We start from the raw sequence: 121,896 nt of genomic DNA, 5'->3' as shown, positions 1-121,896 counted from the left end.
TGGAATAATTGGACAACTAGACCTGTGTCTGGTCTAGATATAGATCTTATGCCCTTCCCAATAATTAAATCAAAATGGATCACAGACCTAAATGTAAAATATGAAACTATAAAACTCTCAGGAGATAACATAAGAGAAAATCTAATGACTTTGGGTGTAGCGATGCCTTTTTAGAAACAACACCAAAGATATGATCTATGAAAGAAATAATTGATTAAACTGGATTTCATTAAGATCAAAACCAAACAAAACAAGACAACTGCTTCTGGGAAAGACAATGTCAAGAGAATGAGAAGATAAGCCATAGACTGGGAGAAAACATTTGCAAAGAATATATCTGATAAAGGACTGGTGTCCAATATTTGCAAAGAACTATTAAAACTCAACAATAAGAAAACAACCCAATTAAAAAATAGGCCAAAGACCTTAACGGACACCTCACCAAAGAAGATATGTAGAAGGAAATAAACAAATGAAAAGATGTTCCTCATCATTTGTTATCAGGGAGATGCAAATTAATACCACTACATACCTATTAGAATGATGAAAATCTAGAACATTAACACCACCAAATGCTGGTGAGGATGTGCAGCAACAGGAATTCTCATTCATTATTAGTAGAAATTCAAATGATACAGACACTTTGGAATACAGTTTGGTAGTTTCTTAAAAACTAAATATACCTTTATAAGATCCAGTGATTGTACTTCTTGGTGTTTAAGTAGTTGAAAATTTATGTTCACACAAAAAATTGCACATGGATGTTCATAACAGGTTTATTCATAATTGTCAAAAGTTGGAAGCAACCAAGATGTCCTTCAGTAGGTAAAAGGATAAGTAAACTGTGGCTCATCCAGACAACAGATTATTATTCAATGCTAAAAAGAAACAATTTATCAAGCCATAGAAAGATGTGGAGGAACCTTAGATGTGTATTTCTCTCTTTTTTTTTAAATGTGTATTTCTAAGTGAAGGAAACCACTCTGAAAAGGCTATATACTGTATGTTTCTAACTCTATGACACTCTGGAAAAGGCAAGCCTATAGAGACAGTGAAAAGATCTGTGGTTATGGGCGAGGGGTTGTGATTGAATAAGCAGAGCACAGAGGATTTTTAAAACAATGAAAATATTCTGTATGATATTATAATGATGGCTCTATGTCATTACACATTGTCCAAAGCCATAACATATCCAATGACAAGAATGAATCCTAAAACTATAGACTTAAGAGTGATTATGCTGTGTCAATGTGGGTTCATCCTTGGTGAATTATGTACCATTCTGGTGAGTCATATTAATGGAGGAGGCTGTGCATATGGGAGTGGGTAGTGGGTATGTAGGAAATCTCTGTATCATCTTCTCAATTTTGCTGTAAACCTAAAACTATTTGAAAAAAAGTTTTAAAAAATCAACAGAGCCTCAGAGAGATGGAAGACCATATCAAAAAGTCTAACATTAAAGACTCCCCACATAATTGGACTCCTCCAATAAGAGGGGAGATAGAATGGGGCAGACATCTTCTCAGAGGTATAAATTCAAGAAGCTCCATAAGATACATGAGAAGAAAACTATACCTAGTCACATCATAGTGAAAGTGTTGAAAACCAAAGGTAAAGAGAAAATATTGAAAGAACTAGGGGAAAAGATACATGACATACAGTAGAATATGACACTCTCTACTTTGACCAGACTTGAATCAAGTTCCTCTGAGTCTTCTTTCTGACTAGGTTCCAACCTTAGGCTCTGTCCTTGGTCCACCTAATGGGTTATGGAGAATCCTGCTGAGTCAATTTAGCAAAAATTCCATACTGAGTATCTCATCACCCTTGATGTCTGATCAAATTCCTCATCTACCCTCAATATCTTATCATTCTGGCTTGCCTTCAGTAAGAATTCTGTTAAGCAAGCCTAACGAGAATCCTCCTATCCCTGATGCTTTGTCTTAGTAATTTTCCATTTACCTGCCCTACTATTTGGGTATAAATTTTCACTTTCTTTGTTGTATTTGGAGTTGGGCCTGATCTCTCCCCTACTGCAAAACCCTATTGTAATAGTCCCTGCTTGAATAGACTCTTTCTTATCAGCTTTAACTAGTGTCCCCAATACTTTTTCTTTATAAAATATCAATTCCAAAGAGATCTGATTTCTCATCACATACCATGGGGGCCAGAATATTGTAAAACAACACTCTATGATTAATAGGGAGTGATTGTTATAACTGACTAAAAAAAGGTAAGACCTAATGAATGCTATTCATGAGATAATACACTTTAAACATAAAGATAGATTAAAAGCAAATGGATTGGAAAAGATACCATGTTAACTGTAAACACAAGAAGGCTGGAGTGACTGTTGTATATGAAAAGATATACAATTATTCCTGTATGGGCTCAATAATAGGTCCTTCAAGTATACAAAGAAGCAACTGAAAGAATTAAAGGGAGAAATAGAAATTGGACAGTCACAGTTGGGGGTTTTAGACCCTCAGTAATTAAAAGAACAACAAAAAAAGCGCACACAATTGAAAGAACACAAAAAGTCAGTAAAAGCAAAGATCATCTGAAAAAAACAACCATCTTGATATAATCAATATTTAGAGAACACTATATCCTATCACCATAGAATAGTTTTTTTCATGTACATGGTTCATTTACTGAGACAGACCAAATTTCTGGAAGAATATGACCCATGCTTAAACTCATACTTCATCTACATATGGTCTAGACACCACGACCAAATACATCTTTGTAAGGACATTAATTTTGGCTATGACATTTACTTGTTTATAAATCTTCCATCACTCACCACTGCCTACAAGGTTAATTTAAATCTCTTCAGGCTGACATACAAAATGCAGCACAATCTGCCTGCCATGTTCCACCCTCTATCATCATGACTCATAATGCTCCATTCCACATAATTTTTTTTTTGGCCATAGTTTATATGGACTCTGTATTATCTGCCAAACATACATTGCACATTTGACTGCCAAGTCTTCATCCATTTCTTTCCCACTACTTTTTATACCCTCCCTCACAATTTTGCCTAGAATCATCTATATCCTTTAAGGTCCAAACTGCCTGGAAGGTATTTGGGGGCCATGTGAGGACATCCTGTGCTTCCATCAGTTCACCAGCTGCATGACTTAGGATATGTTAATTTCTCTTCCTATGCCTCAATCTTCTCATCTGTTAAATGTGTATAATATTAGTAGTTGCCTAATAAGATTGTCATGAATTTATTTTATTTTTTTAAAGATTTTTATTTATTTATTCGAGAGAGAGAAAGAGAGAGAGAGAGACAGAGAGACAGAGAGGCAGAGACACAGGCAGAGGGAGAAGCAGGCTCCTTGCGAGGAGCCCAATGCAGGACTCAATCCCTGTGATACTCAATCCCCAGACCCAGGATCATACCCTGAGCCAAAGACAGACATTCAACCCCTGAGCCACCGAAGTGTCCCAAGATTGTCATGAATCTAAATGAGCTAATGCAGATAAGGCACTTAGGAGGATGCCTGACACATTGTGTGTATGATCAGTATGTGCTAGCTCTTATTTTGTGGCTATTACTGGTGGTGAGTTTTGAGAGACCATTTTAACTGGATGGTGGGACAGGTGTCAGATTTTATAATTTTCTTATGGGCTTCTGCATCTCAGCCAGCATATCCTTAGCATAATCTCCAAGTTGGCTGTTGCTAGAGAGTATAGAAACATGCCCACAGCTCTGTTTGCAGAAATGAGGTGGATCTAACCAAGTCTAATTTCATCAGGGCCTTTTTTGTGATGAAATGGATTATCTTCAGTAGCACTCCAATATCTTATATCTCCTCCCTGAATGTCAATAAATCAGTACCACTATATTAATTTGTCACATTTTGGATGGCTTAGTTGTAGGGGACACATTGGTAGCATGAGAACTTCTCTTTATTTCCACAGTGTCTTCTGTTGGCCTCTCCACCTGGTCACCTGTGGGACCCCATCACCAGAGACTGCACATTGGGTAGAGAAGGGGAAAGTGAGCCAGGAGAGAGGGAGAGGTGGAAGAAAGAAAGGAGAGGGGAACTGACTCATCGCACCTTCCCCCAAAGCATGCTCTAGATCACAGACCTCCCCAAAACACAGCAATGAGAGAAAAACCCCACAAACAGCCTGGCTACAATCAGCAGCCAGAGAGAGGGTGGAGGTCCTGGTAATCATCCTGTGCGCTATGCAGGTGGTCTGGCCACTGGGTGTCACTCTTAGTCTGTGTTCCTTTGATTTGGTGTCAGGTTTCTGGCTTTTGCTGGTCTTCCTCTTCCCACAGGCTCCCTCCCTGTGCTGATCTATCTACCTTGGAAGGCTTTGCTGACTGCATAGACAGTACACGGAGAGTGAAATCACCCCAGATGCAGATTTTTGATCTGCACATGGGAAAGTAACGTGTTTGTCACAATAGCAAGCAGTAACTAGTTCTACAGCAACAGCATCTAGAAAATTAGCTTTGTTGTTGTTGTTGTTAAAGATTATATTTATTTATTCATGAGAGACAGAGAGAGAGGGAGAGAGAGAGGCAGAGACACAGGCGGAGGTTCCACGCAGGGATCCCAATGCGAGACTTGATCCCGGGACTCCAGGACCACACCCTGAGCCGAAGGCAGCCGCTCAACCACTGAGCCACCTAGGCATCCCAAAAATGGGCTTTTAAAACAGAATATTTCTGTTTATTCATTTATTACTATTATTTCCCCCTTTATATATTATTTGCTTTTTATTTTATTAATCTCTCTATATATTTTAAAGATTTTATTTATTTATTCATAAGAGACACAGAGAGAGAGGCAGAGACACAGGCAGAGGAAGAAGCAGGCTCCCTGCAGGGACCCTGATGCAAGACTCCATCCCAGCACCCCAGGATCATGCCCTGAGCCAAAGGCAGACTCTCAACCACTGAGTCACCCAGGTGTCCCAATATATTCTTATATTTTTATTTACTGTTTTCATTCTATAAAATTTAACAGTTAGATAAAGTGGAAATTAATCCAGAAAGAAGGATTGGGAAGAAAGACCTGAACATATAAAACCTTTAAAAAAATAGAAGTCATATTTAACAAATCTATTATTTTTACTTACCCTCTTTAGAACTTGGTGTGCATTTTCAATCTGAAGATTCATGTCTTCAATTCTGGAATATTCTCCATCATTTTCCTTGTGAATACTGACTCTGCGAGTCTCTCCAGTCTCTCCTGTGGAAGTTCTATTAGATTATCCTGGTCATCTCATCCTATCTTCCATCTTGTTTGGTTAATTCTTCTGTTTCCTTATTTCTCCATGCTGCATTCTGAGTGATTTCTGCAGATCTGTGCTCGGGTTCATTAATTTTTTCCTCTGCTGTGCTAAATCTTTCGTTTAACTTATCCAGTGAGTCCTTAATTGCAGTGTCTTTGTTTTTTTTTGTTTCCAGGAGTTGAATTTTTTTATCAGAACTGTCTGTTCCTTTTCCCATAATACTCTGTTCTTTCATTATGGTTCCTAAGTTTGAAAATCTCTCTCCCTCCCTCCCTCTCTCTCTCTCTCTTTTTTTTCTCTCTCTCTCTTTTTAAGTAGGCTCCATACCCAGCATGGGCTTGAACTCACAACCCCGCATTTGAGAGCTGAGCTAAGATCGAGTCAGATGTTTAACTGACTGAGCCACCCAGGGACTCCAGTTTAAAACTCTTTTAAATTACTTTGTCTGCTTATTCTTTCATTTCCAGCTCTATTATTTCCCATTCTTTCAATGCTGATTTTTGGGCTGAATGCATCTGATGGTTTTCTCTCTCAGTAGTTAATTTCCTTGTGTGATTTGTAATCTCTTTATGATCTATGGTTGATCCTTGAACAATGTAGGGATTAGGAATGCTAAAACCCTTCGCAGTTGAAAATCTGTGTGTAACTTTTGACTTCCCCCAAACTTAACTATTGATGCCTACTGTTAACAGAACCCTTACTGATAACATAAACAGTCGATTAACACATATTTTGTATGTTTTATATACTGTATTCTTATAATAAAGTAAGCTAGATAAATTAAAATGTAATTAAGAAAATCATCAGGAGGGAGAAATGGTGATTTCAGGAAAGAGTGGTGCTCTGTCTGGCCGAGGGAGCGTGAAGGAAGCATGTATGACCTTCTACAATGAGGTGAAACAAATAGAGAAGAAAGATTCAGTTCCTTTTTTTTTTTTGAAAGATTCAGTTCTAACATCCAAAAATCAGATCAAAAGGCTGACCTGTCTTGGCTCCTCCTACTTCACTTTGAACCCATTTGAGGATCTTCAGATAGATCCTGAAGCGACAGGTGAAGGAATAAAAAAGAAGTTTTGATAGTTACCCATATTGGTGTATTCTGACAAAAATCAAGATGATGCTGACAACACAAAAGGCTTTGGAGGCTGTGAACAAAGCTTACAAGTTGCTACTGGATCAGGAACAAAAGAGAGGGCAGGATATCATTCACGCAGGAAAATATTACACAGGACACACTGTGAGAGTGTGAGAAAAGCAATTAAGGGGGAAGGAAAATCCTACAAATGTGGGGGAGGATGATCCTAAGCTGTTTAAACAAGCAGTATATAAAAACAGACCACAAAACTCTTTGCTGATCTGGAAATTAAAAGGAAAGAGAGAGAAGCCAAAGAGATGCATGAAAGGAAACAACAAAGGCAAGAAGAGATAGAAGCTGGAAAAAAAGACAAATGAGAAAGAGAGTGGTGAAAAAACTTTGAGGAAAGTTGATATGGTCATGTGGACAGCTGGTGCACCTTCTAGGCATATCCAAAGGGTGCAGATAGAGGAGAATAACTGGACATTCCTGAGAGCATCAAAAGTAAAAATGGAGTAGCGTGAACCACAGAGCCTTCCCACAACTCTCTCCCCTCCTCAGCTTTGAAGGATTCATTCTTTCCTCTCATTTCCACCCCAACATAGAGTAATATTTGCTTTTTAGTCCACTTTATTTTCAATATAATTTTTAACAGCAACCAGAGTAATTCCTTTGCACATTGAAATGAGAGGTTTGCTTTAAAAAGAAACCTTCTCCCCACTCCTACCCCTGGACCAACCAGGATTGGAAGGTGCCACCACTAGTCCTGCCTTCTCTTCCCACTGCCTGTAAAGGAACATTTTGCACTTCTCTGGCTTGTGAAGGTTAAAAACTTAGTGAATAGTTTGTGGAAATCAACCAGTTAAATGTATTGAGTTAAAAAAAAAAAGAGAAAATCATAAGGAAAATACAATGACAACACTGTATTGTATTTATCAAAAAATATCTGCACGCAAGTGGACCTGTGCAGTTCAAACCGTATTGTTCAAGGATCAACCATAATCTGAGCTACTCTTTAGCATTAAAAAAAATTAGGTTTCTCATGAATCCTACACTGTGGAAGAGTAGTTTTTGTGATAATTTCTGTTGTCTCCCTAGAGAATGAACATTCAGGGCTAGTTTTTGTCCCTTGACTGGGATACCTACAGACTTTAGGGTAAATTCAGATCCTATCCCTTCTCAAGGAGCACAACTGGGTGTTTGATTTTTCCACACAAGTCCTCAGACAGACACATAGCTTCTCCAGGTGTCCTTGGAAGATGGAAAGGAGTTTTCTAATTCCTTTTTGATGGAATAGCGACACTTCCAGACTTCAAACTTTATGCAGGGAGCAACCTTTTACCTTCCCTGCTTGATGTAGGCCCAAAGTTATCTCTAGTAAGGAGGAGGGGGTATTAGAGGCCAACCCAGCTGCTCGGACTCATGTCCTGGCTAAGATCCTCCAGGGTCCTCATGGCATCTGTTCCCATTTATTCACAGGGCTTTGATTTCTGTGTTTGTTTCTGGATCCTAAGGATTTCCCTTTCTTTCCTTAAAAGTTAGTATGTATTAAAATATTTATCTTTGGGATGCCTGGGTGGCTTGGTGGTTGAGGATCTGCCTTAGGCTCAGGGTGTGATCCTGGGGTCCTGGGATTGAGTCCCACATCGGACTCTCTGTGGGGAGCCTGCTTCTCCCTCTGCCTATGTCTCTGCCTCTCTCCCTGTGTCTCTCATGAATAAATAAAATCTTTAAAAAAAATATTTATCTTTGTCACATCTTTATCCTACTTTGACCTTTAGTGATTCAGTTTATCTTCTGATTTTCTTTCCTGCTTTTTTTCCCCCAGTGGAACAATCTAGGTTACTTACTTAAGCCATCTCCTGCCATAGCAAAGGAATGGAAGGTCAGTGTACTAGTTATCATTTGATACAAGTAAGGAAGGTAAGCATAAGGTCCCCTATACTTTTCTGATCCGTGTGCGCACTGATGGTCCAAACGAGTGCTGTGGTCCCCACTGGGTAGTGGTCTGGGTTCTCTTTATTTATCTCCTCATAGCTGGTCAGAAGTAGATTGACGTAAGAGTTAAGGAATGGAGTGTGATTACCATCTCCCCAGGGAAAGGGCTTGGTCTCAATGTGGAGATGGGGTAGGTGACACACAGGGGTTTCTCCTGCTCTCTGTGATGCGACTTTAGGAAGACATTCAGCATGCTTATTCCCATGCTGGGGAGTGCTGCAGAGTAGGTGAGGGCCTTCTATCTGTGAGCTGATCTCTCCTGTCATGGGTGCCATGCAACACAGGTGGCCCCAGCTGTGCCCTGGACCCAGCTGCCACTGCCATTTTTTACCTCCATCTCCTGGTTTTATTATCAAAGGTCTTCAAACAAGGTCATGTGAGCTGTGGGGGGAGGAGGAGAAGTTGCAGGGACCAACACCTTTCCCATTCTGAACCCTGTCCTTTACCCTGCTTTAAACAGGAAGCGGGATGCCTGGGTGGCTCAGTGGTTGAGCGTCTGCCTCTGGCTCAGGGCGTGATCCTGGAGTCCTGGGATTGAGTACCACATTGGGCTTCCTGCATGGAGCCTGCTTCTCCCTCTGTCTGTGTCTCTGCCTCTCTCTCTCTCTCTCTCTCTCTCTCTCTCTGTGTCTCTCGTGAATAAATAAATAAAATCTTCAAAAAATAAAAAAATAAACAGGGAAGCTCCTCTTGTGTCTTTCTCTACAGCAGCCTAGCTGGCAAGTACTTCATCCTTGTGTACCTCAGTTTCTTCATTTGTAAAAAGAGAACAATAATAGTGCTGCCTCACTGGACTATTGTGAGGACAAATGACATATACAAATGACAAATGACAAAGCACTCAGGCAGTGCCTGGTTCAAAATAAGCATGATCTTTGTTGTTATTTACTGTTGTTAATTATTGTCATTATATTTCTTCTAAAAAATGATTCTGAACTAAAAAAAAGTCTTTTCAGATGTAGAAAAGGTCCTAAAAGATACGTAAGATACAATCTAAACTGGGTCTTTTCTTAAAGATCTTTTAGTTTGAAAATTCTTTACTTCTATGCTAATTCTACCAGCAAGAAAGTTAATTTGAGCCAAGCTTGGCTAGCAAGGTTAGTTTTAGCCAAGTTTGGCTTGTGCCTAGCAGAACAGGCATAAAGATCTCTATTGTTTATGATAATTTTCTTCCAGCCCCCTGACATTCCTTCAACCCCACTTCCCATTCCATAGCAATTCTTTTCTTTTCATAATGATTCACAATGAACTTGTTGTAACTGTTGTATAAGCTGCCTTCTGACTTGAGTCAGCCTTGCTTCATGGTTTGTCAACGTTGTGTCACCTGTCCCTAGACTTTTTGCTGAAATTGCCTAACTTTAAAGAAATTTTATCTAATGGATCTTCTCTAACCTTTACATTTATGGTAACCTCTTCTACATTTCCTATGATAGTGGGGACCATGTAGTCTCAAAAAGGGTAGGGTTAAGAAAGGGCTTTGCTGTCTTCTAAGAGAAAGTGCTATTGGAAGGGGCATTTTCATTCTTACTTCAGCCTGCTTGGCACTGTTCAGTCCAGGTCCACAGTGATGAGCTGGTGACAGCACTACTTACTTACGAGCGTGATTATATTAAGAATCAATGAGATGATGGGTCAGGATTCAGCCATGAAGAATGAGTATTGATGGTCTTCTTTCACTTCTCAGTGTGAAGTGGGAAAAATCATAGGTCTGAGGCCTTGTCCCGACTCCCCTCTTCTCGTTATCCTCCTCGGACCTTAATTCAGGTGCAGGAATATTACCTACCATCTTCAGTGATGAGGTGAGATGTTCTTTTTAGGCTTAGGAAAGTGACAGGAGATTGGAGTGGGCCTGCTTGCCTATAGGTTGTTCATATTGATATAACATCTGCCACCAGTTGATTGTATGTTCTAGTATCTTCTGAAGGCCCAAGCTCATCCAGAGCAATAGAATCTTTTTAACTGTTAAAGGAGTTGTTCCAATCCTATCCATGAAGTTGTAGCTATAGTCATAATTGAGTTGATGATGTGGATAATAGTTGATTGGTATAATTGGTATAAAAAATCCAGGGTTACATAGACCAGGTTGTCTTATATTTAGTGGAAGCAGCATTCAGAATAGTAAGCCAGGCTTCCCCAACCTTTTACCTCTACTGACGTTTGTGGATACCATGTGGTTGAGGAGTCCCTCAGTAAAAGAAGGCTGAGATTACTTTGGCTCAGCCAGGCAGGTTAGTGACCACCTTAGGTTACCCTGGAGCTCACAGCACAGTCTCAGTAGCAAGGTTGACATTCTAATACTTGAGAGGGGGTGGTCAGAGCCAGTTGTGGGATGTTATATATATCATGCATAAGATGGGGTAGCAGGGAAAGTGTGGGCTTTTTTCCCAGTCCTTTTGAGGGCCAAAATTTGACACTCTCTTCTGAAGACCAACAGCTGCCTCATTATCAAAATGAATCAGTCTCATTAGTTAAAGGTATGTTAGTTAAAGGTAGTTAAAGGTATGTGCGAGGGAAGGCTCCAGCTTCATTCTTTTGCATGTGGCCATGCAATTCTCCTAGCACCATTGGTTGAAAGACTATTTTTCCCTCCATTGATTCAGTAGCTTTGTGGAAAATTAATTGACATGGGATTATTTCTGGACTCTCGATTCTATTACAATGATCTATCCTTATATCAGTACCAACTGTCTTGATTACCATTGTTTTACAGTAACTTTTGAAATCAAGAAGTGTAAAATTGAGAACTTTATCCTTTGTTTTCAAGACTGTTCTGGCTATTCTGGGTTTCTAAGTCTTCGTATGAATTTTAGTGTCTGCTTGTCAATTTCTAGAAAAGAAACTGCTAGGATTTGTAGAGATTACTTTGAATATGTAGATTAATTTGGGCAGTCTCACCACCTTAACAATATTAAGTCTTCCAAATTCATGAACATGAGATGTTTTTCCTTCATCGAGATCTTTAATTTCTTTCAATGATGTTTGTAGCTCCCAGAGTATGTTTTGACTTCTTTTGTTAAATATATTTCTAAATACTTTATTATTTTTGATACTATTGTAAATGGAATTGTTTTCTTTTTCTTTCTTTTTTTTAAAAGATTTTGTTTTTATTTATTAATGAGACACACACACACACACACACACACACACAGAGAGAGAGGGGCAGAGACACAAGCAGAGGGAGAAGCAGGCTCCATGCGGGGAGCCTGACGTGGGACTCGATCCGGGGACCCCAGGATCATGCCCTGGGCTGAAGGCAGCACTAAACCGCTGAGCCACCCGGGCTGCCCTGGAATTGTTTTCTTAAATTAATTTTTGGATTGTTCATTGCTAATGCAGAGAAAAAAATTGATTTTTTTAAAAGTAGGCTCCCTGCCCAACGAGGGCTCACACTCATGACTATACTTACCAGACTGCTCACAGCTGTGAGATAAAGACCTGAGCTAAGTTGAAGAGTCAGACACATAGTTGACTGAGCCACCTAGGCACCCTTCCAAAAATTGATTTTTGTATACTGTTCTTCTATCTTGCAACCTTGCTATAATATTAGTCCTAATGGTTTTTAAAAATTGGATTCCTTATGATTTTCTACATATAAGATCATATCACCTGAGAGTAGAGATAGTTTTAATTCTTCCTTTCCAACTTGAATGCTTTTCTTTTCACTTTTGTTGTTGTTGTTGCCCCAACTGCCTTTAAATCTTCAGATCTTCCAACCTCACTCATCACCTGGGCAGTGAGAAAGCAGTCCCTGCCAGTTCTGTATCCTCAGGTGCTCTCTGTGCCTCTGCTGTCCCCTTTCAGTCTGGGCTGTGAACACTGACCTTAAAGGTGAGTGGACTAACAGGCACAGTGAGAGCAGGGAGGAGAAAGAGGTAATGGGGAGGAGGATGGGACAAGGACATCCCAAATGCAGGGTAGAAGCAGGGCTTGTAGGGCCTGCTTGTGTGTGCACCTCTGACTATGTCCATGGCTCAGCTCGGGAGCCTGAAGATGGTGTGGACCGCAGAGAGGTGGGGCACTGGTCTCCACAGGGCTGTCTGTCCAGGCCAGACCAGGCCAGGCCAAGCTCAGGGAGCAGTGATATACCCCAGGATTCACCTTGTGGCCAGAATTAGGAGCCAGAAGCCCCTGCCTGGGCTCCTGCGACTGGTTCATGTATCCTCGTCTTCGTCTACAGTCTTGAATTCCAAGAGGAGCAAAATGAAATATGAGAGATTGACATCCATGATATGGGCTCACGGGGTGGTTAGGAGAGGTGAGTGGGGGGCTCTGGGGGCCTGGCAGCCTACTGCTGCCATCTGCTGGACACATACTGACTCCTCTCTGCCTGGGCTTGTTCCTGAGTCTTGGGATTTGATACAGGGATGGAAGGGTCCGTCCTTTGTGTCTTGGAGCCAACAGGGGATGCTTGAGTGCTGGTTTACCTTCCCTGAGTGCTGAGGTCTATGGGCTAGACAATGATAAGAAAATAAACCCAACATTGCTTCCAGTGATGGGTTTATTGGTCTTGATGTGGTCTAGTCTTGAGCAGTGTATCTGTCTTCTTCAGTGTAAAAGGTGGTGGCTGGACAAGTTGATGGAGATATTAGGGATTTCTCCAGTCTATTATCTTATGTCTTGGCATTTTCTGTCTCTTTATCTATCCCCCTTCCACTTCCATTGCTAATTAATTTGTTGCTTATTTGTTATCTTTCTCCTCCAATGGAATGTTAGCTCCATGAAAGAATATCCCTAACTATTGACCTTACCACTGTGTCACTCTCCCCATCCCAACCTAAATTAGAGCACATAGTTGGTGCTTAATCAATATCTTTTGAATGAAATCCTCTGGTCATTTTCAGGATTTCTTCCACTCCGCATACTCTGGTGTTCTATAAATGTTGATTGCATTATTCTTTACCAAATGCAAAAATTAGGGAGATTCAGTGGTGCTCCAGTCAAAAAGCCCAGCTCAGGATTCAGTCCACTGGGTTCTGAATCCTGATACTACCACTTGCCAGCTGTGTGACCTATGGAAATTTACTCAGCTTCCCAGCCCCTCAAATCCTTCACCTTTATTTTTTATTTTAAAGGTTTTATTTATTTATTCATAAGAGACACAGAGGGAGAGCCAGAGACATAGGCAGAAGGAGAAGCAGGCCCCATGCAGGGAGCCCATTATGGGACTTGATCCCGGGGCTCCAGGATCACGTGCTGAGCCGAAGGCAGATGCTTAAATGCGGAGCCACCCAGGTGTCCCTCCTTCACCTTTAGATAGAGATAATGACAGGACCTGCTCCTGTGGGTGGTTATGTGCATCAAGTGAGAAAATCCGCAAAAATACTAGTGTAACGCATCCATATGAAGCTGTCCGTGTGTGTTAACAAGTATTATCATTATTCACTTACGCCTACCCATGTGATAAGCCCCTCATCTCTCTTTCTTCTCATGCAGGCTTGCTGGACCTTTCCACTATTTGTTCTTGTCAGCATTTCCCTGCCTGGGAATGTGCCGGGGAACTCTGTTGCCATGGGGATTGCGGGGCATGGTCCTTCCTCTGGGCCAATTGCATTGATGCTAAATGAGGCTGGCCTGCATCCAGGTTTCCATCTCCTTGCAGAGAAGTACTCAGGTAGGGCCCTGGTGAGAGAGAGCAGGCTTCTAGTACTTCTTTTCTCTATCTCCATCCCTTCTCTTGCAAATGCAATAAGAATTTCACCCTGCCTCTTCATTTTACAGGCTTGTAAATGAATCTGAATGAAAGGGCTTTCAAAGCAGCATAACTTCATACATGAAGGTGACATGGTCTTGAATTCTTTCTCTTTATCCCAGGCTGAAATTAATTTCCCTCTCTTTGACCGAATATTTCCCCCAGTTGTGTGGACTCAGTTTATTTTTTTTTAATAAATTTTATTTATTTTTTTATTTATTTTATTTTTATTTTTTTATTTATTTATGATAGTCACAGAGAGAGAGAGAGAGGCAGAGACATAGGCAGAGGGAGAAGCATGCTCCATGCACCAGGAGCCCGATGTGGGATTCGATCCCAGGTTTCCAGGATTGCGCCCTGGGCCAAAGGCAGGCGCCAAACTGCTGTGCCACCCAGGGATCCCGTGGACTCAGTTTAAAGACACACACAGTACTTCTCTGTGTTTCCCAATTAATAAAAATGCTTTCAGGGATCTTTCTAATTTTCTCTTCACAGCTGCTTTGTAAAGCCCTTAAGTCATTTGGTAGCTGAGGAACCCCACCCTTGAACCAGCTGCTCAGCCTCTTGGCCTCATGCTGAGGCCAACACAGCATCAGGCTTGAATGTGGAGCCCCTTCATCTCCACCTAGAATCTTTTTCACCTTGCTCAGCAGGATGCTGATGGATTAGGCTTTTAGGAGAGATCATTGAACCTTGGACCATCTAAAAGCCCCAAATAATTTCCATTGGAAAAACAATCTACTCCCTACATAATTATAAGGGTGTGAAGAAAGGGGTTAACAGAAATAAAAATCTACACCCACGAGGATGTTCACAACAATTGGTGGCCACCAGGAAGGAGGAAGCCATGGGGCTCTGCTGGGAAAGTCATCAGAGGAGTAGTATCTTGGCTCATTCCTCTCGGGGAGTGGAATTGAGATCTGGGGAAGCAGAGGATCCCTTTGTTTATAAGTTTGTTTTGAACTTTGTTTAGATTTCAGGAAGTGAGACTAACAACTCTCATCTAGAAACAGGAAAATGTTAGCAATCCACATGGCTAAACCATTGGGACTCATTTGTTTGTTTTGATTTTGTCAAGGAGAAAGAGGAACCCTTTCTGGGTCAGCTTTACCCATGGCTCTTGCCTGGGCTGCCCTCATGAAGCTTCTCTTTTCTACAAGAGTTCCCATCTTTTTAACTTGAAGCTCCAGCCACAAGTCAAGTGAAACAGGCCAAATCAGCACTGTCATTCTCACACTGCAGGCTGAGTCCCGGGCCGAGAGTGAAGCAGTGGGCCAATTAAGATATATGATAATTTACATAATATGATCCTATATGGAAATATATATATAATGTATATATAATTTTCCATACAGAAATGGGATCACAATACATGTGTCTAGGATGCAGAGCCAGAGTTCAGAAAGATACTACAAATTGCTTGTGGTTGCCTTTAGGGAGGGGACTGGGCTTTGGTTAGGAGCGAAGTGTTTTGAAAGTGGCCTCACATTTTTATTCAATCCTCAGTCTGAACTTTTCCACACATATATGACTGTAGCTGTGTTGACACCATTTCAAACAGAATACCTGACCTTCCGACAGGACAGTACTTTCCTCACCATGCTCTACAGGTGCTCTCCTTTACTCTCCACTATAAACATGATCTCTGAAATTCCCCTCTGCAGCCTCCCTCTGTCTTTTGGCTCTCCCACTCCTTGAAATCTCCAGAAGTTGCTGGACAGTCTCCTTATGACCTTGTGACATGGTCTCTGATCTCATATCTCTGTCCCCGGTCTCCTCATCTAGCTTGACTCTGAGGTGGCCCATTTCAGTAACTGTCTCACCAGCCCCCTGGATTCTCATGCCCTAGTGCCCCTTGACCCTCCTGCCTTGTCAGCTCTGGATTGTTGTGTGCTGTCCCTGCTCCCTTTTGAGGCTCCTGGAAGAAAGACATAACCCCCATGACTGGACCCCTGCAAACTTTTAACAGCCAGTCCTGTCTGTCCCTCACTGGGACCAGCAACCCTCCAATTTCTTTCTAATCAGCTTCTTATTATGCTACCCCCATGGACTCCTTTTGTCTCCTCCTCCTTGGTTATATTGTGGCCTTCACCCATGAGCTACTCCAAATGCACACCTTCTGTACTCTCGATGCCTTCATATATCCCACCTCAGAGGAGCTCTGTCTCCAAGACAGGCTCTGTTTATACAGTTCTCCTCCTTCTGGACTCTTCTACGTCAGTGTTCTTCTCTCTGCATCTGTCTATTCCTCTCTAGTTCATATAGGTGTGACACAGAGCTCTATTCTGAGCTTAGTTTGATTTAATAGTTTCTTTTCCCCCAGTGCCTGAGGAAACAGAAGGGATATGTTGTAGATGTTGTGGAGTCTGCCTGGATCCCCACCTATCATGACTGGCCCACTCCTTCCTCCAGTTGCTGGAAGCTTTCAAGCTCGACGCTTTCAGCTGAGTCCCTCCCTGGGGCTTGCCTAGAACAGAAGAGTGCCACGTCCAGTTTGTGTCCCCTTCTGGGGCACCCTGCCCTCAATGACTGGCCCTTATGAGGATGTAGCCAGTCCAGTGGCTGGTTGTTATCAGATGCTGTTGGCCCAGGATGACTCTGCATGGCCCACCTACCCCTGAGCTCCCTGTGGGAACCAGCTGAGGACTCTCTTAAGAGTGATTTGCAGGCCATTCTGTCCTCTGTCTGGTTCTGTTCCTCCCCCCCTACCCCCCCGCCCCCATAGGGATCCTGTGAACACAACCCCATAAACTTGCTGCCTACAAGTCTTCCTCTCAGGGTCTGCTTTTTGGGAACTGACCTGCTGCAGCAGGCTTTTCAGATTTGGGGAGAAATCTTGAACAGGGATTGATTTCATCTGCTTAGAACATAGAGACAGTCTGAGAAAACTTAGATCAGTGGAAACTTTTGGATTAGGTAGCTTAAAACAAAATCAGTTGTACAAATATAAGTTGTGAGAGATTTGGTCAGGTATCTATTTAAACAAGAACTAAGAGCTTCCTTAAATTTTTAGTTCCTTCCTTCCTTCCTTCCTTCCTTCCTTCCTTCCTTCCTTCCTTCCTTCCTTCCTTCCTTCCTTCATGTAAGAGTGCCTGTTTCAGGCACCGTGTTTCATGGTGGGAACAGGACAGCAGAAATGTGAGGGGGAGATGGTAAATAAACACAGACTTAGGACTATAATCACTAAAGTGAATAAGCGGGGGCAGAAATAGGAATAAAAGGAGGTACGTCTCAGAGTAGGTGATACTGAATATAAGACTGACTACAGGTCAGTGCAGTGGCACAGACACTGGGGCAGTCAGAGTGAGGAACTGAGGGTTCTGTGGGATCATGCTCCCATCCCCTACTAACTGAAGGCTCCAGACACTGAAAGAACAGCTGCAGGGGAGTTCTGATGGCCTCGATTCTCAAAGCGTGGTCCAACAGCCAGCATATGGGCACCACCTGCAAGCTCCCACTAGAGCGTCTCACCCCCTCAGAGACCGGGGATTAGGATCTGATTTTCCCCATTCCCAGGTCTATTGGTTTCCTATGGCTGCTGTAACAAATGACAAACTTAGTGACTTCAAACAACACAACTTTATTATCTTGTAGTTCTGGATGTCAGATTTCCAAAGTGGATCTCACTGGGCTAAAATCAAGGTGTTGGTAGGGCTGTGTTCCTCTTGGAAGTTCTAGAGAATTCTTTCTGTGCCTTGGCCAGCTTTTAGAGCCTTCCTACATTTCTTGCCTATGGTCCCATCTTCCATCTAAAACCAGCACTGTAGCAGCATTTTCAAATCACTTTCTCTGATTCTGACCTCTGGCTTCTAGTTTGCTTGTCATATCTTCTGACTCTGACCTTCCCACCTCCCTAGCGGTTATATCTGGACCATCCTATGTCCCTTTCTCAAATTCCTTCACTTAATCCTATCAAGAAAGTCCTTTTAGTCAGGTAAGAAAACATAAACATATTCACAGGCTCTGGAGATGTGGATATCTTTGGGGGGGCATTATTCTTCGTATCATGCCAGATAATTAATATCCATATTAAAGTTTGAGAAGGACTGGTCTATTGTCCTTCTTTCCTACTTTCCCTGGATGTTCATGTTTGTTGAAACCTTTTTTTTTTTGAAACCTTTTAAATTAGTGCATGTATGATAAACTGTTTTACTCATTTGCTTGACCTCTATACATACATGGTTCTATGGAGGTTAAGATAATCTGATCTTTATTAGTAGGTAGATGTTGCTTGAGGGAGGGGTTGGGGGTTGGGATGCTGTATATGTGTGTCTGTTTATATTCTCCTGGCTGTCTTAAGTGGTGAAGCTTACTGTATATGCAGGTGCTGGCTGGAATGTTTGGGAAAAGCTATTGCTGCCATTTACTAGCAGTAAGACCCTGGAGAAGTCACCTGACTTCTCTCACACAGCCCTTTCATCGCTTACAAAATGGTGGGTCCAGCTCCTACGTTATGGATATAGGTGTGAGGATATAGTAAGATAGAGGATTTCATCAATATGGAAGTCTTGAATAATTATAAATCATTTTTTTTTGTTATTTGTGGATGCTGAAACTTGAGGATGAGAGGGGCCCTCTCCTTTCTTTCTTTTTTTCTTTCTTTCTTTCTTTCTTTTTTCTTTCTTTCTTTCTTTCTTTCTTTCTTTCTTTCTTTCTTTCTTTCTTTCTTCTTTTCTTTCTTTCCTTCTTCTTCTTCTTCTTCTTCTTCTTCTTCTTCTTCTTCTTCTTCTTCTTCAAGATCTACTTATTCATGAGAAAGAGAGAGAGAGAGAGAGAGAGAACACAGAAAGGAGGGTCAAAGGGAGAGGGAGGGAGATAATGTCACGCAGACTCCATGCTGAGCATGGAGCCCAATTGGGGGCTCGATCCTATGACATTGAGATCACAACCTGAGCTGAAACCAAGAGTCTGTGGCCCAAACAACTGTGCCACCCAGGTGTCCCCTCACATTCTTTTCATTGAGAGAGCCAGATTCCCTGCATGTGGTCTCCCCTTGTGGTTAAGGCTTTTAATTAACTTTAGTATAGATCAGAAGATTAAGAAAAGGAGAGCTCTATGGACATTTAGACCCCTGAAATGTACACCTGGCCCTGTCCCTCATCTCTGTAAAAGAAATCCCTGGGGCATTATTTGCTGAAATCTGGAGGCACATTGGAATCGCTAGGAGTGGGTCTAATCAGAGATTCTGTTTCATTGGAGCTGGGTAAGATCTAGGCATCTGAATTTTTTTTTTTTTTTAGGCATCTGAATTTTGATAAATCTCTCCAAGTAGGTAGAATGTGAACTATCTTCTGACTCCTGTAGGCTGATGTAAACTTGGAATCCATTAGCAAAAGTACAATACATAAAACAAAGGAGGGGACAGTGCCTCCGTGCTGTGTACAGAATACACAGCTCTGCTGGATAGTTGAATGGAGATCTGGGGATCCCACTTTCAGAGTAACTTGAACAAAGTCATCATGGGAACAAGACTTGAATGGGTGAGGACACAGAGTGACTACATAAGGAAAGTACCTAAGGGGAAATGGTTGACTTTCCCAAGGTCACCCAATGAAATTTATCAGTGAAAACACCCAGAATACCCCTTTCTTTTTGCTTGAAACCAATTTACTAGATCACAAAAGCCAAATAGTGATGAAAATAGTTGAGCATGAGTATTTATTTTTCTTTCTTAAGTAAACTGCTTGCAAAACGTGTGTCTGTTGAAAACGTTGGCCAGTCAAGAAGTAAAGAGAGAAATGCAGCTAGGGGCTGGGTGGCTAGGCTGGATGCCTTTGCCTGAAGTAATGAAAGGAATCTTCTTGATTATCTGAGGACAGGCAGTCCTAGTTTTACTTAGATGTATTTCCTCCTAAGCTTTCTGATTGGAACTGAGATTTTTGTCTCTGTCATGGCTGATAGGTACATTCTTCTCAACAAGGATGTCCCTTCTTCCTCAGAGTCTGGACTCATGGACAATATGCCAAAGACTGGTATAACAGTGATCTCTCTCTCTCACACACACACATGCAAGATTTGCACAAGTAAAAAATCAACACCTGGAAACACTTTTTAAATCCTCACAATCATTTTATGAGATAGAGATTTTTTGTGATCTCTATGTGACTATTATTATCATTGTTACTTGCAAAGGACAGACTATGCCAAACAGCATACAACTTGGAAATGGCAGAGCCAGGATTTGAACTTCGGTCTTCTGACCACAAATCTAATGCCCAAACTGACCTTTGAGAGGTAAAAACATATCCAGATGGAGTTTCCTGGGGTTATCCTAATGAACTGCCCAAACTGGGTTACTTAAAATAATAGAAATATATTGTCTCATAGCTTTGGTGACCAGATGTCCCAAATCAAGGTGTCTGCATGGCTAAGCTCCCTTGGAAACCTTCAGGGAGGATCATCCCTTGACTCTTCCTGACTTCTGGTGGTTTGCTGGCAATCCCCTTCATTCCTTGGCTTGTGGATGTGTAACTCAACGCCCTCATTGTTGCCGGAGCTTCTGCTTGTGGGTCTGTGTCTTCACAGGGTGTTTGTTTTATAAGAACATTAGTCATATTGGATTAGGGACCCTCTGTATTCCAGTATGAACCCAAACTAAATAATTATATCTACAACAATCCTATTTTCAAATAAAATCACAGTCTGAGGTACTGGGGGTTCAGTGTTCCATATATTATATTTGAAGGGGAGAGAATTCCACCCATGACATAGTCTTACAGTTTTCCCCTTGAATTATAGTTCCTCAGTGCATATATTATCCCAACTAGACTGTGAATTTCCCAAGAAAACAATTTTCAATTTTACATCAGAAGGGTCCAACCGGCTGCTTGTGGGCTGGATTTGGCCTGAATTGAAATACAAGTAAATTGTATTTCTATTTTTTCTCTATTAGAATGTATTAGTTTTCTTAAGATGCTTTTTATAAACAGCTAATGTACAAAAAAATTCAAGTTTCCTCATCAGAAATAAAAATCTGGACACTGTATTTTTAATACATACTTTTATAGCATTTCAAAAGCAAATCTTAATTCAAACCAATACCTCTAAAAGGAAGTTTAAAAATTTAGTTTAGTTTCAAGAGTTTGCATGTGGCAGAGAAGGCAGGTCACATTTTATATTTTAACGACACAACCTATTGTATAATAAATATAAAATGAAAAAAGGTAAGTTTGTCTGGTCTGAAGTATTGGCCTACACAGTGCTTTAAAAGATTTTCTGGGGATCCCTGGGTGGCGCAGTGGTTTGGCGCCTGCCTTTGGCCCAGGGCGCGATCCTGGAGACCCTGGATCGAATCCCACATCGGGCTCCCGGTGCATGGAGCCTGCTTCTCCCTCTGCCTGTGTCTCTGCCTCTCTCTCTCTCTCTGTGACTATCATAAATAAATAAAAAGAGAAAAAAATATTAAAAAAAAGATTTTCTGAATTAGTCTTTGAGCATTAATTTTTTAATTCTTATTTTTCTTATCAAAGTATAAGTAACACACAGCATTATATTAGTTTCCAGTGAACAACATAAGATTCAACAATTCTTTTGTTGTTGTTGTTAAAGATAGATTTATTTATTTATTTATTTATTTATTTATTTATTTATGCGGGGGGGGAGAGAGAGAGAGAGAAAGAGAGAGAGCACCCCCATGGGAGGGGGAGAGGGAGAGGAAATTTTAAGCAGATTCTCTGATAGTGCAGAGCCTGAGTCGGGCTCAGTCTCATCACACCCTGACATCATGACCTGGGCTGAAAGAGTTGGATTTGGATTCTTAACTGACTGTACCACCCAGATGCCCCATGATTCAGCAGTTCTATACAATACTCAAAACCATGGGATACTTCATGAATCTGCATGTTTCCCTTGCACAGGGGCTGTGTTAATCTCTGTGTCATTCCAATTTTAGTGTATGTGCTACTGGAGTGAGCCTAGTTTGTGGCCATTAAAAAATTTGGGAACTTCATGTGAAAATCTTGATGTCTGGTTCCTATGACAAATCAGGACGTCTGGCTACTTCCCAGAAGAACATGGCATCATACTTCTCATTTCCTGAAGCCTAGTGGGAGCTTCTTAGGTGGGGCAGTGCCCACCTTGTATCACAGATATATTTGTATCCTACTGATTCTTCTTCTTTGCAGAGCCTTGATTAATATACTCTTCATTCAGAAATATATCTAATACCTAAACCCCTTTTATTACCTCTATTGCTGTCACTCTGGTACAGACCATCATTATCTTTCTCCTGGATGTTACATTTGCTGCATACATGGAATCCCAGCTATAGTCTATTTCCTTTTCCTTTTTTTTTTTTTTAAGATTTATTTATTTTAGAGAGAGAGCACACATGAGCTGGTGGAGGGACAGAGGGAGAATCCTCAAACAGAGTCCCTGCTGAGAGTGGAGCCCGACAGGGGGCTCAATCCCAGGACCCCAAGATCATCGCCTGAGCTGAAATTAAGAGTTGGATGCTTAACCAACTGAGCCACCTAGGTGCCTCCAGCCTATTTTTCAAGGAGCAGTTAGGGTGACCCTTTAAAACTATAAGTCTATCATGAGACTCCTCTATTTGGCATCCTATATGTCTCCCATCTCACTCATAGTAGAAGCTGAAATCCTTAGATGGCCTTCAATGTCCTCTGCAATCTAGCCTCTAGCTGCTTTCTCTCACCTCATCTTTATACCCTGCTCTGCCTCATGGACTTCAACCACACATGCTTTTCTTTCCACTTGCCAGCCATGGTCCAGCCTCAGGGCCTTTGCACCTGCTGCTCTCTCTGTCTGGAAAGCCTTTGTTCAGGCTAATTCATCTAAGGCATATTCATACGCCTTAGCCCATATGCAGAATAGCACTAGTTTCTTGCATCTCAAGAAAACAATGACTTTATCCAGAGTGGACTTGCCAAAATGTGTCTGAGCCAACTGCCTCAGAGTGTCACCTGGGACAGACGGACTTCCTTTGGTTGGTTCTGGTCACTTACAATTTCTGATCTCTATTGCTGTACCTGCGTAAGAATGGTGGACAGGTTAGTCAAGGAGAAATGATAAGTCTGAGCATTTGTCATCATGTGCAAGTTAAACTATGGCTTCTTTCTTTCTTTCTTTCTTTCTTTCTTTCTTTCTTTCTTTCTTTCTTTCTTTCTTTCTTTCTTTCTTTCTTTCTTTTTCTTTCTTTCTTAAAGATTTTATTTATTTATTCATGAGAGACACTTAGAGAGGCAGAGACATAGGCAGAGGAAGAGGGAGAAGCAGGCTCCATGCAGGAAGCCCGATGTGGGACTCGATCCCAGGTCTCAGGATCATGCTCTGGGCTGAAGGCTAATGTTTAGCCGCTGAGCCACCCAGGCGTCCCAAAACCATGGTTTCTTTTCACCATCTGATTCTTATGTCCTCCCAAAGTTTTGAGTGACTATCTTCTAAAGAAACTCTTGCTCTTTTATCTTAAGTCCAAGAAAACATTCTAAAACACTGCTTCGGTGAAGGAAAAGGCATGGGACATTATGAGAGTGAATATTTTAGACAGAAGTGCACAGAGAAAACATCCTGCATGTAATCCCCCATGTGACTGGAGAGACCCTGTCCACCCCCACCCCCCCCGCCCCACCGCTGCCCTCCCTGCCCCACCCTAGCCCTCCTCTCCTGGGCCTTCCATAGTGGTCAGCAAGCTCTGAGGGTTCACTATCAGATCATCTAATTGTTTTTTCACTGTAGTCATGGAAAGAGCTTGTATATCAGAAAAATGAAGCTCCCCAACTGTGGAATCAATTAGACCTGACTCCAGTCCTGAATCTGACATTCATACATAGTGGGGCTTCGGATGTGTTATATGCCCCTCTTCGTGAGTTTCCTCACTTAGAGAATAGAGCTGAAAGGACCTATGTTATGGGGCTGTTACGGGATTGAAATGAAGTAACGTATAGTGAGTGCCTGGCCCATGGCAAACGTTTAAGTGACTGGGAGTCAAAATGAGTCAGCATTGAAACTGAAGCCAGACTCTGTCACCTGAGTCTGAACTGGTGTGTGCAGTGGACACTCGTGACAGCCCCCATGGGACTGGCCCCTGGGCTATCCTTTATATTGTCACCCCGGTGCTCCTCCCAGAATATAAACACGGCCAACTCACCTCCCTCCTTAAAATGCTGTGCGAGTGACCTCCAGTCCAGCCTGCACGTAGCCTGCAGAGTAGTGGATAGGACTCCTGTGTCCTTTCGGTTGTGCCTCCTCCCTCCTTGGCTCACTCCCCACTGAACTTTGCTCTAGGCACTAACAAAATAATAAGTAATTAGTGATCCTTGAACTTGGCTGTTAGATCAGTCAGGCCTCCATCCAGTCTTGTGGACATTCAACCATATTTTCCCTGCCTCCTTTGGAAGATGTTGCAGGAGGTTTTCTGTACTGCGTCCACTGCATTCTCTGGCTCTGCAACTTGTCCAAAGTGAAAAAGAGGCTGGTCTGGTGTCACCAGGTTTTTGGGCAAATTTGTAACCTTACCGGACTTGGTCCTGCATCCTCTCATCAGTAAGGTGCTGGGCTCCAGCAGGTGATTGCCTGGATTCCTTCTGACCAAGGCTTTAGGAGCAGGGGCTGGGGCTGTGCCCTTTCACCAGTGAGGAGCTGGCTCACCAATGCTGCTGGCGCCCCGGTGAGCTGCTGCGCCCAGGGGAGGTGTTCACAGACAGAGAGGCTGGGTGGGGATGGCTCTCTCATGGGCAGGCAAGTCAGTGCGGGCCAAGTCAGCCAGGGGGAAACAAGAACAGCGGCCTTGATTCCTGGGATGCTCTCTGCCCTTCTCCTCCACCCTGGCCTCCCCCACAGGAACCCAACTGTGTATCTCAGTCCTAGAATGTGAGGAATGTGCCACAGCCTGATAGGCCTGAAGCAATCTGCAGAGAGGCAGGGAGGAGTGCTGCTCCCCAGTCAGAGGCCTGACAGTGTAGGGACTATGGGTCCTGAGGGCTGGGCTGCCCCTCCCCTCCTGCCTGGACCTCCTGCTGCAGCCTGATGTCAAAGGCTGCATTGTGCATTGAGCCTGGTTTTGGTCCCTAGTGTGCCAGGGAGGAGGCGGGAGGAGGGACACCGTTGGGAGGCTGTCCCTCCCAGTGCTCTTCTGGCTGCTGTTCCCAGGGGCCTTGGCCTGGGGAGAATGATGCACACATGGGTGGCTGCTTCTGCATTCCCGTGGAGCCGAGTCTATCCTGGGGCCCAGGTGAGTTTCCTGACGTGGGGGAGGGGGTTGGCCTGTGGCTTCCCTGAGGTGATTGGTCCAGTGAAGACTCAGGGATCTGTTGGGTTGGGGGAGCTGCTTTTCCAAAGATTGCAGCGGCCGAGATGACTTTGCTTTCTGGCCCCCTCTCCTTCCCTAGTCCAGTGCTTGTCATTCCGGCTTTGTGAAAAGGGAGTGGACCCTGGGAAACTTCTACTTTTCTTGACGGAGAGACTTTGAGCTCTGTAAGGAGCCAGTGCTGCTTTTGGCTGCCACTGGCAGGGTGTGACTAACCCCTTCCGTCTTTTCTTCCCAGGATTCCCTAGGTCAGGAAAGAACCTCAGGCAGTGAGTGCCTCTGGGGCCCATGAGTGGCCATAAATTTGGCCTCAGTCACTCAACCCTATTTTCATCAGGGTTGCTGTCACTAGACAAAAACAGGCAATTTCCTGCCTCCTACCTATTACAGAGTAATTTTCTTTCTTTTCTTTTTTTCTTTTTGGTACGTAAACTTGAAGCCATGGAGAGTCGTTGCCCTGAGAAATTGTCAAGTCATCTGAGACTTGATATCAGGTGACCCAACATCCTAGTTTTGCCTGGGCCCGAGGGCTTTCTCAGGATGCAATCGGTGCTAAAACCAGAAGAGTCCCAGGCAACTAGGGTGGTTAGACACCCTAGTGCAGACTCCTCACTTTTTTTCAGAGCAGGACCAAGGTGGGGTCCTGCCATCTCAAGTATGGCAATTATCAGGATATGTGGCAGCCTTGGGGGAAAGTGGCAGAGTCGGGGAGAACTTGGGAGATAGGAGAGCACCATGCCGAGGAATCATTCCTAACCCTTGTCAGGATTCCATGTCTTCCTGGAGCACCATGTGGTTCCTTGGAAAGGGAGCCCAGAAGAACTGCTAGGCAAGACAGATCTGCAGATGGCACAAAAGGCACAACCATTAGCTATGAAAACATGTTGCATCTCCAGATTTCTAAGATTTATAAGCTTGTCAGACCCTTTCCTTAAATCCTGTTGCCATTGTACCCTGCAGGAGCAAACATTAAATGGAGTGTGGGGGAACATGAAGGATCACTGGTCTGCAAACCAGGGTCCTGGGTTCTAGGTCTACCATCACTTGGGCAGTTAACCATCACCATGGTTAATAACCTGGTCTTGGAGGCCAAAATGTCTGGTTTGATCGTGGTTCTTTGACTTGACCTTGAGCAATTTACTTAACCTCTCTGTTTAAGTCCCCTTGTCTATAGATTTATTGATATATTTATACATTCTTCATAGAGTTGTGTGTGTGGAGGGATTAAGTCTACATGTGAAACACTCAAAACAACCTGGCAAACAGTGATTTAAGCACAGGAAATGTCAGCCATATTAATTACATTTCTGTGACTCTAGCCTATCAAGCTCTCCCTCTAGGCCTTTGCTCATCTATAAGATGAGAGAATGTAGGCTTGGCCTGCAGAGGTGCCTTAGGGAGCTCTGCTCCTGCTCTCTGACCCCCAGCTTCAGCTGGAGCAGCTCTGCTTCTGTGTGACATCCAGTCCTCAGCCCAAGATTTCATGAACAAGAGTTCTGTGGCTCAAAACCAACCAGCCAACCAATCAACACTGAAGAAAGCAACCTCAGAGTTCTTATGATATTACTGTCCAATGATTTTATTGTTTCACCTGATTGGGGGCATCTCTAAGTGGCTGGGATCCCGAATCCACTATTTCTCTGAGTCAACTTGCCATTTCCTTTATCAAGGCTTTTCATACCATTTCCCTAAAATTTTTTCTGTGCTTATCGGGCTTTTCCCTAGAGAGGGTGATATGGGTGTTGTAGGTATGAGGACCATTGATATAAAATCCCTTTTTAGGCTCCCCTGTTTTTCCTAGGGAAATAGAACAAAGTATGAGACATATTCTGGAGTGACTCCATAGTTCTGTTACTTAGGGAAAAACTCTTATATTCTTCAAACCTTAGTTTTCCTGTCTGTAACTTGGATCCAATGGTACTATTGGTCACACACAGAGTTTTGGGTAAGGATTATATCAGATAATTCATCTCATGGATTTAGCACAGGGTCTGGCTTCTGATAACCCCTCAGTAATTGTGGACTGTTTTACTGTTCACTAGTAAAGACTATTCCTACAACCCTTCTCCCTAATTCCTGGCTCCACTGTGCTCCTGTTTCTAGCTGCTTCTGCCATTACATCTGTTTAAAGTGGAGTAAACAATGAAGACCAGCAGTCCTCAGGGGTAAGGGAAGCAGGAAAGGAGAAGGCTCTTGGTAGCACCGAGCTCTGGACAGATGCCTGGCTGGTTTGCCACCATGTCACACAATGATGAATGTTGGCTCTGGCCACTCAAGTGACCTGCATTCTCACACATGGGCTCTGCCTGCAGCATCTGTTCCCTGTAATGTTTTTCATTTGCTCACATAAATCTCCCCATTGCACATGGTGAGAGGTGCTGGTTTTGGTCAACTGCTGTCATGTCTGACTTCCTGGACCCTTGGAGATTCTTGTCGCTGTTTAATAAATTATAGTTCCTCACTGAGGATCACAGAGTAAGTCATGTCAAAGTTTATTGACGTAAAAGCTTCTAGTACTGTCCCCTTATCTTTAACACTTGCTTGAAGAAGTTTGGCAGACTTACACTCTTAAACAGGGGATGTGAGAGGGAACATTTGCCTATATTGATTGCTGGTGTTTTTAACTTTCAACATTTTTGGTAAATGTGAATCATGAGTATAATAATAGGAAATTGAGGAAGAATGCTGGTAGTACTGAATGATGCCTCATATTTGAACTTTAAAAAGCTTGTGAGGCATTTTGAACTTACTGATAACAGAGAATTTCAGAACAATAAAACTACCATCTAGCTCTAGTACATTTCTACATTATACCATGTTTGCTTCAGAATACCTTAATTTCATTCTCTTAAAAAAAACAAAACATTGTAGATGCAAGTAGGGTCCCCTGGTCCCCTGGTAGTTCTCTCCCAGTCTCATTTCCCTCCCTCGTTTCCTCCCCAGAGTTAATCACTTTCATGAATTCAGTGGGTTTGTGCTTCTATTACGTGTTTGTGTACTCATAATCATTGCAAAGAATTTTTTCTGAAGATTGATACTTAAACAAAATGATATCATTGTGCAGCTTGCTTTTTCCCCTCCCTCTACATTATGATCAGAGATACATCCATATAGGTAGATATACCTATAGCTGTAATTTGACATTTATTCTAACGAGGACAGTGTAGGTTTACATCATAAACTCTACTGGTGGATATGAATGTCAAGTCAAAGAAGGAAAAAATATGTAGGTGGAGAAAAAAGCATGCAGGGAAACACTTCTTAATGTTTCCTTTTTAAAGTTGGGGTGGAAGTTAGGAGAGACTGAGAGAGGAGAAATGCATCTATTGCTCAAATGGGTCAAATGCTCACGTCTAGCAAGTTTCTCTCTTTCTTTTTTTTTTCTAGCAAGTTTCTAAGAGTGAGATGTTTCCAGATTACAGACTTCAGACCTCAGAGTTCTGAGATTAGATTAACGTCATGGTGGCAGTAAAGTTGGCTCCCAGTGATCTGCATGCTTCTGACTCTTGTGAACTTGTTATGTGACCTTGGTAAAATCACTACTCCTCTCTAGGCCTTAGTTTCTCCACAGTGAAGTGAGGAGTTGAACTAAATGATCTCTTAAATCCCTTCTATCTATTCATTTTCTATAATTATTGCCTCTTCTTTATTTCTATCCCTCATATTCAATTTGTCAAGATACTTTCCCTTTTCTAACTTTAAAGTACCACACCAGGGGTGCCTCAGTGGCTCAGTGGTTGAGCATTTGCCTGTGGCTCAGGTCGTGATCCTGCATCGGGCTCCCCAAAGGGAGCCTGCTTCTCCCTCTGCCTATGTCTCTGCCTCTTTCTGTGTGTCTCATGAATAAATGAATAGAATCTTAAAAAAAGAAAAAGAGAAAAAGAACCACACCATTCACTAAATCCCCTCACTTCTCACTTGCCAAAATCATAGTGCACAGTCTCACACTTATACTCCTGGATTGCCATACAACTTTTTTTAGCTGGCCTCCCTGCCTCTTGTCTTTTCTTCTCCCTTGTCCTTCTTGTGCCACCCCAGGTAGAGTTTCCATTGCTACAATGCCATTCCTATGTTCAAGAATGCTTCATGGCTCCCTATTGCTTACTAGATCTATTCTAAATTCCTCTGCTTGCCTTGAAATGCTGTCCCTATCCTGACTCTACCATATTTAACAATTTTAACTCCATGATCATTGACCTTGCTAGTATGTACAGGCTGGTTTCTGCTGTCTCATGTGCATACAAAGTTCATTCCCGCTTATCTTGCTGATCTCTTTGCCAGTAATTTTACTCCCCCCCCCCATATAAATCTACCAGGAAAGTGAAAAAGAAGCCACAGATTCAGGGATATTACATGAAAACCACATATCTAATACTTGTATCCAGAACATAAAAAAAAAAAACCCACCAAAAAACCTCCCTTATAACTCAGTAATGAGAAGGTTAATAGCCCAATTAAATGGAGCAAAATGTTTGTAAAGACACTTTCATTCAGAAAATATATGTATGGCAAATAAGCACATGAGAAAAATACTCAGCATCATTAGTTACTAAGGAAATGTAAATTGAAACAGTGAGATAAGACAACTATACAATGGCTAGAATTAAAAAGCATAAAATATCAGATGTTTGTGATGATATTGTGCAACTGGAACTCTCTTGCATTGCTGATGGGAAGGCAAAATGGTATAGCTGCTTTGGAAAGTAGTTTGGCAGTTTTTAAACAAATCTCAATGTTTTTTTAATTAGTAACTTTTTCCAACCCATAATAATAATAAAAATGAAATGAGTTTTACCAAAAGTAATTTATTGATTAATGAATGAAAAGTCCAGGTGTTGTTCGCTTTAGGTATGGCTGGATCAAGATATTCAATTGATGTTATCAGAAAGTTATCTTTCCTAAACTCCTAAACTTTTACTGGATTGACCTCAACTTTAGGCAGGCCTTCACCTGTAGTAGGCCTCCTAGTTCTAGGCTGTCATATATATATTTTTTAAAGATTTTAGTTATTTATTTTTGAGGGTGCGAGAGAGAGAGCACGAAAGGTGGGGGAGAGGCAGAAGGAGAAGCAGACTCCTTGCTCAGCAGGAGCCCAATGCAGGACTCAATCCCAGGACCCTGAGATTATGACCTAGCTGAAGGCAGATGTTTAACGGACTGAGCCACCCAGGCTGTCATATTCACAGTTCCAAGTGCAATGGAAAGAAATCTCTTCCTGCAGAGTGCTGTTGAGGGTCCTGAGACTAATTCTCATTAGTTTAACCTTGGTTATGTGGCCATGGCATAACATAACATGATTGGTTGATGCTTGAGTCAAGTGCCCACTTCTGGAGCTAGGGATGGAGTCAGCCCCACCTGAACCACATGGTTTACGGGGCTCATCTGGCTAATGAGAAGCACAGGATTGAGTCTGGGACTGTCTAATTGCAGTCTTTGTTCCCACCTACTTCTCTACCTGCCTTCAGTTCTAGAAAACAAATGTATGTCTCTTACAGAATATTTGGAAAGTAGACAAAAGTAGACAAAAAGATGATTAAAAATGACTCGGCACTAGCCACTATGGACCTACTGGTCTATTTCCTTGCAGTCATTAAAAAAATCATATCTTTTTCTTTTTAACACACTTCATTCTGTATGATAGCTTTTTGTTGCCTTGATTTGTCTCTGGTCCTTTACTAATGCCCAGCTAAGTCTCCATATTCCTTCATGTTGAAATATGATCCCTGTGCAAAAGAGTTCTGTAAATTATGAATCCCCATGCAACTATTAACTCTTCTTCCTATTATGCAGCTCACCCAGATTTTCCAGATTCTTTATTGTGTCTCAAGTGGCTGCTCTCTGGCTCATGGGTCCCCAAGCACCTAGCAAATTGGCTCTCTATTCCACAGATTCTCACACTTTAGAGCACACGAGAAATCCTCAAGAGGCTAATTGAAAATGCACATCCCCAGACTCTACCTCTAGATATTCGGAGGTGAAGTAGGTAGAGAAGAGCTCAAGGAATATTTCTCTATTTGTAGTCTACCAGATTTACCACTCATGCAGAGCTATGTACAAAATTATATGTGTACAGTTTGGTGAATTTTCAAAAAGTGAAAATGTCCACCTATACTACTTCCTTGGGTTGTCATTCATTTATTCTCATTGCTATATTGTACTTAATTGTATATACTACACTTACTTATTCATTCTGTGTAGATGGACATTTGGGTTGTTGCCAGGCTGTTTTGGGTGTTACACATACTGGGGCTATGAATATTTTTGTAGATGTATTTTGATGAACACATATATGTATTCTTCCGAGTATATGCCTAGGAATGGAACTGGTGAATCTTACTGCATGCATATGTTCAGCTTGAACTGATATGTCAAACAGTTTTTCCAAAGTAAAAATTTTCAAACCTTATTCTCATACTTGCAGTACATGGGATGGGAGTTCCAATTGCTCTGTATCCTTTGAACACTTGGCTTTATCTGTCTTTTTTATTTTGGTCAATCTGTGTAGTGGTGTTCCATTATGGTTTTAGTTTTCATTCTCCTGATGAGCTTGAGAAAATTTTCATAAATTTATTGGCCACTTGGATACTGCCTTGGATAAGGGCTTCTTCACCCTTTTGTCCATTTTTCTAGTTGCCTACCTCTTTCTGAAAGATACATAGCATTCTTTATATATTCTGGATTTGAATTCTTTACATTCTATACACATTCTTTATATTTTCTTCTACTCTGTCACCTAGCATTCTCTTAATTGCATCTTTTGATTAAAAAAAGTTCCTAATTTTATCCATTATTTTTTTGTGCATAGTGCGTAGTGCTTTCCCATCCTGTTCAGGAAATAACTGGTTACTTCAGTCATGCAGATATTCTTCTCTAATTTTCTTTTTCTTTTTTCTTTTTTTTAAAGATTTTACTTATTTATTCATGATAGACATAGAGAGAGGGGTGGGGGCAGAGACACAAGAGGGAGGAGAAGCAGGCTCCATGCCGGGAGCTTGACGCGGAACTCGATCCCGGGACTCCAGGATCGTGCTCTGGGCCAAAGGCAGGCGCTAAACCACTGAGCCACCCAGGGATCCCCCCTTCTCTAATTTTCTACAAGTTAGTTTGGGCAGATAACTTTCTATTTTTTATTTATTTATTTATTTATTTTTTAAAGACTTTATTTACTTATTCATGAGAGACACAGAAAGCAAGGCAGAGGGAGAAGCAGGGCTCCATGCAGGGAGCCCGATGTGGGACTCGATCCCAGGTCTCCAGGATCACACCGTGGGTGGAAGGCAGCGCTAAACCACTGAGCCACGGGGCTGCACGGGCAGATAACTTTTTAAAAACCAGCACTTAGGTAGCTCTGATGCAAACAGTCTACAAATTATGTCCTATGAAACACTGCAATTTTCTGCTCTAAACCTCACACATCTTTTCAGAGCTTTGTGCCCTGCCCTCTTGCTCAAAGCAGGATGACCATGAACTTCCTTCTTCAAGGTGGACTTGTATGGTGGACATTCACCATCTTTAGGCTATCTTTTCTTTCCACGCAGTCTTGTAGTAGGTACACACTCTCACAGCTTGTGGGGGCCATATGTGAATGGGTAAATTTGATGGCATGCAGACTGTGGTAGCCAGAGAAGAATGAATGCCCACAGAGGGGCAGCAAATGCTTGACCCCAGTCAATTACTGCTACATGAGAATGAGGGCCCTGAACTATAGATCTTCCCATTTTCAAAGCAAAGCCAAGAATCTGGGTTATGCAAAATATCCCAAGTTCTGACTGATGTCAAGCAATTCAAATTTGAACTTTAAAAATTCAGTGTATGGGGGAATGCCTGGGTGTTTCAGTTAGTTAAGCATCTGTCTTCAGCTCAGGTCATGATCCCAGGATCCTGGGATCAAATCCTGCATTGGGCTCCTTGCTCAGCGGGAAGCCTGCTTCTCCCTCTGTCTGCTGTTCCCCTTGCTTGTGCTCTCTCTCTCTGACAAATAAAAAAATAAAATCTAAAAATAAAAAAATAAAAATAAAAATTTACCATGTGGGAAAAGAAACAAAGAATAACAAAAGAGAACCAAAAAAGGAAGGAAGGAAGGAAGGAAGGAAGGAAGGGGAAAGAAAAATGATATTTGTGGGTTCGTGATGGCCTCTGACCTTGAGGCTATCAGTTTTCAAACTGTCCCAGAATGAGGAAGCAGGCTACCACTCCAAGTGTGATGCTGGAACCAGCAGATGTATCACCTGGCAGCACATTAGACACACAGAACCTTAGGCTTTCAACCTACCGAGGTAAAGTCTAAATTTTATCAATATCCTCAGGCAATTCATACACATATGAAAATTTGAGAAGCATCAGTCTAGATGTGTGATTCCCAACACTGGCTCAAATTAGAATCAGTTGGGGAACTTAAAAGAATTTTTATGGCTGGGCTGACTACAAACCATGTAAATCAGCATTTCTGGAGACGTGGTCTAGGCACTGCTATTTTTAAAAAGCAATCTGAGTGACTCAAATAGGCAGTCAGAGTTGAGAACCACTAACTTAGATCCATCTCTCATTTATGAGTGGGAAAAGTGAAACCTCAGAAAACGGATGGATGAAACGTCTTGCCTAAGGTTATTAATTAATGTATGGGAGAATCTGATTTGTGCTCAACCTCTTATCTCATGATTCCCAAGCCAGTGCCTTTTTGCTACAGTTACCTTTGGTTCCTGGGGGCAGAACTACAAAATGATCCAGTTCAACTGTAGCTCATTACTGCCTGCTTTCCAGCTAAGCTGCTTTTAACACTGAACCCCTAACAAGATTGACTGGATGAGGAGCTATGAGCTGACGGGCCCCTCCTTCTGCCTATCAAACCCAAATCCATTTCATTCTCCCTCCATCACCCCAAAAAGTGTTAACTGCTCCTGCTATGGAGAAATAGAATCTGGTCCTCCACTGGTGTCTCAAAATCTCTCTGCATAGGCAAGGAGCACAGAGTAGAGGCACAGACTCCTGGTAGCAATGTGAGGATTTGGGGTCAGCATTAATCAGCTGTGAGTGGATGGAGTGTGATGGCTGGTCCCTATCACTCTTGGGCTGTATCAGTAGAAGAACAGGTCCAGAATGCAAAATGGGTTGATCTGCTTGACTCTGACCTAGCACAGTTTTATAATCAAAGAAACTGGGAAAATTAGGTGAGGGACTTGCAAACAATGGTTGAGCCAAGACTCCTAATCCCTCTTTCTAGAACCAGGCAGCTTATAATATTCTGACCCCATGGTATAGTCTTTGAGCAATTTCATGGTCAAAGGAACAGAGTAACCCAAAGTAATGTGTTAAGGACTTGAATTCTCTTGTATTTTGGGAATACCATGAGGGAGGCCCACATTTCATAGTGATACTTGTGAAATTTCCTTCTATTCTTTTATATCCACTGCCTCGTGATTTTTAGCTGTACTCTCTTCTCTTTTCAACGCTCTGCCATCAAAATAGCCTTCTCCCTAACCCCAGCTGTGCCATGATCTTCTTTCTTTTCCTTTTTCACTTCAATTCTACAGTGGCAAAGACAGGAACATTTTGGAGATCTGAGGAGAAATCCCATACAGGACTCTAGTGGTCAGACAGTCTGGGGACCATCAATACATTACAAGCATGCCCCAGGCGTCTCCCTAATGATGCTACCCTCTCTCCCTCTATGGTAACACTTCTGTTATCCACCCATTGATCTTAAACCTCACCGCAGTCAGATCTATAATGACCTTGTAGGTTCAACATATATGGAGCATTTTCAGTGTCCTCAGCCATGGGACTCAGTCTGACCTGTGGGTGGGAATCTTTTTAATTTTATTTTAAATTTTTATTTATTTGACACAGAGGCGGACAGAGGGAGAGCATGAGCAGAGGGAGTGGTAGGCAGAGGGAGAGGAGGAAGCAGGCTCCCTGGTCACTGGGGAGCAGGGAGCCTGATACAGGGCTTGACCCCAGGACCCCAAGATCATGACCTGAGCTGAAGGCAGACGCTTAACTAACTGAGCCACCCAGGCCTCCCTTATTAACTTGTTTTAAATAAAATGGGGATACACAGGCTACTGCAGTATTGACATAGCAAGTATAACAGGTCTTTGATAACAGTTGAGTACTAAATAATTATAAGGCAATGGTGATAGCGGAGAGAATTCCTTCATGCCACCAGCCCAGGAGAAAAAATTGTCACTTGACAAAGACTTGTAGTCCATGCTTATCACTTGCTTACACTCACACAAATGATCTTTCATTTGATCTCTTCCAGGTAAAGAAACTCCTTCCAAGAATCCAACCGTATCAAGTGAGTGTATAGCCTTATCTGAAGACAAGGAAAAATGTTTCGTGCCACAGAATATGACTCCAGGTATCTAAACCCCAAATAGAAGCCCTATTTTTTTTAAAAAGTATTTTCCATATCGAATTCCACAGTAACCTCTTTATCTCTCCCATCTGTAGGCTCCCTTTCTTTTATCCTTTCCAGGCACCACCATCAAATGCATCTTTGTAGGCATGACCTCGACTATGGTATTCACTTGCTCACAAATCTTCCAATACTCTCCATTGCCTGCAAGATTAAGTTAAAACTCCTCAGGCTGACTCTCAAACCTCTTCACAATCTGGCACATATTAGGAGCTCCATACATATTGGCCCTACTAAAGAAAATACATTAGCAAATAAATTTTAAGGTGCCGGAGGGCAGGGATAATTTTTTTGTAGACTTAGGTATTTATTGTGCATGGCATCTAAAAGAGTTATTTGTACATAGTTGGTGCTTAGAAAATATTTAGTAAATAAATACACAAATTGTTGAATAAATATGTGGAGGTCATGTTTATATTCTATATACAGTATCTTATACATAGCACATTCTCAATAAATACTTGTTAAATAAACGAATAAGCAAATAAAGGGTTGAATATGTGGAGTGAGATTGGCGGAGCAGAAGAGCACATGTATGAATCTTTCAGAATCAGAAAAAGATTCTGAAATTAGTGTGAAAGAAACCTTATTCTCAAGACACATCTTTCACAAGGCTCCCACTAAGAGACCTCAGTGAAGCTGGCAGGGAGTTGGCATCAGAGGGTAGTATACCTGGGCTGAACCTTGTACCAGAAGCTCTGAGGATCAACCTGCAGAAGACTCAGTGTTTATTGTATAGTAACAGGGATCATTTTGGGGGGCTAATCATGTGCCAAGCATGTGCTAAATGATTCCTCTCATTCTCACATGCTCACCTCTGGGAGGTGCCACCAAACTCCCCATTCCAAAGGTGGCCAAGTCTCAGAGAGAATGGCATCTTCCCCACTGCCACACAGCTAGTGAGGAGAAAGGCATTCAGACCCTCATCTTGTTCACGGCCACGATGGAGGTGCATCTTTGTTCCTCCCTGGCATACAAATGATAGATTTGTGGAAAAGATTTACATTAAGAATGTTTCAAAGAACATAAACCAGGTAAATGGATAGTGTTCATATGTCATATCAGGTTCTTTCTTTTCCCAGTTTCAAATTCTGTCAAACAGCTAGGCTGACAATGAGAACGACCTTGCCCTTTCTTGTTCTATCAATCTGCTTGTCTGTTAGCTTGTCCTTCAGAAAAGGTGACTCGCCACCGGTTGTTTCCTGAATGCAGTGTAGTCAGCATTTTGCCTTAATAGTGCCATGAAGGCCAATGAACAAAGGGTACGTGGAGGGGCTGAACTTGTCTGTCTTATAGCCTTTACCACTCTGGTGCTGTTTCCAGGAAAGTCACTGAGCAAGAAGGGGGCATTCCGCTCCAGCCTCCAATCTCTCCTTGACGCGGAAGAGTCACAGACAAAATCAATCAGATACATTAGCATGATTAAACAACCAGTTTTCAGAAGGATTTTTAAAAAATGACAAAGTATACTTCACACTGACACTGGAGTGAACTTGATTTATTCCCTTGTTTTGGTCATGCTGAAGGCACTGCAGGATCCCACAGTGGCCCAGGCAGGAGGCTCTCAGTGGCAGCTCTGGCCTGTTGAGATCTCAAAGGCAGTTTGCTTATTTAAGTCCAGGTCTTTTGAGTGACAAATCCATGGATTCAGGTGCAGGACTAGGAGATCCACACTGAAGGGGCTGCCATTTGCGGGAGCTATTGTGAGAGATTCTAGAAGGGAGTTTGGATCACACTTTGAAAGGACAGGAGAAATGGATTTGGTGAAAAGGAGTCACAGGATTGGTCAGAGTCAAGGTTGATTACAGATGTGACAAGATGAGGGCAGAGGGAGCAGTAATTGCTGCAGTGATAGGGTGGGGAGTTTGAGAGTTGACAGCTGATGCTTAATGTGTTAATTGAATATTTACTATGTAGGAGGCACTGAACAAAAAGCTTTGTATGAATAATCTCATTTGTAAGCCTCTTAAAAGCACTGTGAAATAGGTACTCGACAAGTCATTTTGCTAATGAGAAAAGTCAAGTGTAAAGATGTAATTAACTGTTCAGCATGGCACAGCAAGCGAGGAGGGCAAAGCCAAGCCTTGAGCCCAGGTCTGTGTGACTCCGCCTCCCCCGGCTTTGCCTCCTCATAGCGGTCAGTGTGCTGATCTGTGAGGCTACTGGACAGAGCACTGAATCGGACGGCTGAGGATGGAGGGCTTGGATGAGATTAGAACACAGGCCAGGGAGGAATGGAGTGGAACAAACATTCACCCGCAGTTCACACCAGTGTCAGGTCAGTTGGGGATGTCCTATTGGAGCTGCTTGGTAGCCAAGGCATTTTCAGGACTTCCAGGTTAAAAATGGGCCCTTTAAACATAGGAGTCCAGGCTGACTTGTGTTACCCAGGCCAGCAAGAGATGGGCTGTCTTTAATGTGCTCAGGGATTTGCAAAATCCCTGGCAAGTTAGGGCTAGAAGAGAGACCTCTATAATTATCCAGTCCAATGCCTTTTTGGTTCATTGTGTTTGATAATTATTAACGAGATTGCTACTTATTATCTAAAGGAGACATGTGGCAAAGTGCAGTTATAAGATGAGCCTCTTCAGGGTGACCTTTTCCAACAACACTATCCAAAGGCATATCCCTGCCCCCCCCAACTGCTCCATCACTCTGTCTGTTAATCCAATTACATTGCTTTCCTAGCACTTTTCTCCATCTGAAGTTATTATGTTCATAGAATTGGTTACTTGCAGAGATCACAAGCTCCATGAGAACAGGGAACACATCTATTTTGTTTCCTGCTGTATTCCAACACCTGAAACAGCTTCTGCTTACAGTATTGGCTGAACAAATGTGCATTTGTAAGAAATTGAAGTTAGACTTTAATACATTAAGGACCTACCCTGGCAAACATTAGTAAACTCATTTTATTAGAAATAGTTTAGAGAAAATGTATGGCGTATCCATAATGCATAAAGCATAGAATATCTATTACACATAATAAATTTGACGTGTTTGATGTGTATTTCCATATATATGGATAGATTAAGTATTTGCTACAAATCATCCACGGGAAGAAATATATGTGTAGCTGTTCTGTGTTGGCACTGTTACCTTGGTGCCAGGCAGCCTAGGAATATACCTTGTTCAAAGCAGAAATAACCAACAGCAGCTCCTGGGATTCCAGAACATTCCCAGGCTTCAGCCTTTCCTTCCTTCCTTCCTTCCTTCCTTCCTTCCTTCCTTCCTTCCTTCCTTTCTTTTTTTTCTTTCCTTGGGGACATTTTAAAGGAGGTGCTCCGGATATCATTAAGATTACTTGTAACCTCTCATTAAAGAGGACATCAATTTAATTGATGTCCATTTAATCTAATTCTTTCTTCCCTTTTATTGCATTTCCAGCCTGATCTGATTGCATTTCTCCCCCCTCTCTCTTTAAGATCTGACGCTCTCCTTCAGTGTGAAGAGCCGCTCCAGGAGGTGTGTAAACGGCCCCCTGCAGGAAGCGGCCAGGAGGCGGCTCTGGGCGCTGGAGAATGAGCACCAGGAGGTGTGTGCCCTGTTTAAGGTGAGCTTGGGTGGCCCACTGCAATGCTGAACCTGCCTGGTGTCCGGCCGCTGCAAGGCTTGCCAGCACCTAGGACAGCGCCGGGAACAAAGTGGGCCCTCCAGAGAACCCCTGAAGGAACAAAGAATGAATGAAAATGTACATACTTGCTGCTCAGCAAGGATACACAGAACTCAGAAGGTGGCAACCTCTGGTGTTGCACAGTCAGAGAAAATGGTTTCAAACCTCCCACTCATAGCTGTCTGACCTTCTACAAGTGACTTCACCTGTGTAGGATGGAATTGTTATGATATCTACCTTATAAAGCATATATATATATATATTTTAATGTGGTACATTGGGATTATTTTTTCTTGTAATCAAATATACACAATGTAAATTTTCAACTTTAATTATTCTCAGTGTACAATTCAGTGGCATCAATGCAGTCACGTTGTTATGCCATCACCACTGTCCATTCCAGAACTTTGTCATCATCCCAAACTGAAACTCTGTATCTATTAAACAATAATCCCCCCCCATCCCCTTCCCTCACCACTGGTGACTACTAAGTATATATTCTTTTAAGTACCAAAATTGCTAATCAAAAAATTAATAACGATAAATTTTAGAATGAGAGGAGAAAAAGGCAATAAAGTAAATAAACCAGTTTCTTCTTTTTCATAGTGGGTAGCTTGTATGTTCAGTTGTTAAACCAAGGAAGAAGGATATAACCAAATTATTTATAGTTTAAGAGAGATTTTTTTTAAAGACCCTGTCCATTTATATGAGAGAGAGAGAGAGAGAGAGAGAGAGAAAGAGAGAGAGAGAGAGAGAACACAAGCAGGAGGAGTGGCAGGCAAAGGGAGAGAGGGAAGCAGGCTCCCCGCTGAGCAAGGAACCAGAGGGCCTCAATCCCAGGACCCAAGGATCATGACCTGAGCTGAAGGCAGATGCCTGAGTGAGCCACCCAGGTGTCCCCTGGGAGGGACTTACTAAAAGAACCAAAGTCAGAAATGATTAAAAATTGTTGCAACTAGAGGTGGGAGAAAAAGAATATTACTTCATGTAATAAACTAATATGTTCTAGTTATTTTTATAGTCTCTGAATTAATTTGATACAAATTAAAAAGGGAAATGTGTTCTATTAATCTGTCACGTAAAAAAAAAAAGACTGGTTTGTTGGGAGGAGTCAGTGAGTCAGTATCTGTAGAGAGCTTGGCACTTTGCTTGGGTGGCAGTATGTGCTCCCTAAATAGCAGATCAATTATAAATAGTAGGGTTTTTTTTTTATTTCCAGAATTCAGAAACTTGGAGGCACGAGCTGTTAACTGGCACCATAGTTTTTAAAAATTCGAGTCACTTTTGGTGTGGGCAAGAGCTGCATTTGATTGAGCCAGGGGATCTGCTGGGCTGAGGGTTGAATCGGTCCAGCTGGTGCACCTGGGTTGAGGCCTGGAGTCAGCTAGATCTAGGCTCCAGTCAGGGGGCCACAACACACAGGTGACCCGGGGTAAATTGCTTAACCTGTGTGTGCCTGGGCCTTCTAGACTATAACACATGCATCATGCCATATTCTATTAAAGCTGAAATGCCATTTGATTATCAAATGCAGCAATATTTTATATACCTGGAAGAAAGGGAAATAAATGCTCCCAATTAAGTATGAGCCATGCTTCCTTATCTTTTATCTCAGACATGATTAAATGTGGTAAAAGTGTATTTTAGAATGGATTAAGTAGTGTCATTGTACTCTTTGAATAGGGTTATTGTGAGTTAAATGGGGCATTGTTTGTGAATAGGTGAATTGCCTGACATTGAATCTCCTGGAATCAGTTGCTGTTGTTGTTTTAAAGATTTTATTTATTTATTTACAAGAGATACACAGAGAGAGGCAGAGACACAGGCAGAGGGAGAAGCAGGTTCCCTGCGGAGAGCCCGATGTGGGACTCGATCCCAGGACCCCAGGATCGCTCCCTGAGCCAAAGGCAACCACTGAGCTACTCAAGTGCCCCTGGAATCAGTTTTTATCTAGGACCCCTTCCCTGACCAACACGATCTGGGGACTCCTGGGGCCTGTATGGGAGAACCCCAGAGTTCTGGCTTTGCTGACCTAGGAACTCCTCCCTTCCTCTCTAATCTCTTCTTTCCACAGGGTTCTCCCAGAACAGCATTCTAGGGAATGATCTTTGATGGCACAACCTGGCCTGAGGGAGGAAGGATGCTCTGACCTTCACTCATTAGAGTCAACTCTAGAAGCTTGGACAAACAAGAGAAAGATTTTAGGGGAAAACCAAGTCGGTACAGTAGTTTAGACCTGTTTTCCCAAGTATTAAAAAAGGGAGTGGGGGAGCATGCAAATTGGCACAGCACAGCCTTTTGTAAGGGCAGTTTGGCTCTCTCTTGCATTTTAGGATCGAAAATGTGAGTATCTGCATTCCCAACTGCACTTCTCAGTGAGAATTACTTATGTCAAAACAATCAGAGACGTGAACAAAGACTTAGCTATAGGATGTCTATCACAGTACTGGTTAGGATGGTAAAAAAATGAAAGCAACGCAAATGTCTAAACACAAGGAAATGCTAAGAACTATGTTAATGTACCGATGGCATATGTAAGCATTAAAAATAATATAGATTGTTTACTGAAGTAGGGGATGGCTCACAAGATATTGTTTAATTACAGAAGATTACAAAACAATTTATGTAATGTGATTCTATTTATATAAAAATAGTTACATAGAAGCTCAAGCACAGGAAAAAGGATTCTGAGTTAATACATAAAAGTGTTAACACTGATGATCTATCTATCTCTAGGAGGAAGGATTGTGATTTTTGGTTTTGTGTAATTTGGTTTTTCTATTTATCAGCTTTATAAAAATAATCATTAGACATAGATCGACAAACTTGCTTCCAACATGCCTTCTCTTATTCATCCTTCAGCTCCCTCGTACACATTTTTTTAAAAAACACAAAAGGTAGCATTTTTCTAAAGGATTTTTTTTTTTATTTGAGAGAGAGAGAGAGCATGAGCAGGGGAGAGGGGCAGAGGGAGAGGGAGAAGCAGGCTCTCCAATGAGCAGGGAACCTGATGTGGGGCTTGATCCCAGGACCCTGAGGTCATGACTTGAGCTGAAGGCAAATGTTTAATCAACTGAGCCACCAAGGTGCTCCCCAAAAGGGAGCATTCATTGCACACAGTTCTACATCCTGGTTCCTTTCTGTTGCTGCTACTGATCCATCTGGTAGTATATATCTGGAGGCTGTATCAGTGCACAAAGGATTTCTTTATTCTTTTTTATGGCTGCATAATATCATATATTCCACTGCATGGATGAATCACAATTCATTTTAACTGATCTCCTAGTGATGGACATTTAGGTTGTTTCCTGTGTGTGTGTGTGTGTGTGTGTGTGTGTGTGTGTGATATGTAAAAAAATCAATGCCACAGTCAAGAAATCACACAGAGCATTTTGCACTCCTCTGAGATTATGAACAGGACACTGTCATCCCAGGCTGACTCACTCTTCTCTTTCCCCAGGACCTCTCAGCCAGGTTGGTGGGTATCCAGTCCCAGAAGGCTCAATTCCTCATCACCTTCAAGACCATGGAGGAAATCTGGAAATTTTCTACCTACTTGAACTTAGGTATGATGTGGAGCAGGCAGGTGGAGGAGAACCTGTGTTATAGCTCAGCCAATTTGTAGGGTTTGACATCAGGGAATTGGTCTGGCTCTGACAATTAAAGAGGTAGAGCCTTCACATGGATGGTTAACTTTTGAAATATCACAAACTGCCTGGAACTAAATCTAAGGCAAATATTAACGGTTACTCTCTAATGGGATGTGGAACATTACTTTGTTTTCAGGGGGAGACTACTTTCTTAGATAATCAATCAATTGGTGAACAGTTCTTGGTGATCACTAAATTCAAAGGACTGAGAGAGATGCAGACTGATCGTTAAGAAAAACGGGGGCCAGTTAAATAAGATCAAGTAGCTGCTCAAAATAGTAAAGTTGTGGATACTTCAGCCTATGTTTTTGGAAAAGAGTCAAAAGAGATGGGGGAGCTATGTGTGAAAGGGGACTCAGATGGCAGGGTTTTCTAGGAAGTGACCTTGTGTAGGGGTCGAGGGTCAAGATGGCCCTTGGCTAGAAGGTATAACTTCTCTCGTAGTCATGGTGATTTTCTGCTTTCCCTACTGCGCATCTCCTTCCACGATCATTTAGAGACCCATCTTCAATTCAAAGTGTGCTCCATGGACCAGCAGCATCAGCATCGTGTGGAGCTTGTCAGAAAAGTAGAATCTCAGGCCCCATCCCAGACCTACTGACAGCATCTCTATTTTAATAAGATCCCCAGGTGATTGGTGTGCATGTTAAAGTACAAGAAGTACAATGATAGAAAACACACTGGGCCTAAGTAGGTACAACAGAATCAGAATGGAAACAAACAAGCTTTTGCATCTTAAGAAAGACGAAGTCTCAAAAGAAGCAAAATTTTAGCATCAATAATTCACATTTGTAGGCATGTTTGAAATACCATCCATAATTGCAACTACAGAGCAGCTAGTCTGGTTTTAACAAGGGAGAGCATGCTGGGCATGAATGATGGAGAAGATCAGAGGGGTGGTAGAGTAAATCCTGACTCCTTTACAGGTCATGGACAACCCCCCAGTCACTGCATCTTTAGGGGTCCAGGAATTTGAACCTCAAGTCAGGAAAACTGTAAGGGGGGGACTAGGACCCCCAGAATCCAAATTATAGTCTTTGAAATTCCTCTACAGATGAATTAGAAAGAGGTAGTTAGGTTTGGTCATCTCATTGTGCTTTTATGGAGATCCATAATGTATTGAAAATCATAAATATTATTTAAAAATGATTTGTATTTCCCAACAGATGCTGAGAAGAATCAACTCACCCTAGAAATTTTCTAGCTACCTCTCTATGCTCTTCTTGTTCTTATTAAGGGACAAAGGTCTGGGAGGGAACTTCAGAAAGGAGCTTTCTCACACTTTTCTGTTTTCAGCTATGGCAGAAATCATGTTGTTCAGAAATCATGTTGGCTTGACCTCTTAGGTTATGTATCTGCATGTCTGGAACATCTCCTTTTTGACCATAAGTACTGGCTCAACTGCAGATTGGTGGAAGATACAGAGATCCAAGTGTCAGTGGATGAGAAACATCTGGAAACAATATACCTGGCACTCCTGATACAGGAAGGTGAGGATGGAGTAGGGTGGGATGGGCTTTTATCTGGATTTTTATGATCAGTCTCTGAAATAATTAGGACACAACGGGAGGCAAAGAACATTTCAAAGGTGAGAATAATCATAAATGAACCCACCTGTTACCAATATTATTCCAAACCTCACTCTCAGTTTGACACTGACATCACATGAACAGCTGTTTTTCAGTCTCACACTGATTGATCTTACAACCCCTTGGGAAGTTTTTAGAAAGTGCTCATGCTAGGGCTCCACTGGGGCCAATTAAATCTCCAGAGGTAGGGGCCAGGCTTTGGTATTTTTTGAAAGTTGCCCAGGCAATTCTAACATGCATCCAAGAGTAAGAAAGAATCACCTTTTAAAATATATGATACAATTTGATTGTGAAATAAAATTGCAAATCTTGTAAAACCTACAAGATTTCCTGAGATGGAGGAAAATGGTGCTGGGGCACCTCTTGGAGAACAAGCCAATCTGTTTGCAAGGAGGGATCTGATCCAGGTGACAACCAATGCTAACCACTGATGACATCACAGGCACATTGAAAGAACCCAGGTTTGCATAGAATATTTTGCAAAGGGATTCTGTTTATGGTTGTGTTGCACAAATCACAGTTGAAGGAAAGAATTTTGTATAGTGCTACCATATTTGGATAAATTATATTCAACCAAATCAATTTATTCTTTGTTTTGATCCTAAGATTAAGCAGAGGGTTGCAATTGTAACTGAAGTTTTGTTAAGTAAATTTTTGTTTTATAATTTTTTCCAAGGGGAAGTCCCAGTTGAGCCTTATTCTCACAAATTACTCCAAGCTTATGATATCTACTTCAAGTGCATTCCCTCTCAGTGGCTTTTTTTCCCCCTGCTACAGTTTTTCTGGGATCACAAAGTAGTGGGCTTCTGGTTAGAAACGTTACATTGTGTGGTAATCCCTTTTCCATTACTGCTACTCCTTGGAGGGGCTTTTCTCATTATCTACAGGTCACTTCTTCTGCAGAGCCATGTGCTCCGTGGCTCAGCCAGCTGAGAAGGAAGGGGAGTATTTGACGCTTTGCAAGAAGGAGTTAATCTCCGTGAAGATAGTTGAAGGCGAATCTGAGTGGGAGGGCGTGTCCTTGGTGACGGGTCAGCGGGGCCTGGTGCCCCTGTCAGCTCTGGAACCTCTGCCGCTCCCTTTCCACCAGTGAGTAGCCAGGAGTGGGTCCCAGAGCAGACTGAGGTCTGCACAACAGAGTAGACAAGCTCGCATATATGGGCATCTGCGGTGCCAGGGAGGGAACAAAATTTGGGGTTTTTTTTTTTTTTTGGTCTTTTTTTGTTTATCTATCTATCTATTTATTTATTTTTAACAGTCAAAATTTGCACAATCTGGTGAAATTAGAGACAACTCAAAATTTCAAATGGACATTGTATCTAAGAGGAAATCTACTGCCAGTCTTCAAACACAGTGTTTCTTAATATGGGGACTGGTGACCATTTGTATCGGAATCACCTGGGGATTTACTCTAAGTTCAGCCCACCTGGCCATCCTCAGACTGTTTTCGATTTAGGAATTTGTATCTTATATAAGCTCCCCTTGAACATAAGGGGATGTATTTCATACTTACATTTGAGAATCCAGGCCAGAAGGTTTTGTAAACTCTGATATCCAGAGATTAGAATCTGACAGAATGGAAAGAGATCCTTTGTTAGTTATTTAACTGGTGAACTAATTGCAGAGCCAGAAAACATCCTAGGCCTGCTGAATTCCTCTGCTTTTCATAAAGCACCTGATGCAAAGTAAGTTCTCAATAAATATTTGTCATTGTTATAACAGGAGTAATAACCATGATACTTATGATAATCGCCATTGTTATTTTAATGAACTCTTCTGCTCACTGGTGTCATGTTTTTGAAATCCGATTTTGCAAACCCCGTGTTTCCATTGGCAGATGGTTCCTAAAGAATTACCCAGGAAGCTGTGGCCTTTCCAGGAAGAGGAATTGGACAGGCTCCTATCAGATCGGTATGGCTGGGTTGAAGACAGTATTGTCAGGGAGCTAATACTGTCCTGCCTCCTAATTTTATCTGCAAGTTTGGAGTCAGTTGATGTGAATTCCTGACTGGCCTCTGCTGCTGGCTGGATGTGGAGAAGCCAGTTGCTCTCTGTAACATGGGTTTCCTTTCCTGTGGGATGAGAGGTCTCAATCCAGGGCTGTTGGTACAAATGCTCACAGTGGCAGACAGAATGTACAGATGCATGCGGGCCTGGGTGGAAGATGTTAGGGAATGGCGGGACCATGGGGGATTTAATGATATATTGGGTGAATCAAAAGCCCAGTGGGGGCCAAATGTGGCCTGCAGGCTGTTTTCAATCTCGAGTCAAAACATTTTCAATTTCCCTTATACTTTTGTGAAATTGGTCTTGAATTTTGGAAGAGTAAGAAGGCCTGGCACATGATGGATATACTCAGTAGATATTTGTAGAATAAATAAATGAAATATATATATATGTATATAATAGTATGTATTATATAAACATGCATATATTTTAGATGATCTCTGTAAGAATGTGCATGTATGTGTGTACATTTGCACACATATACACATGCATCTATAAGTACATATGTATCTACTGGAAATGAACTTTAATGTTTTCTAGGTATCAGGAGTATCTATTCCTTTCATCTTCATCTTTAGAGCCCTCCCACCCCCAATTAGCCTAGCTGAAGTGCAATTTTATAAGATGTGAGCCCAAATCATACTTTTTAAAAAAGAAATAGAAGGAGGGGCACCTGGGTGGCTCAGTCTTTTGAGCATCCAACTCTTGATTTTGACTCAGGTCATGATCTCAGGGTCATGAGGTCGAGCCCTGTGTTGGGTTCCACACTCAGCGGGGAGTCTGCTTAGATCCTCCCTTTGTCCCTCCCCCTACTCACATGCTGTCTATCTCTCTAAAATAAATAAATCTTAAAAAAAAAAAGAAATAGAGGTAATTATGGAACTTAGACCTTAGATCTAATCAATTAACTGACCATAAACAAGATTTTTCGCTATCCAAGACAGTATAAGCATTCCTTGGAATTATGAATATGGGGCTGTGAAGTTTGTTCTCAGTTCAGATTCTTACTCCACAGCTTAAAATCAGCATGACCTTGGCCAATTCGCAAGCTCTCACTGTGCTGCAAGTTCCTCATGAGTAAAATGTTACCGTAAAGCTGATTTTGAATGCCATGAAAAATCAATTAAATGACATCTGAAAACCATTTAGTACAGTTTTCCACACTGCAAGTGTTTAATACACTATAGATCCTATTAGCCCACAAAATGGTGGGAATTTCTGGTCTTGAAGACCCAATCAATAGAAACTTTATAAAAAATATCAGGGGTGGGGGGGGGTGGGGAAAGCCAGTCGCTATAGCAGAGAAGCTAAAGCAAACTTGGAAACCAAGACACATAAAAGCCATTATCTCAAGCAAAGCAGGATTAGTAGAAAGAAGGGTTAACCAGCAGTTGAGAGATTGATTTCTACACCCAGCTCCTCCGACAACTGTGCTTGCACCTTTTAACCTTCTAGAAAAAGGGGGTTCTGATGGTTACTCTACATACTCTCTAGGACTCTTGGAAAGATCTGAGAAAATGAGCTTAAATGTATTTTGTAAACCAGACAGCACAGAGCTCATAAACATGTCATTACTAGATCTTAGCTGGGTAAGTCTCAAGCTGAGCAATGACCATAGTCAGAAAGGGAGTCTTCCAAATCCCTCTGGATCCTGAGCAGTTTTCTGTTTACCAGTGATAGGAGGCTAACATGTTTTGAAGTTTGATTCGGTACCAGACATTGTGCATCTTTTTGACTTTTCCTAATACTTATGAGACAAATATTCTTACTATTCCCATTTTACAGTTGGGGAAACTGAGGGTCATAGTGGCCAAAGGAACTGGGAGGAAACAGAGAGATCCCACAATGTTTCTCACCCTGGTTTGTGGATTTGTGCTAATCATGATGAAATATTTACATGATAATGGCAAATCAGACACAGTAAGACAATACAGTAAGCTTCCCAGTTTTCCATGAATGAACTTTATTCAGCTTTAGGGTATATCCAGTATTCTGAGATGATCTTTCCTACATTTGTTAAAACACCCTTTATTTTGTAAAGTGATGATGAAAGTGGATGGTGTCTTTCTTTGAATGTTCTAGTTTGGCAACATTAAAAGCCAGTTATTACCCTGTCTCATTCCTGCCAATTTTTTTTTGGTAAGGGGGTAGGATTTTACTGGTCCTTAAAATTCTAAATTCTGAGGATGCTTCATTTCATATTACACTGGGAGCAGGTTTTGCCTTATTTGGCTGACCTGGATGTTATTTCTCCACAGGCAGAGGAAAATGTAAGGCCTGGAAGGACTATGAGAGGGAAGAAAAGGATGAGCTGACTTTTCACCAGGGAGAAAGCATTGAGATCATCGGCTTTGTCATACCTGGGCTTCAGTGGTTCATTGGGAAGTCGACGCGCTCAGGAGAAGTGGGCTTTGTTCCCACCAGGAACATAGATCCTGAGTCTTATTCCCCAATGTGAGTATGGCAGAGAGGCCCTCTAGGATATCTTGGAGTGGGCCACCTTCTTCTGTGGCCCTACCCCATGTTGAACAGTGTTGCAGATGAACTTCAGGGTTGCCTGGCAAGATAGAGTCAAAGGAGCACTTTCTGACAACCAAGGATGTCACAAGGGGTGATGGGAAGTAGAGGATGAATGATCAAGGAATGAGTCCATTCAGTTCTGATCAGTAGGTGGTCATCGAGGCCTTCCTATGTGCAAGGAGAGAGGCACAACCCCAAGATAAAGGGCCTGCTGTTACCACTGTAGACGTGGTATTGGTACTTGTACTCTGCCACTACCTCGTCCAATCAAGGAGCCCCAAATAAGGGGAGGGCACACATAGAGACCTACAGACTACAGCTTAGTGAAAGGAGGCACCAGTGTTGGCCTAGATGCTAGAATGCTTCGTTTACACTTTTCTCCTTTTTGATCAGAACGGCTGGTTCTGAGAAGCAGAGCCACCCCTGAGACCAATCAGTGGCAGATGGCCAGCTTGTGCCACCTACCCTGTCTTGGAGGAGTAGGTCTCAAGAATACTGATCAGTCTCTGGGGTGGGCTTCCTGCCTGGGGATAGGAAACAGTAGGAAGCCTGCCCCCAGAAAGTACCAGAGGGATCACAGAGTTGGCTGCTCACACTAAGATCCTGGGAAAATGTGGCTCAAGGATTGTCCAAGGCCCTGCGCACTCAGACTAGAATGTCTTCCCTTGTACAAAAGAGCCTCCAAGGAGATGGACCAAGGGCAGATGCTCCCTCTAAGCCCTGCCCTTTGTAGGGGGAGGAGACAGAAGGTCATGTTCTCTACACAGAAATGTGGGAACTCAAGGGACTCTCAATGAGGAAGAGCGTTCACTGAGTCCCTGGAGGATTATGGGGTAAATGGGAGTTTATAAGGAGGAAGACGGTGTCAGGAGAAATAGGCCGTATTTGCACAATGCAAGATATTTCAACAAGTGACCATGGGGAAGAACAATCACAGGTAGGAAAGTGGAGGGAGGGATGTCCTGAGGAATGATTGGTGTTGGTTGAGAGGCAGGTTGCCAGGAGGGCATTGGTGTAGCAAAGGCTCAGTTGGTCTGTGATGTGGCAGACAGAGAATGCTTGTGTCCTTTACCTGACAGGGAATGGGGAGCCACTGAGGGTCTCTGAGCAAGAGTGACAAATGATGAGACTGGAACCCTGGTTTTGAGCAAGGCGTGCAAGGGTAGGGGAGAACCTGGAGGCAGGAGATGAGCTCAAAGACCAAGGCTGGCACCTGGGAAGGGGCAGGGAAACAGGGAGGAGAGGGCACAGCTGAGGACCAATCATCAGGAATCTAAGATTCCAGGAGCTTCATAAATATGGATGCCCATGTTCTGCCTCCAGAGGTCCCATCTCATCAGTGTGGCTGGGCCCTGGCTCCTCTGGAGGGTGGTGCTAATGGACAGCCAAGGCGGAACCACTGCTCGGACGACCCCCTCATTTACCCCAGAGGCAAGTGAGGACTCAGGAGTGAAAGGGCTAAACCCAAGGCCTTGGGGTCTGGAATTCTAGAATCCTGACATTAAATCTAGGGTTCTTTTTTTAAAAAAATTTATTCATGAGAGACCCCGAGAGAGAGGCAGAGACATAGGCAGAGGGAGAAGCAGGCTCTCTGTGGGGAGCCTGATGCGAGATTCAATCCCAGGACCCTGGATCATGACCTGAGCCAAAGGCAGATGCTCAAATACTGAGCCACCCAGGTGCCTCTAGGGTTCTTTTTCGACTGTACAGTTTTGCAGCTGAGGTCCTAGTAAGAGGGAGAAAGAATAAATAGGACAGAGATTTGGTGGGGAAAAACAATGTACCCAGCAGAGAAAGAAAGAATCTAGCAAAGGAGACAAAGGAACAAAGGAGTCCTGTGAAAGGAAGGAAGGGGTTTGGGGGGGGGGGGGACAGTAAACACTGCTGCAGACTGCAGAGAGGTTAAAGCAGGGCTGCCTGCTGAAAGGCCTTTGGGATTGGCCACTGGTCATTGAGACGTCAGTGGCCATTGGGAGGTACCTGGCCATCAGGAGGCCCAGTAGCTTAGTAATCAGAGTTTGAGAGCCAGACTGCCTGAAAGGCATTTATGCTTGGCCATGCAAGCATATTGGGTGTCTCCATTAGCTTACCAGCTTTGCAATTTTGGACATGTTAATTGGTCTCTCTGTGCCTCAGGTTTCTCATCTGTAAATGCATATGATATTAGTATTTGTCCATAGGATTGTCAGGAGTTGCCATGAGCTAATACATGTAAAGCACTTAGAATGGTGCCCGGCACAGTGTGTGTTTAAGATCAATATGCATTGGGCGGCGCAGGTGGCTCAGTGGTTTAGCGCCACCTTCAGCCCAGGGCCTGATCCTGGAGACTCAGGATCGAGTCCCACATTGGGCTCCCTGCATGGAGCCTGCTTCTCCCTCTGCTTGTGTCTCTGCCTCTCTCTCTCTCTCTCTGTGTGTCTCTCATTAAAAAGAAAAAAAAAATCAATATGCATTAATTCTTACTATTGCTGTTCCTGCCATGGTGGTAATCTTTGAGAGGTAGTTTTAATAGGATATCGGGGGCAGGTGTTAGATTTCATAAACTATTTTTGGACTTCTGAACCTCATACCTTGCCCCAAATCTCAATAACTTATGCCACTAAATTAATTTGATTATCACATTTTAACTGGCTTAGTTGTAGGGGACACACTCGTGCCATAAAGAACATCACCTCCTGTATCGCAGCGGTGGCTTGAGAACTTCTGGTTATTTCTATAGTGTCTTCTGTTGGCCTCTCCACCTGGTTACCTGTGGGACCCCATCACCAGAGACTGCACATTGGGTAGGGAAGGGGAAAGTGATCCAGGAAAGAGGGAGAGGTGGAAGAAAGAGGGGAGAGGGGAACTGACTTATTGTAGTCCTCCACCCCACAACCAAGCACTTTCTAGATCACAAACCTCTCCAAAACACAGCAATGAGAGGAAAAGCTCACAAACACCCTGATACAAGCAGCAGCCACTGGGTGGAGTTCCTGGGAATCATCCTGTGTGCTATGCAGGTGGTCTGGCCACTGGGTGTCACTCTTAGTCTGTTTTTTTGGTAGGAGGTTTCTGAAGACCGTCCAGCATTTGATGTCTCCTTCGTCTTCCCACAGGCTCCCTCCCTGTGCTAGTATATTACTTCTTAAAGTGTCTTCATCCATCCATCCATCCATCCATCCATCCATCCATCCATCCATTTGTATTTATTTAACCAAATCGGCAATATATTGAGAGTAAAATTTCTCAGAAGCTGTCTTGTGAGTCAGATTTAGTCTGTGCCTCTGACACATAGGAAAGAGATCCTGTATTTCCACGGGAGCAAAGTTGTGAGTTTCCTTTTATTTACAGCCCATATTTCAACACCAGCGACCTGGTTTCACAGCAACAGCAGCTGGAAAACCAGTTCTTAAAGCTTGGGGCAGGTATTCCATCTGAATAGACATGGTATTTGTCTTGGCCAGCGTGCCTTTAGAGATTTAAGAGTTGCTGATGGTGACAAAAGCCACACCTTGCTATTCTTCGGTTTTATGCTTTCAAAAGGTATTTGATATGTGTGTATATGTGTGTATATGTATATGTGTGTGTGTGTTGAGGGAAAATGAATTTAGATATAACTGAAGACTCCTTGTTACTCCTTCCTACTTTCACCCTGTGATCCTGATTCTTACCCCGGGGTGGGGGTGGGGGGGCTCTAGCTGAAGCTGATACGTTAATCTTCCCTGTCATCATTCTGATACATTTTAGAAACAGATATTTGTAAAAAAAAAAATACACTAGAGTTTTGTGTTTTAAAAAATGTATATACATGTTTCTTCTGTAACTGGCCCCTTCTTTTCCATTGATACAATAAATTTAGGACTTATTCGCCTTGTAGATTTAGTTTGTTTTAATAAAGTGTTTCTTAAAGGAGATTTAGATACTTAAATGTGTAAACTAAAAAATAAGCAAGATTGAAAAATTAATGCACTCAATACCAGAAAAAAAAAAACTTGGGGGATAAGCCAATATCTCATAGTATTAGATGTTTGAAAAATTCTATTTTTTATATACCCTCTTTTATTCTTCGTTGTTTATCTCTGTCTTCTTTATAATTTCATTTCTTGTGGCATCTATTTTTGCTGATGACAAGTTTGCCGTTAGTCTCATAGCCATTTCTTTGCAGGTAGGCAGCTTTCTCTCTCTCTCTTTTAGGTTTTTCTTACTGATGTTTTGTACTATGATATATCTAGATGTGACCTATTCTGTTACATATTTATCGTTGGATGTCATCTGTGTTATCTTTTAGGAGTTATTTCAGTGGAGATCTGTGAGTTGTAACTACTCTCAGCCTTTAGTCCTTGTTTGTGTTAAATATACTTAAAATATACTTGTGAATGATAATTTAGCTAGGTGTAGAATAACCTTCAAAGTGGAAGGAACAATAACTACTAGCATAAAATTTCAAATCTGCTTTGCCAGGGTCCATTTCATTAATCCTTGGATGGAGAAACAAGTTTTCTTGTGTTGGCCATCTTTCTTGTTTCTTTGTTTTCTATTTTACTATTTTCACATTTACCTTTATTATTTCTTCTACTTTGTTTTAATTTCATTGATTTATGCATTTATCCTCTCTGTTTAATGCTTTCATCTTGTAAGTTGATTTGCCAAGCGATAGCTAATGGAACCCAGGAAGATGGATCAGGAGGATGAATAGCCCTATATAGAAATGGAAGTCATGTTGAAAATGATATTATTTTCATTTATTTTGCTTAGGACGTGGTGCACTTCCTCAGCTTGAAGACTCATGTCTTTCTTCAATTCTGGAAAATTCTCAGTTCTTCTCCCTTTGAATATTGCCTCTCTCTCATTCTTTTTAGTCTATCTTCTGGAATTCCTAACAGAGGTATGTTGGAGTTGCCATTCTAGCCCTAATGCTTAATCAGTTCTTTTATATTTTTTCATCTTTGTGTCCCTCTAGGTGCATTCTGGGTGATGTCCTCCAAGCCGTCTTGAGTTTCACTAATTCTCTCCTCTGTTATGACTAAACCTGCTGTTTAACTCACTCCTGTAGTTTTAAGTGTTCATGCCTTTCTTTTCATTTCTAGAATTTGTATTTTGCTATTTTCCACATATACTTATTTCTGCTCACTACGTTCCACATTTTCATTGTAGCTTCTAATCAGTCTTTCATTTCATCCTTTTAACCATGCTTATTATAAATTAATCTTTTGATTGTTATTATTTTTAGTTTTTCTAGTGTTAATTTGCCTATTTGTGAACCTGCTGGCATTCATTGTCAGTAGTTACTTTTCTTGTGTTTGTATTTTTGGCTATGTGAACCAATTTTCTACGTTTTATTTTATTTTTAAAGAATTATTTATTTATTTGAGAGAGCATGTGTGAGTATGTGCACATGTTGGGGGGGCGGGGGGGGGACTCAAGCCGACTCCCAGTTGAGGGTGAGCCCTATGTGGAGCTCTATCCTATTACCTGTGAGATGTGACCTGATCTGGCCCTAAATCACCAGTCAGATGCTTAACCAACTGAGCCACCCAGGTGCCCTGAATATTCAACATTTTAAAAGACAGTTTTTGCATGAAGCCTGGACTGAAGAAAACATACCAGTAGAACAATTTTGGCATTTGCCCTCCCAGCAAATTAAGGAACTCAGTGGTCCAGGGCTGGTTTTTAAATGTTATGTTCTTCAGTTGTGGTTCTTACACTGTATGGTGTAATTCAGAATATACACCTTCTAATGGTGTAAGTCCAGGTGTTTGATTTTTTTTTCCCCCAGGGATGCAGTGCAGTCAGATGGAAAGTGTGTCATTGCCAGGCAAGTTTTCCCACCTCCTCTTCCCAGAAGCTGTAGTTCTTCCTGACTTCAGGCTATAGGGAGCTCAAAGCTATGTAGGGAGCTCAGGTCAGCTTCACAGCTTCAGACAGACCCAAAGTCACATATTCTGTCCCTAGGTGGCATCACAAAGTGAGCCCCAGTCCTGAGGCCCAGTGTCCCAGCTGAAAACTCCTGGGATCTCTGGGCTATCTGCTGTCGTTTACCAACTGGGCTTTGATATCTCCTTTTGTTTCTGGCTTTCAGGCATTTCTCTTTCCTTTTTTCAAGTCTAAGAATGTAGTAAAATATTTATCCTTGTCACATTTTATCTATGATTTGTCTGTGTTTGTGGGTGAGAGTAGCCCCCTGTGGAACACTTCAGCCTGCCATATATCCTAGAAATCTTACCATTCTAGCCTCATTTCCATGCTAGGAAAACCCTAATGTAATTTTTCAAGCTTCTTGGACTCTTTCCAAGAACATTCCAAGGACTCAGGACATAGCAGATCAGCTGTGAGGCAATGGGCTACAGAGACAGAAGATCATAGTTTCTGTCTCAGCTTTACCACTTGCCAGCTGTGTCATTCTGAGCATGGCACTAAATGAAATAGTAAATTCAGGAATGCTTGGCAAAATTTAAATGTTCTATAGAAATTTGAAATCATATAGTTCTTTTTATCTCAGATGAACTTAGTTGTAGATTTAAACTAGATGCTCTTTTGAGGATGGCTGCTTTCATGGTGCTGAGAGAATCTGGAAGTCGGGCCAGAGAGGTGTGGGCTCAATATGTGTCATGGAAAGAGTCCTGGGCCAGACATCAGGACATATCTTTAGTGCTGGTTCTGTCACTAATTAGTGGTGTGACCTTGAGCAGTTCATATTAGCTCCTGGTTTTCTCATCCCTGGCTTTACCTGAGTAAAGTAGGTGGCAGACCGTGGCACTCCCATCCCCACTCCTCCCTTAATTCTGCTTGAACTGGAGAAGATCTTTTTTTTTTTTTTAAACACTTCTTAACTACCAACTTTATTTTTCTCTGCCTCAGTTTCATCCTCTGTAAAAAGGGATAAGAATAATAGCTACCTCATTGGGCAATTATGTAGATTAAATGAGATAAGAGTGTCTGATTCATAATAGGATCCCCTCACCCCCAAGTATTAGCTGTTATAACCCCTTGGGCTTCCAAGTTATTTTTGTTTAAAAAATGGATTCTGAGGTTAAACCTCCTGCTACCCCTACAACTTTATTTAGAACTGAAAGAGATCTTAAAATTTGTTCATGTAGATTTCTGGATTGAATTTTTTCTAAGGCACTTCTAATTTTCACATTCTTTGATTCTATGACAAACTTCTAAGCAAATTAATTTTAACAATGAGTTTACACAGTACAGTGAATATAAGGATTTCTATTATTTGCAGTCATTTCTTCCAGCCCCTGACCTTCCTTCTACCCACTTCCTGTCCCTTCTCTGAATGCCACATAATGTTCTTGTTCTGTGCCATGGAATTAGGATGTCAACAATTGTGAAAGGTTCTTCTGACCATAGTCAAACTTTTTTCATTGCTTCTCTAGATTGTGTCACCCATCCCTAATTTTTCTTAAAATAACCTGATTAAAAAAAAAAAAAACAAACATCTTTTAATGGTTCCTTTTCAACTCTTACTTTTGGGGCAGTCAGTTCCTATTTCTCCATTAAGAATGAGCACCCAGTGGTCTCAAAGAAAGGGAAGGGGTCAAGGAAAGGGACTTTGTTTCTCTTGGAGATAGTTTTAACAGAAGGGGTGTTTTCATTCCCACTTTGACCTGTTCGGCAGCCATGTAGCTCATTTCTTCATGAATGAAGTGCTCAGAGCTCTTCTTCCTGGGCAGCATAGATAAATACAGTATATGGCAGTGAGATGAGGAGTCTGGTTGCAGCTATGACAAGTCAGTTGATGGATTCTCTATGTCCTTCACTGTATCCTGGGCTGGAGAGAGAATGGTTGTGTCTGGAGCCTTGCACTGATCTGTGTCCCTGTCTTTTGTCTCAATGCAGGAACAAGAGTTCTGCCTTTTTCAGTGACGAGGAAAGATGCTCTCTGTGGGTCCTGGGAAGTGATAGGAAAGCTGAGTGTGCCAGCTTCCTCCACACACTTGCTCATACTGACATCGCGTCTGTCTACCGGCTTAGTGAGTGTTTGCTCCTCGGACCCCTTTGAAAGCTCAGGCCAGTGATAGCATGAGAGGCCAGCCAGCCCTACTGAGCCTTCCATTCTAACCTTGGGGAAGGAAACCTCCTGAATTGTGGCTGAGGTCACTTCTAGGGCTGAAGGAGGTCTAGGTCCCCGATGATAAAGGCAGGACCATAGAATGTTACAGCTTGTAAGAGGTGATTTCTCCTCTCATTTGACAGATTAGGAAACTGAGGCCCTGATGAATTAGAGCCTTCCCCATTTTCTACTCAGGACAATCCCTACTCTACCATGCTTCCCCCAACACAAACTGACACTGGACTGTTGGGGTGTGTTGGCTTTGGGTGGGGGAGGAGCCTCAGTGTCCGAATAATTGTTTGAACAAATGAATGCCACTCCTTCCCCTTACTTTGGAAGGGCCCACTGCTCTATGTCAGGAAGTACCTTCACCTTTTGACAGTCATCTGAGGAAGGATTCTTGTTTCCCCCATCTCTTCAGTGATGGTAGTATTGTGTCCACCCCACTTTGGACAGATTAGATGGGGCACTGCCTATTAGATGGGGCAGATCAAAGATTCTACAGGAGCCCTCCCTGGGGCAGAGGGCAGGCAGCAAGGTCTTTCCCCATGCACAAGGAGCATTTGTGAGGAGCACCTAGCCTAGGCATCTGCACAGCCCTGCCAGAACTTTCTAGCCACAAACAGATCACATGACCCATCAGGCTGAGCCAGGAGGCTGATGCTATGGGCACTGCCTGTAGGGGGAGTTGAGGTCTGAAAATCCAGGATGACTGCAGGTATGCCTTGAGCAGGGGCAGGCCACAGACTTGGATCTAAGGGATCCACCAACCATTGATCCAATGGTAGGGAGAGATCTAGGAGCACATCCCAGGAATCCATTGCCTCCCATCGATAGACCAGGAGTGCAGCTCTGCTGGATGCAGGATTCTCCTGGCACCAAGGCAGTCAGCACAGGGGCATCCTATTGGTAAATTCCAGCTCCCCCAGGGCCTGGCATGTGTCCCCAGTGTCAGCAAGGGCTGGGGCACAAGGACAGCTCTCCATAGCCCAGCTCTCCAGCTCTCCCACATTTGGCTGTGAGGCCTTCTACCTATGGAGGTTACAGATCACAAGTAGCTACAATGACTGTCATGGAGAGTAGTAGGCAGAGGCTTGGCCCGGTGTGGGCTCCGCTGTCCTCAAGGTTTACTGGAGAGCCCGGAATGAGGGCTCAGGAGGCTGTTGCTTCTCTGCCAGGAAGAGGTAGCATCTCATTTCCAGCAGCCCGTGTCCTGGGGGGCATGAATCTGGCCTTCGCCTCCACAGTTACACTGTGGCCACTTTTGCCAAGAGGGTTTGGTTCTTTGCTGCCAAATCCATGGTGTCTTCTCAGTTCTCATCTAGACTTCTTCCACTTTTGTGACGTCAGGTGGCTGTGCCAGAGGCACCTTGATCTCTGTGTCTCCTCTCCTCTCAGATGGTGCCTTTCTAGGCTCCTTTGCTGCCTCCCACCTGCTGGGAGATGCTTCTCTGGCTCCTTCACAAGCACCTCTCCCCCAGCTGCTTTGCTTTCTTGTCCCAAGGCTTCTTCTAGGACTTGAACACATTCCTTGCGACCCGCGGTGTGTTCTAAATCTGTATTTGCAAGTCTCAACTTTTTTCTTTGGCTACAGATCTACTTCCTCCTCAGCCTAGAGCTCCTGGGAATACCTCAGACTCAGAATGTCCAAAGCTGTGCTCCACACAGCCCCTTCTTTTACCTTATTCCCCACAAAGTCACTTCAGGGAACAAGGCTGGGACCCACAGATGCTCCTCTTTCCTTCGTTAGTCACCTTTGGTCACCTAGTCATGTGTCACATTGGGCAGCTGAGTCCATGACAGTTGAGAGGATGCTGGTGAGCGAGGGAGAAGGAAAGCTGTATGCACAGAAATGGGAGGGGATGCTGCTTGCCACAAAATGTGCCACACTTGGAATTTTGTTCATGGCTCTGCTGTCAGCTAGCTGGGAGATTTGGGCCTTCAGATTTCGTCCTCCACCCCCTATCCCACAACTCCTGGAAAAGAGCTGTGTTTCTAGATTTTCTGATTTTCTTTTTGGGCTCTGGGTCTTATTTCTCCCTCAGTTCCCACCTGTAAGGTGAGCAGCTCAAACAAGATGCTCTGCAGGTCCCCGCAGCTTTTACACTGGTGATGGAGGAGAAAATCCTGCCCAGTTTTTTAGAGAGATTTAAACACAAAGTGTCTGGGGTGCAACTGCAGCATAGGCATGGTGGCCTATTCTGACCTAACACCAGGTCTGTCCTTCATCTCTACCCAGGTGGGTTTGAATCCATCCAGAATCTTCCAAACGATCTAAGTGGTGAGTAGAGATCATGCTGAACCTGACCTTCGGTCCTTCAGAGCAGCATCCTGTCCTCTTGCCAGGATCTGGCCGCCACAGTGGCAGGTGCTCACGGTTGCTCAACTCTGCTTATCCCCTTACAGCGTCCCAGCCTGAAGGCTTTAAGGAGGCCAGGCCTGGTAGAGGCTGGGAAGAGCAGCTGGCCGTGGGCTCCAGACAGTCCAGCAGCTCTGAGGACTCCAGCCTGGAGGAGGAGCTCCTCTCAGCCGCCTCGGACAGCTACCACTTGCCGGAGCCTGATGACCTAGATGACCCAGAACTGCTCATGGACCTAAACACTGGTCAGGAAGAGGAGGAGGCTGAGAACTTCGCCTCCATATTGGCTTTTTTGGATCACGAGGGTTACGCTGACCACTTTAAGAGCCTCTATGATTTCTCTTTCTCTTTCCTCACATCTTCCTTTTACAGCTTCTCTGAGGAGGATGAACTTGTGGCCTACCTGGAGGCCTCAAGGAAGTGGGCCAAGCGGAGCCACAGGACCTGGGCCCATGCCCGGCTCTGCTTCCTCCTGGGCCGGCTGAGTGTCAGGAAGGTCAAACTCTCTCAGGCCAGGGTGTACTTTGAGGAGGCTGTGTATATCCTTGATGGGGCATTTGAAGACCTATCCTGGTGGCTGCTCTGTATATCAATCTGGCTGCCATCTACCTGAGGCAGAGGCTGAGGCATAAAGGCTCCACTCTGCTGGAGAAAGCAGGTGCTCTGTTGACTTGCCTGCCTGACCGTGAGTCTAGTACCAAGAATGAGCTCGACGTGGTGGCCTATGTACTACGCCAGGGCATTGTGGCAGGCAGCTGTCCTTTGGAGGCCAGGGCCTGTTTCCTGGCCATCCGATTGCTCCTAAGCCTAGGCCGGCATGAGGAGGTCCTGCCCTTTGCTGAGCGCCTACAGCTCCTGTCTGGACACCCTCCTGACTTGGATGCTACAGCCACCATCTTAAGTTTTCTGTATGATAAAAAATATCTTCCACACCTTACAGTGGCCTCCGTCCAGCAACGTGGTACCCAGGGTGGCCAAGGGATGTCCCTTCCAATTTGGCAGGTCTACCTGGTTCTTCAGAATACCACCAAGCTCCTTGGAGTTCCCTTTTCAAACTGGGGTGAAGTTTCTGCCCTGGCCTGCCCAGCACTCAGGCAGGCGCTGGCTGTCTGCGAGGAGCAGAGCAATTGGAGCACCCAGAGGGCCCTGTGTCTCATCCTGTCCAAAGTGTACCTCCAACACAGGTCTCCTGATGGTGCCATCCATTATCTGAGCCAGGCTTTGTTGGTAGGGCAGCTGCTGGGTGAGCAGGAAGCCTTTGAGTCTTCCCTCTGCCTGGCATGGGCTTATCTCTTAGCCAGCCAGGCAAAGAAGGCTTTGGACATCCTCGAGCCACTCCTATACTCCCAGAAGGAGACACCCCAAAAGGGGGTGGTCCAGAACCTCCTGGGACTTGCACTTCAAGGCGAAGGGTGGGTGAACAGGGCAGCCAAGAATTATCTCCGGGCCTTGAACAGAGCAAAGGAAACGGGGAATGTACGCAACCAGGCAGTGACTTTGGCCAATCTTGGCCACCTGACCCTTAAGTCCTGGGCTCAGCAGCCAGCCAAGGACTATCTCCTGCAGGCTGTCCGACTCTATTCTGAACTCCAGACCAGCATGGAGACGGACATGGAATTAGTACAGGTGCTTCTCTGGTTGGCCCAAGTCCTGGTGCATGGACGCCATCTGGCCAGTGGTCGCCTCTGTTATGAAATGGCATTGCTGTTTGGCTTAAGGCATGGACACCTAAAGAGTGAGTATGTCCTGTGCTACTCGAAGCTTTAGAGAAAAGTGTTAGAGCGCGCTTTGCCCTCGCCCTATCCTTAAGCGATCTCATTCGTGTTCCCGCTTTGTGTTCAGGTCAGCTTCAGATCACCAAATCCCTCTGCCATTTCTACAGCTCTGTATCCCCAAACCCCAAGGCATGCATCACCTACCATGAGCACTGGCTGGCCCTGGCTCATCAACTCAGGGACCGAGAGATGGAAGGGAGGCTGCTGGAGTCCCTCGGGCAGCTCTATCGAAACCTGAACACACCCAGGTAAGTCTGGGCTTGGGGGTAGTTCTAGAAACTGCTTATGTTCCTTCAAGGCAGACAGCACTCTTTTCCTCAGGAAGTGACGTTCACATGCATGCGGTGCATTTATGACATTACAGAAAAGAACATGGGCCCTGCAGCCACCGCACAGTGTCTTCTATCGCTATTAGCTGTGCGGCTTTGAGCAAATTACTGAAATTCACTGTACCTCAGCTTCCTCCTTGGAGGCAATAATGGGGGCGTCTACAGTACAGTATTCATATGGGGGATAAATGTGATGATGCACACGGAACCCTTGGAACAGGGCCTGATCCATAGGAGGGGCTTGGTGATGTTGGCTAGGTGACAGTTACCTCCGTGTTTCCTTAAGAACCGTCCTGTGACCGTGGCTGAGGGTGCCTAGGTCAGGGAGTGGGCAGTTATTATACAGGGACTGGAGCCGCCAGGAGGCTGAGGTTACCTGAGGACAGTGGGTATTAGAGAAACGGCACAGAGTTAATTCATCTACCAGCAGGGGAGGGTAAAATCTCACAGTAAAGAAGTTTAATTTGGAACCCTACCTTTACAATGAAACTGGAAGTGATGGAACTATGTTTTATTCTCACAGCTTAGTGAAGACACTTAGGTTAGAATTGCAGCAGTGCAGTAAGTCATGGGATCCATTGCAAAAGAAGTGTTGACGTTTAGCTTAATTGTGTCGACAGAATTGTATAACAGCACCACGAAATATGCTTTGCTTGGTGATTGACTTCTCAACCCTCTCTTGAAAAGTCTCCTTTTTGCAAAAACACACCAAAAGTGAACTGTTTTACCCCAATGCTTCTTTTAATCCCTAGATCTTGAAACTATTCCCGTGTGAAGTATCTTGCTGTCTGTCTCCTGCTGACTTTCTCTTCTCTTGTCTCCTCACCGGGTGGCATCTGCTCACCCATTGCTCTCCAGCGGTGTCGCCTGCAGTTCTGCTTTCCGACAGACTTTTAACTGATTCCATTACATTCTGCATGGTTTGCGAGATATCTGATTTCATTTTGCAACAGATTAGCAGCATCGTGTACATAATTATGACTGGCATCTAAAGTAGACCTGGGATCATTGCTAGTGTTGAGCAGAGAAAGGTGGTTGAGGAGAAGCTCATTGAATGACAAGTTTTGTTTTTCCAGGCAACGTGGAAACGTTGGGTGCCCAGACAACCAGATCCCTAATAATCAGCTAACAAATTCTCTTCCTCTATTTCCCCCTCACTCTGTCTCCTCTCCCTCACCCTTTCCCTCTCTTGCAAGAATCAAGTGTCCTCCAAACCTCCCACTATCTCTGCCTTCAGTTCCAGGAAGGGATCCTTGCAGGATGTGAGGGGACAGGAGCTGTGACCCCAGAGTGACACTGATTCCATTCCAGGACACCCTACAAACATCCTTTTATTGGGGGAGTGGGCTTTAGGTGATTCTTAGTCCATCATTCTGGAAGTTGATCCAGATGAGGGTCTTTTAACCCTAATATTCTATAATTCTAATCTTTGAGATCCTGACTTGTATAACTAGAAAGAAATAAACCTCCCCTTCTCCTGCTTTACCACCAATGGGAGTGAAACAAAGAAGTAGATGGAGAAGTGCCTCAGATGTCAGAGGAAATCCTGCAGACATAAGGTCATTATCCTTTTGCAGAATGCTCAGGCCATCATAGAGAATGTGCTATAATGCTACATTTATTTAGCATGTATAAATCACCTCCTCCTACAGAGTGCCCAGCAGACACAGGTAAACAGGTAATTGCACGTTCCTAGAAGTGGTTACAGTAATTTTGTTCTAAGCTTCCTGGTAGCTGAGGTAAAAAGGGGAAAGCCACATGAGGTTCTCACTGTCTGATAACAAAACAAAACAAAACAAAACAACCATAAACAAATGTATCTGTTGGAGCAAATGTTTTTCTGACAGTGACTTCTAGGAGGTATTTATTAAGTGGGTCTTGATATATGGACAGATTTATTCACACTCTCCCCATGAGATTTCCATCCTCACAAAACTCAAAGGTAAGAAATGGGGGTGCCTGGCTGGCTCAGTTGGTTAAGCATCTGCCTTCAGCTCAGGTCATTATCCCAGGGTCCTGGGATCAAGTCCCACATTGGATTCCATGCTTAACGAGGAGCTTGCTTCTTCCTCTCCTTCTCCCTCTGCCTGATGCTCCCCCTGCTTGTGCTCTATCTCTCTGTCAAATAAGTAAATAAATAAAACCTTTTTTAAAAAAAATGGCAGAAACCACTCCTGTGTGAGATGGCAGGCATCTGCAGAAGTGGGTCTGGAGGGGAAGAAGAGGACACTTTCAGCTGAGGGTTGAGGATCTGACATAGAAGGCTTCGTGAAGGTGGTAGCATCTGAGGAGGGCCTAGAGAGAGGGTAAGCTTTTGGAAAGTAGAAGAGGGTAAGAGGATAAGCATTTCCAGCAGAGGAAATGGCAGTAGCCATGGAAAGATGGGGACACATTTGACACTTGGAGGTATTCTGTAGGTTTGATGAAGGTTGGTGTTCAAGTGGATGGAGGGAGTAAAGGAGAGAGAGGCCTCCTTCCTGTGCCCTAGGAGGGGGTGAGGGGGTGGGCTGGGGTGGGGAGCAGTGGGCCTCCGGACTGGCACAGCGAGCAGCCATAGTGAAGATGGTGGTGGCAGTAGTAACTGATGGCATTCAGTGAGCACACAGCGTTTCCCAAGCAACGTGCATTCTCAGGATAACTACATGTGGCACAGAGAGCTGTAGAAACAGAACAGAAGAAGCCAAGTAATTTGCGTGAACTGCATAGTGTGGATCAATAGCCAGGCTGAGTCTAGCCCAGGGGTCAGCCAACTTTTTGGCAAAAGGCCAGATAGTAAATGCTTTAGGCTTTGTGGCCATGTGGTCTAGTCACAACTCTACTGCAGGTGCGTTGTGCAAACAGCCGTAAACTATGTACGTGAACGGATGGGTGCGGCCGTGTGCCGCTGAGACGCTGCTTACAAGAGCAGGAGGAAGGCTGTGTGGGTTCACAGGCCATAGTTTGCCAACCCCTGGTCTAGAGTCTGTATTCACTTTTTTAAAAGATTTTATTTATTTATTCATGAGAGATACACACACACACACACACACACACACACAGAGAGAGAGAGAGAGAGAGAGAGAGAGAGAGAGGCAGAGACACAGGCAGAGGGAGAAGCAGGCTCCATGCAGGGAGCCCCACGTGGGACTTGATCCCCGGTCTCCAGGATCAGGCCCTGGGCTGAAGGCAGCGCTAAACCGCTGAGCCACTCAGGCTGCCCTAGAGTCCGTATTCTTAACTACTCTGTAGGAATCCTGCCTATTCAGCCAACAGTTTTCACCCTAAATAAAGCATAAATGTGGATGGCTAGAGTGTGAAGCCTCTGGGAGTTGTATGGATGAGAAGGGCTTCATTTCTCATCTGGTCTGACCCCTGCCTATTCCAGAGAGTTTAGATTGGTGACCCACTTGGTGGCCCTGGTAGCAGCCCAGATCCCTGCCTCCTCAATTTAAGAAGGCTTCACTACTCCCTGCTACTTTTCTATTCATGCCTCCTCTTTCAAAGATTTTTCTCTAGGGCGTAGAGGTGGAGGAGGTAGGGGAGGGCAAGCAAATAATGAAAGCTGTGATGGGTTTTTGCTTTGGAATACTTGGCTGTCCCATTGTCCAGTACCTGTTTTCAAAACATATTTATTTATTTATTTATTTATTTATTTATTTATTTATTTATTTATTTATTATTTATTTATTTGAGAGGGAGAGAGAGACCAAGTAGGCAAAGTGACAGGCAGAGGGAGAGGGAGAAGCAGGCTCTGAGCAGACAGCCTGATGCAGGGCTCGATCCTAGCACCCTGGGATCATGACCCGAGCCAAAGGCAGATACTTAACTGACTGAGCCACCCAGGTGTCCCCAGGATCTGGTATTTTCAATATCTCAATGCGCAGGGTCCTTGGGGATCTTGTTTCCTGTCTTTGGGTGACACAATGCAAACTGTACCTTGCTCTAGAGCTGAACCAGGTGGGATCCATGGGAATTTTGAGGTTTTATTGAATCTATGCAACAAATTTTTACTGAGAGTTTTTATTATAGTCTAAAACCTAACAGAGAGATATAGTCCCTGAGCTCACAATGCTTGTATCCTAGCTCAAGAAATTGACAATATTTATATACATATTCTCCAAAAGTATCACATAAATTGTGTTAAGTGCCACATGTGCATATTACCTTTAGAAAGAAGCAATGCATTGGATGCAATAGGTCCTCACAAAATAACAATTGTTTGCATGTGAATATAATAGTAGCCTAGAAGTTATTACTCCTGGCTTTTATTCTCATTCTTAGGCTTCTTATTCCTGTGGAACAAAAAAAGAAATGCCTCAACATTTGGTTTTCAATGTAATTAATATGACCAATCTCTAACATTTCTGTAATCTCAAACAAGGAAAGAACTGCTTTCACTGACATGTCCTTTGATCACTAGGCTATAGGATATACTTCACCATCCCAATTCTGCAGATGAGAAAACTTTGTTCAAGGTTTGAAGTAGCTTATGTTCTTCAAAACTTCTATGTTGTTAGATTGGTAAAAGAAGAAACCTTCCCATATGCTGACTTCTGAGCCTGATATTGAACTTGAGGTATTCAAGTTCAATTCAAGTGCTTGAGGGTGTGTGTGGGGTTCTGGAGTCAAATTCTCAGGGTTAGACTCTGGTTTACATAGCATTTATTATCTGGTCCCTGTCACTCACCTTTTTCTGAGCCTTATTTTTCCCATTCATAAAATGGATATGGATATAATAATGTTATGCTTGCTTAGTGCTGTTGTGATGATTATTATGGGATGATGCATGCCAAGTGCTCAGTAAATGCCAGGGAACAATTACTGTCACGTATTACAAGACAAAACAGCAGAGCGTTCAACATAAAGCTTTAGAAATGAATCATATAAACTTGAACAAGGTAAAAAAGTCCCTGTTGGGTTTCTTTATTTGCATAGTGGGCTACAATCCCTTTCATGACTTAGTGTTTCTGAAGTTTAAATGAGAGAAGATATACTGAGAATTCATATCCCAATACCTGGCACGGGTTCAGCACTTGGTAAGTAGTAGTTCTTATTATGGAAATGGGGCAGAACCAGTTAGTGGAGGCTGGGCCAGAGGTCAGACACTCATTCAGGCAGGGCAGGGATCTGGAAAGTCCCAGTAGGGGAGGGAAAGAGGAAATCTGGGAATGCAGGTGCATCAGAGTCCCTTGGTCCCAAGTTCATGGCTGGGAGCCAGGTAGGAAGGAAAAAATAAGGACTCAGCTATAGAGACTGAACCTCAGGGGCAGGAAAAGTGGGAACCAGAGGACTTGGGGTTGGAGAAGAGGAGAGATACCCTGGCAGGGTCAGGAATAGGTGGTGCAGGAGTGCATGACACTTGTGATGAAGACTGTCCCACCAGCCAGGTTCTTTATTTCTTTTTGATCTGGGAGCTAAAGCACAACTAGAACCTGCCTGCAGGTGTGGCTGAAAAAACTGGGGACACTGGACCATTGCAGGCCCAGCTGGTGACACAGCACTACCACTGGCATGTGCAAACGGTGGGGTGGTGATGGCTGACATAATAAGACCGAGGAGACTGGAAACCACCTCCCATGTTCAGACCTCAAGGCATGTGTTTTTACTGGACATCACGGATCAGGTGTATATGTTGTACATGTCGTACATGTCTCTGGAAAATCTTGCATGCACAAGGGGTCTTGATGGTGCTGTATGAATAGCTAGGCTTCTGTAAGTCTTGCCTATCCCTATGGGGTGTTTCTTGGAGAGAAATACTGATCTCTCATCCACAGTCATATTGAGCTCAGAGAGAAAAGGTCTAAGAAGCAAAGTTCCACTCTTCCTCTATAATTGACTTCTTAGTAATAAACCTAAATCTTGTTCCCCAGGGGTCTGAAGAAAACAACCATAGCCTAAGGGTCTCCCAGGACAGCAAATGGTAATAAAGAAAAGCAGAGCAGGAGATAGGAGGATGAGATGTATGAGTCCTGTCTTTATCAACTGTTCCAGTGGGAGTTGGGAGAGCAGGGCTTGGAAACTCTGCTTGAGGTCTGGGGGTTGGGGAGGAGTAGGGGAGGGAGCAGGCAGGAGAAGCCAGGTCTTCAATAGTAAAAGAGGCCTGCATTTATCCTAACTCAACCAGGAAGGCTGGCGACCAGCTCAGCACTGCGTGCAGCTTCTCAGCTCACGGCATGGTCTCAGCAGCGAGTCTGATATTCTAATACTTGAGAGAAGGTGGCCTGTGCCCATCCTGGGTGTCATAGTAAGAGCTGGGCAGAGGGGAAAACCTGAGTTCTTTCCTCTCAAGACTTGCAAGGGCCAAACGCCTGGCATTTCCTCTAGAAGACCAATAGATGTCTCATTACCAAGATGAATCAGGGCCTCACTAGTCAAAGGTGATGTTTGTTTCCATCACTGTGTACCATAGGGTCTGAGGCTGAATTGCTCATAATGAGGTTCGATGAGGCCCTCCTAACTGTTCATACACTTGGTTGATGATGATAAGTGTTTCTAGAAGGATCTATATGGTTTGGAGCAGTGGTTGGTTCTCAGACTTTGGTGTGCATAAACAATAACCTGGGTGAATTAGAAATCCAGATTCAGGACTTGTACCTGTAATTATTTGGACCTAGTAAGTCTGAGATAGCTCTAGGAGTCCGTGTTTTTAATAAACTCCCAGAAAATGCTGCTGCAGGAGTGCCACAAGTCTCAGAGGAATGTGGGCACTGTGGGATGTGTTCTAGGCTGGGACTCGGGACAAGGGAGTTCTGGCCTCAGATCTTCCCCAGACGTGTTGTGAAACCTTGTGCAAATTACTTCCCACCCCTGCACCTGCACCTGTTTCCTCTATAACGTAAGGGATGGGGTTGGATCTGCAAGTCTGAACCCATGTTCACAGGGAAGTTGCTACTGAGCTTTGATAAAATGCTTCCAGGGTGTCCCAGGCTAGCATGGCATGTCAACATGTTGGGGCCACTTTGCCTGTGTACGGATGTTTTTTTTTTTTTTTAAATATTTATTTATTTATTTAGATTTTATTTATTTATTCATGAGACACACACACACACACACACACACACACACACAGAGGGGCAGAGACACAGGCAGATGGAGAAACAGGCTCCATTCAGGGAGCCTGATTGGGACTTGATCCTGGATCACACCCTGGGCCGAAAGCAGATGCTCAAGCAGATGCTGAGCTACCCAGGGATCCCTGTGTACGGATGTTTTTTTTTTTTTTTTTTTTTTTTTTTCTGTGTACGGATGTTTAAAAAGCTTCTGGGTGATTCTAGTTGCTGGAATGGAGAACTGCTAAATGGTGCCCAATGTTCCTTCTTGTTCTAGAATTCTGAATCTGTGCCACACTACATTACCTATGCCTCATTTCTTCATTAATCCCTGTCATGGGGGAAGAGTTTTCTACATAAGACAATTTTCCAGATAATTAGAGTCCTCCATTAAGCACCAATATTTAAAACTTTTGCCCTTCTTTGATTTTTCTTCTTAAACAAAACATCAACATCTTTTTGATGATTTTAGGTCACCACTATGATCATTGGTTTGTGCATTTATTCAATAACAATGCATTGGGGATATCCTGTGTATTAGGTGCTCATGGGAAAAAAATGTCATAGTATAGCTAAAAGGTGGATGGGCCATGGGCCATAATAATAAAAGTGACAACTACTGTGAGCATTCATCACTGTTACTCTATGGGGGGCACTGTTCTGGGCACTCCAACCTCATCTCTCATTTAATCCTTACAACAATCCTCTGAAGGCAGGTACAAAGATACTCCCATTTTACAGGTGGGGAAACTAAGGCACAGAAAAGTTTTATATGTCAAGTTTGCACAGATATTTGAAGCAGAGCCAGGATTCAAATCAGGCCCCAACCTCTCCGTGTGATCAGGATCAATGTTGCTCCCTCCCAGAACCTCAGTTTCCTCCAGTGCTGAGTGACTCCGAGGCCCCTGGGAGGGGTCCCTGGACTCACACCTAATGGGTCTGTGTCTACCCCCACCCCTGCCAGGTCTCTCAGGAAGTCTCTCATCTGCATCAAGGAGAGCCTGCGTATCTTCATTGACCTTGGGGAGAACGACAAGGCTGCTGAGGCCTGGCTCGGAGCTGGGCGACTCTACTACCTCATGCAGGAAGATGAACTGGTGGAGCTGTACCTGCAGGTAGGCCTCCTGCAGAGCTCATCTTCCCACTTGGGCCTCTGGGGGAGACAGCTGTATCCTCCAGAGTGACCAGCTATAGCTAGAGAGAGGTGGTGTCCATGCTGAGCCTTAGAGGGAGGGTCGACCCTGGGATGTTTCCCAGGCACAAGATAGAATCCAGGGTGGTTGGCTGACCATCAGTCCCCAAGTCCCAGATACATGTGTGAGCTCTCAAAGAATGTAGTAGGAGACTTGCTCATTTGCCATGTCAAGTAGATAATTTTTTGCTAAGCTCAACACACACCTTGACTTTGGGGTTTTGCTGCAATGTGAGGCAAGGTTGATGTATGTAGGGCATTAACTTTATCGTCCTCTTCTAGTCTTTTTGTTTGTGTCCCTTTAATACCTGAGGTATGGTGAGTGTAGTGATGAAAGGCCTGGGCTTTGGAGAGAGACAGGCCTGGAATCCAATCACAGGGCCATCGATCACGGCTGTGTGACCTTGGGCTTGCTACATCAGCTACTTCCAATACATCACAGAGCCTCAGTGTCTCATGGATAAACCCTATCTCTTAGGGTCAGGGTTAGGTGTGTCACTTGCATAGTAAATGCATATGCAAAGCAATCATCTCCTAAGTGCATGGGACTTAGTAAATTCTTAATGGTATTTTATTATTATTAAAAATCTATTATTATTATTATTATTATTATTATTATTAAAAAATCCCTTGGATTTTTCTTTTTAATCATCATTTCTATTGTTTGCACGATGCTGACATTTTATATGATTTGTTCCATTGAAAATACACCAACTATCTTTTCTTCCTTCCCATTTTTAATTTTCTCCCTTTTTATTCCCCTTATTACTTAAACTCACACAAACCCACTTCCACCAAGGCTTAATTCTGGCTGTGTGACATTGAGTGTGGGCTTACTATGCACAGGAGACTTTGCAAGCACATTGATTGCATACCTGCTGAAATTACACCCTCACTGCAAATGCAGCAGGAGTTTTACTCCAACTCCCATTTTACGGATGTGACTTAATGAGCCTGAGTAACTGCCCCAGGTGATACAGCTAATAAGTGGTGAAAACTGCACACAGACAGGGTGACATAAAGCCTCCACTCCCAGCCTCTATACTATTCTACTGTGGGATGTTAGAGCTGGAAGCGTTTTTTGGAAAGCAGATAATTAGGTCTCGCCTTTGGCTCTCCAGGAGGCGAGGCCCAGAGGGAGCCACTTGGGTTGTGCAGTGCTGGGCAGCAGAACCTCCTGATGCCAGGATTCCATTTCCCTCTCTGCTCCTCTGTGCAGCTAGGCAGTAATAAGTACGGCGGGGTCTTGTCCCAGAGACTCACTGGCCAGGCCTGGTCCCAGGCCCATGCAGCCCCAGACTGCTAGGACTGCTACCTGCTGTTCCACAGGGTCAGTCTCAACCTCAGGCTCTTTGCAGTCCCATAGCTGTGCTGCAGATGCTGTGGGGGGTACATCCTCCCCTTTGGCTTCCTCCCTGCCTTCTGTTGAGATGCAATAGGGAAGCGCTTTCGAGAGATAAAGAGGTCCTGGGCGGTAGGAGAAGGGTACAGGGCTGGGAGACACTAACATTTCTTTGCTACTATTATGTAAATGCAGAATTTCCTCCTCCTTTTGGAGCCTCTGTTTTTCAGCCCTCTTCTGGGATCTCCTGGATTCTGTCTATGACAGAGCACTCCTGTGGTCTCCGGCTTGCTTCTCAGACAAGTCTCTCCTTTGCTGACTTCTTTCTGTTAAAATGTAGATGTTCCCCCAAAAATCTCTCTCCCTCTTCCCCCTCCTGCTGTCTCTCCTTCCCCCACTGCCTTCCTTGGGAATCACACCCAACCCTACTGATTTATGCCCTTCTTTATTCAGATACCCTTCCCCCCACTTGCACATTTAACTCTCTGCTGGATATTGTCATGTGGATAATCTCAGATTCAATCTGTCCAAAGATCAATCTCACTCTTGCTTCCCTCACCCAACCATCTTTTCTTCTAGCGTGCTTTTTCCCAGTTGCCTCAGCTGAAAACTCTAGTCAGTGACTTCTTTATTCACTCACTCACTCACTCACTCACTCATACTACCAGTATTCTTTGATCATCTACTCTGCCAAGCACTGTTCTTGACCCTGGGGCTGTGGCAGGGAAGAAGGGAGTCACATTTGCTCTCACAGCATTCAGTTAACTGGGGAGAAAGACAGTGGACATAAGATGACACAAGGAATTAACTGGTGAGTTAAAATTGAGATGGGGTGCTGAGAGAGAAGCCCGGAGACTAGCTTCAAGGTGCATCCTGCATCCACACCCTCTTGTCCTAGATCTGCTAATGTTTTCGTTCAGGGCATTGGGGTTCTGGATTTGTGTGTAACCTCGAAGTCTGTCCCTTCCTCAGCTCTCATCCATCCCCCATGTGGCTGTCCAACTAATTGTCCCAAAGGGCAGATCTGCTCATCAAACACACCCTGCGTTTCTCCATCTGCAAATTGTAGGTGTTAGATGAGAGCAGTTTTCCAGACTGCAGCCATGTATGGATGAAGTTCATGGTTTTATCACCTTCATGTATTTTCTGTACCATTGTTTCCTTTGGCTCAACTTCAAATCAACTTAGCTTTCTACACTAAATAACACTATCTGAAATCACAGGTGTGGATGTATTACCAATCTTTTTCTTTAAAACACATGAAAATAAATACTTTTTTAAAAAAGATTTTACTTATTTATTCACAAGATACACACACACACAGAGAGAAAGAGACAGAGACAGAGAGAGAGAGAGAGAGAGAGAGAGAGAGAGAGAGGCAGAGACACAGGCAGAGGGAGAAGCAGGCTCCATGCAGGGAGCCTGACGTGGGACTCAATCCCAGATCTCCAGGATCAGGCCCTGGGCTGAAGGCGGCACTAAACTGCTAAGCCACCGGGGCTGCCCAATACTTAACTTTCAAACATAAAATGTTTGTTTAGGTGCTGCTAAAAGTCATCTCTAGGGTACCAAAGTAATCTCTCATACCACGATGGGGAAGTGCCAGACCAAGGAATTACAAAGGCTTCTTGTGGGCCCTATGAGCATGGAGGACAATTCAGTGTTCAGAGGATGTGAGCAGAGGCTTAAACCAGGTGGTCAGGATCTCGCTTCTACAGCTCATGTGGACATTTGGAAGTCCTCTCTACCTTTGACACCTGTCTCTGTCCCATCCAGGCAGCCATCCAGAAAGCCCTGAAGTCTGAGGAGCCCTCTCTGGCTCTCAAACTCTATGAAGAAGCAGGTGACGTGTTCTTCAATGGGACCCGCCACAGGCACCGTGCTGTGGAGTATTACCGAGTAAGTCCTGGGCTGCACAGTGCGTGAAGCCAGGCCTGGGCACAAGTGTGGGCAGGGACACATGGCCTGGGGTCCCTTTCCCTTCTCTCACTGGTATTCCTTTTTCTTTTCTTTCTCATCCAGTACCCACGTGTTCTCCCTTTTTTTCAGCCAACAGATTCTCAAAGAAGGGGTTGGTCAACTGTCATTCCTAGGCTTGATAAATGATTCTTTCTGAGAAAACACATCAAAATAAATACATCTCTTGGGTGCATGGTATTTTACAGCTTCTTGCAGACTTCTGTGTTTACCAGAATGTTCCGTCTACCACCTGTGGCATGGTGGGAGATGTTGGGTCCACGGATGAACACTTCCGTTTTACTTGTTTTTGTTTTACTTTGTTTTTATTAAGTGTGCATTAAAATATATTTTAAAAATTAAAAATGTGTAACACCCAGCTCATCAAAACCGTGATTTCACAGATGTTATTGCAAAGATGAGGCAAAATAATAAGAGAGAGTTGATTTAAAAAATAATGGCAGTTAAATAATTGTGCAGATGTTAAGCAAGTATGTCAAAACTATAATTGATCATCACTGACTGAAGGTTGGAAAGCTCATCATCTTGTTTGACCTTAGAATTTCATTTATTCATTCATTTGTTTGTTCAGCTCTTTGTTTAGTCATCAAACATTTATCAAACACCCAGTATGTGCCAGGCACTGAGCATGTTCCTGCCTATTGAGCTACTCATTGTCATATGCACTTTATAGATGAGAAAATTAAGTCTAGAGAGATGAAGTGACCTACTTAAAATTCTATCATAATAAAAATAATAGAAGTGACTATTTATTGGGCACTCTCAGATACCATGAGCATACTCCACAGATTGTGCTGTGGGTGCTAATGGAGCATGTGGCTGGGAGGTGAAGAAGTTCCCATGTGGCTTCGAGAAACATCATCTTTCTTTTCCTGATCTCCACTTTTTTTAGTCTTAGGAGGCCTGGTGATCTTTAATTCTCCTACTTCTAAAATCTGGGCAGAGCAACCTGAACAAGGACCTGGAGAATGAGCTGTGACAAGCCATGCATAGAAACATGGCCACTTCCCCCAACCCCTACCGGCAGAATGTAAGCCCCCCTGGAGTATGGTCTGTACCAAAGATTCTTAGCTGGACTAAGCTTCCATGTACTTCTGTTCTCAGGCTGGGGCTGTTCCTCTAGCAAGAAGGATGAAAGCCATGAGAACAGAGCTGCGGGTTTTCAACAAGCTGACGGAGCTGCAGATCAGTCTGGAAGGCTATGAGAAGGCTTTGGAGTTTGCCACCCTGGCGGCCAGACTCAGCACAGTCATAGGTAGGTGGTCCTGGTGGTCTGCCATATTGAATGGGAGGGCCAACCACTTATCCAACCGTGGGGGAAAGCAAAGCAGTAACAGCAGAGGCTCTGGAATTGGACTGTGTGGGTTCAAATCTTGAGTCCAATTGTTCAAGGTGTCTTAACCGTAAACAAGCTGCTTAATGTCTATAAGCCACAAGTGTGTCATTGGCAAATCAGGATTAAAAATAGCACCCACCTCATGTGGTGGTTATGAAGACCAGTGATGATCCACGTAAAACCCACAGCACAGTTCTGGGTACATAAGTCCTTGCTGAGCGCGACCTGTGCCACACTGATTATCATACCACCGTTGCTATTATTCCCCACTGCGGGGTAGATAGTACTTTATCCTATGCACAGCCAGTGCCCCTGTTACCCAAGGTCTCTGCCCTAAATTTTTAATCGGTTGATTGTTAGTCCAAAGCACATTTTCCATGCAGAATTGCAAAGAAAATGAAGATCAGATTCTCATGAACTGAACTCATTGTGTAGCTGAAAAAGCTTGCAATTTCCAAAGAAGGTAGTGTGAAACAATGTGCATCATTAAAACAGGAAAAAGGCAGAATTTAAAAAAAAAAAAAAGATTAAAAAAAAAAAAAAACACCCTCCCCTTGAATGCTGGTCTTAAGGAAAAGCAGGTTTGATTAGAGAAGGCTTGATTCAATGTAGGGGCAAATGGAGTCTTCTGAGATGATTCTGGGCATTCTCAAGGGCCGGAGATGTGGATGGCACTGGACTTTATTGTGTCTAATTGCACTTCAGAGTTCTCTCTCTCTTTTTCCTACCTTTTTCTTTACTGCAGAAAATCTTATCTGAGTGACAGTCTGCTATCTCAGGAAAGGCCATGGGAGCCCCAGGCAGCTCCCTTTCTGAGCACTCTTTGTCCTTCCCTGGACAGAAGCTGAAAGGAGGCTATATCCACTCTTTTATGCACTTCCCCGAGACTGGATTTTTCCATATCAGAGAGTTTTCTCTCCCATGGATTTTTTTCTTTCATTTCTGGCTTTTGTCTCTTTGAAGCTTAAAAGTGATGTTTTTTAGACTGCATCAAACAGCCACCTTGCAAATATTCCAAAAACACAATGGGAAGCCTTTGTTCTCTTTAAAGGGCCACTTTGTGTTAAAGGAGTTGGTGATTAAAACAACAGACCCACCAAAAACCAAAACAACAAATCATAGACCCATTAGAAACCAAGGTTCTAAAGCATGGGTTAACAGCGAGGGGTGGGGGTCTTTGTAGTCATCTGAGACCTTGAGCTTGTGAAGGAGCCAGAGGGTAACTGCTACTGGTGGCAGTCCCAGGGAGCCCTCTGAAGAGGGAGACTTTCATGTGGAGAAGACGTTTGTACTAAAGAGTTATTCATTACAAAGAATCTTTAGTTCCCCATCAAACTAGTCTTGTCACCATGTCTCATTACAGGGATATGGAAATAATTATTTCCCAGAATCTTGAGTTCAGAATCTTGAGTTATAGAGACATCTATAATAAAGAGAAAGCTTTTTTTTTTTTTTCCGGAAATCATCCTATAAAATCTTGACCAGCACACATGCTCTAAGCAGTCACTCCTAGACCCTGGTGTTTTCTTTTGCGTCACTTATCACAGGTGTAATTTTGCCTTTGTGTGTGAGATTATTTAAGGAACATCTGTGTCCTATGAGATGATGAACCTCACCCAAGGGCAGAGACCTCCTCTGCTTTGTTCTGTATATCCCAAGCACAGTTCCTGATCCCTAGAAGACCTTCAAAAAACAGTGCAGAATGGGTGAGTGGTAGGGTGCAATGAAGCGTTGGCTGCAAGATCTCTCCCTCAGTCTTCCAATTCCTAGGAGATCAGAAGCAGGAGCTGGTGGCCTTTCACCGTCTGGCTACAGTGTACTATTCCCTGAGCATGTATGAGATGGCTGAGGACTGCTACCTGAAGACTCTGTCCCTCTGTCCACCGTGGCTACAGAGTCCCAAGGAGGCCCTATACTACGCGAAGGTATATTATCGCCTGGGCCGACTCACCTTCTACCAGTTGAAGGTAAGAGCCAGGCTTACAAAGTTGTGCCAGGCTGCATTCCAACCCTATCCTCCCCTGACCCTCATCCTTTAGGGTGGAGTTGAGTGGGCCAAAATGAGGAGTCATCTCATCTCATAGGGTGGGGAGTGACTCCTCCAGGGACACGATGGCTCTTTTCACGTAGCCCCATGGGAGACCTCAAAGATGCTCCTGTCTACTGAGGAGAAGGATCATAGCTCTTCTTTCTCCTTGCCCTGCTGTGTTTCCATAGCCACTTTATCTGTCAGGTCCTATGGGGACATTGCCCAGTGTCTATGATTTCCTCAGGGACCTATAGAAATATATGAGATGAGGGACGCCTGGGTGGCTCAATGGTTGAACATCTGCCTTTGGCTCAGGGTGTAATCCTGGGGTCCTGGGATCAAGGCCCGCATCAGGCTCCCTGCATTGAGCCTGCTTCTCTCTCTGCCTGTGTCTCTGCCTCTCTCTCATTCTGTGTCTCTCATGAATAAATAAAATCTTCAAAAGAGAGAAATATACAAGATGCAAAACAAAAGAACTGTAAACTCCAACATTAAAATCAAAATTAATACTTAACTGTGCATCTTCCAAATATTTTATTTTATTTTTCCAAATATTTTAGATTAACTAGTCAGTCACAACATACTTTTTTTTTTTTTTAAAGATTTTATTTATTTATTCATGAGAAACACACACACACAGAGAGAGAGAGAGAGAGAGAGAGGCAGAGACACAGGCCTAGAGAGATGCAGGCTCCATGCAGGGAGCCTGACGTGGGACTGGATCCCGGGTCTCCAGGATCAGGCCCTGGGCTGAAGGTGGCGCTAAACCACTGAGCCACCCAGCTGCCCCACAACATACTTCTTATAAAGTCGTATAAAACTCTAGGAGAAACCTGGGTACATGTTAACATGTTCGAGAGAGTGAGGGTGGTATCTACAAATGCAGGCATGCCTATGTCCTAAAGAGGCCATAGCCCTGACTCTCCTGTTTGCTTGGCGGGAATTGAACCCAGAGCTCTTATTTTCCCAACCACTTCTAGAGCTGTGTTGGTGGTCCAAAAGTCTCTGTTACAATTCTGGCCCTCGAATTTTGTCCCTGGCACCGGCTTCCCTTTACCAGAGGTCCCTGTCTGCACCAGCGCAGCCCTAAATCTCTTAATATTCTTCTGAGTCACGCCTGTGTTTGGCCCCCAGGGGAACCTCAGGGCAACTCTGCTGTCCTTTTCTTATTTGACAGACGTGGTTTCTGGCCTGAATTAATTATTAACTTACGAGGGTTAATGGGAACCAGACATCCCTTTTTGAATCTCACCCAAAGAAGCATCTGTTCCTCATTCCCACCATGTGGGGAAGGATGACGGAGTAGTGAAGGACTCCTTGGCCATCTTGCCTCTGTCCCATAGCTCCCCAGAAGTGGTTTAGGGACAAAGTGCTTGTGATCAGCCCCCCAATCAAGGGAATCTAGGGATTGCAAGGCGGAAGACTTCAACTCGAATTAGCTTTAGCAAAAAGGGTGATTTATTGGCTCAAGTGACTGGGAAGTTCGAGTATAAATTTAGGAGTTTTAGGTAGTTCTGGATGCTGGTACTCAAATGTACACATTTCCTTGCCTTTTCCTGTTTCTCTTTGCTCTGTATGTTTCTATCTCTCTCTGTCTCTTAATGTCCTGTGTGTTCAGCTATTGGTAGGCTCAAGCCCACAGCTGAAAGGGCGAGGGAACATTTACTCTGTTAGATCACCCTGAGAGGTTCCAGGGAGTGACTGAGCCCAGTCAGCTGGAGTCATTTACGAATCCCTGAGGCACCAGGCCTGGGACGATGGTGCCTCATGATTGGCTGCTCCTGGGTGAGGTGCCACCCCTGTGCCTGAGGTATAGGGCCAGTGGAGAGAGCAGCTGGTCCACAGCAGGGCGGGGAAGGAGCACCCCCAGAAACTAGGAGAAGTGGGGGATCCCTGGGTGGCTTAGCGGTTTAGCACCGCCTTCAGCCCAGGGGGTAATCCTGGAGACCAGGGATCAAGTCCCATGTCAGGCTTCCTGCATGGAGTCTGCTTCTTCTGCCTCTACCTATCTCTCTCTCTCTCTCTCTCTCTCTCTCTCTCTCTCTCTCTCTGTCTTGAATAAATAAATAAAACCTTAAAAAAAAGGAGAAACTAGGAGAAGGGGATGGGAAAGTGCATGGGACAGACAAAAGCTCTAGTTCTGAGTTCTGGCACTGCCTCTTGGCTTCTCCTGGAAATATTTGCTTATTGCTATCTCTTCTCTGCCCCCCTGCAATGGGGTTAGGATGCCCACGATGCCACCGAGTACTTCTGGCTGGCCCTGGCAGCAGCAGTCCTGCTGGATGACAAGGAGCTGCAGGACACCATTAGGAGCAGGCTGGACATCATCTGTCGGAGCTCCCTGTGGCACAGCAGCCCCTTCGGGCGCTCCTCGGAGAGGGCGCGGTGGCTGAGTGGTGGGGGGCTGGCCCTCTGAGGGGAGCTGTGCCACATCTGATCAGTGGCCTTGGCTGGTGACCAGAGCTGCCTCCCTGCCCTGGGCTCCTACACAGGAGGGTCCATGTCATCCCCTGGCCCAGGTCCTGGTCTTACAACGGGGATGAGCACAGCCCAGAGGGAGAGGGGCTCATTCCAGGTCGGCCCCACAAGGAGGGGATGACAGGGCAGGGATTGGAAGTCCTGGCTCTGTGACTAGAGCCTTCCCAGTAGACTGTGGCCCATGCACCCGTACAGCCTCTGAAATGCACTTTCTCAACGTGCAGTTCTCCTAAAGAAATTGAGAGACCTTGCCCCTAAGGGGGAGCTTCTCTCCTGCCCACAGTGAGGAACCCCGGCACTGCCCTGGAGAGAAGGCAAGCCCTTAGGCCTTTGCTCCCCTCGCTGACTTTTCTCAGGGAAAGCCCCCTCCCCTTGCCGGCAGAGGAACTGGTAGTTTCTGTCTTCCCTTTCCTCAGCCAAAGGAGGTGCCACTCCTCCTGCTCTTGGGGATCCGTAGGTGGGAATTCACCATGCTTTTAGCTCAAAAGATGGCCTCAGAATGGCACAGGGCCTGGGGTCTGATGCCGATTCATCTCCATCCTGCCTGAGGCTCTGCTCCTGCCTTAACCTCTCGGAAACTTCAGGAGGCTCCCCGAGGGCCAAGGCTGAAACACTGAACACTAAGAAAACTATGACATAAATTATATGTAAATAGTGTATATGATTAAATACTGCTCATCTACATTTATGCACATGTCTCCTTTCTAATAGGGAGAGATGAGATGGGAGGCTTGAGGGATGGGTTAAATACCAAGAGATTTCAGGGAAGCTCCTCGACAAAGCATCTCTATTAGTTATCTGTTACTGCATAACACGTGGGGTGCCTTGAAACACCCATCACCCCACAGTCTGTGCAGGAAGACAGGAACTCAAGTGTGGTTTAGCTGGTCTTCTGGCTCGGGGTGGCTCACAAGGCTACAATCAAGGCGTCAGCTGCTGTCTTCTCAAGCTTAGGGGAAGGCTCCACTTCCAAACTCACTCCCACGGCTGTTGGCAAGGGTCAGTTCCTTGTTTGCTGTTGCAAGAGGCTGCCCCCAGGCCCCCATAATCATGTGGGCGTCTCCACAGGGCAGCTTGCAACATGGCAGCCGGCTTCATCAGAGAGCAAGTGAGTGAGAGAGAGCCAAGTGAAAGGACAGAGTCTTATTGTAACCTCATCTCAGAAGTGACATCCAATTAGTTTTTTGCCTGTTCTAATAATTATAAGTGTTTCGCTAGCTCCAGTCCACACAAAAAAAATGGAGGGATATACCCAGGGTGTGAATACCAGGAGACAGAGAACCATTGGGGGCCCTTCAGAAGCTGCCTATCACCGTATGAGTTCCTTGATGATGGCATCAGGAAGTCCCTAAGGCAGTGAACTCCAAGTATGGTCCACGGACTGGACCAGCTGCATCAGCCTCACCTGTGAGATGGTTTGAAATGCAAATTCTGGGGCCCACTTAAGGCCTCTGAATCATATCTCTGGAGTCCTCTGGAGTCAGAGAGCTCTTGCTCTCTGAATGGTTCTAATGTACAGGAAAGCATTAGGAACACTGCTGTGGAGCCACAGATCTCAGATAATATGCAAAAGAATCACCTGGGGAACTTGGTGAAAATGAACTTTCTGGTTCCTACTCCAGTAATTCTGATTCAGTACGTTTGAGAGATACAGGTATATGCAGTTTTAAATGAGCAACTCAAGTGATCCTGATGCAGGGGATTCACCCTTGTTCTGAAACGTGAGACCATACAAGAAGATCTAGTTGTAAGGCTCTCCACCTGATGCCCAGCAGCTTAGATATTGTGTCAGACCCTCTACCCTTAATTCTACTTCTTGGGCCAACCAGGTGGTTGGTGGTGTGGTAGGTTGGGATTGGGGTGGTGAGTTGAGTCAACATGGCATCTTCTAGTCATCAAGGTTGTCTACACATCAGTACATCTTATTTTCTTTTAGGAGCTTGGTTGGTGGTCAAAAAGCTCTCCGTTCTAGAATATTCTTCTCAGAGGAGGAAATAAAGTGACCTAATCCACTACCATGCAAAATAGATGTGATTTTGTTCCCACCACAAACCATGAAATCCCTGAGCAGGGAGGGATGTTGTGGATGGGTCTAACCTCCCAGGCAGAGTCCTTTCAACAACATTCCTGGGAGACAGACAGGGGCACATGCGTTCCAGAACAGTCATGCATCTTATTTTGAAGAGAGCTTGCTTGGCGCTGGAGCCCATGCCATGAACCATCCCCATTTGTCTCAGGTTACAGCCCCTCTCCCTTTTCCCACTGACCTATTGCTCTCCTCTGGCCAGATGCCAATTTCAGCTCCCCTGAAAGTGTGCTTCCCATAATACTCCTGGCTTTGGGACTGGCTTATGGAGAATACAGAAGATGTTACTGTACTTAATGTAATTTAGTTTGTATTTTAACATTGCCTTAAGATGTTCCTTCTCTCCAGCAATCACACCTTACCTCTGGCTCACATTCAGCTTATGATCAGTTGAAATCTCCCATGTGAGCTTCTGTTTCTCTAGATCTTAATTGCAACAGATCTATATATGTAAAATAAATGTGTGTGTGAGTGTGTGTGTGTATCCTATATTTATTTATTTTTAAGAGAAGGGCATTATATCTACATATTTTATTTTATTTTAAAAATATATCTACATATTTTATATTTCATTGGAATTTTGGCTAGAATTTTCTGATTCTATGCACTTTGGTTCATCTGTAAACCTGGTAAATTTGCCTATATCCAGATAAGTTATAAAAATGTTCAACATATTTCCAAAGATGAGGGTAGGATTATTTTTTAAAGGAGAGAAACATTGCACTGTATCAGTGCAATGACTGCAACATATATGAAATTGCTCTGCTAAAATAGTCTTTGAAAGTGTTTAAGAATCCCACTTAAAAAATATGGTTAGCTATTCCCCTTGGAATCATATTGATGCTTCCCTCCCTCCCGCTCCCCCCATTTTTCATTTTTCATTCACCTTTCTAGCCAAAGGTGAATGAATCAGTTACCCTCTTTATCCTAATCTTTCCCTAAAACTTCTGAGACCCATCTGGCTCCTGGCTGCTTGTACCTAACCTGAATAAAGAACAAGAAGGGGAAAAAAAAAAAAAGAACAAGAAGGGAATTACAGCATTGTGGCAAACCCCATAATGTATTTTCTTAGCTTTCAGGTGCATTTGTTTCCTACCCAAAGGTGTTGACATTCTGAAATCCAATATTGCTTTGATCCTTTTCTTGCTTGCTTCTTGGTTATTTTAAGACGTCTGCATATTACATCTCTTCCTGTGTGCGTGCGTGTGCGTGGTTGCTTGTGCTTTATAAGTAACACATAACTCTTTTGACAGAAGTTTACCTGGGGAAGGGAGTATATAGGAGTGGAAAGTGTCAGAATTAGGGGGAGAAACATCATTAGGTTCGTGGAGACCTGTTTTTTGGTCCTGAATTTGACATTAAATTGCACTGTGACCCTGGGCAAGTCATTGAGCCTCTATACCTGTTAGATCTTTGAGCTGTGATATAAAAAGGATAATCACCTCTAGGTTCCTTCTCAGCAATGTTATTTCCATACCATATGAGCAGGAAAAGAGATTTGTATCTGGGAGATGGAATCATATATTTGTATAACCCCATTCTATTCTCTTCTTTTTACAGGAATAAACTGAGAAACAGAAAAGTAATTTTTTCCCAGTTACACAGTTACTAATGGCAAAGACTGCAGTGACTGGATCTCACGACCCAAGGAATTAGTGACACTAATGACAGTGCTTCTCTTACTCAGGGTGACCTTCATGCAGGGATGCATGTGTGTGATGTGTGTTTGCACTTATGCATTTTCCACTGTATATGCCGTCTGAACAACCATTTATCAAACTTTTTCTAACTCGTATAAACTTTTTCTTTACTCATATAAATTAATTTTATAAAGAATGGCTGATCTATGTTGAAGGAAAACACATGTTTTGCTTCCTTAAATAGAACTTTATAAATCAAAACAAATAGTGAAAACAAACAACGCACGACACTCAAGCTAGGTCCTGTTGTCCACAGCCAGTGACTGGCCTTGGCTTGATCTGCCATTATTTGACAATAAAAAGATGAACAAGTGGCAGGGAGTGTTGCAGACAGACTGACACGGTTCTCTTTGAGTAATCAAAGAAATGGAGAAAGCAACATCACGGACTGAAATCCTCACAATGACAGCCAGTGCTATTCAATGTCTTGCCTGGCATATTCTTCCCCCTTCAGGGAAGTGGGGACTCAGTTTTGTAAGATTGAAGGGGAAAATATGTATATGATCCAGGGTGGGAAGCTCTGTGATGGGAGTTATTACAGAGTGTTATGGGAACTCAGGGGAAGGCACTTAATCCAGCATGGGACCCTAGGCATCAGGGAAGACTTCCTGGAAGAAATGACGTCTAAACTGAGTCAGAGAGAGAGAGATCTATTTAATTCCAGTTGCTGGGGGGTATGGCGTTGACAGGGCCTGTGTCAAGCAAATTCCAGAAGGTAGAGGGGCCCTGGTATCTTCTGAAAACAGCAGTGAATTTAGTAAAGCTGGAGCAGAGTCAGGGAAGTAGAGAAGGAAAAGTGAGAGAAGATGCTAGAGAGGAAGCTGAGGGTGAGAAGGAATCATGGAAAGGTTCTAAGCAGGAGGAAGAGACATGATCAAATTTGTCTGCTACAAAGATGATTCTGGAATGAGAATGGATGACAGGGCCCTGGGAAGGCAGCTGGGAAGCCACTAGGACCTTGCTATGATGACACTACCCTTCAACCTTTACTTGGATTTCTTCAGTTTCCCCACTGAAGTCCTTTTGGTGATCCAGAAACCCACGGTACCATGCTGCATTTCTCTGTCATGTTCCCCTAGTTGTCTCTGGTCTTGGAAAGTTTCTCAGTCTTTCCTTATTTTCATGACCTTGGTTGGCCATTGTGACCTCCTTCCTTTTTGATAACTGCTCCCATTGAGGTGTGTGGACAAGGGGAGGAGAGGAAGGAGAAATCCCAGGAAGCCTGGCACACTGAGTCAGAAGAATCTGGCTCTTACCAGCTGTGCGACTTTTGGCAAATTCATTCAGATCTCTGAGCCCGGTGCTGTCCGAATTAGATCAGATGACACACATAAAAGTGCTGAGCACACACTGCCTGGCACATGGTTTAAATGTTAGATGATCTCACAGATTTGTTTACCTTCTTTATTTTTTAGACAAGGAAATGGCTGAAGCACATCTCTCTCTGGGGTAGGACTTTACCCAAGGAAGAAAGAAGTTTGATTCAAGACTCAAAACAAGTGAGGCAATTAAAAAAAAAAAGATATTTATTTCTTTGAGAGAGAGAGAGATAGAGTGAGATACTGAGAGCTGGAGCAGGGTGAGGGGCAGAGGGAGAAGCAGATTCCCCACTGAGCAGGGAGCCCGATGTGGGGCTCGATCCCAGGACTCCAGGATCATGACCTGAGCTGGAGGCAGATGCTTAACCTATTGAGCCACCCAGTGCCCCCAAATGAGGTTATTTTTAAAGGGAGTTAATATAAATGGTTGATGTTATAAAAAAATGCCTGACCCCATTCATTAATTTATTTTAAAGTCAAGATTTAAGCTTTCTTTCCTACTGTGTCTTTTTTGCCACTTTACAATTCAATCATGTGTTTCTTGATGTAAGCCTTGAAGTCTCCTCGGGGAAGCAGAGACAGGTGTTGGCTCAGGGGCTGGGGAGGCTCCTCGCAGCCGTGATGTGTGAGGGGTAGAGGTGAGACTCAGTCATGGGGCTGCTCTGCTTAGTTTTCCAAGAGAGACTGTGGAAGGTAAGTGGGAGGGAAGAACACTGTGCTTTCCAAATTATTTTAGAGGTGAGAACTCCAGATCCCACTGCCTTTAATTCATTGCTCAGGGCATCAGTATAGGTCCAGGGAAGAGTTCCCTCTGGATGAGCTTCCAGGCCTGGTACTGGGAGGAGGACGAAGTCACATGGGCAAAGAGAAGCAGGGCTTTTGCTCATCTATGGTTGTGCCTCTTTGTGAGAAATCAAGAGTTCCAGTAGGGGGCAGTGATATCCTCTTAAATAGTATAGCATTACCAAAGAATGTATATAGTAACTCTGGACCAGCCTAGTGCAGTGGCTTTCAGACTCTTTTTTTTTTTTTTATACTGTGACATACGGTGAGAAATGCACTTTACTTTGTATTTCAGTATGCATATGCACAAACATACGTATAATACACATTTGACAAAACAGCATTTAGTCCTTGCGGCATGAAATGCACTGGCATATTCTAGCTACTTTAAAACTATTTTCTTCTAATTAAAAAATGTCCAGCTTATGACCTGCTAAATTGGTTTCTAACAGACTCACTAACTTGAGTTTGAAAAGCACTGACCTGGGAGAAATCACAGAGAGTGCAAGAGAGCTTTGGCCTTTGTTCTTCCTTATATATCATTTGGTGGACAACTTTATTGAGACTGGGGAATACACACATATCAAAATAAAAATAATGGTGGATATTTTTGAATAAATATTATGCACTAGGGCCTCTCCAAAACTCTCATGTTATCCAACAACGTCTGGAGGAAGATACAATTGCTTTTAATCTCCCCTGAGATTTAAAGAATGGAAGTGGCTTAAGTCTATAGTTAGTAAGTGGTGGAGGTGAGATTTGAACTCATGTCTCCCTGATACTGAAATAAGAGCGTTAACTTATTACACTATATTACACTATATTATGGGTCCATGTCAGGTGACACGTCTCTGGGATAGACACCACCACTAATGTGATCACCAATAGGAACAAGATTAAGACTTGTTTTGTCAGCCTAGCATATTGGGCTGAAATCAACTTCATGATTCTGGTGGCTCAAAAAAAAAAAAAAAATTACTGCCGAGCAGGGTTGGAGAAATTTTCTAAGAAGTCTTAGGAAAAATATGGAGGTTATCATTGAGCAGTCAAGTAGCATCCTGGAAGAGAGGATAAACCATGTCTCCCAAAAGGACAATGAAAGGAGGAACAGAAAGTTTACAATGGCATTGTGGTGATAGGTCAAAACAAATTATAAATTAGATTTTCAAGATTCCTGGTGAGGAGTGGGGTGAGTGAAGGGAATTTGCAGGGTAATTCAGAGCTGACAATGGAAGCATACAGATACCTGAGCAATGGAGGCAACCAGGGGGAGCCTCAAGGGTCTCACTCATCATGGTACCAGTGGCTTGAATGTGAGAAATGAGATCACAGACATGTGATTTTTTAAAAAATTTTTTTAATTTAGATTCAATTTAGTTAATATATAGTGTATTACCAGTTTCAGGGGGAGAACTTGGTGATTCATCAGTTGCATGTAACACCCAGTGCTCATTACATACAGTGCCCATCTTAATGCCCATCATCCAGTTACCCCATTCCTCCACCCACCTCCCCTCCAGCAACCCTTGGTTTGTTTCCTGAAGTTAAGAGTCAGTTATGGTTTGTCTCCCTCTCTGTTTTCTTCTTATTTTATTTTTCTTTTATTTCTCCTATGTTCATATGTTTTGTTTCTTAAATTCCACAGATGAGTGAAATCAAATGGTAATTGTCTTTCTCTGACTGCCTTATTTTGCTTAGCAAAATTCCTCAGTTCCATCGAGAATCACCTACTTTTGATATCATGAAAGAGCTGGTGGGAATACCATCAAAACCTCCAGACACATTTTGTGAAAGGAATAGTCTGGAGGTAGCCATGCTCATGTGGAGACGCTTTAATTCTTATGGATAAAGAGAGCTAGAAACAGTTTTTCACAGATTCACAGTATTTAGAAATGCTTATGTATTCTCTTAACCTTCTATTTTATTTGGGATTATAAAATTTCACTGATTATGAATTATTTACCTATGGAAAGAATTTTTAAAATAGGTGATCTCTTCTGCCTTTGATTCTAACCTTCCAGATCTGGAGTATAAAATTAAACATGATGTGTATGACTTTCAACTATTTTACCTTTCCTTCATGGGCCAACTATTGTGTGTGAAGGTGAAATCTTTGTTTTGGAAACTTCTTGTAAATTGAGGACTTTTGCAGTTTGTTCATCTAGAGATGGATCAGACATTGGCTTCATAGAGATGCTCACATGAATGCCCCTAACTTCTCTGCACATTGTACAGACAGTGGTGACACCCGCTATATCTGCTTTCCTTGCTGGGGATCTGCCATGGGACAGGCTAAGTAACAGCTGCATGGTAATCCTGGTGACCAAACAGCTACTTATTCATGAAACAAACAAAATGGACTTTTGTCTGTCCTAGAACATGTAGCTTTGGGACTCTGGTGGGTGGAGGGAAGGATAGCCAAACAGACAGATGACCTGGAGGATTTGCACTTTTGGTTGTTTTAAAATCCTAAGGGATTATATAGACTGATACTCGGGCACTTCCGTGGCATTCCTTTCTCTTCTTTCCAGTTGTGTAAAGTCTGTGTCTCTTTCTTTCTTCTAGTATTCTTATATTAAGTTCTTTCTTTTTCATGCACTCAAGGATCCCTATACTTCTCCTTCGGGAAATAATCACAGTTTATTATTATACTGTCTGTGTGGGTTTTGCAGAAATAATCCCACCTAGATTGGAAGCTCCATGAGAGCAGGAACCTTGTCTGGGTCACTTAGCTCTGTATTTTCAGAGTTATGCCCAGTGGATACACAGTAGAATCTCAATAAAGATTTGGTGAATGGATTAATAAAAAAATGAATGAATGAAACTTTGGATTCTGACTGTGACCCCTTCTTATCACTTAAGAGAGGGAGAAATTATTAAAATCATAACCTACCTGTTTATTGCTCATGAGTGACTGGGGACTTGGTTGTTAGGGCTGCTTACATTCATTGCAGATGCTTAGTTTGAGTTTATTGAGCATAATAAGCATAATTTTCATTTGTTTAAGATAAGTAGTGATAGATTTGCTGGTGTCTTCCTAATTTTCAAGGAAGTAGCAGTTTTGACCAGGGATAATCATAGTCTGTTACCTGAGAACCTTCCTTATAGTAGGCATTGTGCTAAGTAATTCACCTGCAGTATATGACCTCATCCCCTTAATGGCTCCTCAGAGGTGTTATTTTGTTCACTTTCCAGACTAAGAAATCAAGTCTCAAAGTCATTAAGATACTTGCAAACATTCAAAACCTGTTTTTTTTTTCTGAGCTGAAAAGCAGTACTTTTAATAACTATGTAATTTTGGTTTCACATTTTCTTGTTTAAAACTTAGGACCTTCAAGAGAAGTAGTTCTCTTTTTTTTTATAAATTAATTTTTATTGGTGTTCAATTTACCAACATACAGAATAACACCCAGTGCTCATCCAGTCAAATGTCCCCCTCCGTGCCCGTCACCCATTCACCCCCACCCCCCGCCCTCCTCCCCTTCCACCACCCCTAGTTCATTTCCCAGAGTTAGAAGTCTTTATGTTCTGTGTCCCTTTCTGATATCTCCCACACATTTCTTCTCCCTTCCCTTATATTCCCCTTCACTATTATTCATATTCCCCAAATGAATGAGAACATACACTGTTTGTCCTTCTCCGATTGACTTACTTCACTCAGCATAATACCCTCCAGTTCCATCCACGTTGAAGCAAATGGTGGGTATTTGTCGTTTCTAATGGCTGAGTAATATTCCATTGTATACATAAACCACATCTTCTTTATCCATTCATCTTTCGATGGGCACCGAGGCTCCTTCCACAGTTTGGCTATTGTGGACATGGCTGCTAGAAACATCGGGGTGCAGGTGTCCCGGCGTTTCATTGCATCTGAATCTTTGGGGTAAATCCCTAACAGTGCAATTGCTGGGTCGTAGGGCAGTTTCTCTTATGAGCATATGCTGGTTTCCCTTGGTCTTTGGGAGGAGTAGTGACCAGAAAACCTGGAGGAAGGACCCTTGGTTCATATATGCATTGCTCCATCAAATGTCACAGGTGACCTCTTCAGTACTGAAGGTCTATGGAATAAAGAGCACCAGGTGTGATGTGATACCTTTATGATGTTTTCTGGCCTAAGTGAGCAGTTTTATTTCAGGAACCCCAGAGTCCTTCCCTGGGAAGTCAAGAGATTTGGTGAGATGCATAACAAAAGCCCCAGTCCCTGATTTTGAATATCTGTTGGTCTGCTTGGAGAAGCTGAATACATATATGAAAAGCTTTAGGAGGGAAAATCATGGGATAGCTCCTGTGGGACAGAGGAGGCCGCAAGTCATGCTTTACTCCCTTCCACCCTCCCTCCAACCAGCCAACCAACCAGCCAACCAACCAACCAACCAATCAATGTTCAACACCTCTCATGTACTAGGCTTATCTCCAGTGAGCAAGGTAATCACAGTCCATGACTCCATGTAACCTATGGGCTCCTGGGTGACCAGGGTCCTCTTAGGAACTTCTCCAACATTCTTGCCTTCATAGCTGAGATTTGAACACTCACACTCCAGAAACTGTGCTAAATGTGTGCTCCCATTATATTATTGACTCCTCTTAACAGTCTCTCTCCATCCAGGAAGTAATTGCATGTGATAGTTGTTCATACAGTACATATATATATATAAGGAAACAAGTTCAGGAAGGTTAGATAATTCTGTAGGTAGAAAGTGGTAAAGTCAGCAAAGGAAAAAAAGACTTGTCCATATTCGCATAAACTGAAATTAGACTTTTGCTAAATTTCATGGGACTTCAGCTAGATTGATCTTGTTCACCTATGCATTCTGCCCAGGATGAGTGGTGTGGTACCAATGAACAACTTCACTGGTTTTCAAATGTGTGGCCTCTGACAAGTTTTTAGCTCTCAGTGCTTCACTTTCATCATTGGTAAAGTGAGGGTCATAATAGTACTTATCCCATGGGGTGCTTGTGAGGGTTAAATGAGTTAATACATGTGAAGTGCTTAGACTAGTTCTGAGCACATATGGTGTAAGTGATGGATATGATGGCGGTTGTTCTCCTGACAGACATTTCAGAAGAGTACTGGTTTGAGTGAAGATCATGAATTCAACTTGGAACATGTGGAACTTATAGTGTGCATCCAACTGGATGTGAAAAGAGCTTAATGCCCATATTGTTCACTTGACCTCATTTGCCTGAGGTCAGAGGTCACCTGGGCCACTGATGCACCCACAGTATGAGAATAGTGCCTGACTCACGGAAGTTGCTCAATATTGATTTGTTGGATAAATGAATGAACGAATAAATGAATGGACTGTAGACATTATTTAGGGTATAAATTAAACCTAGATAACATGATGAAATAAAGGAATATGCCCTCAGTAGGATATCAGCAGGCCTGAAATAGAGAGGTACTGAGTGAGTAAGTATGGGCTTCTTGCAGAGAATGTAGGATGTGGGGCCTCCAGGAAGAAGCAAGGTCATTCTCTTTCCCTTTCTAACATGAGCTGTCATTCCAGGGCTCTGGAAGGTCTTGGGCCAGGCCTTCACAGCATCCCGAAGTTCTCTCCCAGCCAACCCATGTGGCCAATCTCCATGAAAGAAAAGGACCTTTCTTCCTGTCCTTTGACTTCAAGCTGGGGTCAAAGGCGTTAGGCTGGTTGGAAAATAAATAAAGTCCCTGGGCAGACAAAGGCCATTCTGAAGCCAGGCCTCACTGTAAACACTGGCCTTCCTTTTCTTTGGCCTAAAGCTTCCAGGTACTTCCCTGGGCCCACCATGACCTCACTTGGCCTAAAGGTCTGGTGGATGCAGCAGATTCTGGTGGTCTTGTGGGAAGAGCTGGAGGGGTTCCTGAGGGAAGTCAGAGGTAAGTGCCTAACACTGGCTTTCTAAAAAAGAAAATGTGTGTGTGTGTGTGTGTGTGTGTGTGTATGCATACTCAAGTTTATCATAAAATTTTCTATTGTAAAGGACGTACAATAACAATTTACAAATAATAAATATGAATATTTTCATTGTAAATTTTCATATAGCCAATTGATTCTCAGACAATGCATTCATTGATTTATGTGGAACTCTTGCATCTAGTGCCAACTATGGTTGCAATTGGATAGCAAGCATAGTTTTGATATGAATGTTGGTTGATATTTCCTTTACAAGTCAGATAAAGGAAGTTTGAAAACACTTGTTTATCAATAATGTGAGTGACTTTTTTGCTGAATTTGAAAGAATATTGCCTCAATTTTTTTGTGCTCACCACAATGGAATGACTACGGACTTGACAATCTTAAGTATAATCTGCATTATTAGCGTCACTTTCTTAAATCTAGACAATCAACAAAGCCATCAGTTAAGTTCTGATTTATAGTATCTGTGAATTTCTGTGGTAAAAATCCTCCTACCTTGTCTTATTTCAAGCTACTAATGTAATGTCACTGAGTATGAGGCTGAAGATGTGCACACAGCCATGTAGTATTTATACCACACAGATGATGGGTATGAACAAACTCCAGAATTCACATAATAGCAAAAACTACTAAAGCCAATTAAGAAGTGATGAATATCGAGTTATTTATGACCTCTTTTTAAGGTGATATATTAAATAATACATTTATATTCTTTGTATAATTTGACTGCTAATAGTGGCTATGTTTAACAACCAGCTTACAAAATTCCTGAAATTTAACAACTGGCTCTCAGGAATAGGTTTAAGCCAGCTCTAGCACACCACTGACCCCAGCTCCATCAAAAAAGATGAGGTCATGAGAGTTGAGTGGGTGAGAGATCTGGTGGATGAGCCAGTGCCTAGTACTGGAGATGACCTGGCGCAAATAAACTGATGGCACCACAAGAAATGGAAGGCAAAGAAGGAAGAGACTCCTCTTGTCCAGGAAGTAAAAGAAGATCTTGAGGAACCCTCCAGCAGGCTTGGAAAAATTCTTTTCTCACCCACTCATCACATATACTCTTTGGTGTCTCGCTTTGTCGTTGACCTTCTAGGGTTAAAGCATGTGTAAGAAGAATGTAGTCCATGCTAGATGCTTGGCTCTTCGAGCGAGTTTTGCAAAGGCAGTGTTTAGTTTAGTTTGCCTGCCTCATCAGAGCAGCGCCTGCAAATGATTGCCTCCCTACTTACTGAACACAGCTTATGGGAAGTTTCTTCCTCCTTATGTTGGAGCTTTCATTTGACCCTTTTGTTTAATGTGGCAGGAATTTTAATTTTTTTTTCTTTTTTAGAGAGCGAGAGAGAGAGAGACAGCAGGAGGTGAGGGGTAGAGGGAGAGGAAAAGAGAGAGAATCTGAAGCAGGCTCCACACCCAGGATAGAGCCTAACACGGGGCTCCATCTTGCAGCTGAGATCAAGACTTGAGCCAAAATCCAGATTCTGACACCCAGATGCCCCTAACATGGCAGACATTTTGGCCTCTGTGATTTGGCACTGAGGATGCTTTGATTCCATGGTTATAACCACAAACATTTAAGGGACCAAGAGGGCTGAATTTTTGTCAAGAAATTTTCATTAACTCTCATTCAATAGTTTTAATTTCAAGTTTGCACAGTGAAACTATTTCTACTTTTTGCCATTTCCCTTTTTATTTTATCAAAATCGTTTCATAGAGATTAATGCTATTGTACGTGAACTTTTATAAGAATGTCTTAACTTACCGTGTGTGATTTATCTGTGTCAAATTTGATTGGATCAAATTTTAGCTTCTGCCCAAGTGAATTTTGTATTGTGGGTTTATTTCTAATAAGTCCAGTTTCCCCAGTTCACATTTGGTTGATCTGTACTTTGTCAGGACAGTTTTATTCTTTTGACAATGTTTAGTCTTTAACACATTTTGCTTTGTGTAGTTTAGCTGTTGCCAGTTTTATTTTGGACTGATTATTTCAAACACTGAGACACAGAGGCCCAACCACCTCCAGCATCTATGGAGAAGTGGCGCCAGCTACAAGCAGACTGATCAGGTCCGAATGAAGTGCTATCACCTAAATTTTCTTCCAGATCATACAGGTGGATCAGCGAGTAAATAATAATAACTTAAGAGCAAGGGCAGCCTGGTTGGCTCAGCGGTTTAGCGCCACCTTCGGCCCAGGGCGTGATCCTGGAGACCTGGGATGGAGTCCCACATCAGGCTCCCTGCATGGAGCCTGCTTCTCCCTCTGCCTGTGTCTCTGCCTCTCTCTCTCTCTCTATCCCTCTCATGAATCAATAAATAAAATCTTAAAAAACAAACAAACAAACAAACAAACTTAAGAGCAACAGTGAGATGCAGAGGCCAAAGGCTAAATTCAAAGATAGACATGAAGCACAATGATTTTCTAAACCATACCCAAAGCCTATGAGCTGTGCATGGGCTCCCCACTAAGGCAGCTTGACTCTGGCCGGGTGTCAGTGTTCAGAGGCAACAGTAAGATCAGTGTGATGCAGCTGACAGCTCTGAGCTCCAGGTTAGGTGCTCTGGGCTCTGAAGCCAGATCTGTTACTCCTTACTGTGGTATTCAGGCAAGTCCATTTTCCTCTCTAGGTCTGCCAACTGTCAAAGGATGGATTGGTCCTAAAAGTTCATAAGCCCATTAGAAAATCTAAGGAAATCTGCACACACACTCACATTTTGTACACATCTTCAGAGAGTCCCTGGATTTTTCAACGCATGCCCCAGGATGATGAGAGTTAAAAACACCCAGCACAGGTGATCTGCCGGGACCTGTCCAGGATTGACATGCCAGGACCGATGTGGGTGATATATGTACATCTGCCAGGTGATTCCTGAGAACTGACACATACACTATTTACAGATAAAAATGGAGAAATCCAGAAAAGAAGGATCTGGAATCTTTTGCATGCATGGCTGGTTCATTAGTACATTTTCATTAATACTATAAATGGTTAAGAGCTCAGACCTTGGGCTTAAAATCCTCATTCTGTGCATGATCTTGGGCAAGACACTAACTCATTCTGGACCTTACTTTCTGCATCTGTAAAATAGGAATATTATAGTATCAACTTCAAAGGGCTTTTGCATGAAACAGCTAGATATTTGATTAAGTCACCTCCTATCATCTCTTATATGAACAAATGCTTCGAGAATTTTATGTCATACAAGTGGTAACTGTGATAGCCAGTGGGCTTTGGAGACCATCAAGTTCATTTTAGGAAGCATCAGAAAAGGGAGGAGCTTTACCTGAGGTCACCCTACTCATTCATGTCAATTCAGGGTTGCTCTCTGACACTCCCCTTAGACACTGGAAAAATTTGGCAACTAACATGACATCATCGGCATACCGTTTTTCAATGCAAGAGGAGGCCCATGCCCTTAGACTATGTTCGATGTGATTATTTGTTGTATTTGTAGAGTTTTCCGACACCAGCTATTTCTGCGGGTGAGCACAGAATGATTCAGGGCGGGTGAACACCAGTGGGTATGATTTCTACAAAAGCAATTTGCAAGAGTCTCTGATTCCACTGGAAATTAGTCACACTAATTCTAATTACAAAGCTTCTATGACCCTGGCTTCTATGACTGGCCACCCCTCCCAGAGTAGGCATCTCAACCACCCAGCTGCGATGTCTGGGGGCTGCTCAACATCACCACCCCTGAGGCATGCACTGGAGGCTCTGGGGGAAACCCTTCTGAAACAATCACCTTGTTGCCTGACTCAAGGCAAAAAGCAACGTAGAAGCCTGTTCGAGAAATTTCTGAATTCTACCAGGAACTGGAACATACAGGATGATCCCATAAAGCTGGGGTTAACTTTGCTTTTCAGGAAACTGGATTATAGAATCAATAGAATGGCTTGTGTATGTGTATGTTGACAAAGGCCACCCCATGTGTGAAGGGATGTATGAGCATTTGCAGACAAGGAAACTGAGGCTTAGAGAGTCACATGCTTGCATTTCCCAAGAAGAACTATAGATCATCTTAATGTGAGTATATTAAGTGGCCAATGTCCCGGGAGGGAAAGAAGGACTGCAGATGCGACCAGAGACAGGTATAGGTCAGAAAAAAGGAACAAAAAGCACCCCACCTCACCCCTGAGTCCCAGTATAAACTCTCATTTCAAAGCATCAGGCTTTCTCAGTTTCCCCAGGACTGTTTGTCTATGAGAGAATGCAGAACAAGTTGGCTTAAGGGGGAGACAGCTTGATAACTCATGGAAAAAAGCAGCCCCCACCCCATCTGACACACACATATGCACACATGCGTAATACACACCCATTCCAAGAACCCATTCTATTCTGCTTTGCAGCCTGTTCCTTCCCCAGTGGTCATGGATCAATTCCTAGTGATAGTTCCCAAAAAATTCTGGTTGCTACTTAACTTTTCTGCTGTAGCCCATTTCAGCTGCTTCTGAGTCCCAGTGTTGAATCTTGTGGGTCTCTGTGACTGTCCAAAGCCCTCTCAATGGGTAATCCCCAACATCTGTGTACTTGAAATATGGCATAAACTCTAATCAGGCAGAGAAACCCCCAGGACACTAGAGCATTGTGCCAGCAATGGTTCTAAAACAAGTAAGCAGTCAGAAAATGATAACCCTTTTTTTAAATAAATTAATTTTTATTGGTGTTCAATTTACCAACATACAGAATAACACCCAGTGCTCATCCCGTCAAGTGTCCCCCTCAGTGCCCGTCACCCATTCACCCCCACCCCCCGCCCTCCTCCCCTTCCACCACCCCTGGTTCGTTTCCCAGAGTTAGGAGTCTTTATGTTCTGTGTCCCTTTCTGATATTTCCCACACATTTCTTCTCCCTTCCCTTCTATTCCCTTTCACTATTATTCATATTCCCCAGATGAATGAGAATATACACTGTTTGTCCTTCTCCGATTGACTTACTTCACTCAGCATGATACCCTCCAGTTCCATCCACGTTGAAGCAAATGGGGGGTATTTGTCGTTTCTAATGGCTGAGTAATATTCCATTGTATACATAGACCACATCTTCTTTATCCATTCATCTTTCGATGGACACCGAGGCTCCTTCCACAGTTTGGCTATTGTGGACATGGCTGCTAGAAACATCGGGGTGCAGGTGTCCCGGCGTTTCATTTCATCTGTATCTTTGGGGTAAATCCCTAACAGTGCAATTGCTGGGTCCTAGGGCAGGTCTATTTTTAACTCTTTGAGGAACCTCCACACAGTTTTCCAGAGTGGCTGCACCAGTTCACATTCCCACCAACAGTGCAAGAGGGTTCCCTTTTCTCCGCATCCTCTCCAACATTTGTTGTTTCCTGCCTTGTTAATTTTCCCCATTCTCACTGGTGTGAGGTGGTATCTCATTGTGGTTTTGATTTGTATTTCCCTGATGGCAAGTGATGCAGAGCAAGCTCAGATTTAAATGTTTCCCTCAGGGTGATCCCCAAGGATACACAGTTCTGTCAGCCAAGCTGTGGTTCCTGCCCGGTGATGCCATAACTCAGGTGTGATTTCTGAATGTGTTGGATTTCAGCTATGTTTCATTCTGTTTGAGAGGGAGGCCCAAGTTCAGATCCCAGCACAGGATATCTAGAATCTGTGAGGTGTTAACAGATTATGTCATTGTCCCTAGCCATGATTCTTCCAGCTATAAAGTGGGATAATAATTGTATCTAAGGCACTTAGCATGGTGCCTGGAATAGAGAAGATATTACTTTATGGCTATGCTGAAGCCTATATATTTATCTGGGGGGAAAAAAGACTCATAAAGGGAATCCAATAATTCCCAAAAGAACCCAGAGATGGGGCATCTGGGTGGCTTAGTGGTTGAGCATCTGCCTTTGGCTCAGGTCGTGATCCCGGGGTTCTGGGATTGAGTCCTGCATTGGTTCCCTGCAGGGAGCTTGCTTCTCCCTCTGCCTATGTCTCAGCCTCTTTGGGTCTCATGAATAAATAAATAAATAAATACCCCCAGAGAAGCAAAATAAGTGACAAAACATCCTTGATCCAAGATCTTCTATGAGAAGACTTTATGCAAGTTGTGTGTGTTTATTTGAGTGTGTGGTTAGGGGTTGGTTTTTTTCTCTCCTTTTCAGGCTCAGTAGGGCCCAGCTAAACCAGATAAATCAGTATCTCAAATCCAAAGAAGAAAGCAAAGTGACAACCATGGAAAATTGGAATTATAGGGATTATGTTATTTGAATTACAAAAGGGAATACTTGACCTGACCTGACTTGATACTTGTTTCTGTACAATTCTTTAGTTTGAGAGGCAGCTTGCAAGATGCAGATTGGATGCAGGATCATAACTTCCAAAAAATTCCTGTGGGTTATGGGAAAGATGATTTGAAATCATGATCATTTTGAAAAATATAATTATAAGAGCTATAGACCCATAGTCACAGACACATATTTGTAGGCAAGTTTATAAAGTTAGTTCTTTGGTATATTTTAAAAAATGTAACTTCATTGTTTCATATCTAGGTGCAAACCTTTCCAAATTTAATAGGAAAAAAACCCTCACGTCAAAATTTGATTTGAGGCGCTTAAAACAAAACCAGCTGTTTATGAACCTCTGCTAAGAAAGGGCGAAGTCTTGCATAGTGAGTATAAGTGACTTGTGAGAGCAGCTGAGGTTCAGAAACTTATAAAGGAATTTGAGGTGGTGTTCTAGTTATCTATTGTTGCATAACAAGCCACTCCAAAATGCGGTGACCTAGAACAATTGTCTCATTTGGTCTGGTGGGTTAGCCGGAGTCATCTGGGCAGCTTTTACCTGGGTCTCTCTTATTTGGTTACAATCAGATGGTGGCTGGGGCTGAGTAATCCAAAGACTTGAAGGGGCCAGACCTCCAAGATGGCTCCCTTGTAGGACTGGTGGTCAATGCTGGCTGTTACCTGGGAGCTCAACTGGGGCCATGGTCAACTGGAATGCTGAGTCATAGTCTCTCCACTTAGCTTGAGCTTTTTGCAACATGTGACTGGGATCCAAGGGTGAGCATTCCAAGAACTGACATTCTAAGAGACTAAAATGGGACCTGCAAGACTTCTTATGATCAAGGTTCAGAAGTCATACAGCGTCACTCCCCCTGCATTCTGTTGGTTATACAGGTATGGCCTCAATTTGATGTGGGAGGGCATGAAAACTGGGAGGCATGGTTCCTTAGGGTCATCTTTGAAGACTAGATATCAAAACGCTTTATGAGATCAGATAGCACTGTTATCTAGGTAATATTTTTGAAAATTATTTTTGTTTCCATGGAAAAGGAGTAAAGCTGGGTCTCTGCCTGTTTTTCATAAAATTCAGCTGGTTATCTTGAACCTTCCATCATGTAGCTCCTAGCATGCATGTACAAGTTTTTATTATCTAGTGAGGCCAAAAGAAACCAGCCTTGTCCCTAAGAGCTGCAGGAAGTATATTAAGCCAGTCACCTTCTCTGTTCTTAAGTGGGCAGGCATGACTGTTTCTCCAGGCAAAGGCAGGTGCAAGAGCATTCTCAGAACTTTCTTATGGACATCTGGAGGAGTAACAGAAGTGTAGATAGGCTCAACTTTGGGTTTAGGGTAAATAAACTTACTGTAGGCCACAGAGTGGAGATTTTTGGGATGAGAAAACCTAAGGTCCAAAGAACCCCCCCCTCCCTCTGCCTAGTTTTTGAATGAGGTCTCAAGTGAGGACATGATTTGGCAAGCTCACATGCCAGTTAAGTGGTGTGGGAATGACCAGAACTGTGTTGCATCCTGAGTCTTAATGTATGAGTCTTAATCTGATGATCCTCACCGAGTCACCCTACCTCCCTCCTTGTAAGGTTTCCCTTTGTTTCTGTAGTGGTTCCTGGCACGTAGTTATTTCAGTGCTTGGATGTAGTCAGGCTCTCAGAAAAGGACCATAAATTAGCTGGAGTGGAAAGCCCAGCTAAACACACAGAGTTCACATGGAACATGCCTGAGATCATTGACGTAAAAGCCACACAGGTCTCCTCTGGGACAGATTTGGGAGCTATCTCTCCCTGAAGAAGCCATGAGAGGGTTTCAAACTGAGAAAATTATTCCAACTTTATACACTTCTATGAGCTGAGCACTGCCCCAGGCTCTGGAAATAGACCTGTGAACAAAGTCTATCAGATCCCTGACCTCCTGGAGTATAGTATAGACTCAGTGATGGCAAATGGCACCAATCTTTATTGAAAACAAAGATGGTTGGCAATTTTGGGTTTCTTCTCCACACAGATGGGTTACAGTGGCTAAAGGTTAAATTAAATTTAGAGGCATTTGCTTAGCATTTGTTTTTTTTTTTTTCTAAAAAGTGAGACTGGAACACCTACCTGGCTTAGTCAGTTAAGTGTCCGACTCTTGATCTCAGCTCAGATCTTGATCTCAGGTTCATGAATTTAAGCCCTGAATTAGGCTCCAAGCTGGGTGTGGAGACTGCTTTAAAAAAAAAAAAAGTGAGACTAATAAAATGATTATGGAATGGGTCTAAAGAATTTCAAGTTAGAGAATTAAGAACAATGAATTCCCATGAAAGAGATTAGTTGACTGAGTTAATTCTTCGTTTTCCAAAAATCATTTCCTAAACAATAACTCCCTGGCATGGAACAGGAGTCTTTGAAAACTCTGCCTCTCTTCAGAATTCTTGATATGACCTCATCTTATTGCATTGTTAAATAATCTCAATCCTTTTGGGTGTAACTGATTTAACAAGTTAACACTTGATGCTGTTTAGACAACGTGTGCCTCAAAGGAGCAAGACGGAGCAGGACTGGGTGATTACAGCATGGGAATGGGATTTGGGCCCCTTGCATCTGGTTGCCTGAGTGGTTCTGATGCTTTGATTTGCCCTGTGACACTCACAAGGCACCCAAACAAGTGGCTTAAAATTTGTCAAAGAAGATCTGTGTTATTTAGCCAAACTTATTTAATCAAATGAATAATTTGATTAAAGTCCATATTCCAAATCATCACTCAAGAAACATTTATTGAAGGCCTATCATGTAAAAGGCAATATAGTGGATAGAGGTGCCTAAAGTGGCAGAGCTTAACTTCCAATCCAATGGGCAAAGAGACAGTAAAACAAATGAATGAAGGTGGGAATTGGTGCTATGCAGTTGGACAGGGATATGTGATAGGGAGAGGTTGGGGGTTAATTTAATTTGGGTGTTATTTCCATCGTGGTGGGGACTGGCCTAAAAACTGATTGTGTCTGATTACTGTTCAAACCATCCCTTAGAAGGTTGTGCAGAATAATGAGAACAGTGGGCATAAGATCAGAAGTTTTAAATTCTCTAGCTAGCTTTGCAATAAGAACTTTGTGTGACTTTGGCCTTTCAGGGCCTCTGCTTCCTCACTAAGACTGTCATTAAAAGCTATGACCTGGTGGAAGATCTTGAAGGTTCTTTTAATTTTCACATTTAAAAATCACATGATTTGTACTTCAAGTTTTAAGAACATTTGGGCTTTGGTAAGGTTGCCCATATAGATAGAGCTAGACTCACTAGCAAGGCCTGTTTTTGTAATACTCAATGCTTAATTGCTTTCTGATTCCAGACCTCTTCCCCATACATTTTCCTCTTGATCCCCACAAAAACATTGTGGGGATGAGGAACCTGAGGTTTAAAGCAGCTAAGTAACATACCCAGTTTCACACGGGCAGTAACTAGGTCTGTGAGCAGGGTCTTACTGAGTGGCAATTGATTATGATCAGATCAAAACAGCCCTACTCAAATCTCAATATTTCCTTCTTTTTTAAGGCCAAATATGTATGTGTATCCAATTACCTCTCCCTATATATATATCACACTTGCTTTATTCACTCATGTGTTGGCAGACACTCAGGCTATTTCCATATCTTAGCAGATGTGAATGATGCTGCAGCGAACACAAAGAAAACCTGCCATTTGTGGCAATGTGGATGAACCTGAAGGACATTATGCCAAGTGAAATAAGCCAAACACAAAAAAGCAAATACTACATGATGCCACTGATATGTGGAGTCTAAAAGAACTTGAACTTGGAGAAGCAGAGATAATGGTGGTTAGCAGGGCTGAAGGTATGGGGAATGGGTAAATGTTGGTCAAAGGGTACAGAGTTCCAGATTTTCAGGATGAGTGAATTCAGGAGATCTAATGTACAGCTTGGTGACTAGAGTTGGCAGTACTGTATTGTATACTTGAAATTCACTAAGAGAGTGGATTATAATTGTTCTTACAAAGAGAAAAAAGAGATAATTATGTGAAGTGATGATGTGTTAAGTAGCTTGATTGTGACAAACATTTCACAATGCATACATATGCCAAAACATCACCGTATACACCTTAAATTTATACAATTTTAATTTGTCAATTATATCTCAATAAAGCAGGGGGAAAAAAACCCTGCCCCCAACCAAAAAAAATCTCTAAACCCTACTCAGAGATGTTGAACTGGTAACCTTTGATATCCTTTCAACATTGAAGTTCTACACTTACGTTTTTTTAAAAAAAATTTTTAAAAACCACTCTTGAGCTAGGATGCCACAGGTATGATTGAGTGATATCTATAGGCTACTTTGCCCCTGCCACAGACAGGAAGTTCTTTAAGCCTTGCGGAGACATGACAGGAAGTTCTTTAAGCCTTGCAGAGACATGACAATGTAGCAAAACAAACAAACAAAAAAAGATGGTCATCCACTAGTAAATGAAGGCAGGCACATTGCTGGGGAAATGTAAAACAGAACAGCCGTTTTGGAAAATGCTTTGCCAGTTTCTTATAAACAAATATACACTTACCAAATGACCCAGCAGTTCCACTCCTAGGGATTTATAGGAGAAGGGAAAACCTGTGTACACAAAAACCTGTCCGCAAATGTTGATAGTGACTTTATTCATAGTTGCCCCAAACAGGAGCACCTGATGTCCTTCAACTGGTAAATGGATAAACAAAAGTGTGGTATACCCATGGCTATGGGATAATACTGTGCAGTAATAAAGAGGGATGGATTGCTAACCTGGGTGAATCGCCAGTGCATTATGCTAATTGAAGGGGGTCAGATGCAAAAGGCTACATACTGTATAAATCCATAGCTGTGACAGGTTGAACAACTGTAAGTTCAAAAAATAGATTTGTGACTGCCAGGCATTGGGATTGGCGGAGTGGTTATCAGGGGACACAGGGAATCGTTTGAAGTGATGGAATTATTCTTTTGTCAATTTTAATTTTTTTCTCTTTTTAGAGAGAGAGAGAGAAAAGAGAGAGAGCATGTGGACCTATGTGTGTGCACAAGTGGAGATGGGGAATTGGAGGGAGGGACAGAGGGAGAGATTGCAAATCCCAAGCAGGCACAGAGCCTGATGTGGATGGGGTTTGATCTCAAGACCCTGAGATCATGGTCTGAGCTTAAATAATGAGTCAGATCCTTAACCAACTGAGCCACCTAGGCACCCTGTTAAATTTTAATTGTTGTTATTTTTTTTTGGCAGGGGAACTGTTCCATATCTTGATGGGGTTAGTGGTAACACAATTGAATACATTTGTCCAAACTCAAGAAACTAGGTAACTACAAAAGACATTTTAGTATATATAAATGACATCTTCACAACTTGACGGCCTCAAAAAAGTAGTAATATGTTTGTATGTGTTTTAATTTTTAAAATGTTTTGAGTTAATAGTCCATAGTTAATGTCAGAAAAGCATCCCATTTTTATGCCATGTTTGTTTCCCGAGGATGTCAGATGAGGCCAGAATTATTATTATTATTATTATTTTAAAGATTTTATTTATTTATTCATGACAGACAGAGAGAGAGAGAGAGGCAGAGGCACAGGCAGAGGGAGAAGCAGGCTCTGTGCAGGGAGCCCGACGTGGGACTCGATCCTGGATCTCCAGGATCACGCTCTAGGCCGAAGGTGGCGCTAAACCGCTGGGCCACCGGAGCTGCCCGATGGGGTCAGATTAATAAAAGTTCTGTCAGGAAGAATCTCAGTTAACCAGATCAGGTTACCCAAGTTGGGGGAGCCATGCAAACTGTTTAGAACTATCAATGAGAAAAAAAAAAAAAGAACTATCAATGAGGAATCCTTCATTACTTCGGTCCCTAGGACTGACATCCAGCCTCTGTTTTGTACATTTGTAAAATGCAACTTCCATAATCCCTTGTGTTTTGAGCATCCTCACTCATTCTAACCATATACAAATGGGCAAACTGTTTGAGGTCAGGTGAGTGGAGCCCAAAGCATGCGGCAGAAGCAGATTTTCCCTTCACGGTGTAAATTCTTTGAGGACAGCTTCTACACACTAATTTACTTGCGGCACCAAGCACCGTTCTTTGAGGGCAAGAACACCTGCTACAGCTTGAAGCAAATGCAGATGTATATCGCTCTGGGGCACACATTGACACATTCCTTCCTGTATTCCCACCTGAAACACCACACCTTGGAAAAATATGAAACACTACTCTGTCCAGAGTGAGGCAGAGGACTGAGTCAGGGGTTGTTTCACCCTAGTCGAAGGGGCGCACCATCTTAAACATCTCCTTTTCTGTCTCGGGCATACATTGCTCATGAGTCATGAGCCTCAATAGAGCCTCTAGGTTCTTCTCAATATTGTTCACGCAGCCACTCTCAGACTGCTGGAGTTGGCATTTGGGTGCAGGTCTTGCCTTCTGACGGCAAGAAATGGAAGGTGAAACTTAAGTAATTACAAAGGAAGGAAGGGAGGAAGGAAGAGAGGGAGGTACGGGTTCAGGTGACTCAAAAACCAAGCCAGTTCCAGAATGAGTTAACAGTCCCTCTAAGATGTCACCATCTGCTCCCCTCCATTCCCTAGCTTCATGCAGTCTGAGTGTGGTGGCCGGCAGCTCCACATTGCATGTCCCCTCCCCCAGGTTTGGTTCCCACAGCAAAGAGAGCATCTCATGCCCAATGCTTTGCACAAAAGCCACAAAATGCCTGTGCAAAGCATTGGGCATGAGATGCTCTCTTTGCTGTGGCAGGGAGGGAGGATTCCAGTGTTGGGCCAGCCAAACTGGATACCTGGATACCTGGATCTAAGGATGGAACACATGGCCTGGGGATAGTGGGCACTGCCCCAGTAGAAAACTAGAATGTTGTTACTGGAATTAGAAATGTCCACTTTGGAAAAATGAAACCCATGTGTCTGACCTCATCTCAAATCTGATTACTCAGAGCAATTCAGTTCTCAGGCATGTGGAAGTGTGAAGAAGGGAGCTGCATTTGGGGTCTTGAACATCCAGCTGGGTAAACTGAGCCCAGGTGTTTAGCACGCATCTAAGAGGCTGCTCCCATCCTAGTGAACTTGTTTCTTGGTGCTCCTTGCTCTCTGTGTCTTTTTGGGCCATCTTGCACTCAGGATCTGGCCTGTCTTTTCCACCACAGCCTGGGCCATAGTCACCTTCATGGCCCAGGGGACACTCAGCAGAGACAAGGTGAGTGTTTCTCAAAAGAAACTGTTACTAAAAAGATTAAGTGGCAATTTTTAAAAAAGTAAACAAATGAAGCAGAGTAAAACAACACACCGAGCTCACAATGCCTTAACAGGACATATTTTATAGAACATGTGGCTTAAATCAAATTAAGTAAAATGTCATAGATTAGATCCCAGAATTTTGGAACAGTAAGGGACCTTAATAAGGTCTCCTAGTTCACCCTCATTTTCCAACAAATGGGGGCACTGAGGCCCTGGAAAGGGAATGACTTCTCCAAAGTTAACATCAGCATTGATGTCAGTGTCAATGTCAATGTTAGAGTTGACCTGGGACCAACATCTTTTCCTGGTACTGTTCTGTTTTCAGACACAATGCTTCTGCTGCTCCAACCTCCTGAAATGATTTTCGATAGAGTCCACACGTGTTTAAAGAACTCATTTTTATTCAAAAAATGTTCTTTTAGCGACATATATGAACAGAAAATGCATTCTCATGGTTCCCAAATCAAAAATTAAATAGGGAATGGTAGGCATATAAATCATCTCTCCCTCTCTGCCTCCATTTCCCTTATCCACAGACAACACATTTTATTACTTTCTCATATATTTTCCAGGAATATTTTGTGCATGTACAAACCATTCATTGATATACTTACTCCCCATTAAAAAAATACATTATAACACACTACATTCTCTGCTTTGTATTTTACTTTTCTCACTCAAGTGCTTATCTTGGAAAACTTTCCATATGCTTATATAAAGATCTCCATTCAGTTTTACAGCTGCAAAGTTCTCCATTGTGGGATGGGGTCATAGATTATGTCACTGGTCCTCTAATGGTGGCAATTTGGACAACTTTCAACATTTTGCTGTTCTCAAAAATGCCGCTACAAATAACTTTATAAATATATTATTTCACATGTCTGTGATTATACATGTAAGATAATTTCTCCTAAAATGAAGTAGTGAAATCCTTAGGGTACATGCATTTGTTGTTTGCGCAGATGTTGTTGAACTTGCCCTCCATGATAGTCCTGTCAACATGGGCTCCTCTAACATTTGAGGGGGCCTCTTTCTTCAGATAACAGCTTGTAACCAAATTTTATATCTTTGTATATTTGACCATAGTGAGATGTTATCTCACTGCTTTTCAATTCAAACTATAGCAATAGAAACAATAACTGAATGCCCCTTCCTCATTTCTTCTGAAGCCCATTCCCAGGATAAATTTCTATTATCATTCTGATGATAGCACTCTCAGGTGTACTCACAACTTTTTGTCACTCAAAATACATCATTGTCATCACCCAGAACATACAGATCTGCCTCATTCAATCATACGATAGCTATTTCCTGAGCGTGTATCAGGTTTTAGGCCGTAGAGATAAAGTCCCAAATAAGACACCCATTCCCTGTCTTGTGGAGCTTATACTCTAGTAGCAAAGACATTACAAAATGGATGAACAACTAGACTATCATTCAGCAGAAAGTAAAGTGTCCTAAAGAATAGCACTGGGTGATGTGATAGAGGGAGCGGAGGTGGGGGCAGGTGGTTCTCCTCGATATCATTAGGAACAAAAAAAAAATCTGTGTGTAAAGTGAGCAAAGTGCTCTCACAGTTGTAATTTTTTATTAGTTTTGGCCTGGACTGATCCTTTGCATTGGTGTTCTGTCAACAGAACATTCAGATTGCCATTAAGACGGCTCCAGGGGTGCTGAGCTAGAGACCGAAAAAGCCATTCCAGTCCTCCCAGATGGGCTGGCGCTAATTCCTGAGATCATGAAGGAGAAGTCAGTTAAGAAAAGTTACCTCCTCCCTTTCACCAAGCACTCAAGAAACAGCTCATTGTTGATTGCAGGTTTAGAAAATCCATCTGGATTTGAAATCTAGTTCAGTTTGCCTCGCACGGATCAGGTCCTGCAAAGAGCGCTGCTCAGAGGATCTGGTCAAAGGAGCTGTGTTTTCTGAAGCCACCTTTGCGGCCCAGGTGACTGTGGACAAACCTCTGCGGGGATGCAAACTCCTGGACACGGAGCCTGAGTAAGTCAGCTTGCTGCAGTCGTGACTCCGACTTTTGTGTGGGTCATGGTTCTCTTCAGAAACCAACTGGGTCTCCACCTTGGACTTCAGTTCTGGCATAAATCTTGTCTCTCAGAACTGCTGGAAAATTCTCTGGCCACTGCCAGCTCTCAGGCATATGGTTCTGTGTGCCCAGGACATGGGGAGTGCCTGTCTCTACCTCACCTTGCTGGATCTCCAACAGGCTGCCCTCTGTCTCTGGCTAGCACCCCATTGCTGCCTTTCCTCAGTCATCACTTCTCTTTCCCAGAGTGGCCTTCCACCACCTACAGCTGGCCTGCTTCTTCTGTCCCCAACACAGAGGCATGTCTAGTTTCTACCTTCTTCCACTCGGGCCCATACCTTGGCCAGGGTCAGTGTTTTCACACACACAAACTTTTAAATGGAATCCCAAACAGAAAACAGTAAAAAAAAAAAAAAAAAAGGAAAAAAACAAACACCTAGACCTACTTAGACTAATTAAATCTTCCTTAAGAGAAACATATCATTGTTTGCTGAGCCAGGAGGCACCACAGACCCCTAGAACATTCAAAATTTAGTTTAAAACTCTGAACTAGGTGATCTAGTCTATTCCTTTCTACTTTGTAGGCAGCCCAGAAAATAAGGGGCTTGCTGTGGTCACACAGTGAGACTGCTGAATCCAGTTTGTAGATTATGTTACTCTCAAATAGAATCCTACCTTTGGGAGGGTAGAGACCTTTGCTGCCATGTGTCACTTCTGAAGCCTCCGTGTAGAGTGCCATACTTGGCACTTGCAGGTGCTTGATCATTCGTGGTGAATGAAGAACGCATCTTGTTGAAGAGCTCCCTGCCCTTAGCTCTGGGAATAGAACTGTGGATGAGGCTGGCCAACAGAGCTGTGGCTCCTTCTAAAAGAGCACTTATGGATAGACCGCGACTTGGACCTGAAACAGCTTACCATGGAGGTTTGTGCAATAATCACAACTGACTCTTTACAGACCAGCAGAGAGGAGCCAGGCAGGCCTCAGAGCTGCCCATGGGGTGAGGAAAGGAGGGGAGGCCCTCAGACCCACCTGTCCCACTAATGCCTTGTCTTGCTTCTGAGAGCTGGGCTGTGTCATCTTGGCTAAGGGTGTGGCGAGGTCTGCTCTGGGGGAAGGCAGTGACCTCAGCTATTCAGCTGCGGGAGCCTGGCCAGACTCTGTCCCACCTACAGCAAGAGCTGCCTGTGCCTGAAGCCCTGGGCTGGGCAGAGACAGGGCAGGTACTGAGTCTCCACCCGGCAGCTGTATGTTGTGTTCCCTGAGCCCTCCCACCTCAGCCTCTGCCCAAGCTGTTCTTTCTGCAGGCAGGTGGCCGCGCCACTTTTCATCAGCCAAAAAAGTTCTTCCCGTGCTTCCAGGTGAAGTTGAAACACCACCTCCTTCAGGGAGCCTGCCCTGATTACTACATGTACTTCCTCATCCAGGAGGAAGTGATTGTTCCTCTCCCGGCCTCACACAGTGTTCAGTCTCTCCTTTGCCTGTTGTGGCTACAGGGGCAATTTATGGGTTCTTTGGGGGGTGTGTTAGGTCATCTATCTATTCATTCCATAGCTATTTATTGAGTACCTACTATGGGTTGGGGGTTGTCGACAATGTTCCCACTTTCATAAAGTTTCCTTTTTGATAGGAGAATCAGAAAAAACAGAAGCAAATAAAAAAAAGAAAATATTTTTAGGTTGATAAGAGCTAAGGAAAAAAATATGATAGTTTTGGGGTGGGGCGTGTGTATACACTGGGTTAGACAGGTCAGTCAGGGATGGCCTTGCTGAGGAGGTGAGATTTGAGGTGAGGTATGAGTGATGAGAAGCAGGCAGCTGTGGAAGGAGCTGGAAGAAGGGCATTCCAGGTAAAGGGGAGAGCAGGTGCCAAAACCCTGAGGCAAGAAAAAACTTGGTGTGTTTGAGAACCAGGAAAAGGCTGGTGTCTTGGAAATGAGTTGCGGAGAAGGAAGAAGGCTCAGGGAGGTGGGCAGGGCCCAGGTGGGCCGCCAGGAGTCTTATGGGATTGCATAAGTCTGGGATACCACAGGACAGGATAAAGCAGGGAACAGGTGAGAGCTGACTGGTGTCCATTCATTCAGTCAGTGATGACACAGGCCTCCTTTGCGACAGATACAGAATGAGGTGCTGGCCACACAAGGAAGGTGGAGATGCTGCTGGCCCCCCTCTAGGTATGTGTGTGGAGCGGATGCCTCCCCTGAGTAGCATCATCCCAGCAAAGTGTGGTTTTCTGCTTTGCTGACTCAGATATTCGATTTGTCAGGTTCCTCGTCACTGGGGTCCATGAGCTCCGCCGCATTATCTGAGAGAATGTTAGAAATGCAGACCCCACCGCAGATGGATGATGGAATCAGAATTTTGTATTTGTATTTGTTTGATTTATATTCAACATTAAAGTTTGAGAAAGAGTGGTCTGGAAGCAATCAAAGCCTGGGGCAACAGGCTCTCACTAACCCACGGAGAGGACCCTAATGAGTCTAATACCAGCTCAACAATTTATAGTGGGGGCTGGTGAACTTACATTAGCGCTTCTCAAGACTTCAAAGTGTACACACATCACCTGGGAATCTTGTCAGAATGCAGATTTAACAGGTTTGGAAGGGGACCCCAACTTTTGCATTCCAACAAGGTCAAAGGCAATGTTGCTGCTCCAGGCCCAGGGAGCACAGAGCCAGGATACTGGGGTTAGCCACTTGATTTTCAAGACCACCCTGTTGTGAGATGTCTGTTTGTATTATGTGGATCAGGAAACAAACATACAGAGCTTAAAATTAAGCTGTGTGACCTTGGGCAAGTGGCTAGACTTGTTTTCCTTACCTGTAAAATGGGGCTGATGGCACCACTGCTTTAGAAGGTCTCTTGCAAGAGTAAATGAACCAAAGGATGCCATGTGTTCAGCACAATGCTTAGCACACAACAAAAGCTCAATATCTAGCAGCTTTTTTTGTTGTTTCCTGGGACTTAAGTCTGGGTTTTCTGATTCCAAAACTGGGGTTTTCTCACCAGGTTAGGAGAAACCAGGGTTTGGCTCAGCTAGTAGATGAGGTTAAGGCTGAAAATATTTAGTAATAATTGAATATGGGTGGAATTGGTCAGGTACTTTTCCCAGGGAAATGTGACACGTTCTCTTCTCCACTTGGGATATTTGTGTCCTTGGAGCTGTTTGCCTATTAGGACCTCCCCTTGCTCAGCCTGTGCAGGAGACACACGGACACATCTTTATTCTTTTTCCCCTTCTACACCACATGCTCACAGCTTGTCTGTTCTGACAACAGTCATGACCTTTGCCCTGCCACCGTCGGATCGCAGAGATCTGCCTTGTTCTGAGCACAGTATCTCAAAGAGAGGCTCTGATTCCTAGCTGCTTCAAGCATGTCCCGGTGGCCACTTCCATTTCGACAAGGAGGCCACCTCTGAGAGCAGGTCACGGCTCCATTTATGAGCAGCTCAGCTTCAGCTTTAGAGATTGATATTTCTGGCAGTGTTCCAAATCCTGGGGATACACCCTATCAGTAGTTCCTTCATAAAAATAATCCATAGAGCACTCAATGACTATAAAATGCTTAGTTTTATTTCACCACCTTGACAGGGACATAGAACGGATATAATCCCTTTTGTAAGTAAGAAAATGAAAGAGGTGAAATAATTCACCTGTTACCACTCATGCAGTAGCTGCCTTACGAATCTGAGTTCACTAATTCAGTGTGAGAAGGTCCTGCACTGGGACAGAAGCATTTGATATGGAAAAAAATAGACATGCCCTTGCCTTCATGGAGCTCACAGTCTAGAGAGGAAGACTGGTGTCAAACAATCATGCCAACAAATGCAACCCTGCCACTGTGGTAAAGAGCTTTGAACGAGAGACACATGTCCCTGTGAGCATCTAACAGAGGTGATCTGGCCTAAAACAGAAGGCTGATGTGGCCACTGAGATGTCATTTGATGATGACAGGACAGGGCCTGACAAGGACCTTTGACTTTATCCCGACAATACTGTCAGGGAAATGTGACCCCTGATGGGGCTGAGGAGGAACGATAGGTCAGGCATGTGTTTTTCATAGAAAGTCCTTAGCACCAATCTTATCTCACCTTTTCAACATTGGCTTATTCTCCTGCTTCCCTGAGACCTCTTTGAAGAGATCAGGTCTTTAGTGGCATGAGACCCAACGAGATTACATTTGAGCTGGATGACTTAGTCAAGGCCGTGGCTGTGCACAGCATCCTCGGTAAAGGCCTCAGGCTGTAGGCAGCAAAAGCCAACATTCTAAACAGCCAGGAAGGTGGATAATATTCTGGCACCTGAGCCTATGCTTGAAAATGGGGAGAGCAAGGAATCTGGAACCCTCCATCTTGCCCATCCTTTCATGGAAAGTCAGGAAGTCCTCTCCAGTCCCATGGAATAGAAGGCAGTCAGGCATGGGTTTGTCAGATTCCTGGGTTCAAATCCCAGCTCTGCCACCTAGCAGATGCTAAGCCAATCGTGTCTCTTTTCATCTCCATTTCTTCAAGTGGGGAAGAGAAGTTGTCTTCTAAGAGTGCTGTGAGGATTGAACAGGATGGTGGCTTGAGCCCTAACTCCGTGTGTAGCACACAGTGAGTATTTAGAAGTGGCAGCCATAGCATTAATGGTGCTGACATAGAGGCTGGGCAATTTCATACAGTGAACCCTGATCCCCTGACTTGTCTAGATGGAAGACCTCTTGTGAAATAGCCTCCTCCTTCGGATGCAGATGAAGCATGACCTCATTACTGCCCTAGAGGGAAAAAAATCTAAAAACTCCTGAGGTTGGCATTTAAAGATGATCACCACGGGGGCCCTGCCTACTTTTCAGCCTCCGCTTGGAGCCCTCTTCAAGTATTTCACTGCCTGCCCATCATTCCCCTAATGTTCTTCATGTCTCGGCTTGGGAACTGCTCACCTGCATCCCTCTTCACCTGGAAACCTCCCAAAGTCGCATCCTCCCGAAGCCTTTCCTGATTTCCTCACATAGAATACTCACTCCTTCAATGATCAAGCATTTGCTGTGGCATATCTAATCTGTGCCAAGTCTGATCTAGACATTGAGGGAACTCAAGATTCAAAGTTTGCGCTCTTGTGGCAATTACATGTTATTTGGGGAAAACAGACATGATGCAATATACAAATCAATAACCCGGGTAATGTCAGATAGTAAAGCTTGCATCCCAGGGTAAAAGGTAATGTGATAGGTTGTGGCGGAGGATGTATAATCGAGGCTGTTTGATGATCAGGAGTTGGCCAAGTGAAGAGGTGGGGAAAGATCATTCCAGAGAAGGGAAGAAGAGGAGAACAAAGGGATGCAATGAAGGTCAGGGAGGCCAATGCAGAGTGAGAAGAGCACTGAGACTGAGCTGGAGAGGCAGGGGTGCCAGGTCATGCTGCCTCTCTCTCTGTGACTCCCACAGCATTTCGATAATAACTCTGTGAAGTCCTCTCTATGTTAGAGTGCCACTGTGGCACCCGGGGGGCAGGCTCTCCCACGTTGGGGGCCACAGCACAGTGTGTTCCACGGTCAGGACTCACTGAATGTTGACTCAACGAGGTGCAGTTGGAGACAGGGATGGAGAGTCTGGTATGGATTCTGATGGTGCAGCAAGTCTGAGGCAGTCTTTGCTGAATTGTCACCCTCAATACGCTTGTCTCCAATTAACTCGTAGTCACTGGGCCTGTGCCCCAAATTTGAAAAAACAGCTCCGGAAGAAGTCCTGCCTCTGGTGGAGATAAACGTTAATCATTGTCTCTCCCAGATGGAGGCAGAGCGGCACAGGAGGGGTTCTGGAAATGAGCACGATTGGCTGATCAAGACCTAATCAATTTCAAAATAGAAACTGGAACTGAGTGTAAATGACATAAGAGTGAGGACAGAGGCATGGCCTCTGCAGGAACCAAAATGCGCTGGCAGGACATTGAGCATTGGCAGAGAGGGAATCCAACGGCTGAGCATGATAACTGGAAAAAAGTCAGACCCAAGTAGGATGAGTGAGTGCCCAGGAGCGAGAGTCTGAGTCACCACTAATGAAACATGGAGCCACACTCAGCTTTTCCTGTCCGCCTAGTGAAAACCGTTTGCTCAAATCCTGTTCTATTTCAGGCAACGCCAGCTGCATCATAGGAAGCCCTGCTCTTTCCACATTAGGAAGGAGAGCCACTTCTCTTTGCTTTGGGGTGCTTACACGGCACCAGCCCTGGGGCCACAGGGTAATGCTGCTCAAACACCGTGGATAGGTACAGCCTGTCCTGGGGGGTTAAGCAGGAATCCTTCTTTCAGGAAAGGCAGGGGAAAGCTGAACTGAGGAGTTGTCTCCATAAAACATGGATTTCGGTCTGCCCAAGAGTCTGAGTATGTTCCTATGTCAGCTTCAAAGGAAAGAAGAAAAAGAGGCCAGCTTTCATGAACCGTCATCTCTTCCTTCCCATCCCTTCTGTCCCCAAGAGGAACTTTGAAACCCTGGCTTCATCTTCCCAGAGAAGCAGAGCGAGCAAGGATGCTGGAGTGCACCCTCCCTGATAGGCTGATGGCTCATGTGTACTTTGACACCCAATTATTTCCCTGCTGAAAGCTGTTCTTTGAGGAGGACCCAGGGCAGGCAAATTGCACCTGCAACTTGACCTTCTCAGTGGGGGCAAGAGAGGAGTTTTTCTCCCTTTATCTCCTACAACTGATTTAAAATTTTGTAATCAGGGATGTCTGGGTGGCTCAGTAGTTGAGCGCCTGCCTTTGGCTCAGGCCGTGATCCCAGGGTCCCGGAATCGAGTCCCGCATCAGGCTCCCTGCAGGGAGCCTGCTTCTACCACTCCTTGTGTCTCTGCCTCTCTCTGTGTGTCTCTCATGAATAAAAAAATAAAATCTTAATAAATAAAATGTTATGCCCAATATGCAGTGAGGCCCGAGGACAGGATGCGCACATGGAGGGTTTTACAGGGCAAAAAGTCTTTAAGGGGTAGGGCTGGGTATTCTCTCCCCACTGAATTCTTTTTCAAAGCAGGTTAGCTAGGGATCCTGTTTGAACACTGGGATGTTCAGATGTCTCTACATACTTTCTAGATTTTATTTGGAATCTTAGTGGAGATTTCTATTACAAGGACCTCCCTAACACATGGAAAATTAATGGATGCAAAAAACAGAAAAAAAAAAAAAACCTTTCCATCTTTGCTAAAGAGAGGGATTACCATGTCTGCCAGTTTTGAGATGAATTTTGGTTTCTTCTAGTCCAAAAGTAAGGTGGGTCAAGCCTGGTCTTCAATCATGGTATATTGAAAATATAAGAATTCTTTAAGATGCTAGTTTTGGGATCTGCAGCCCCCTGTAGCAGAACACATTGGTCTGGGCAGAAGGCAGGGACTTGGAGTTTGGTATTGACTCTACCACTCAGTTGCTGTTTGCCCTTAGTCAAGTTGCCACCTGTCTCTGAGCTCCACCTTCCTCTGGAAAACGAGAAGCCTGAATTAGATCACAATTCACTAAATGCTGTGACTAATTATCATAACATTATAAACCATTAAATCACATAGTAGAAACCTGTGCATAATTTAATCCTCCTTTAATCCTCCTGATTAGAAAAAGGAGAACATCTCAGTTGTTTCCATTTATCTTTAACACCTTTCAACACCTCCTGATTTTCCTTTTTTACAAACTGAGAGCAGACTTTGGGCTCAGAGTCTTCCTTGGGCACGTATCTATCTGGATGAGAATTTAATCACACTGCTTTGTTTTCATTTTATTTATTTTCACAGTTACCTTTTTTGTTTGTTAATGACAAGTGATCCTTGTTTTCTGTTTACAGCAGTGATGTTGAGTTTTCCCATAAAATAAAAGTGTTGGTAGATGAGAATATTTAGAGAAATATACCAAGGTGGTATTGGCATATGGCAAAACCCATGAGGTTGGTAGATGAATGGCTGCCCTTTAGAAAACTCTGATCAAGATGACTTTTCCAGCTTTGAGGGTCCATGGATGTGAATGCCCCCAGTTTCACCATGGAGCACACAGTGCTGGGCTCCAAGTGTTTCTTTCTCTTTTTTTTCTTTTTTCTTTTTTTTAAATTGGAGTTTAATTTGCCAACTATAGCATATCACCCAGTGCTCATCCCATCAAGTGCCCCCCTCAGTGCCCATCACCCAGTCACCCCAACCCCCGCCCACCTCCCTCCAAGTGTTTAAATGTAAGGTTTGTGTGTGTAGTCGACTGTATGAGACTTTTTGGTCACTGTCTGAAACATCTGGTTCAGTAGGTGGCACACGGTTGGATTTCATTAAGTGACTTTGAGCGAATGAATGCATGATTCAGGTAGAAAATATGGGGTTGTGACACCTTTACATGTTTGGGAACAAAAGAGAAGGAAACCCATACATTTCATACCCTGTGGAGCAGTGACAGGTACAGGTGGGCGCACGTGCACATGCATGCACACACACACGTGCAAAACCCCTTTGCATTTTGAATGTCAACCCAAGTTGAATTTTTGTGATATCATTGAAATTTGTAGAACATATGTCATACTGTTAAAGAAATATAATTTGTCTCTTGACATCTTAGATCCTCTGGGAAAAGTCAACGTTTAAGTAATGAATGAATGAACAAAAAAATAAATGTATTTAGCTTCTATTTTCAGTTTTCTTTGTTTCCAAGTTTCATTGGTTCTCTGCCTGGAGTACTTTTAAATTGACTGGCTGTTTGGTTCAAATTAATGTTTTAAAGTTTTGGCGCGGGCTACAGACCTGGTGTGTTTGCTGAGTTGGGAGTTTGGGCGTGTCACCAAGTTGCTTTGGCTGGGTGACAGTTTAAGCACAGCCAAACAGCTGGTCTTGCCGGGAGAGTCATCGGTGGGAAGATTCCACAGAAACAATGTCCTGGCCTGGGCATCCCTGCCCCTGTGTGTGGGGGGATCTGAGAGGCCAGGTGGTCTTTTCAGGTCCAAGGGAGAACACCGGACACAGGGGAACCTTGTGGACACCTGCCCATCTGTGTTTTCTTTTTCCTTCTTCACCTGGAGCTGTAGTTGGCTCTGACTTCCAGTAGTCATTGGGAACTGCTGCCTCTGGAACCAGAGTTGGTGGAACGAGAGCCGGAGACTGGACTTTCTCAGAGAGGACCATCCTGTCGCCTCTGTCCAGCTCCAACCATTTGATTTCATTTAATAGCCTTTCAGAAGGCAAAGGAACATTAAGGGCATGGTGAATGGAAGTGGAATTCTTACAATGCACTGAAAAGCTGTCTAGTTGCTCAAGCAGCACAGACGGTTAATACAAAAAGAATCAAGTGATATGCTCCACAGGGCTGTCCTGGTGATGAATCGAGAAAATGTGCATAAAGCATGCTGCCCATCAGAGGCCCCCCATAAATAATTGCTAATTTTTTTCACTCCTTACACAGTCAATGGCTCCTAGTGGGTCTCAGTATATGACTGAGGAATGAGAAAATGATGAGCTGGCTGCCTTAGAGGGAGGAAGCCAGAGGCATCCCAGCTGAAGATGTGTGTTACTGAGTTATGGTCTTGATACTCCCATCAAATATCAGAGCAGAATGAAATGAACTCAGAGGCAAGCTTTAGATCTGCTATTTGTCAGCCAATGCTGATGTCCTTTGGGCCAGGGTGGCTTTGACTGGCCAGGCAGCTGCAGAATGACTTTCCATCTAACCTCCCCTTTCTGCATAACTGATTTTCTGGTCAGGATACGACTTAAGTGGAAACCACCATGTCTTCAGATGCCAGAGTGTTGCAGCAGCCCTTTAATAAGGCATAGCTGGGTGCAGGGAAGCAAGTGGGTGAGGTGTCCCCTATCTGGCATGGGCTTTTGGCCAGAGGGTCCAAGGATTCTGGTCCCAAATCTGTGGAATAGTAAGGGGACACAGGTTCTCTAAGGCTGTGCCTTCTGAAAGGGTTTCTGAATCTCTTTTCCTGACCCAAGGGTGTGATGAAGCTAAGCTTTCAGCACCAAAACCTTTACTCATACTGATTAGATTAGAGGGGCAGGATAAAAAACATTCCTGGAACGATAAAGAGAATAAAGTCCACGTGTAATTCTCTTTCTGAGCCGTCTGTCCCATTCCAAATATTGTTGGAAGTTCAACAGCATGGCCTACATATATGGTGGCCCGTAAAATCTTTGAAACTTCCCCCAGCCAAATGGGGAACCTAGAACCGTGATTCCAGGTTCAGTCTCACGGGGAAGGGGGTCTCCCGGTCAGCTGTGCCATTGTGCCATAGAGGGGATCTAGCTCCACACTGGGGCACAAGTTACGATGGAAGGCACTAAGGTGAAGAAAAGGCTTGCTCTGAACCAGGCAATACACAGATGTCTCTGTCAACCCTCTGAGCAGCCTGGGGCCGGTGCACGGTTGCAGATGTCCTTGCTTGTGGTCCCAGGCAGCTTTCCCACATGCCCGGTTCCCTTGGGGAGTTCTATCATATTCAGTGTTTACAGTCTTGTTGAGGGTAAATCAGATCTCTTCCCCTGGCACCACGGTGCTCGAGGTTTTCTTCAAATCATACTGGTGAGGCAAGAGAAAGTCCAACGGGAATTTCTTTCTTCCAGGATTTGGGATCCTCAGCTTATCATCTGAGTGCAGAAGAAATCCTCAGGACTTGTTGATTGCAGCTAATTTTTGGAGCAGACTGCGGGATAACTTCCCCTGACTGCTCCGAGTTTGCCCTAAACCTTCTCTTGTCTTCCATGAGCTGCCCCATGCCCTCTAGGAAATTTCTTTTCAGCCAAAGTCTTTAGGTGGTCCTGAGTTCAGGTCTGTCTGCCTCCAGGGCCCATGAAACTGACCATTATGCAATTTGGTGCCTCTCTGTTTCCTCCTGGGCATGAGGTCCTAAGCTGCTGTAAATCTGAGAAAATAGGATTCTAATATGATATGATTAATTCCTTTTCTGTTCTTTCACACCTGCAAATCCCCCTCCCAAATTAGCTGTCGACTTGAGCTGGCAGCTGAGTCAGGCAGGGCGTGGAGGGCTTGGGGACCAGGGCTCAGCTGACAGACCGCCTCCCTTTACTCACGCTGCCTCTCCCTGGAGCTCCACATCACACAGCCCTGCCAGCAGAGGCCCCGGGCTTGTCCACGAGACCTGGGCTGTCCACTTCCCTGGGAGAAGTCCTCAGATGACACAGAAGAAATTTGAACTTGAGCAACAAGGTGAAGATCCCAGGAGCTGGGACACTGCAAGCGCTTTTGCCCTGTGCCATCCCTGGCATGGCCTCAGGATGGTCTACCGCTGCAGGCTGAGCTGGCCCTCATGGCAGCTTCAAGAAACACTTCACACTCTATTTGCAGACGCAAGATTAGAAATGGTCCCCTGCACAGGTGGCTCAGCGGTTTAGCGCCGCCTTCAGCCCAGGGCTTGACCCTGGAGACCCTGGATCGAGTCCCACGTCGGGCTCTCTGCATGGAGCCTGCTTCTCCCTCTGCCTGTGTCTATGCCTCTCTGTGTGTGTGTGTGTGTGTGTGTCTCTCATGAATAAATAAATAAAAACTAAAAAAAAAAAAAAGAAAAAAATGTCCCCTGTACCACCACTAGGCAAATATAAACAGATCTTTGTATCAAAGTGGCTACAAAGTAATACTCATTTCCTCAGTGTTATTCTTCATTATTAACTAAGTAAATAATTTGAATTGTGTGAACCTTTTTCCCATTTGAGACACAATAAAGCTATTTTTATTTTGAACAAAAATTTGGCTCAAGTTTTCCTGAATTGCCCTTGGCCAGAAGAAGTTGCTTACCATAAACTATCCTCTAGGCTCCTTTGGTGTAGGGGCTTGCATTCTTCCATCAGCTTCAGGCGCTGTGACCAGCATAGGAGGTTTCAAACTTTTTTTTTTTTTTTAAGAAATGGAATCAGTTTGTGGATCATAGGTTTATGAGGAACTATAATGTATGAAAGAGCTAAAATGGAGCTGCTTTGTTGAAGTCACCCCTGACCTGTAGCATCTCCTATGATTAATTCTCCTACCTGGGTCCCTGAGGCATCTCTGAAGAATCGTGGGTGTTGAGGAAGCGTCGGACAAGGAATCATTGGACACCTGCTGGCCCCTCACGTAATTTGAACTGCATTGGATTTGGTGGTCATGGTTCTGAGCAACGTCTGAGCTAAGAAGCTTGCATTTTTCTTTCCCCTTCCATCTCTGTCTCGCCCTCCCCTCTCTGCCCCCAGACATGGCTGAAGGAATCCATAGGGCGGCTTGCAGAGAGATGAGCAAAGGCCGGTCAGCGCATCCTCTAGAGCTGAGGCTCCGGGCAAACAGGCCCGATGATGGAGAGGTGAGCTGGGCAGGAGAGGAACTCAGGGCGTCTTGGATTTACAGGACCTGGTGGTAAGAACAAAGAAATCAGTGACTAGGTGAGGACAGTAACTCACAGACAGCTCAGGACAGGGTATCACACGCTGAGCTGTCTGCAGCCTGGGGCGTTTGGGTGGTGCCTGGGCTTCCTCAGAGCCCAGCTGGACACAGATTAAGGGCCTTTGTACCAGCAAGGAATCTTGTTAAGTCCTTCTGCTTTGTGTCTTACCTGCTGCTATTTTGACCTCTCTCTAAAAGATATACTTCTTCTCAGAACCTTTGAGTTAGTATCTGGGGCTAAGGAAGCCAGAAATCAGTCAAGGTGACATGTATGTAGTTTTATGGTTTGCAAAGTACCTTTCTACACGTGGCCTCATTGCTTCTCTGAGGACCATAAAAGGAATGTCACAGAACACTGGTGATGCCCCCACCGTGCAGGGAAAGGAAGACATTAGTGAGGTAGGGAGACAAATACAGCACAGACTGGCTAACATGCTGTCTTTTCTGTGTGAGGCCTCTGACATATGGCCGGCCACCAGGCAGGACGGTAGCCGCGATGCATTCCATTTGCAATAGGTCAGACTGGCTTTGTGCTAAGTTTCCTGGATTGTGTCACTCAAATATGTCATGTGTACTTGGTTGTCAGAGCACGTTGCTCAAGAAGCATGATCTTTTAGGCCAGAGGTCACAACCGGTTGCCCACAAGCTGTGCTGGTCCCCAGATGGGTTCGGTTTGGTCTGCATTGGATTTAAAATTTGAATTGAATGCCATCGCTTAAAAATGAGAAGATAGAAATATCTGCATTTCTGCTTTGCTTGAAAAGTGGGAGGATCTGACAACATTGGTTTTTGCAACTGCCCCATTTCCATGAGTCACGTCTTCACCACATTGCCACAGACCCCACCCAGCCTGCTTCACTTCCACCTGTGTGGACTCCCCTGTGTTGGAATTTAAGACCTTTAGCCAAGACTGCTGGCTTATGCAACTTGCCATGTAGAGCGGGGCTTGGCAAACTATGATCCGTGGCCAAACCTGGCCCCCACCTGCTTGTATAAATAAAGTTTTATTGGAACACAGCCATACTTATTTGTTGACATGTTGCCCATGGCTGTCTTCACACTACTCAGAGTACAGCATCGCAAAAGTATTATATTGTCTACAAAGCCTTAAATATTTACTGTGTAGCCCTTTATAGAAAAAGTTAGCTGATCCCTGATCTAGATCGTGGCCGGAGGGCTGACTTTTCACTGCAAAATGGCCCATCAGAGTGTTTTCTAAACAAAAGTTTTCTCCTCTCGGAGGGATTATATCACTGTTTCTTAAACTAACTTTATTTTTTTTCCCCCTCCAGGCTTTATTTATAACTCACAAACTGAGAGGGGAAGTTGGTGACCAATTGTTCCCTGGGTCTGGGTTATTGTGAGGTCATATAATGTCAGTGTTAGTGGTCAGGGTCATGAGGCAGTTGGCTTCCTTTCATTTTTCCCTTGCCTGCCTCGTCCATAGGGAAAGAACAGGACTACCTAGAATTATCGGCACCCTGCTTTTTCTGCAGGCTCTACCTCCTAGCTACAGAGATTAGCACTGCGGTTATTACTTATGAGAACAATATCTTCAGTATGTGTAGGTATGTTTCGCACCATTCGTGTACCTTTTCTCTGGTTTCCTTCTCAAGATTCTTCTGCAAGGCAGGCTGATTGCTCATTCAACAGCTCTTCTTCCTCCCATCCTGCCTGCCATGGAACTCTGTTGTAGGTAGCGGCTGCAAATAGCAGAATTGTGCTTTTCCAGCTTTCTACAGTGACTAGGGCAATCACATAATCCTATTCTGGCTAATGACAGATAAGGGAAGTCTTTTGGGAGGTTTCTAGGAAGTACTTCCTTTTATCATAAGAAAGCAATATGTGCCAGAGAGATCCCCACATTCCTTCTTTTCTGTTTCTGGGTGTGAGTTTATAAGGATGTGATGCTTGGAGCTGCTGCAGCCATCTTGGGACATGAGGGCTGCATCGATGATATGCAGAAGATACTGGGAGGAAGGATGAGAAAATCCTGAGTTCCTGAAGACATCCTTGAGTCTGAAACAATTGTCCTTCAAAGGGTTCTCATTATGGAAGAATAAAATCTTCTTGTTAAAGCCACTTGCCAGGCATTCTATTATTTTATAGCAAGTATCTTCATTCAAAGAATTGGGTACTATTAACTCAAGTTTGAATAATGTTAAAAAAAAAAACTAACAAAAATGTATATGGTCCTTACCCTGTGTCAGGTACTGTTCTGTGTCACCACTTTCCAAATGGTGATTCATTTAGTCCTCATAATACCTATTTGATTGTATTATAAAAATTATTATCTTGATTTTACAGAACAGGCAAGTGACACTCAGTAAATGCTAATACTGCATGGGGTCATGCATCGGGTGAGAGCAGAGCTAGGACTTAACCCTGGGCAGTCTGGTTCCAGAGGCTCTGGGTTTAATCATTCTCTGGTGTCCCCTCTGTAGAGGACTGGAAATGGTTTGCTCCACGTCACATGCCACAGGTTACCTCATAGCATCTGGTGCCACACTGAGCCTGGGACAGGAGTCAGAACAGTCTGTATGGCTGTCCATATAGTGAGCACTCCGTCACTCCACCTTTATCACCCCAAGCTTGCCACAGTCTGGGATCTTAGTGGGTGCTCAATCCTAGGCCTGGATATCAAGCCTCCCAATTGCTCACCCACTCTTTCTTCCCTCTTGGAAGCAGAGATCAAACCATTGACAGCCTGGATGAACTCAGAGGAGGGTATTGCAGGGCTTGTACCTTGCACCCTGTGTCCTACCGAGGGACATTGCATGGCAGTCCCGGGCTTTGGTTTTGGTCAGGCATAGTTAAATTCAATTATGGTGATGTAACTTCTGTTTGTACTGCCTTGGAAAAATCCTCTCTGAGCCTCAGGATCCTCTTCCCTAAAGTGGCATAATAATGACCATCCAGGGGATCCCTGGGTGGCTTGGTGGTTTAGTGCCTGCCTTCGGCCCAGGGCATGATCCTGGAGTCCCAGGATCGAGTCCTGCATCAGGCTCCTGCATGGATCCTGCTTCTCCCTCTGCCTCTCTCTCTTTCTCTCTCTCTCTCTCTCTCTCTCTCTCTCTCTCTCTCTCTGTGTTTCTTATGAATAAATAAGTAAAAATCTTTAAACAAAATGACCATCCCAGTGAGGTGGTTTTGAGTAGTAAATGCTAGGCATATAAAATCCCTCACAAACTACCTGGCACCCAGTGGTCCTCCAGGAAATGGTACATACTGTTGTTAATGAGGTTGCTTTTTTATTCTTACT

At 43.6% G+C, this 121,896-nt stretch overlaps 1 protein-coding gene, 1 long non-coding RNA gene, 1 other non-coding gene and 1 pseudogene across 4 annotated transcripts; 2 read left to right on the top strand and 2 right to left on the bottom strand.

The window, feature by feature from the left end:
- The first annotated feature begins 6,081 nt into the window (after positions 1-6,081).
- LOC129509380 (dnaJ homolog subfamily C member 8-like) lies at positions 6,082-6,907 on the top strand (annotated as a pseudogene).
- A 6,967-nt stretch (positions 6,908-13,874) lies between these two features.
- SH3TC2 (SH3 domain and tetratricopeptide repeats 2) lies at positions 13,875-79,654 on the top strand. Its single transcript, XM_055325832.1, is given in 18 exon segments — positions 13,875-13,949; positions 35,552-35,650; positions 39,133-39,260; positions 42,781-42,886; positions 44,317-44,460; positions 45,447-45,648; positions 46,397-46,470; positions 48,825-49,020; positions 56,914-57,047; positions 59,367-59,408; positions 59,534-60,052; positions 60,055-61,221; positions 61,329-61,509; positions 69,583-69,733; positions 72,929-73,051; positions 74,234-74,384; positions 76,236-76,432; positions 78,719-79,654. Coding segments are annotated over 18 exon segments (3,864 nt in total). The 5' UTR covers positions 13,875-13,891; the 3' UTR covers positions 78,911-79,654.
- Positions 17,638-24,845, bottom strand: LOC129509918 (uncharacterized). 2 transcript variants are annotated; one of them, XR_008664436.1, is made up of 4 exons: positions 24,501-24,845; positions 24,133-24,272; positions 22,949-23,014; positions 17,638-18,767 (listed from the first exon to the last, which is right to left on the bottom strand). It is a non-coding gene; the product is annotated as an uncharacterized LOC129509918 (long non-coding RNA). The 2 variants fall into 2 exon arrangements; XR_008664435.1 differs by lacking the exon at positions 17,638-18,767 and having other exon boundaries at positions 22,384-23,014.
- On the bottom strand, positions 21,839-21,940 carry LOC129510013 (U6 spliceosomal RNA). Its single transcript, XR_008664471.1, has one exon. It is a non-coding gene; the product is annotated as a U6 spliceosomal RNA (small nuclear RNA).
- Positions 79,655-121,896: the final 42,242 nt, after the last annotated feature.

Source organism: Nyctereutes procyonoides, unplaced genomic scaffold, assembly GCF_905146905.1.
Source record: "Nyctereutes procyonoides isolate TBG_1078 unplaced genomic scaffold, NYPRO_anot_genome, whole genome shotgun sequence".
Lineage (NCBI taxonomy): Eukaryota > Metazoa > Chordata > Mammalia > Carnivora > Canidae > Nyctereutes > Nyctereutes procyonoides.
Note: the sequence above shows the minus strand (reverse complement) of the source record. Positions and strands in the feature narration are given on the sequence as shown.